Source organism: Trachypithecus francoisi, unplaced genomic scaffold, assembly GCF_009764315.1.
Source record: "Trachypithecus francoisi isolate TF-2019V2 unplaced genomic scaffold, Tfra_2.0 Lachesis_group11, whole genome shotgun sequence".
Taxonomy (NCBI): Eukaryota; Metazoa; Chordata; class Mammalia; order Primates; family Cercopithecidae; genus Trachypithecus; species Trachypithecus francoisi.
The window spans coordinates 110,415,445-110,537,340 of NW_022681456.1; the positions used below are offsets into that span (position 1 = coordinate 110,415,445).

A 121,896-nucleotide genomic window follows, 5' to 3' on the forward strand; every position below is an offset into this window, starting at 1 on the left:
AGTTCAGAGTTACTTACACTCTGGATTAAACTATTTGTTTTGGTAAAGTCTTTGTTTACTAGATACATAATGTATGATTATTAGAGAATCTATTAAGAAAAATCAGATAAGGGAAATAGGTACTCTCACAATATTCAAATTGGTCTTGAAAATTTAAAAAGGTAATTGAAGCACATTTTCCTTTATAGCAAAGAAATAAAAATGAGACTTCCACTTTCCATCAGAGATGCAGGGAGCAGTAATGTCTCACCCACACCCTTACGATAGAAAAAGATGGATAAAATGCAAATCATAACTTTTCTTGAAACCAACAGTGAGTTAAGCTTATCAGATAAAGAGCTAACTGGAAATCTAGAGAGAGATGGGCTCCTGTAAGAAGACATAAGATTTGAACACTTGCTTACTTGAAGCAGAAATCACCCAGTGCTGTATAAGTAAGTAAAATGATTCAGCTAGAAATGTTTGATGAGTTGCTAAATACCAAATGTGGCTGGACAAGAGAAAGTGTGAATTCCCTGAAGTCTGCACACATTAGGAGCTTTATGCTTCTTGCAGCTGATTCTTCAGTAGCCCCACTATGCACTCTATATGAAGATTACAGATAATCTCTAGACAGCTCCATTGGTACTGGCTGGGGTATAAGAACAGCAACTACTGTTCAAGTCCTGCTCAAGATCAATCTCTCGTTTCTCCTTTAAAGAACAAAAGTCTTTATCTCCAAAAGGGAAGGGCAACAAATTTTATGGTTTGAGGGTACTGGTGAACACCGTTGCAACTGGGAAGGAAAACTAGGAGAAAAAAGCTCCACTCCTTGGAGAGGAACAGGTTACTATCAAGACCAAGATTCACAGAGCTTGCCTAATATTGAGCTTCATGGCAAGATCACCCCCTTGCTAATGAGTATCTAGTGGAAACAAGAGTAGAATATAGCTGGGAGAGCTGCAGGAGACAGATTGTTTCTGAGTAATACAGCAAAAGGGGAAACCAAATATACTCAGAGGGAAGCATTTGTATACAAGTTTTTACTAAGATATTTAATGCTTTTGATGCTCCCAAGGTAATAAAAGCAACAAAAAACTGCAAGCCCAATCCTGTTACTGGCAATCCCCCACAATATATGCCTAGCAGCAGGAAAGATGTTATTATCTCCATGTAAAATAAATATTTACTTCATTATTGACATTCCTAGATTACATTTATAGATTTCAACAAAAAATTCTGAGATATCAAAAGGCAATGAAAACACACCCTGAACAGATATAACAATCATCAAAACCAAACCACAATAAGACACAGATGTTGGTATTATCAGACAAAAGAAAATTAATTTTTAAGGCAAGCGACTCAAAGACACATTTTTATAGGAAATTTAAATAATATAATATTCATTGATAAGATCAGTCCTAAACAAACTGATGGATAGACAATTTTGTTTGTATTTATAATCTCACTTTTCCATGATCTTTTATTTGTTTATAAATATCTTTATGTTCTCTATTTTCACTACTATCAAAAGCCTGCTTCTTAAAAAAGAAGTGTATCATTCACAATGTAGTGAATGAAAAAATTTCTCTTCCAATTTTGCTTAATTCATGGGCATGAACTTATACTGACAGAAGTTAGGACAAGTTCAAATTAAACAGTGGAGATTTGTTGGTGGTTAGAGTTGTATATAGGGATATCAAGAAGATGATGTCTCCATGGAGACAGAGCTCTCTTCAGGATTCTGAAATCATGTCACTTTCAGGTCTTCACTAGTGGGCAAAGTGGAACCGTGAATTAAATGGAGCATCCTTACTCTCCTGGAAACACACAACCTCCCAAGTTGGAACCAGGAAGAAATCAAAACCCTAAATAGATTGATATCAAATTCTAATTTGAATCAGTGCTAGAAACTCATCCAACCAGAAAAATCCTTGAGCTGGATAGATTCACAGCCAAACTTTAACAGATATGCAGAGAAGAGCTGGTAGCAATACTATTAAAACCATTCAAAGCAAAGTCAAAGAGGAGGGACTCCTCCCTAATTCATCTATGAAACAAGCATCACCTTGATAATCAGGATCTGACAAAGACACAGTGAATACAAAGAACTACAAGCCAATATCTCTAATAAACATAGATGCAAAAATCCTCAACAAAATGCTAGCAAGTCAATTCTTACAGCACATCAAAAGTTAATTCACCATGACAAAGTGGGCTTTATTCCCAGGATTCAAGGATGGTTCAACATACACTAATCAATAAAGGTAATTCAGCACATAAACAAAAGTAAGAGCAAAAACCATATGATCATCTCAATAGATACAGAAAAAGCAATTGATAAAAATACAACATATCTTTCATGATAAAAAACCCTCAAGAAACTAGGCATTGAAAAAACTTACCTCAAAATAATAAGTGCCATCTATGACAAACCCACAGGTAACATTATACTGAATGGGCAAAAGCTGAAAGCATTCCCTTTAAGAACTGGAATAAGACAAGAATGTCTAACTTTCACCAACCTTATTAAAGACAGCACTTGAAGCCCTAGCCAGAGGAATCAGGCAAGAGAAAGAAATAAAAGTCATCCATATAGGAAAACAGGGAGTAAAGTTATCTCTTTTGCTGATTATATGATTGTATACTTTGAAAATGCTAAAATTTCTGCCAAAAGACACTTCACCTTGATAAACAATTTCAACAAACTCTCAGGATACAAAATCAACATACAAAAATTAGTGACATTTCTATATACCAATAATATTCAAGCTCAGAACCAAATCAAGAACTCAATCCCATTTCCATAAGAAAAACCAAAAACAATGTCAAAATAAATAAAAGCTGGCAGAAACAAATGAAAAAACATTTGGTGCTCATGGATGGAAAGAATCAATATTATTAAAATGTTTATTCTGCCCAAGGCAACATACAGATTCAATGCTATTCCTGCCAAACTGCCAATGTTATTTTTCACAGAATTAGAAAAAACACTATTCTAAAATTCATATGCAACCAAAAAAAGAGCCCAAATCGTTAATGCAATCCTGAGCAAAAGAACAAAGAAAGAGACATCATTCTAAATGACTTCCAACTGTAAGAATACAGTAATCAAAAAGCATAGTACTGCTAAATAATAGACACATAGACCAATAGAATGGAACAGAGAACCCTGAAATAAAGCTGCACATTTACAACAAACTCATCTTTGAAAAACTTGACAAAAATAAACAATGGGAAAAGGATGCTATATTCAACAAACAGTGCTGGGAAAATTGGCTAACCATATGCAAAAGAACAAAATTGGAATCTTACCTCTCACAATATATAAAAATTACTCAAGATTGATTAAAGTCTTAAATGTAAGAACTCAAACTACAAATATTCTTGATAAAACCTAGGAAATAGTCATCTAGACACTGGCCTAGGAAAAGAATTTATGATGAAGATCCTAAAAGCAAATGCAACAAAATGAAAAACAGACAATTAGAACTTACATAAACTAAAGAGCTTCTACACAATAAAAGAAATTGTGATCAGAACAGTCTACAAGATGTGAAAAAATCTGCAAACTATGCATCCAACAAAGGACTAACGTTCAGTGTCTATTAAGAACTTAAATAAATCAAGAGTAAACAACAACCCAAGTGAAATGTGAACAAAGGACGTGAGCAGACATTTTTCAAAAGAAGACATACTAGCAGCCAATATAAATTAAAAGATTTGTCAGCATAGCTAATCATTAGAGAAGTGTAAATCACAACCACAAGGAGATACCATCATCTCACACCCACCAGAATGGTTATTATTAAACTGTCAAAAAAATAACAGATGTTGATGAGGTTATGGAGAAAAAGGAATTCTTTTTTTTCTTTTTTCTTTTCTTGAGACGGAGTCTCGCTCTGTCGCCCGGGCTGGAGTGCAGTGGCCGGATCTCAGCTCACTGCAAGCTCCGCCTCCCAGGTTTACGCCATTCTCCTGCCTCAGCCTCCCAAGTAGCTGGGACTACAGGCGCCCGCCACCTCGCCCGGCTAGCTTTTTGTATTTTTTATTAGAGACGGGGTTTCACCGTGTTAGCCAGGATGGTCTCGATCTCCCAACCCCGTGATCCGCCCGTCTCAGCCTCCCAAAGTGCTGGGATTACAGGCTTGAGCCACCGCGCCCGGCCGAGAAAAAGGAATTCTTATACACTGTTTGTAGGATTCCAAATTAGTGCAGTGTCTGTGGAAAAGATATTTCTCCAAAAATTAAAAACAGCACTACCAATTGACCCAGTAATCTCATTAATAGGTGGATACTCAAAGGAGAATAAATCATTCTCCCAAAAAGTCACATGCATTCATATGTTTATGGCAGAACTATTCACAATCGCAGAGAATGGAATCAGCTTAGGTGCCCATCAATTGCTGATTGTATAAAGAAAATGCGGTACATACACACCAGGGAATACTACACAGTCATAAAGAATAAAATCATGTCTTTTGCAGCAACATGGGATGCAGCTGGAGGCCATTATCCTAAGCAAACTACATAAGGAACAGCAAGCCTAATATCACGTTTTCACTTGTAAGTGGGAGCTAAATCTTGCATTAACCATAGCTATAACAAGGAGAACAATAGATACTGGCAACTCCAAACAAAGGGAAAGAGAGATGAAAACAAGGGACTGAGAAAAGTCCTATTGGATATTATTTTTACTATCTGGGTGACAGAATGAATAGAAGCCCAACACTCAGCACTACGCAATACACCCTCATAATAAACTACACATGTACCCTCTGAATCTAAAGTTTGAAAAAGAAAATCAAAATTAAAAAGTAAACTTCACTATAAGTCAAGTGGACCTAATGGATATTTAAGGAACACTTCACCCAACAGTTGCTGAATGCACATGCATTTCATTAGCATGTGGAATAATCTGCAGGATAGACCATACGTTAGGATACAAAACAGGTCTCAAAAATTATTTTAGAAAATCAAATACATGTTTGGTATCTTAACTGGCCACATGAAATAAAACTAGATGTAATAGCAAGAGTAACACTCAAAACTATACAAATACACAGAAATTAAACAACATATTTTTAAATGACCAATGAGTGAAGAAAGACATTAAGAATAAAATTTTAAAAATTATTTAAAAAAACATGAAAATGCAAACACAATATGCCAAAACCTATGAGACACAGCAAAAGCAGTATTAAGGAGTAAGTTTATAGCAATGGAGGTCTACATCAAAAAAACTTAGAAAATTTTAAAATAACCTGAACATTTACATCAATTAAGTCATAAAAATTTTCAAACCTAACCCAAAATTAGTAGATAAAAGAAATAAGATCATGGCAAAACTAAATCACAAAGAGTTAAAAAAAAAATACAAAAGATCAACAAACCAAAATGCTAGTTTTTTGAAAAGATTAACAACATTGACAAACCATTAGCTAGACTAAGAAAAAAAAGGCTCAACTAAATAAAATCAGAAATTAATAAGGAAATTTCACAGCAGCTACTACAGAAATACAAAGAATCATTAGGAGATACTATGAACACTATTTTAAATTTGAAAACCTAGAGAAAATTGATAAATTCCTGACACACAAACTATCATGATTGAATAAGGAAGAAATAGAAAATCTGGCAGACCAATAACAAGCAACATGGTTGAATAGGTAATAAAAAGTCTCCCAAGAAATACAAATTGAGGACTGTATGGCTTCACTGTTGAATTCTATGGGTATAATTCTACTGGTACAATTCTTTTTAAGAAGAATTAAAACTCATTATGCTGAAACGATTCTAAAAATGTGAAACTGAGGGAATTTTCTTAATTCATTCTACAAAGCCAGCAAAATGCTGCAATTAAAACCCAATTGGAACATAAGGAAATACAAAGAAAAAAACTTCAGGCAAGCATTTCTGACAAATATAGATGCAATAACACTCAACAAAATAATAGCAAGCTAATCCAACAACACACCAAAAAATAATACCATGATTGAGTGAGATTTATCCAAGGAATGCAAGAATGCTTCAAAATACATGAGTCGGTAGGGTCATGCATCACATCAGTAGAATAAAAGTTATGTGACCATCTTAGTAGACAAAGGAAATGCTTTTGAATACATTCATATATCTATTCCTGATAAAAACTTTTAGTAAATTAGGTATAAAAGAAAAATGCATCAATATATTAAAGGTCATATATGAAAAAAATACATCTGACTATTTTCTGAATGGGGAAAACCAGAGCGCTTTTCCCCTAAGAAACAGAACAAGTTTGTCTACTCTCACCATTCTTAATCAACATATTTCTGAATTTCTAGCCAGGGCAAATAAGAAAGAGAAATAAAGAAGGGTGTTTAAAATGGAAAGGAGAAAGTCAAGTTGTCCATTTTTGCAGATGATCTGATCTTATATGTAGGAAAATCTAGAGACAATGAACTAGCTGAAAAAAATCAGAAGGACAAACCTATTAACAAGAACTCCAAAAAAAGACCTAGGAATGAATTTTGCCAAGGAGGTAAAATCTTCTCCAAGAAAATACACAAAATGCTGATGAAAAATATTGAAGAGGATACAAATATGTAGAAAGAAATCCTATGTTTATGAATCAGAAGAATCAATATCATTTAAATGACACTACTATCCAATCCACAGATTCATGCAATTCATATCAAAATACCAATGACACTCTTCACAGAAATAGAAAATTTCTACAGAACCACAAAAGTCCTCAAATCACCAAAGTAGTTCTTACCAAAAAGACCAAAGCTAGATGCATTACACTACCAGAGGTCACAATATACTACAAAGCTACAGTAATCAAAAGAGCATGATACCAGCATAAAAACAGACACACAGACCAGTTGAACAGAATAGAAAACCCAGAAATTAATACACATATGTATACCCAACCGTTTCTCGACAAAGATATCAAAAACTCTCACTGGGGCAAGGACAGCCTGTTTAATAATTGTGCTGAAAAAACTGAATATACATATGCAGAAAAACGAAAAAGGGGTCCCACCTCGTATGCTATTAAAAAAACTCAAAATGGGTCAAAGATTTAAATGTTTTAACAGAAACAATAAAACTACTCTAAGAAATTATAGGGAAAATATTTCAGGACATTGGTCTGCAAAAAGATTTTATGACTAAGACTTTAAGAGCACAGGCAACAAAAGCAAAAATGAATAAATGAGATTGTAACAAACTAAAGCACTTCTGTACAAGAGAAGTAATTAACAGAGTGAAGAGCCAGTCTACAGAATATGAGAAAATATTTCCAAGCTACTCACTCAACAGAAGATTAATATTCAGAATATACAAGGAACTCAAACAGCTCAACAGCAAAAAGATCAGCAATTTAATTTTTAAAAGAATGGGCAAATAGTCTGAACAGACATTGCTCAAAAGAAGACATACAACTGGCTAACAAATATATGAAAAAAATTGTCACTATCACAAATTAAGAGATATGCAAATAAAAACCACAATGAGTTATCCTCTCACCCCAGTTAGAATGGTTATCATAAAAAAAAAACAACTATAAATGTTTGCAAGGATGACGAGTACAGAGAATTCTTACAGACAGTTGGTGGTAATGTAAACTAGTATGGCCACAAAGGGAAGAGTATAACTGCAACGGAAATACCTTACAATTTAGCAATCGCACTACTGAGAATTTATCCAAAGGAAATAAAATCACTAAATAAAAATATGTCTGCACCCAGATGTTTATCTCATCCCTATTCACAGTAGCCAAAATGTAGTATTAATCTCAGTGTTCAACAAGAAATAAATGGGTAAAGAAAACATGAGATAGATAGAGATAGATAGATAGATAGATAGATAGATAGATAGATAGATAGATAGATAGATAACTATTTTGGATATTCCTCAAAAAATTAATAATAGATACAACATATGATCCAGTAATCCCACTACTGGGCATATAGTCACAGAAAATGAAATACGTATGCTAAAGAGTCATTTTGCACTCCCATGTTAATTGCACTGTTCATTTTAGCCAAGGCATGGAATCAACCTGAATGCCATCAACAGAGAAATGGATAAAGAAAATGTGGCATATATACAAAATGGACTACCATTCTGCCACAAAAAAAGAATGAAATTCTGTCATTTACAAAAAAATTGTCGAGCCTGGAGCCTGTTAAGGGAAATAAGTCAGGCACAGAAAGAAACATACTGCATGATGTCATTCATGTGAAGACTGTAAACAAATTGATCTCATAGATATTAAGTGTAAAATTGTGGTTACCAAAGACAGGAAAAACAGGGAAGGGGAAGATGGGGAGGAGTTGGTCAATGTGTACAATGTTACAGTTAGATAGGAGGAATAAGTTGCTGGTACTTACTTCACAGTAAGGTGACTATAGCTAACAATAACGCATTGTATATTTCAAAAAGCTAGAAGAGAGGATTTTAAATGTACTCACAATTAAGAAACGATAAATGTGTAAGGTGATGGATATGCTAATAACCATGATTTGATTATTACACAATGTATACATGTATTAAAACATCACATTGTATTCAATAAGTATGTATGATTATATGTGTGTGTATGTGTGTGTGTGTTGTTATATGACGATTTGTTAGATTTGTTATATGATACCTACAAACCTAGCATGTATGTGGGTTTCCCCAAATTTCTGTTTGTGTGATTAAGTTTTTTTCAGGATTACAGGCTGAGAACAGGTATAAAGATATATATATATATATAATATATATATATATATCTTCCCGGCCGGTTCCCATATTCTAGTAACAATTTTGTGTGACTTTGCTACCCTCAGTTATACCTTCTCCTGTACCATGGTGGTCTATCAAGGAATACTGGCATCGTGTGGAATGTTTTAAAGATATCCAAGCTACATCACACATGTTTGAATTTGGAATCTCTAAAGTAGGTCTATAAATATATTTCTTTTAAAATGTATTTTTACAGTTGATTTGATACAAAATATCTTTTAACCAATTGAGAATTATAAACTACAACCTCTAGCATTCACTAGGTAGAGGTGATGCTCCTGATAGTGACAGGAGACAGCCAAATGCCTAGGCAGATAGGGGCAGGCTCCCAGTGAAACCCTACCTCCAAGATAAAGGCAGTTTAAAGTCCAAAAGTCCAAAAGTCCAAAAGCCAGGCTACAAGACCAGATTGAGAAGTTGTCTTCTTATTTGGCATGCTTTCCCTGATTGGTCCCCACCCTTCACCTATTTTAGATATAACTACCCTTTCCTAATTGGTTTTCTATATTGTCATGCCCACCTTTGAGTGGTGCCTTCACTGTAACCATTTTTGCATACTCAGAAACCAATCAGCACACACTCCCCATCCTGTGCCTACAAAGACCACAGACTCAGTTGGTGGAGTGGGGAAGACAGCCTGAATTTGAGGAAGAGACAGCAGGACTTTGGAGAAGACAACCTGCCCTTCCCATCCCCTCTCTAGCTCCCCTCTCCACTGAGAGTCTTTTTCATTACTCATTAAAATTCTCCACCTTCACCACCCTTCAACTATCAATGTGACCTCATTCTTCTTGGACAGCAGATAAGGGCCTGGAACCCACTAAATGCAGGTACCCAGAAAAGGCTGTCACACTGGCTTTTGCCCTCACTGGCAGAGGGTAGCCATCCAAGGTAAAGAGACAAGGGGCCAACTGAGCTGCTAACATGCCGTCATCTGTCAGACTGTAGACGGTGGAACTAAAGGAGCATCGTAACAACCCCTCTGGGGCTTCAGGATCATGAGCACCCTTGCACCTTGTGTGGCTGCCAGTCCTGCATGAAACTCACTCTTGTTTTGGTGCCTGGAATGGTTGGCCAGGTCCAGCATTCACTCTCTTGCACCTGGTCTGGCCATGGGAAACTCACAGAGCTTGTTTCTGTGTCAATGACCAGAATAACCCGCATGGTCCTGCACTTGGTCACTCACATGCTCCTTTCCGCAAAGCGCTGAGCATGGCAGACCAAATAAACAGGGCACCTCTATTGCAAGTCCAGTGAAGAGGCCAAGAAATATTCTGCCTCACTACTAGAAAATGCAATATTTAAATATTTGATCTCATTTTCTCTATTTCTTGTCCAGCTTTGGAGATGTGGAAGATATCTTTTTATGCACAACAAATAAACAAACAAATATGTAAGCGAGTAACACAGATTTTGCTTCTCCCAGAGAACAGACAGATGCAATGAAGACACATCTTATCAATAGGTTTTGCTTTCTCAAGTAAAAGTCAGTTTTTCTTATCTACTTCCATGGGTCCAGTAGAAACTTAACACGTATTATAATATGTTGTCTCACAATTCTCCTGCAGGATCTTAATGGGAGGTTGGAAGAAGATCCATCAAGGTTGTTAGTCAAACACAAATTCAAATTTTAAATTAATAATATTTGTAATTTCTGAAAAATATAAAACTTAACATGAAAAATATGTATCATTATAGCATAAATCCAGGCTAGATTTTGACCAAAGTAATACATCTAAAGTGTTTCTTTCTTTCTTTCTTTCTTTTTTTTTAAGGCATCAGGCTTTTCTCTTTATTTAGGCTATTATTCTATCTTCTCCCTTTTACCTCCCTTATATTCTAGTCACTAGTTTTATTAGCAGTTACAACTACCAAACAATTATTTTTTATTGTATTACATACTAACCATGCCTCTCACTTTCAATTTTTATGGATCATATATTCTAATCTTAACCATAAAGGCATAGCTATATCCTAACCATGGGAACTCCCATTTTTTATAGTTTATTTAAATTCATAGGCTTTTCCGTTGGTCCACTGCAAGTAAAGAATGTTGGAATTGTCAGTGAAAAGACCAGGAACACCTCAAAAATAACATCTTAATGAATCAATACAATGTTAGTTGGCAGCAGCATTATCTTGCATGTCCAAATTACATGTTTTACTGTCTGCTCCAGCAGAAGGTACAAAATGTTCACCGTTATTTAAGAATTCTAAGTTTGCTTCATCCACTACTTTTCTTTCATTGTCCGATGCCTTGGTATCCTTTCCTTGAAATTTTTTCTTCATAACAAAAATGAATACAATATATAAAACAAGTGCTGAGAATCTTAAAGCCATAGATAAGCCCAAGTAGACCCTTCTGTGAAAAGAGAAAAAAGAGAGTAGATTATTATTTTAAATGTGTAAAACATCTTACATTTTTTCTGTCCAGTATGCATACCTTAAAAGAAAGAAAAACAAGTTACACATACAAATATTCAGAGAAAAATTCTATTTATTCTTTTCATTGGGGCATAAAATATTTTTCTATTATTTTTTTAAAAAATGAAGCTACAGAAACTAAACCTCAGCTGTCTCTAGCCTTCCTTTGGGAGGGAGGAAAATATGTAACTCCAGCCCCCTCAAGCCTTCTCATTCTACCTAAGGAGTGGGAGACAGAAACTGAGCAGCATGTTTGAAGTTCACAGTCCAGAGATACAGGCTCACTAAAAGATTGAGACGTTATCATAGAACCACAGAACCACTTTTTCTTCAGCACCTTACATCCCATTAATAAAGGCTTATATACAGCAATTCCTTTTACCCAATACATTTTGTGTGGCTGTCAAGAAAAATTTGCAAGTCACATACTAAAAGGCAATAAACATAATCTGAAAATAATAAGACTTAAAACCAGATCCAGATATATCAAGGAATACCAGGGATGGAAATTTAAAACAACTCTTACTAATTTGTTAAGCAATCTAATGGATAATGTACACAGTATGTAAGAAAGGTTAGCAATGTAAGTAAAGAGATAAAAATTCTAAGAACCAAAATGAAACAGTAAGGATAAGAAAAATGTAATAGAAATGATAAATGCCTTGATGGATTTATTACTAGACAGAGCACTGCTGAGGAAACAATCTCTAAGTTTATCTCAATTAAAAAAAAAAAGGAAAATAAGACAAAAGAAAGAAAAAAACAGAATAACCAAGAACTTTGGAAGGATTACATAAGTGTTTATAATAGAAATACTTGAAGGGGAAAATGAAAGGAACAAAAGAAATATTCCAAATAATAAGTACAGAGAATTTTTTTTTTTTTTTTTTTTTTTTTTTTTTTTTTGAGACGGAGTCTCGCTCTGTCGCCCAGGCTGGAGTGCAGTGGCCGGATCTCAGCTCACTGCAAGCTCCACCTCCTGGGTTTACGCCATTCTCCTGCCTCAGCCTCCCGAGTAGCTGGGACTACAGGCGCCCGCCACCTCGCCCGGCTAGTTTTTTTGTATCTTTTAGTAGAGACGGGGTTTCACCGTATTAGCCAGGATGGTCTCGATCTCCTGACCTCGTGATCCGCCCGTCTCGGCCTCCCAAAGTGCTGGGATTACAGGCTTGAGCCACCGCGCCCGGCCAGTACAGAGAATTTTTATCAAATTAATGTCAGACACCAAACCTCAGATCTAGGAAGCTCAGAAAACACCAAGAAGGATAAATGCCAGAAAAACTATGCATAGGTTTATTATTTTCAAAGTCTGGAAAATCAGAGATGAAGAAAACATCCTGAAAGAAACAAAAGGAAAAGCAAACCTGGTTTATAGAGTAGAAAAGATTACATCAGACTTCTCTTCAGAAACCATGCAAGCAAGAAGAGAACGAAGTGAAATATTTAAACTGTTAAGAAAAATAAAACACCAACTTAAAAATACTGTACCATGTGAAATTATCTTTCAAAAGTTAAGTCAAAATCAAGACACCATCACACAAACAAAAATTGAGGGAGTGTTTTGCCAGTATACCCTCCTTGCAAGAAATGTTACAAGAAGTTTGTTAGAGAGAAGGAAAAGGATATAGGTCAGAAACTTGGATATACATAAAGAAGGAAGTTCATCAGAGAAGAAATCAGTTAAGGTTAAATAAAAAAAATTTTATTCTAAATTGATTTAATAGAAAACCATTTGTTCAAAACAATAATAGAAACCATGTGTTTAATTATATATAATAATACACATGCTTATTCCAATGTGTATGTTTGCTTACAGACAAGTGGAGTAAATGACAGCAATGATACAAGGGGTAGGAAAGAAGAATTAGGGTTATTTTGTTATTATAAGGGTACTCATAATCTGTGAACTAATAAAGTGTCACTAAAATATAAACTTGGATGAGTTTTAAACATATATTGCAAATGCTAGGAAAACCACTGAAATTTTTATTTAAAAAGTACAACTAATAAGCTAAGAAATGAGAGAAAATGGAATTATATAAAATGCTCAATTAAAACAAAACGGGAAGACAAAGAGTGGAATACAAAAATAGGATCAAAGAACAAGGACAGTAAATAGAAAATAGTAACAAATATGGTCAGTATTCTTTAATTTATATCAGTAATCACTTTGAATGTCAATGATATAAATACACCAACTAAACGACCAAAATAAGCCAGGCATGGTGGCTCATGCCTGTAATCCCAGCACTCTGGAGGACCAAGATGGGAGAATCAAGTGAGTCCAGGAGTTTGAGACCAGACTGGGCAACAAAGTTGCTCATCTCTAAAAAAAAAAAAAAATCAAAAAATTAGCCAGGCATGTTAGTTCATGCCTGTGTTCCCAGCTACATGGGAGGCTAAGGCAGAAGGATCTCTTGAGCCCAGGAGATTGAGGCTACAGTGAGCCACGTTCAAGCCACTGCTCTACAGCCTGGGTAGCAGAGTGAGATCCCATCTCAAAAGATAATAATAAGATTGTTAGAGGATTAAAACCAAGAACCAAACTATATGTAGTCTATAAGAAACTCACTTTAAATATGAAGACATACAGATTAAAAGTAATTAGACTGAGGAAGACATACACTGATAACATTAATCAAAAGAAAGTGGGAGTACCTATTTTAATTTCAAACAGAGCAGACTTCAAAGCAAGGAAATTTATGAAGGATAAAAAAGTCTTTACATAATAACAAATGAATCAGTTATCCTATTATCCTTTTACAAAACAGAACAATACTTAACATGTAAGCGTGTAAAAATGGAGTGCTTAAATATGTGAGGAAAAAATGATAGAGCTGCAAAGAGAAATGCAATAAGTCTTCACTTAACATTGTCTACAGGTTCTTGGAAATTATAATTTTGAGTAAAATTATGTATTGTATAATGAAACCAATTTCACCTTAGATAACTGGTATAAAAAATGGTTACTATGGTACATAGTATATTGTTTTGCTTAAAATCAGTTTCTAAGAACCTATGGACAATGTTAAGTGGATACTTAATGTAAATGAACCCACAATTACGTTGGAGACTTCAACATGCCTCTATCAGAAAAGGTCAGATTCACCAGCCAAAATTTGATCAGACATAGTTGAAAACTCAACAACACTATCAATCAACAGTATAACAGATGTAACCTACTACATCAAATAGCAACAGACTACAAAGTCTTCCCAAGCTCATATAGAATATTCACCAAGATAGACCACATTCTGGGCTATAAAAGATATCTTAAGAAATTTAAGGCCAGGTATGATAGCTCAGGCCTGTAATCCCAGCACTTTGGGAGGTCAAGGGAGGCAGATCACTTAAGATCAAGAATTTGACACCAGACTGATCAACATGGTGAACAACATGGTGAAACCCTGTCTCTAAAAAATATAAAAAAAAAAAAAAAAAAAAGGCTGGGTGCAGTGACTTACGCCTGTAATCCCAGCACTTTGGAAGGCTGAGGTGGGTGGATCACGAGGTCAAGAGATTGAGACCATCCTGGCCAACATGGTGAAACCCCATCTCTACTAAAAATACAAAAATTAGCTGGGTGTGGTGGCACGTGCCTGTAATCCCAGCTACTCAGGAGGTTGAGGTAGGAGAATCACTTGAACCCAGGAGGTTGAGGTTGCAGTGAACTGAGATTGCACTCCAGCCTGGGCAACAATAGTGAAACTCCATCTAAAAAAGAAAATACAAAATACAAAATAAATAAATAAATAAATTAGCCAGGCGTGATAGCACACACCTGTGATCCCTGCTACTCAGAAGGCCAAGGTACGAGAATCGTTTGAACCCAGGAAGCAGAGGTCGCAGTGAGCGAGATTGTACCACTGTACTCCAGCCTTGGTAACAGAGCAAGACTGTCTCAAAAATAAATAAATAAATAAATAAATAAATAAATAAGAAATTTGAAAGAATGAAAATCATGCAATATCTGTCCTTAAACCACAGTGGAATTAAACTAGAAGTCAATAGCAAGAAGATCATTGGAAAGTCTCAAAATCTGTGAAGATTAAACAATACACTTCTAGGAAACATATGGGTCAAGACGAAATCTCATGAGAAATTTAAAAATAGTTTGAATTAAGTGAAAATAAAATTATAACATCCAATATTATGGATGCAGCAAAAGCAGGCTTAGAGATAAATGAAGACTATCTTAAATCAATCAGTTAATCTTTTACCTTACCAAACTGGAAAAAGAAGAGCAAATTGAATCCAAAGTAATACGAAGATAATAAATAGTAAAAGTAGGGCACAGTGAAATTTAAAACGGTACATGAAGAGAGAAAATCAATGGAAACAAAAGCTGTTTCTCTGAAAAAAGTTAGTAAAATTGATGAGTCCCTTGCCAGGCTAATTTAGATAAAAAGGAGGACACAATTTACTAATATCAGAAATCAAAGATGGAACATCACTGTGGACCCCACTGACCTTAAAAAGACCCAAAGGAAACACCACAAACAACACCATGTCCCCAATTTTAATAGCCTAAAAGAAATGGACCAATTCCTTGAAAGATACAATCTACCTAAATTCACACAAGAAGAAATAGACCATCTGAATAGGTCTACATCTGTCAAAGAAATGAAATGATAGTAACTTTCTAAAGCAGAAAACACCAAACCAAGATGGGTTCATGGGTGAATTCTATAAAACACTTAAGTAAGAATTTATACCAATTCATTACAATTTCCTACAGAGGAATAGAAGCAGCAGGAATACTTCCTGTCTCCTATGAGGTCAGCATCATCCTAATACCCAAAGCAGACAAACATTACAAGAAAAGAAAACTACAGAGCAATACATCTCACAAATATAGGTGCAGAAGTTCTCAAAAATAGCTAATTGAATTTGACGTTGCATTAAGAGATTAGGCACCACAGCCAAGTGGAATGTATTTCAGGTTTACAAGACTGACTCAACATTCAAAAATCAATTATATAATTTATTATATTAACAGGCTAAAGAAGAAAAAATCACATGATCATATCAATAGATGCAGAAAATGCATTTGACAAAATCAAACATCCATTTGTGAACAAAAACTTTCATTAAACTAGGAATAGAGGATAATTTTATCAACCTGATTAAAAACATATACACCAAAAATTGTACACATTTTTTACTTGATGGTGAAGAACTCAGATCATTCCTGATAAGGTTGGAACAAGCCAAGAATGTCCCTTTCCACCATTGATTTTCAACATGGTACACAGAAAGTTCATGTGATTTAAAAAAAAAAGTGAAAAGGGAATGATATGTATACAGATTGAAGGGAAGAAATAAAACTACCTTTGTTTGCATATTTATATGTAGAAAATCTCAAATAATAGACAAAAACACTACTGGAACTAACAAGCAATTATAACAAGGTTGTAGGATATAAGATTAATATGCCAAAGTGAAAAGTTTTCCTATAAATCGGCAATAATCAAGTGGAATTTGAAATTAAAAACACATTACTATTTACATTAGCACTCCCAAAAATGAAACATTGGGTATAAATTTAGCAAAATATATACAAAGGGTATAGGCAGAAAATTATAAAACTCTGATGAAAGAAGCCAAAGAAGCATTAAAAATGAAGTGATATTCCATGTTCATGTACAGTATCGGAAGACTCAATATTGTCAAGATGTCAGTTTGTCCCAACTTGATACACAGATTCAGTACAACCCCAATCAAAATCTCTGTAAGTTATTTTTTGGATATTGACAAACTAATTCTAAAGTTTATGTGAAGAGGCAAAAGATGCTAAATAGCCAAGACAATGTTTAAGTAGAAGAACAAAATAATAGGACTGATACTACCTGACCTCAAGACTTAGTATGAAGCTGCAACAACCAAGACAGTGTGACTTTGGTAAAATAATATACAAATAGGTAAGTGGAAAGAATAAATAGCCAAGAAATAGACCCACTTAAATACTGTCGATGGATCTTTAGAAAAAAATGAGGGCACTACAATGGAGAAAATACAGTATTTTCAACAAATGGTGCTGAAACAACTGGATATCCACATGTAAAATAATGAATGTAGGCGGCACAAAAATTAACTCAAAATGAATCACAAACTAAAATGTAAAATGCAAAACTATAAAACTCCTAGGAAGTAACACAGGAGAAAGCAACCTAGGATTTGGCTATGGCTTTTCAGATGCAACAGCAAAAGCACAATCCATGAAAGAACTTATTGATAAGGAGGACTTCATTAAAATTTAAAACTTCTGAATAGAACAGTTATCCAGGCATATATCTCAGGTTTGCAAGACTAGTTTAACATTCACAAATCATTTATATAATTTATCATATTAATAGACTAAGTAAGAAAAAGAATCACAAGATTACATCAATAGGAGGCTAAGGTGAGAGGATCGCCTGAACCCAGGAGTTCAAGGATACAGTGAGCTAAGAAGGTGCCACTGCACTCCTGTTTGGGCAACAGAGCAAGATCCATTTCCAAAAAAAAAAAACAAACCAAAAAAAAATTCTGCTCTGAGAAAGTAAGAGACACTGTCAAAAGGATAAGGTGAGAATCAGAGGCCACAGACTGAGAGAAAATATTTTCAAAAGGCATATTCAATAACTGTTTTCAAAAATATTAGGAACTCTCAAAATTCAACAATTAAACAGTTAACAAGTAGGCCAAAGACTTTAACACATACCTCCCCCCAAAAATATAGAGGTGGCAAATAAGCATATAAGAAGATGCTTTACATCTTATGTCATCAAGGAAATGCAATTTTAAACAATGAGATGCCACTACATACCTATTAGAATGACCAAAATCCAGAACACTAAACATTAGATGTGTATAAGGAAGTGGAGCAACAGAAACTGTCATTCATTGTTGGTGCAAATGTAAAACGATACAGCCACTTTTGAAGCCAGTCTGACAATTTCTTATACAACTATACATATTTTTACTATATGATCAAGTAATTGCACTTTGGTGTTGACACAAACAATTTGAAACCTGTATCTACACAAAAATGGGCACACGGATGTCTTTTATTATTAACTTTTATTTATAATTTCCAAAACCTGGAAGCAATCAAGATGTCCTTCAGTAGGCAAATGTATAAACTGTGGTGTATCGAGACAATCAATTATTGTTCAGTGCTAAAAAGAAATAAGCTATCAAGCAATACAAACAACTAGAGGAAACTTAAGTGCATATTACTGAGTTAAAGAAGCTACTCTGAAAAGGCTACAGAATGTATAATTCCAACTATATGATTTGAAACAGACAAAATTATGGAAGTAGTAAAAAGACTATTGGTTCCAGGGATCCAGGGATTAGTGGGAAAGCGGGGATGAACAGGCAGAGTACAGAGGATTTTCAAGGCAGCAAAACTACTTTTTATGATAGTGGAGTGGTGGATATGTATCATTTTACATTCATCCAAACCTATAGACAGTTCAACACTAAATGTGAAACCTGGTGTAAACTGTGGATCCTGAGTGATAAAGATGTGTTAATCTGTTGTGTCAATTGTAACAAATGTACCATCCTGCTGGGAGATATTGATAATGGGGAAGGCTATGCATGTATGGGAGTAGGCAAGATATAGGAAATCTCTGTGCTTTCGCCTCAGTTTTACTGTGATTCTGAAACTATTCTAAAAAATAAAATCTATAAAAAATCATACGATAATCATTTAACTTTCAGTGTATTAACTGGCAAATGAACTGCCCTTTTTTAAAATTCCACTTTTCATTTCCTTTTACTTTTACCTAAACCTTCACTAAAGGAAAAAGAATTAGTACAGCTTTTAAAACAATGTTTTAGTGGTCTTTTCATACTGAAACTAACGTAACTAAAGTAACGCCATCTCAAAATGTTACATTGATGCTTGGACTTGGTGATTATTGCTTTGGGGAGATTCTGGGGAGCATCTTGCCAATTGTCCTTAAAATGAATTATGATTTCAATTAAAATAAATATTTTCTTAAAGTAAATTTATTGAGTTTTGCTTTGTTATTTCTTTCCATACTTTTATAAATAGAAATGAAATCTCCCAGCCGGGCGTGGTGGCTCACGACTGTAATCCCAGCACGTTGGGAGGCTGAGGTCGACGGATCACCTGAGATCGGGAGTTTGAGACCAGCCTGGTCAACATGCTGAAATCCCCTCTAGTAGACGTACAAAATAATTAGCCCACGTGGTGGCGGGCGCCTGTAATCCCAGCTGCTCACGAGGCTGAGGCAAGAGAATTGCTTGAACCCAGGAGTCAGAGGTTGCAGTGAGGTGAGATTTCGCCACTGCACTCCAGCCTGGGTGACAAAGTAGGGCTCCGTCTCAAAAAAAAAGAAGGAAGGAAGGAAGGAAGGAAGGAAGGAAGGAAGGGAGGGAGGGAGGGAGGGAGGGAGGGAGGGAAGGGAGGGTGGGAAGAAATAAATCTCCCATTTAGGGAAAGATTTTCTATAATTATTTTAAATTTAAGAGAACGTTTGTGGGCTGGTGAATGCTGCTGTACTATAATTCCAGAAAAAGCTGGATCATTACTTGTTGGGGATGTTAGACAGTGAATATACACGTTAAGTAGAAGAAAGTTCTTCTAGTACATTTGATCCAGGGAGTTTTCACCAGAGATCTAACCTGAACTAAGAAACATTCCCCACTTTACATAAATAATTGCATATTACATACACATTTTTCATGTAATGCTTCCTTTTTTCTCATAATATATATGTGAATATATCATTATATTGCAAATTGGCTTCCATATTAGTAAGTAAAAAGATTTTTCCTTTTTTTAAGAACTCAGAATATTCATTTGCCTGCATGCACGTTATTAATTTAATTGATATCTTCTTGATTGGTTCTTACTTTGTTTTCAGTATTTTGGGAGTATAGATATCTGTAGGATAAATTCCTAGAAGTATTGCTGCTGGCTCAGAGTTGCATACTTTGCCAACAGAGTCTTCAAGCAACATTTCTTATTGTTGACAATCTGGGTAATTTTTAATTATAATTCTTTTATTATCAAGATGATGTTCATGTTCCTATTCATTGATAACAGAACTACGATTATAACATAATTGTTAATAACAGAACTGCAATCTTTTTATGTTTCATAACCATTAGTGACTTCTTTGAAAAATGTTTCATGATTTTTTGTCTTTATATTTTATAGCAATTTTAGTTTTACCAGAAAACTGTATAGAAAGTATGGAGATCTCCCTGCCCAACATGTACACAGTTTCTCCTATCATTAATGTCTTGTATTAGTATAGCACATTTGTTACAATTGATGAAGAAATATTGATACATTGTTAAATGCATATTTTACATTAGAGCTCACTTTTTATGTTGTAAAGTTCTACAGGTTTGGCAAGTGCAAAATGTCATGATCCAATATTACAATATCATATAGAATAGTTTCACTGCCCCAAAAATCTCTTGTGCTAGGCCTACTCATCCCTGCCTTCTCCACACTGAGCCCCAAGAAACTACTGATTTTTGTTGCCCATTGTTTTACCTTTTCTACAAGATCACACGGTTAAAATTATACAATCTGAAGCTTTTTTTTTTATTTAGCTATATGAGTTTAAATTTCATTTTTTGCTTTTTATAGGCTGATAGGTCATTTCTTTTTATTGATTGATGTAGTTTGGATTTGTGTCCCTGCCCAAATTCCATGTTATATTGGAGAAGGGGCCTGGTGGGAGGCGATTGAATCATAGGGGTGGATTCCCATACGCTTTTCTCATGATGGAGAGTGAGTTCTCACCAGATCTGATGGTTTAGAAGTGTGTATCCCTTCCCATTGCACACTTTTCTCTCCTCTGTTGTAACGAGAAGACATGACTTGCTTCCCCCTTCCACCATGACTGTTAGTTTTCTGAGGCAGACTAATAGAGAATATTGGTACTGGGAGGGGGGCACTGCTGTAAGGATACGTGAAAATGTGGAGGCGACTTTGGAACTGAGTAACAAGCAGAGGTTGAAACAGTTAGGAGTGCTCAGAAGAAGACAGAAGATGTGGGAAAGATTGGAACTTCCTAGAGACTGTTGAATGGTTTTGACCAAAATGATCTTAGCGATATGGACAATGAAGTTCAGGATTGTCTCAGATGGAGATGAGGAACTTATGGGGAACTGGAGTAAAGGTCACTCTTGCCATGCTTTAGCTAAGAGACTGGTGGCATTTTGTCCCTGCTCTACAGATCTGTGGAACTTTCAACTTGAGAGAGATGATTTAGGGTATCTGGTAGAAGAAATGTCTAAGCAGCAAAGCATTCAAGATGTGACCTGGCTGTTTCTAAAAGTGTTTACTCATATGTGTGAACAAAGAGATTATCTGAAACTGGAACTTATATTTAAAAGAGAAGCAGAGCATAAAAGTTTAGAAAATATGCAACCCAGCCATGTGGTAGAAAAAAAAAAAAAAAAAACTCCTTTTCTGAGGATAAAATCAAGCCTGCTCTAGAAATTTGCATATGTAAAGAGGATCCAAATGTTAATAGCCAAGACAGTGGGGAAAATATCTACAGAACATTTTAGACACCTTCATGAAGGCCCCTCCCATCACCAGCCTGGAGGCCTAGGAGGGTTAAATGGTTTTGTAGGTCAGGCCCAGGGCACTGCTGCCCTGTGCAACCTTGGGAGATGGCACCTTATTTCCCACTGACTCCAGCTCCAGCCATAGCTAAGAGGAGTCAAGGTACAGCTTGGGCCATGACTTCAGAGGATGCAAGCCCCAAGTTTTGGTGCCTTTCACATGGTGTTGGGCTTATGAGTATGCAGAAAGCAAGAGTTGAGGTTTGGGAACCTATTCCTAGATTTCAGAGTATGTATCAAAATGCCTGGATGACCAGCCTGGCCAATGTAGTGAGACCCCATCTCTACTAAAAACATGAAAATTAGTCAGGTGTGGTGGTGCATGCCTGTGGTCCCAGCTACTCAGGAGACTGAGGCACAGTAATTGCTTGAACCTGGGAATGGTGATTACAGTAAGCTGAGATCATGCCACTGCACTCTAGTCTGGGCATCAGAGCAAGACACTGTCTCAAAAAACAAAAAACAAACAAAAAAAAAAACACCTGGATGTCCAGGCAGGAGTCTGCTGCAGGGGTGGAACACTCTTGAAGAACTTATATTAGGGCAGTACAGAGAGCAAATTTGGGGTTGGACCTCCCACACAGAGTCCCCACTGAGGCACTACCTAGTGGAGCTATGAGAAGAGGGCCACTGTCCTCCAGACTCCAGAATGGTAGATCCACCGACAGCTTGCACTGTGTGCCTGGAAAAGCTGCAGGCACTCAGCACCAGCCAGTGAAAGCAGCCATGGGGACTGTACCTGCAGAGCCACAGGAGTGGAGTTGCCCAAAGCCTTGGGCACAAATCTCTTGCATCAGTGTGCCCTAGATGTGCAACATGGAGTCAAAGGAGATCATTTTGGAGCTTTAAGATTTAATGACTGCCCTGTTGGGTTTTGAACTTGCATGGGGCTTGTAACCCTTTGTTTTGGTCAATTTTTCCCTTTTGGAATAAGAGTATTTACCAAATGCCTGTGCCCCCATTATATTTTGGAAGTAACAAAATTTTCTTTTTCTTTTTTTTTTTAGACAGAGTCTTGCTCTGTAGCCCATACTGGACTGCACTGGTGCGATCTCAGCTCACTGCAAGCTCCACCTCCTGGTTTCATGCCATTCTCCTGCTTCAGCCTCCTGAGTAGCTGGGACTACAGGTGCCCACTACCATGCCGGGCTAATTTTTTGGTATTTTTAGCAGAGATGGGCTTTCACTGTGTTAACCAGGATCGTCTTAATCTCCTGACCTCGTGATCCGCCCATCTTGGCCTCCCAAAGTGCTGGGATTACAGGTGTGAGCCACTGTGCCTGGCCAGGGGTAACTAATTTTTTAAAATTTAATGGACTCATAGGTGGAAGGGACTTACCTTGTCTCAGAAGAGACTTTGGACTGTCGGCTTTTGAGTTAATGCTGAAATGGGTTAAGACATAGGGACTGTTGAGAAGGGTAACTGTATTTTGCAATGTGAGAAGAACATTTGGGAACGACCAGGGGTTGAATGGTATGGTTTGGGTTTGTGTCTCCACCCAAATTTCACGTTGAATTGGAGAAGGAATCTGGTGTGAGGTGACTGGATCTTGGGGGTGGATTTCTGCCTTCCTGTTCTCAAGATAGTGAGTGAGTTCTCATGAGGTCTGATGGTTTAGAAGTGTGTGGCACTTCCCCTTTTGCTCTCTCCCTCTCTCTCTCCTGTCACTAGAAGAAGACACGCCTGGCTTCCTTTTAGGCTTCTGCCATGATTGTGAGTTTTCTGAGGCCTCCCAGTCGTGCTTCTTGTTAAGCCTGTGGAACTGTGAGTTAATTAAACCTTTTTTCTTCATGAATTACCCAGTCTCAGGAAGCTCTTCATAGCAGTGTGAGAATAGACTAATACATTGATTACTAATATTCTACTATATGAATGTAACACAGTTTAGTTATCCATTGACCTACTGAAGGACATCTTCAATGCTTCCACTTTTTTATATTCAGGTACAGGTTTTTGTGTGGACATGTCTCCAACTAATTTATGTAAATACCTGGGAGTATGATTGCTTAATCATACAATAACTCTATTTGCTTTGTAAGAAAATTTCACTCTGTCTTCCAACACTCCAGTACCATTTTACATCACCTCCAGCAACGAAAGGAAATTCCTGTTGTTTTCCATTCTTGCTAGCATTTGATGTTTGCATTGATTTTATTTTTCTCTTTTTTTTTCTGAGATGGAGTCCTGCCTGCTCTGTCGCCCAGGCTGGAGTGTGCAGTTGGTGATCTCAACTCACTGCCACCTCCACCTCCTGGGTTCAAACAATTGTCCTACCTCAGCCTCCCTGTAATAACTAGGATTACAGGCATGTACCAGAACGCCCGGCTAATTTTTTGTGTGTTTTTACTAGAGGTAAGGTTTTACCATGTTGGTCAGGCTGGTCTCAAACTCCTGGTCTCAAGTGATCTGCCTGTCTCAGCCTCCCAAAGTGCTAGGCTTACAGTTGTGAGCCACTGCACCCGGCTTGTTTTTGTAGATTTGTAAGAGACCCTTACATACATAGGACATTTGGCTGTGTCTGTGTTTGAATTACAAATTCTTCCAATTTACCCCTGCTGTTGAACTTTGCTTAAAATACATTGTGTGATGCAAATTTTAAAATATTTTATTATCTGTTCTTGTTCTTTTTTCTTTTTTAAATAAGCATAGTCACTTACAAGTAGTTTTGTTTCTTCACCCTCCTGTCACTCTCTATCCACAAGTAGGCTCCAGTGTCTATTGTTCCCTTCTTTGGGTCCATATGTACTTAATGTTTAGCTCCCACTTACAAGGGAGAACATGCAATATTTTCTTTTTTTTTCTTTTCTTTTCTTTTTTTTTTTGAGACGGAGTCCCGCTCTGTCGCCCAGGCAGGAGTGCAGTGGAGCGACCTCAGCTCACTGCAAGCTCCACCTCCCGGGTTCATGTCATTCTGCTGCCTCAGCATCCCGAGTAGCTGGGACTACAGGCAGCCACCACCACGCCCAGCTAATTTTTTGTATTTTTTAGTAAAGACGGGGTTGCACCGTGTTAGCCAGGATGGTCTGCATCTCCTGACCTCGTGATCCGCCCGCCCTCGGCCTCCCAAAGAGCTGGGACTGCAGGTGTGAGTCACCGCGCCCGGCCACGATATTTGGTTTTCTCTTCATGCATTAGTTCACTTAGGATTCAACATCACTGATTGTTAGAGAACTACAAACCAAAACTACAGTCAGATACCATCCACACCAGTCAGAATGGCTGTTTTTAAGGGGTCAAAAAATAACATACTGAAGATGTAGTGGAGAAAAGGGGATGCTTATTCACTGCTGGTGGGAATACAAATTAGTTCTGTCATTGTAGAAAGCAGTCTGATGATGTCTCAAAGAATATAAAACAGAATTACCATTCAAACCATCAATCCTATTATTGGGTATATATACAAAGCAATGTAAATCCTTTCACCATTATTTTTCTGTTATACTTTGAAGCATTTGGGTCATACTTACAAACACATTTATTCTTCCTAGATAATTAAAAGAAATTCTACTATGAGTAGTTCTAATACTTACAGTTTCAGGAATCAAATTTATATATTTGGTCAGTACATAAATTACACATTAATGTTTCTATAAGAGGTAAGGCACAATTGCAGCAGCTTTTTTTTTTTCCTTGCAGATAATCTAGTTATTTTAATGTGACTTGCAGGATACTTCTGCCTATGAATAGAAGAGTATTGAAACTTTTTTTTTCCATTTTTTCCCTCCATTACCATATAACCAGAGTTGCAGCTGGTCATTCTGTGTCTTCCTGGAGAAGCCAGTGGGAGAGAGCTTTGTAATCAAAAGAGATTCAAGTGCAAATCCTAGCTGTATTTCTTTTACTTGTGCAATTTTGGACAAGTTGCTCATTATTCTTGAATCTTGTTTTCTTCATATTTAAGGAAAAAGGAGAAATATATACATTTCCTACAGTTTCTATGAGTATTAAAATGAGATACCAAAATGCTTGATACAAGAGTGAATACAAAGTAAATGTTCACTAAATGGTAGTTGTCATTATTAATATTATGATCACACTAAAAAATGCTATATCTTAGACATTAACATAGAAAAAAATCTATTAATGAAATGTGTTTATGACAACTTACCCAAAAAATACGGAATTATATATCCTACAAGCCCCTCGTACTCCACAGCTGTTGGTGGACCACTTCATGCATGTTTTATCAATCAGAGCCCCGTAATATATTGGAGCTAGAATTCCTCCTGCAACATAAGATAAAAAGATATCAATTCAAGTGAAATGCTTCAAATGTAACTGGGTGATAGTCTACATTGATACATTTTGGATTAATACAAGTTTAAAGTTTTGGAAAATTATTCCATTGTTTTGGCCTACATCCACCCAGGAATCAAAATTATTAGAAATCGCAAAGGCTTAAATCATATGGTGATGTCACAGATGTATTTGATCTACTCTTCTCTCCCTATATACAGAGGGAAGAAAGAGTATTATATGCCTGTATACTCTGTTCTTCCTACAATACCAATTAACTGAAGCCGGATTGGTAAAAAGGGGAATGTTGTTAGTAAAACATGAAAGTTATGTTGGTTCCTATGGAATTTTTCTTAGGCAAGAATGGCTGGATTACTGAGAGTTAAATTATAACTTTATGAGAAAAGGAAAAGTTCTCATCTCAACTGCTGTAAAGGCAGGAGATTTTAATACTATTTTAAGATAATTAAAAAGTAAATGCTTACACGGGGATTCCCTCCTCAATGAAGTTCAGGCCCAGCTTCAAAGAGTGCTCAGCTATTGACCAGTTTTACTTCTTTCTGGGCTCAGAGACTATTTCTCTCTTTCTTACTGCCATTAGAGCCCACAATCAAGCATTTTCTCTCCATTGAGTTCACGTACTTTTTAATATCTCCTAAAGCAGGCTAGGCTGCAGGTTAGGGTCTCTGTTGCTAAATTTTGTTTCTGTTAGTGGTCTGTTAGTGCACAATGGTGCATATATTTTCAGTGGTTTGTCCAAAGTCAATTTTTAATTTGTAGTGCCTGATTTCCATGAATGTGCAGCATTCCGGGGATACATATGTTGTTTATAAGAGAAGTATAAATTCTGAGATTAACTTCTAGTTTTAAGAATAGGTCATTTGTTCAAAATTTTGAGGGACATCATAGTAGAGAGCCATCGTTCAGATGGCAGAATTGAAGCATACAAGATTTTACTTTTTTCTTGTTCTGTTTTGTGATTCATACTTTTCAGATTTTGTTTTGTCACAAAAAATGACAGTGATTTATACATGAATGTTTCACTGATTCTTTTTACGTTTAATCATTCTCAATTTTCTGAGACTGAGAAATAGTAGAATCACAAGAGAATGTTGTCTGAGGCCAATGCATCTGAAGCAAACTGGTCCTGAAACAATGGATGAGAAATTTGCAGATTTCAAAAAATTACAGCGACCCTTTGAAAAATAAAGAAAAGATGCCAACAATTTATTTTCTTCACATTATGCCACTGGTTTAAACAAACTTTATGAAGTGAATGTTTAGTAACAAACTTTGTCCTATTAGAATTGTAAATCTTCTGATAACCTGTTTTCTAAATATCTCTTTTAGTTTAATACACTGTATAGGTCTTCTACCATTTACACATATATCATATTTAAGACAACTGTTCATGAATTGGAAGTTTGCTACTAAGTGTGGATGTTTCCCACAGAAGCATTTAGGGTCCATTGTGCCATATATTGCACATAACAAAATTGGATGTTTACAATTAGAATGGCAAAATTCATTTTTTTCTATGCTATGTTGCTAAAACAATTTCTTCTATTGTCATAGTCTCATTTCAACATATCAGAAGGAGTCCTAACTACCCAGATGCTGTTTTCAGCCTCTGTGGCCCAGGTTCTAGGAGCGAGGTATCTTCTCTGAATCTGGAGATAGAGAACTGCCAAGATTACAGAGGCTGGAAGATTAAGGACCAAGAAAGGGAATGCTGGGATAGAGCCAATGGAACCCTGCAGCATCTTCATCTTCTCTCTCCTATTCCTTTTCTATTTCCTTTTACCTTTCTGGATCTGTGACCTTCTCACCAAATACACTTCATGTACAACTTCTTCATGGTAATTTGGCCATAGAGTTATACTTTTTCCTTTGCTTGCAAGGGTCCCAGAAACTGACCCCTCCCACTTCCTTTTCCTTCTGCCATCTGTGGTTACTTACAGGCTATAATCAGTCCTCTGCACCAATCCCTAGATGAATGATGCCCTTTTCCTACTTCCCAGGAATAAGCACATAATGTTTACAATTCTTACAAAGGAGCACTCACAGAGGTTAGACTAGACATTATTTAACAACAAGTATCTGTGCAGTAAAAAAGGCAAATGGCAATAAGGGATAAAGGGTCATTTCCTAAATCTTTTCTCATCACTTTTGAATATTTAGAAATAGGCCTTCAGCCTCTGGAGTCTACAATCCTACCCTTTGCCACCATAAATCACAATTTTCTGAGCTTTCTTTTATTTAGGACATCCTCTTAATCCAACATGCCTAGTTCTAGAGTATGAATTCTCATTCCCTTTTGCATTAACTCCTGCTAATGGTTAGCTGTCCAGCCGTACAGGACCAAGCAGTGGGAAATGGCATGGTTAATGTCAACTTCTGTTGTTTTAGACAACCTCAGCCTGACCAGATTCCCAGGGCTCCCAAGCTACTTTAGGGCTGTCCTAAGTAATGTCTCCATTTGGAAAGAAGGTCCTCCACTCTGCCTATACCTGGGAGAAATATTCTTATTTTTCTGAAAGAAGGAAAGACTCAGAGACCACCCATCTTTCTGTTTCTGTTAGAAAGAGTGTAATATAAACATGATGATTCCTTGCTCTTAACAGATAGACTCTAACTAGAATTAACAATCAAATTATCTTTTAGGTCACTCAATTTTCCTGTTCCTTTTTATTTTCATTTATCATGAAATAGAAATGATTCTTACTTACTCCTTTTTATACAGTCATAGAGTGGAAAATTAATTGCATTCAGTCTTTAAGACTTAACATTAACATTTATATGTTAAAATGTGTAATCTACATATTTGTCATACCTAGTGTTCTTATAACCATTGAATGAAAACCCATTGCAAGTGCTTTCAATTCAGGTTGAACAATCCTGAAATATGATAAAAGCAAAGAAATAATACATGTCATTAAAAAATCAAACTGAGTTAATATTAAAACATTCATCACTATCGTTCCTCTCCCTGGTAGAATGAATACTCTTAAGTGAATTTCCCACATTATATAAAGTTACATTTTCAACTGTTTTAAAGGTAAACACCTGAGTGACAATAATTTCCTTATTTCTTCAATGCTTTATGATTTCAAGACAGTTTAACACATATGTTCACATTTGATCCCTATGAAAATCCTATAAGAAAGTGGTCAGAATAGACTTTATTATGCTGATGAAGAAAATGATTTTGTGTGGACTATTTAGTCAAGGTAGCTCATATTAAAAGATTATATACTTTTATCCAGGAGTAATTCTTAGAAGACCTCTTTTTACCACCATACTTCTGTCATCAGTGTTAACAGAATAGCTTACTAATATGATTTGTAAATTACATTATACAACCAGAAGGGTCAAAAAACTTTTCTGTGTTGTAGCATCTAATGTATTTAACTGTCATATTAAAGATACAGAGCATATTTGTATCCTCACTTGGAAATTCACTCACTCTTACATTTCTACAATTCCATTTTTCTGTGTTCAATAAACTGATGATGCTACCATCCCTGCGATAACTTAGTACCTACCAAGTGAAATGAAATTATCTTTCATTAGTAAAGGAGGTGGGTTGGGATGAGAGGGATGACTGTGGCTCAAATAACCAACTTTTACTAAATTTTGAATTAACTGACAAAAAGGGTGTTTCTTTCCTCAAAGTGCTGGATGGTTTTTTTCAGAGAGCTAAGTAACCGCCATCAATCAAAAAACATTCACTAAGCACCTACTAAGAGATACCATGCTAGTTAATAGTCTTGCAAGTAAATAGACAAATTATGCTTTATCTCATCCAAGTGACTTGTAGAAGTATATCACTTAATCTCTCTTGGCCTCAGTTTCCTTGTTTGCTAAGTAGGCATGATAATGCTTATCTCATATAAGAATCCAATACAATGAACTAGCACTCTAAACCTCAGTTTCATGTACACATATTTGCCTCTATACCTTGCCAGAGAGCTGCCTTTTGAGATTCTGAAAAGAATTCAATAGAGCTTATAAAATTTTAAAAGACAAAAATTAAATTAAACCTAATACATTAAAAGCTAAACAGAATAGTTATACATTAGGAGAGACAATAAATGGAAAGTGTGTTTTGGCTCGGCTTTGACAAAGGACAGCAGCACTTTGTTAGCACAACTGAGGGCACAAAATTACACTGAGGACAATGAATCTGACATGGTTTGGCTCTGTGTCCCCATCCAAATCTCATCTTGAATTTTACTCACATAATACCCATGTGTTGTGGGAGGGATCTGGTGGGAGATAATTGAATGATAGGGGCAGGTCTTTTCTGTGCTGTTCTCATGATAATGAATAAGTCTCACAAGATCTGATGGCTTTATAGGTCAGAGTTTTCCTGCACAAATTCTCTTTGCCTGCCGCCATCCGTGTATGATGTGGCTTGAGCCTCCTTGCCTTCCACCATGATTGTGAGGTTTCTCCAGCTACATGGAACTATAAGTTCCTCTTTCTTATAGATTAAGCCTCTTTCTTTTGTAAATTGCCCAGTCTCAGGTATGTCTTTATCAGCAGTGTAAAAACAAACTAATACAGTAAATTAGTACCAGCAGAGTGGGATGTTGCTAAAAAGGTATCTGAAAATGTGGAAGTGACCTTGGAACTGGGTAACAGGCAGAGACTGGAACAGTTTGGAGGGCTCTGAAGAAGACAGGAAAATGTGGGAAAGTTTGGAACTTCCTAGAGACTTATTGAATGGCTTTGGCTAAAAGTCTGACAGTGATATGGACAATAAGGTCCAGGCTGAGGTGGTCTCAGATGGAGATAAGGGACTTGTTGGGAACTGGAGCAAAGATGACTCTTTTGTCATATTTTATTGAAGAGACTGGCAGTATTTTGCCCCTGCTCTAGAGATTTGTGGAACTTTGAACTTCAGGGAGATGATTTAGGGTATCTGTCAGAAAAAATTTCTAATCAGCAAAGCATTTAAGAGGCAACTTGGGTGCTGTTAAAGGCATTCAGTTTTATAAGGGAAGCAGAGCATAAAAGTTTGGAAAATTTGCAGCCTGACAATGTGATAGAAAAAAAAGAAAAACACATTTTCTGAGGATAAATTCAAGCCGCCTGCAGAAATTTGTATACCTAAGGAGGAGCTGAATGTTAATTCCCAAGACAATGGGGAAAATGTCTTTAGGGCATATGAGGGGTCTTCACGGTAGCCCCTCCCATCAAAGACCTGGAAGCCTAGAATAAATGGTTTCCTGAGCCAGGCCCAGGGTCCCTGTGCTATGTGCAGCCTAGGTACTTGGTGCCCTGCATCCCAGCTGCTCCAGCTGTGGCTGAAAGGGACCAATGTAGAGCTCAGGCTGTGCCTTCACAGGGCCCAAGCCCCAAGACTTGGCAGCTTCCACGTGGTGTTGAGCCTGTGGGTGCACAAAAGTCAATAATTGAGGTTTGGGAACCTGTGCCTAGATTTCAGAGGATGTGCCTAGATTTCAGAGGATGTGTGGAATACCCAGGAAGAAGTTCAATGCAGGGGCAAGGTGCTCATAGAGAACCTCTGTTAGGGCAGTGTGGAGGAAAAATGTAGGGTCAAAGCCCCCACATAGAGTCCCTACTGGGGCACTGCCTAGTGGAGCTGTGAGAAGAGAGTCACCGTCCTCCAGACTCCAGAAGCTATCAGTAGATCCACCAACAGCTTGCACCGTTCACCTGGAAAAGCTGCCAGCCCGAGAAGGCAGCCTGGAGGGAGGCTGTACCCTGCAAAGCCACAGGGATGGAGCTGCCCAAGACTACAGGAACCTACCTCTTGCATCAGCCTGACCCAGATGTGAGACATGGCGTCAAAGGAGATCATTTTGGAGCTTTAAGTTTTGACTGCCCCATTGGATTTCAAACTTGCATAAGGCCTGTAGCCCCTTTGTTTTAACCAATTCCTCCCATTTGGAAAGGCTGTATTTACTGTATTTACCCAATGCTTGTACCCCCATTGTATCTAGGAAGTAACTATCTTGCTTTTGTTTTTACAGGCTCATGGGTGAAAGGGACTTGCCTTATCTCAGATGAGACTTTGTACTGTGGACTTTTGGGTTAATGCTGAAATGAGTTAAGACTCTGGGGGATTGCTGGGAAAGAATGATTGGTATTGAAATGTGAGGACATGAGATTCAGAGGGGACAGGGGTGGAATGAAATAGTTTGACTCTGTCCCCATCCAAATCTCATCTTGAATTTTACTCACATAATTCCCACATGTTGTTGAAGGGACCCAGTGGGAGATAATTGAATCATGGGGGCAGGTCTTTCACATGCTGTTCTCATAATAGTGAGTAAGTCTCATGAGATTTGATTGCTTTATAAGGTGGACTTTTCCTGCACAAGCTCCCTTTGCCTGCTGCCACCCATGTAAGATGTGACTTGCTCCTCCTTGCCTTCCACCATGATTGTGAGGCTTGCCCAGCCATGTGGATCTGTAAGTCCAATTAAACCTCTCTCTTTTATAAATTGCCTAGTCTTGGGTATATCTTTATCAGGATCATAAAAACAAACAAATACAGAATCCATGCCTGCTATTTAGGAGGAAGTTTATTTCACAAAGAGATGGTCAGGAGGAAATCAGTAGAAAGGGGAGTTTAACTTATCTATTTAGTTATTACTCTCAAATATCAGATTTCTCAAAGGAGATTTTGGGAAGGGAGAGATTGCACTTCACCCCTGGTTGAGTTTTTTGACAATTGCCTGACGTGTATTTTCCACTGTAATTGATTTTCAGAAGTTATACTTTATCCTACACACACAAGGTAAACTGACATTTGTTATTGAGCTGTATTTTCACCCAGGGAAAGGGTTAGCCTGCAGGAGACTTGGGGAACTTACAGATAGGGAGGATATTTTCCTAAGAGTGGGCCTGAATTCTTCAACAATTCAGTGGAGATGATGAATGTGTGTGATACAGTAATATTCATATACAATAACAATCACACACACTCACCCCTACATTCACATGAATGAACACTCACACTTCTTGCCACATGCTCATACTCATATCCTCACTTGCATGCATACACCCGTGCATGGTTATCATGTAAGTTATTTATCACTGTAGTGTGACTCCTGCTTTACATATGATATTGAGCAGCTCTGTATTTTGATGGATCTCTCTCAGGATGAATTTATCACAAAAAGCACCTTAAGAAGTTAAATGTGCTATTTCATTTAATTATTTAATTTAAGAGATTTCATTTAAAGTGTTCCTCTGTTGTTCTTTCTAATGACAATCAACCATCATGACCTGCTGTTTCTTGAGGTAATTTCCAGTTAGACCTAATGAAATCCTAACAATACATAGCACAGGTAGGGAATGCTTGTTTTCCTGTTTGCAAAAGATTGAAGAAAAGCTCTAATTTATTGTGTATATGAGCCAAATCCTTTCTAGCTAAGCCACTAAAATGTAGTTTTTTAAAAATGTTCTAAAACATTACCCTCCTTTGGGCCATTTAGATTGATGTTTTGTTTGTCATAAACTTACATCATGCCTCACATCCTGTCACCAGCAGAATGTCAAGATTTTGAGATCCTCTCTGTGTACCAAGACTCTCATTCCACATGGTTTACTATATCCCTTAATCCCACTCACTCGCTTACTCTTTTTCCATTACTCAAACCCTTTCATTTTGCCCAGGGAAACTCATGTTTGTTACCAGCAAAATATTTAGTTCCTACATTCTTTGTAGCCCTTTCACTTTCTTGTTCTAAACAAAGCCTGGTTTACTCCCAGTGATGCTCCATGTAACTCTCTCATGTAGGACTGTTTTCCTTCCACAACCTCCATATCAATGGGCCTGAGATGTAGAAGTTCTTATTGATCTTTCATTTTTACCACTTCCAGATCTGAGTCTTTCCTCTGAAAGACCTCTAGGTCCCAGGAAGAGGTGCACCACCCTACCATACTATTCTCTGACCTCCTTGTTGAAATTAACTATAGACTGGCACATCACAAACTCATCATTTCTTGACAATTTTCATTCTAGACTCCCTGTAATTTTTGTGAAAATTATTTCTGCCCTTTTTCCTAGTTATTTTAAGAAATGTGAATGATATAGATTATGCTCCCAATGATATAGCCTTTCAGTTTCTTGGTCTCTTTTATGGAAAGTCTTATTTCTTCCATCCACAGTCAGTTCATCAGTACCCACTTTAAAAATTTTCCATTTTGGCCAGTCCTTATAACCACCTCGTATGTTTTAAATTAACTCCCGTTCATGTATCTGTTACAAGAAGCTCTAGCCCTAGCTCTTTAGGCTACGATTCCCCTGATCTCTTCACAGGCCATCTCTAGTTTTACCACTTCACTTCCTTTCTCATCATGATGTTTATAAGCATGTTATAAATCACTCTTCTGCATATATTCTGCACATTTTTATTCATCTCATCCTTTACTGTACTAGACAAGCAAAAATGCTTTCATCTAATCATCTGCCTTCTCTGAACCTATGTACAAAGAGTTTCATCCCTGAAGGAAATAATTCACACATCTGACTGTGCTCACTTTAAATTCATAAGCACAGACCTTCAGGAGGCCTCCAGGGCAATTGTCCAATAGTTCCTGTTCCATGTTCCCTGTCAGTATGTTTCTTTAATCTCCAAGATTACTAGTTCACATTTTCTGATCTAAAGACTCTTTCTTTTCTTCCTCCTCTTTCTCATCTGATTACATTCCTTTTTTATAACAAAGAAAGTAGAAACAGCAGAAAAAAGTTCAATATTCTTCAACATTACAGGTACACATTTACCTGTCTTTTACCCACATAGACAATTTCCCTTTTTGTACAAAGAAAAACTCTGTGTCTTGGTTAATCTCTTTTCTCCTTCCTCTGTAATTGCTTTCCCTCTTTTCTGCATTGTCAGTTTCCTTCATCTCTACTGATAATTCTCATCAGTATGTCAGCATGCTATTATGTCTAGAATTGAACATAAACAGAAGTTTTACTCCACAACTTTGCTAACAACCACACCTTTTGTCAGCTTCTTTTATAACACTACTCCTGAAAATAACTTTCCGTGCTGACTGTTGCACTTCCCTTTCTAGAATTTTCTCTTGATCCTCTTCAATATAGCCTGTTAGATCCTACACAACACACATTATAGCCACATTTTCAAATGGAAAAAAATGAATTCAAACAAAATAAATTCAAAATAAGGAGAGATAGCTTATCTAAGTTAGAAAGAACCAGAGAAAGAATTCTTTAAGTATAAAGAAGGTAGAATGTTAAAGGTCCAAAGGACCACAGTGACTCTTGAGCAATGAATCCAAACCTAAATAAAATCTCTGATATGCTGATAAAGAATCCAAAATATTGATTCTAAAGAAGTCTTCATGAAATAAGAACTTCAAGTAATATGGGATTATGTAAAGCTTGAGATCAAAAAGAAAGTTAAAAATTATCAAAAATTAATGAGAAAAATAATATAGGGTATAAAAGAAGAGATAGATTTTACTAAGAAAAGTAGACACAACTTCTGAAAATAAAAAAATGTATGGAGGGGACTGCAAAATACCTTTGAAAGTTTTAAGAATAGGCCAGACCAAGCAGAATAAATAATTTCAGAGCTAGAAGACAAGTCTTTCAAATAAACTCAGTAGGAAGAATACATAGAAAAATGAATTGAAAAACCTGACAGAGCCTTCAAGATATATGGGATTATGTAATGCATCCAAATTTATGAATCATGGATGTTCCAGAGGGAGAAGAAAAAGTAAAAGTGTGGGAAACTTGTTTGAAAGAGTAACTCAGAAAAACTTCCCTGACTTACTACAGATCTAGACATCCAAATATAAAAAGCTCAGATGATTCCTGGGAGATGCATTGCAAGAATAACCTGCACAAGACATACAGTCATCAGACTACTAAAAGTCAACATAAATTTAAAAATCTTAAACATGGCAAGAGAGAAGTATCTAATTACCTGTTAAGAGAATCCCATCAGACTAACAGCAGACTTCTCATCAGGAATCTTACAAGCCAAAAGAAATTAGGGTCTTATTATCAGTCTCTTAAAGAAAAAAAAAATGACAACCAGAAATTTTGTATGCTGCTCAACTAAGACTCATAATTCAAGAAGAAAAACAGTACTTCCCAAATAAGCAAACACTAAGGGAATTTGTCACAAACAGACTGACTCTACAAGAAAGACTTGAAGGAGTTCTAACACATAGAAATGAAAGAGCAATACTTATCATTACGGAAACATACAAAGTATAAACCTTACAGATCTCATTTTAAAATTACCTAATTGAGACTGCAAAGCAAATTAAGAAATAATTCACAATATTACAGAAACAACCCTCAAAAATTAATACTGACCTTAAATATAAATAGACTGAACACTCCTCTTAAAAAATATAGTCTAGCAGAATGAATTTTTAAAAATTCAACTATATGCTACATACAAGAAACCCATCTAATTCAACTAACTTGTAAAGACCTTTTCAGACTCAAAGAAAAGGGGTATAAAAAGATATTCTATGAAAATACAAACCAAATCTGAGCAGAAGTAGTTATACTTGGATTAGATAAAACAAATATCAAACCAAAAACCATAAATAATGACAAACAAGGTTACTATATAAAGGATCAGTTAAGAAGATATGACAATTTGAAACATATGCACCCAACACTGGAGCACCCCAATTCATAAAACAAACACTACTGGACCTAAGGAAAACAAAATAGATAGCAATATAATATTAGTGGGGTCTTTCAATAACCCACTGACAACATTAGGCAGATAATGGCAGCCAAAAATCAACAAAGAAACTTTTACAATGGACATTAGACCCAAAGGACCTGACAAACATTTACAGAACATTTTACCCTACCACCTCAGAATATACATTCTTCTCATGCACACATGAAACATTTTCAAAAATTGACCATATACCACGCCTAAAGGCAATACTCAATGATTTTTTTAAAATCAAAATAATATCAAGTTCCATTTCAGAATACAGTGGAATAAAGATGGAAATTAGTTCCTAGAAGAATTCTCAACACTATAGAAATACATGAAAATTAAATAATCTGTTCCTGAACAATTATTTGGTCAATGATGAAAGCAAGGCAGAATTTTTTTTAAAAAATATTGAAATGACGCTGGGTGTAGTGGCTCACTTAAGGTCAGGAGTTTCAGACCAGCCTGGCTAAAATGGTGAAACTCCACCTCTACTACAAATGAAAAAAATTAGCTGGGTGTAGTGGCACATGTCTTTAATCCCAGCTGCTAAAGAGACTGAGGCAGGAGAATAGCTTGAACCCAAGAGGTAGAGGTTGCAGTGAGCCAAGATTACACCATTTCACTCCATCCTGAGTGACAGAGTAAGATTCTGTCTCAAAAAAACAAACAAAATTAAGAAATTGAAGTGAATGAAAATAAAGACACAACATACCAAAACCTCTGAGATACAACAAGTCAATGCCAACAGGGAAGTTTTTAGAATTAAATGCCTACAACAAAAAGATAGAAAGATATCAAATTAACAATCTAATGTCTTGCCTCACAGAACTAGTAAAACAAGGATAAACTGCACCCCAAGCTAGCAGAATATAGTAAATATTAAAGAACAAATATAACAGAAATTTGGGCAAAAAAAATTGCAAAGGATCTGTGAAATAAAAAGTTGTTATTTGAAAATATAAGTAAGATAGACAGACTACCAGTAGATTAACCAAAAAAAGAAAGAAGATTCAAATAAGTACAATCAGAAATATTAATGGTGTCATTAAAACTATTACCACGGAAATATAAAATATCATCAGAGACTACTATGGCCATCTCTACATACATAAACCAGAAAACCTAGAGGAAACTGATAAATTCCTGGAAACATACAACTTCACAAGTTTGAACCAGGAAGAAATAGAAATCCTTAACAGATCAATAATGAGTAATTAAATTGAATTAGTAATAATAAAAATAATCTCCTTATGACAACAACAAAAAGTGCAGGACCAGAGAAAATTATTGCCAGATTCTGCCAGACCAAAAAGGAAGAAATAATACCAATTCTACTAAAACTATTTCAAAAAATCAAAGGGGAAGGAATCCTCTTCAACTAATCCTATGAAGTCAGCATCATGCTGATACCAAAGGCAGGCAAGTACATGACAAATAGAAGAGAAAACCACACATCAATATCCCTGATGAACACAGATCCAAATATCCTCAAAAAAAAAAAAAAAAAAACTCTAGAAAATAAAATTCAGCAGCACATCAAAAGGTTCAACACAATGAAAAGTAGACTTTTTCCTGAAATGCAAGGATGGTGAATCAAAAAATGTGATTTACAAAATTAACAGAAATTTCTTTTTTCAAAAAGCATATGATAAAATCAATTGATGCAGAAAAAAAAATTTGATAAAATCCAGCATCCCTTTATGATAAAAACACTTACCAAACTAGGCATAGAAGAAAAATACTTTAAAATAATAAAAATCATATATATGACAAACCACAGTCAATAACATACCAAATGGGGGAAAATTATAAGCATTACTTCTAAGAATGGACCCAAGATGAGGATGCCCATTGTCACCACTCCTATTCAACATAGTATTGGAAATCCTATCAGGAGCAATAAGGCAAGACAAAGGAATAAAAGGTCTCCAAATGAGAAAAGAAGAATTTGAATTATTCCTCTTCACTTATGATATAATCTTACACCTAGAAAACCCTAAAACTCCTCTGAAAATCTCTTAGACTTGATAAACTACTTCAGTAAAGTTTCAGGATACAAAACCAATGTACAAAAATCAGTAGCATTTCCATACACCAATAATGATCAAGCTCAAAACCAAATCAACAACTGAATCCTATTGACAATAGATACAAAAAATGTGAAACATTTAAAATAATAGGTAAAAAAGTCTCTATGAGGAGAACTACAAAACACTGATGAAAAAAGTTATATATGGCATAAAAAAATAGAAAAACATCTCATGTTCATGAATTGGAATAATAAATATTGTGTAAAACGACTCTCTGGCCCAAGGCAATCTACAGATTCAACACAATTTTTATTAAATTACCTATGTAAATCCTAAAATTCATATGGAATCAAAAGAGTCTTACTAGCAAATTCATCCTAAGCAAAAAAATAAAGCTGAAGTTGTCACATTACCTGACTTCAAATTATACTACAAGTCTATAAGCCAAAATAAAATGGTATTAGTATAAAAATAGACACATAGATCAATGGAACAGAATAGAGAAGCCAGAAATAAAGTCACATATCTACAACATACTGATTTTTGACAAAGTAACAAATATATATACAGTGAAGAAATGGTGCTGGGAAAATTGGAGAAGCATATATACAGACATAAAATTGAACCCATATCTCTCATCATATATAAAAATTAACTCAAAATGGATTAAAAATCCCAGCACTTTGGGAGGCTGAGGCAGGTGGATCACGAGGTCAGGAGATCGAGACCATCCTGGATAACATGGTGAAACCCCATCTTCACTAAAGGAAAAAATTAGCCAGGCATGATGGCAGGTACCTGTAGTCCCAGTTACTCGGGAGGCTGAGGAAGGAGAATGGTGTGAACCCAGGAGGCAGAGCTTGCAGTGAGCCGAGATCGCATCACTGCACTCCAGCCTGGGCAACAGAGCAGACTCCATCTCAAAAAAAAAAAAAAAAAAAAAGATGGTTTAAACACTTAAAAGGAAATGCAACAAAATAATATACCAGTGGAACTTACTTAAACTACAAAATTTTTGTTCAGTAAAAAAATAGTAATAATCAACAGAGTACACAGACAACCCATAGAATGGGAGAAAATACTTATAAACAATGCACCTGAAAAAGGGTTAACATCCAGAATCTACCAGGAACTTAAACAACTCAATAAAAAAAAAAGAAAAAAAACCTCATTAAAAAGTGGGTAAAGGATATGAATAGACATTTTTCAAAAGAAGACATACAAATGGCCAATAAATATATAAAAATGCCCAACATCACTAATCATCAGAGAAATGAAAATTAAAACCATAATGAGATATCATCTTATACTCATCAGGATAGCTATTAATACAAAGTCGAAAGTCAAGAGATGTTGGTGAAGATGAGAAGAAAAGTGAATGCTTATACACTGTTGCTGGGAATGTTAATTAGTAAAACCTCTATGGAAAACAGTACAGAGATTTCCTGATGACCTAAAAATTGAACTACCATTTAATCCAGCAATCCCACCACAGGGTGTCTACCTAAAGACAAAGAAATAATTTTATTAAAAAGACACCTCCTGACTTGTATGCTTATCACAGCACTAGTGACAAAGCAAAGTCATGGAATCACTAATCACTAAATTTCCATTCACTGATAATTAGATTAAAGCACTGGTATATATGTATATACTATGGGATACTAGTGAGCAATAAAAAAATGAAATCATGTCTTTTTATAGCAATGTGGATAGAAATGGATGCCATTCTCCTGAGTGAAATGAATCAGAAACAGAAAGTAAAAAATGCATGTACTTACTTTGATGTGGGAGCTAAACAATGGGCACACAAGGATGTACAGAGTGGAATAACAGACATTGGAGACTCTAAAGTGTGGGAGGTTGGAAGGGAGTGGGAGGGAAGAAATACTACCTACTGAATATAAAGTACACCATTCAGGTGATGGGAACTTTAAACCCCAGACTTTACCACTGCCTCATATAATCCATGTTTCACAACTGTACTTGTATCTCTAAATCCATAAAAATGAGAAAATTTAAAACAACCAAAACACCCTTTTTGTTTCACCTCCCATCTTCATGCACTAGTTTTGTTTAGGGTTAACAATGATGAGCATATAATGAAATCCAAAGGTCACTTTCTAGTCCCTAACTCCTATGAACTCTCAGCAGGCCTTGACATAGTTTCTTTATTCATTACTTCTTCATATATTCTTCAATGTGCTTCAAGGACATGATCCTTTCCCAGTTTTCCTCATAACTCATGGGACCTCCTCAGTTTCCTTCAGTGTCTTCTCCTTCTGTTATTAATCTCTAAAGTTAGAGTGCCCGTTGCTGTTCCTAGGATGTAGTTTCCATCTGTACCCAGTCCCTAGAACATCTCAATATGCCACTGGATTTAAATAGCATCTGTTTATGTTGCAAACTCGAAGATTTGTGTCTATGGTTTTAATGATTTTCTTAAATGGTGAATTCTACATATTGATTGTCAGTAGATACCTAGCAGGCAGCTCAGTTTTACAGGGATATAAGAAATCTTGCTTTTACACTTCCTCCAAACTACCCTTCCTTCATATTTCCCCTTTTGTTCAATAGTATCACCATCTTTCCAGACCTCAAGCCAGAACCTTGGGATCGTCCTTAAATTCTCTTTCTCACATGCCACATTCAATCAACAAGCAAATCGTATTGGCTTTGACTTAGAAAATGAAATAAAACAAAGAATGAAGCACAAATATCTTCCCACTTCCTTTATCATAACCATGCTCAATAATACCTCATCGTGAAGAATGATCATAGCCTTCTGTTTTCCCTGATTTCATTCTTGTCTTCCAAAAACACGTGCCATGCACAGAGTCATCTTCTCATTAGGTAAGCCAAAGCATTAGGTAACACTAATGCGTAAACCCTCTGGGGCTTCTGAACACACTTAGAATAAGCTCCAAAGCCTTTCCTCTGAACAATATAATCTGGACCATGCTAGCTCTGTCATTGTACTTCATACCTCTCTTCCTCACATGCTTTTTTCTATCCTTGTATGTATCAAGTATGCTCCACACAAGGGCCTTTGTCTTTCCTCTACTTTGCCTAGCTTGTTCCTTTCCCGTCCTCATTTAGCATGGCTTGTAGCTTCTCTCTTCATGTCTTCATTTAGGTCTCTTGTCATATAACTTTCAATGCACAATATCTGAACTAGTGTCTCTTACCTATCCTCACTTTTTCTATCTTCTCTGATTGATTTTTCTTTCTAATGCTTCACATTTACCCTGGTTTACATATTTACTTGCTTATTTGTTTACTAGTTCTTCTGTATACATTCGCTCTCCATTCCCTATCCCCACTGGATGCTAATGAAGTTTTATCATTTTCATTTACATTTGCATCCTCAGTGCATGGATCTGTGGTAGACACACATAATGAATATGTACTGGATGAGTAAATGTTTACACTCCTGCTTAGTCTAGTTTTAGCAATAGCCTTACGATGTAAGCATTAGAAAATCATTAATAAAATGAAGTTTATATTTTCATTCTCTAGTCAACTTTAGAAAACTTTTCTTAAAAATAAATAAATAAATACAAAGGAAATCAAAGGCCGGTGAGAAATTAATAAATGCTTTGATAAGTGGTAATGTTGATTTAATTACTTTTTAATTGGATAAAACATAACTATATTCAAGGTTGGAACAATGTTTTGAAAACTCTTCTTTTCTCATGAAAAGGTTTCAATTAAGAAGCTAAAACATGCTGAGATGTAAACTAGTATGAAAATTTGAGGTGAATTTTTATAAGTTAATGAATTTGTAATTTGGAAATATAGAAGGCTTCTTCTGAATAGACATTTTATATTAAGATGAAACTATACTTGTGGAATATTTATGGTACAGAATTTAATAAAATTTGCAGGCAGGGTGAAAATTTAACAACTGTAAACTTACTTAGTTTACAGGTTTATATTCATGTTAGCAAAAGTTAAAACACATTGTTGGTTGCTTTTTTTTTTTTTTTTTGAGACGGAGTCTGGCTCTGTGGCCCAGGCTGGAGTGCAGTGGCCGCGATCTCGGCTCACTGCAAGCTCCGCCTCCCGGGTTCTCACCATTCTCCTGCTTCAGCCTCCTGAGTAGCTGGGACTACAGGCGCCGGCCACCACGCCCGGCTAACTTTTTGCATTTTTTAGTAGAGACGGGGTTTCACCGTTTTAGCCAGGATGGTCTCGATCTCCTGACCTCGTGATCCACCTGCCTCGGCCTCCCAAAGTACTGGGATTACAGGCATGAGTCACCGTGCCCGGCCTACTTTTTTTTTTTTTCTACCATGTTGTGCTGTTGACTGGCCGTGAACTTATGATCAACTAGTAGGTTTTAAAAGTACAATTAAATGTTACCCCAGGTCACTCTACTTATCACGTATATTTTTAAGATCTACATGCATGTCTTTACATGTTTCCAGTTTTAGGTGATTGAGTGCTTATCCTGGCCAGTAGGGCACACATTATCTGCTTCCCCGCTAACTCTCCAAACATCATCTGCCATACCCCTCTCACTCAGTGTGTTCCAGTAAACTGGCTTCTTTTCATTCCTCAAACATTCTAGCTCTTTCCTGTCTTAAGGAAACAAGACCTAGACCCTCTCCCTGAAAGCCCTTCATTGGGCTTTTTCTTTACCTCCTTAGATATAATGTCACTTCTTTTGAGATGTACTCTGTGAATCTTTCCCGTCACACCCCATTACTTTAATCCTAAATTTAATGTCTCTTTTTATTCCTTTAATTGGAAGCCTTTTCCCTTATTAAGACAAAGAGCAATGTGTAATTATCAGTTTATTTTTATACTTATTTGTCTCACATCAGTCTTGTCATTTTCTAAGCTGTGAGACAACAGGTACCTTATTGGTTTTACTTACTAAGAAATATTCTTCATCATATCCTGTCTAAAAAAACTGTTTTATAAGTGAAAAAAGGAATGAATTATTTACACATATTTTTCTTATGTCTACAAGAGTATCGTGAGATACCAGGTCAACAGCCATGCTATGGGTGAACTGAAAGCATTAGAATTTCATTACAAATTGAAGTTTATATTTATACCTGGTTGCTAAATGTTTTCTTCAATGAAATCAACAGATGATTTACTCTAACTGGCTCATTAGGATGCAACGCAACTCAAAATTACAAGTTCTTTTACAATCACACAAAGATTCTTCTACTATCGAGGCAATTGTCAATCAGTGTGTGCCTTAAGATTTTTATTAAGAGAAGAAAGTATAGAGCCTAGATTTGACAATGGAAGTATTGGAAACAAAAATTATTAATGATGGCATTGAAAGATCAAAATAATTCTAAGAAAATGCATTCTCAAAGAATTAAAAATTGACAAAATATGAATTTGAGCTCAAAATACATACAAATATGCCTATCATTAGGTGTGTTTTAGTCTAATATATGTGACAATGTTTCAAAGCGTCATACTTACTTCACAATCAGCAAGATACATACGGTACCTCCTGTTGCAGAGAACAAAGAGTTTATGACTTGAATTGCAACATAGATGTAAAATTTCCTTGTACAAGCATCATCTCTTGGGCATTCACCCAAGTGCGCTGAGTAAATTCTGTTCTGGAGACCAGTTACTTCCACACAACTACAGTTATAAAACACCTAAAAATAGTTTTTGAAATATTACCAAATATATTTGCCAAATACAACAGGGCTATGAATACATTTCATTATATTTAAGGAAGTCTCAAACTAAAATATTTAGTTTAAAAAATGTTATAAAAATATACTTGCTTAATACTGAAAGGCAAAATAGCTTCCTGAATTTAGGAAGTTAAGAAATTAGTGTATGAAATTCTGTATATAATTTTTTCATTAATATACATTATTTAAAATATTTCTCTTCCACCCATATTTACTTTCTAAAATACACATTCTTAGTCTCTTTGACAGGTTCTAAGTATTAGTGACTTACTCTGGGAAAGAACTACCAAAGAATCCAGAAAATATAGCAATTTGAAAAGGGACAAAGTCTAGCCACTCATGAAAATGGGACAGAGTGCAGGGGAAATAGAGCCAGGCAGGGGTGCCAGAATTCTACTTAAGAAGGCAAAAGCAACATTCAAGACCATAATGACAGGTAATAAAATATATTATATTATTACTAGAAAGATTTAACACAAAAGAATGTCCTGGCTAATGGTTAGAGTATAGAAGAGGAATATTAGGAACAAGTGATTTTAGAGATTTCATCAGGTAGGCAGTGTATGTTGTTACGTGGCTTTAATAAATTCTGCTCTGATTCTACACTAGAGATTTAAGTTCATCTTGTAACTACTACTGCTAAAGACTATTTACTGAAGGAGAACTTGTAAAAGAATTGACCGGGTGCGGTCACTCACACCCGTAATACCAACACTTTGGGAGGCTGAGGCAGGTGGATCATGAGGTCAGGAGTTAGAGACCAGACTGGTCAACATGGTGAAAGCCAAGCCCGTTTCTACTAAAGATACAAAAAAATTAGCCAGGTGTGGTGGTGCACACCTGTAATCCCAGCTACTTGGGAGGCTGAGGCAGGAGAATCACTTGAACCCAGGAGGTGGAGGTTGCAGTAAGCTGAGACCGTGCCATTACACTCCAGCCTGGATGACAGGGCGAGACTCCATCTCAAAAAAAAAAAAAAAAAAAAAAAAAAAAAAAAAAGAAAAAGAAAAAGAAAAAGAAAAAGAGAAAGAAAGAAAGAATTTAAATCCATACTTGTATGGTTCAAGAAAGATTCCTTTTTTCCTTTTTTTTTTTTTTCAATAAGAATAATATGGAGGAATCTTTTATGGAGCAAGCACATTGGCCAATGAAACCAAACTTTGATACAGAGAGCATTATTTTAACAATTTTACTGAGGATTTAGTAAAGGAACTTTGCAGTAGCCCCCCCCCCCACCAAGGTATAGCCATTGCCAGTATTAAGATGATGTCTCCATGTAGACAGCGCTCTCTTTAGGATACTATACTAACATCATGTATCTTTCAGATCTTCACTACTGGACAACATGGGACCAGGGATTAAATGGGGCACCCTTACTGAAAGGTACTAGAGCTGATGAATATGAGATGTGAGCTTTTAAGTATAGTCTTTGGGCCACATATGTGCAAGTGTATTAAAGTTGTAGCCTATCTTCAAGGAAACTAGGATGCTCTATTCTTCAAATTTCTCCATGCCATTTAATAATACATTGGTAGGACATTGGGCAAGGAAAAGATAGAAAATGTTTAGAATTGAAGCATAGAAGAATGTGGTAGGGAGTCATAATCACAGCTGACTGTATTGCTAATGTTGGTAATAGGGAAAGGGCCTGAAAAACAGTTATGCAACTTTGTGAGATGTTGAATTGATTGTAGGTATGGGGAAGAGCATACCTAATTTCCAATCATTGGGAGTTACCCAGGATATTGGGAAAAATCCATGTGTCACATGGAAAAAAAAACAAAAACAAAAACAAAAAAAACCTTTGAGTTAAGAAAGAAATGGAATTTCCAACTGATATGTTGGCAATCAGTGAGCAGGATACTAAATTATACTGAGTTAAAGAAGTGCCAGCTTTGGGAGCATCAAAATAGGAAATCAAGAATAGGGAATTCGAGTAAACATGAAGCCTTGACTAATTTCTTAGAAAGTCCAAGGCCACAGTGAGTGCCTAGCTAAACTTATCAGGATGTATATATTAAAATGCAAACAGATCGTTGTCCTCATAAAGCGGGTAGTGCTGACAACTGGCTAATTCTGAACTTTCCCCTAACTTCTGAAGGGTAAAGTAATTCCAAATTAATAAAAATCATGTGCTTTAGTCAAATGAGAGACTTCTTAGATACCCTAAATGCATTCAAATTCTAACAGGTCATATTCTTAAAATCTCAAGAAAAAAAGTGGGTAATCTCTAATTAGAAATCAAGCAACAGAGAAGTCTGATTGTGTCCTAAGCAGAGTTTTATATGAAGCTTTGTTTATACTTCACAGCTATCATGAGGACAGATAATACTGGAATCTTTTTCTTTAATCTTTTTATTGGAGACCTTAGTTATAGGAAGATTTGATAAGTAATTATTAAATCTGTGATTTTGATTAAGGAGAGGAGAAAAAGCAAAAACTAATACTCACTGTAGACTTTTGAATACCACTTAAGGATTTGCATCCTGCTAGACAAGGTGACAGGTAAGTTATTCCATTGTTCCCACAGATTGGTTCCCATTGACTTTCATCACAATTGCACTCTGAGTTGCAATAAGAAAGTGGTACATCTATATGAGATGCCACTGAATTATTTCTGAAAATATATGATAGAAATATATCAAAAAAAGAGAAAGAGGAAGTAGAGAAGGAGGAGAAGAGAGAGACAAGGGTTAAGGAGAGGGGAAATAGAGGAGGAGGAAGAGAAGGGGGAAAGAAGAGAAATAAGAGAAGGGGTTTTCCTTTAATTAGAGAAATCTGATTTGCTGATGTCTAAATGGCAATTTTTGTAATGCTTATTGACTTTTAACTCTCCTTCTTTACCAAGACATGACTTATGACCTAGAAAAAGTAAAACTTAAAAAAGAAATAAAAGAGGTTAGATAAGACTTAGACAAGAGGTCTTTATCATTCTATCAAATAAACTTTACATTAGATAAGGGAGGTAATGGCATTAGATTGACGTTCCTTTAAAATTCTCTGAATCTACGCATGTTAGTTAACATTGTGGAATTCTGCAATCTGTATTTTAACTACATAAAAAAAGAATTCGATGTGGTTAAAGCTGAACCTCTGAGGAATAAAAAATAAAAAATAATAGAATCAGTTGAAAAAGGATAAAAAATCTCTATATTTTTTGAATAAAACTATAATATTGTTTATACTGATTTACTTTATAATATAAATTCCAAGATATAATTTATATTTTGACTAAAATTATAAAATATGTTATTTGTATAATGTTTAAGCTCAAACATTTCAAGTTATGTGTTTTGTAAAGATATGATAATTATTGAGGATTTATGAAATATCTTCAAATGAATATATAATTTAAATGAAGAAAAATAAGTAGATTGTTAATTTAGAAAATACATTAAGAATAATTTTATTTAATGACATATGATACCTCTAATATCTCAAATTTGTGTCTTAATCTTAACATTGCTAGCCATATAATGTGTGTATTTCTCTAAATCTTACTTTTACATCTATAAAACTGGGGTAAAAGTGTCCACCACTCATTTTAATTACCCATAAATTATAGGTGTTATTATTTCAACCTATGTAGCTTTTCCTTAAGGAATAAAACAAATTTTTATCGTCTTAGGAAATGGACATTTTAAGAATTTGAAAATTGCAATTTCTCTCAATTAAAATAAAGTTTAATTACAAATGTTTTCTACCCTATTTTACTTGCACACAATCTTTTAATTCAATGGTTAACATATCACACAATTTATATAGCAATATATACAAACCCATCATATGTCAAGGTTAGGCCGGCAACTGATTTGCTTTCACAGATTAGAGGGAAATAAATAAGTTGAAACAAGAAGGATATTATCGAAGTAAGAAGTGAAAATTTGGCAATTCCAACTAAAGACAATTTGAATTTTTTAATGATATATCCTCCTAAAAACATTCCAGTGGCAATCGTAGGAATGGTTATGACTCCTAGAAATAAAAGAAGAGAAAAAAGCTATAATTATATGGATCTGGTTTTTCTGATATGTCTTTATTTACAGAATACAGTGTATATCAACCAAATTCACCCTTTCTTATTTCTTTAAGAGAAGGGTGGCGAACACAGAAGGCGGAGTCTGCAGTGAGCTGCGATCCCGCCACTGCACTCCAGCCCGGGCGACAGAGCGAGACTCCATCTCAAAAAAATAAAAAAGAGAAGGTTGGCACACTAGGGTGGAGGTAAGGGACAAGTATACCATATGAGAGACAAAAATAATTTATTTTGGCCAATTATGAGGGCTTGGCTTCCTCACGAGCAAAAGGCAGTGGCTAAGCATATTTATGTGTCTAAAACGGTTATTTCTATGAGGAGCTTTCTTTTTCTTCTTTTCTTTTTTTTTTTTTTTTTTTTTTTGGCAATCAACAACAACAAAATCTTTCTTCCTCTGAGATTTCTATCCTACCACCTAAAATCCTTTACATCTCTCAAAACAGAGTTTCAATCCTCAATAACTCACTCCAATTTTGCCCAAGGCTTTAGAATTAAATTCTTGAACTAATCTCTTTATTATTCATAAAACACATATATACCCTGATAGATAAAAATGTCTACATATAGGATTAAAAATGATTGATCCCTCTTACAACTTTTCCATTTCACGGTCCTGTAAGTGTTATTACAGGTGAAGATTCCTCTAACAAAAAACTCAAGCCAGGTTATTGCGAGTCAAAACTTAACCTTTCAGTTTAAACCTGTCAGTTCAACAGGGAGATCATCCAGAAGCCTGTTCCAATACTTCAGTATATAGATTTTCTAATTATTGCTTTCCTATGTACATATGACCTAGATACCTACCATTTGATACATTGTTTAACTCATCAAATATTTATCAAATTTCTACAAGATTTCTACAATACTGGAGTTGTGGGAAAAGTGATATAAGATAAACTTTCCATAAGGAGAAAGTCTCAATATGACTTTGAAAATAGGTATTGTAGCAAAAAAAAAAAAAAAAACCTCTCTAAAATATATTTGTTTTGAATCATGCATATTTTGTAATGTGTTTAAATTTATTCTCCTTCTGAAAACATTAATATTATGTGTTTTGTAAGTAGCTGAGGCCTTATTTCAGTCCGTGAATTATAGGATTATAATGGTTATATTATAAAAGGGTTTGTCTTAGGATCTCAGTAGTATAAGATCCAATTATGCAGATACCATATCTAAATGTATTATTCACAAGCAATTTTTTTCTTTAGAATTTCACCTATAGAATTAAATTCACCTAACATGAGATGCAACCTCAAATGCAGAATGATGACGATATCACAAGATGGAGAAATTTTGTAAAGTTTGAGAGATAATAAGATTATATTTAGTAAAATATAAAATCACCTTCATAATAAAATGTGAATTGGAACACAAGTACTCAGTAGTGTTTCATTTATCAAGCAAACAGGTAAAAAATATGTCTTACCCAACAAAAAGTTAGCCTGAGATGCAGACTGACCATACTGTTGCTCCATATATTTAAAGACGTAAGTAAAAGAACCAATAAAGCTGCTTATTTGTAACAATGTCAAAAGCACGAATATAACATACAGGGTATTGGTAAGGAGGCTTTTCAAAGACTGGAAAAAACCTGTAGAGTTATAAAAATAAGATATTTCAATAATAAAATATATACTAATATCTGAATTTTGTAAATATAAGTTACATGACTTAAAGTTACAAAAGACATAACACAGAGATAGTACCCTGCAATCCTACTGTCAAGTTTTTAATATATTCCTTCAATATTTTCCATATGTATATTATTATTTATTTATTTCCTTCATTTTAACGTCAAATAGGATGATACATAAATGGTATTTTTTAACTTGCTTTGTTCACTTAATATTTGGTTATCTTTGGCACTTTACCATACTATTAGATATAGACTAATTCACCTATTCATTTATTCAATAAATGTTTCGTTTTCAATTGGGTACCAGGCAATATGCTTAGTGTCCAAGAAACAAAAAAAAAAGTGAATCAGAAATGTGATGTTCGCCAGGTGCAGTGGCTCATGCCTGTAATCCCAGCACTTTGGGAGGCTGAGGCATGCAGATCGCTTGAGCCCAGGGGTTACAGACCAGACTAGGCAACATGATGAAATCCCTTGTCTACAGAAAATACACAAATTAGCTGAGCATGGTGGGTTATGCATGTAGTCCCAGTTACTTGGGGGGCTGAGGTGGGAGGATCGTGTGAGACAGGGAGGTTGAGGCTGCAGTGAACCATGTTCATACCACTACACTCCATCCTGGGAGACAGGGACAGACCCTGTCACAAAAGGAAGGAAGGAAGGAAGGAAGGAAGGAAGGAAGGAAGGAAGGAAGGGAGGGAGGGAGGGAGGGAGGGAGGGAAATGTGATGTCCCTTATTTATTAGCATTCAACATAATTATATTAAAACTGTAATTGTTAAATATAAATTTAAATTAAAGATAGTATAATCTAAGACACAGAAATAAGAGCACTAACATTTAAAAATTTTAAAGAAAACATCAGTATGAGGGCTCAGACCTCTTTTTTCCCTGGTATATAGCTTGTGTACCATAAAATACTGCCTCAGTAAATCTGGCAGTATTATAAATTCCTTATAGTAAGATGCAAGAAGGTGAGGCAGGGGAGAACGATGTTGGTCCCAAGTGACATTATGACAGTAATAGTACAACAACCTATGCCTACAAGTAGGTGCGGTAACAAACTTCTAACTTCTGTCCATGGTAGAAATTATGTGATCTGGGTCTGTGATTGCCAACTCAATCAGCCATAATATGAGATAAAAGGGGAAGGAACTATTTAGAACAACAGGAAGTTTCAGAGTACAGCAAGAAAGTCTGAGATATGGTTACTGAGAGATGGATGATATGGGCTTTGAAAGATCTTGCTCTCCATAGACCTTTAAAGATTTTCATTAGATATGGACGGTACTTTCAAACGGTAACAAATAAATACTTTGTTTCCTCTGATTATAATAATAAGGAAAGACAGGGAAATGGCACAGAACAGAAAAGAGTTAAGAAAATGTATAGCAGGAATAAAAAATATTTAAAGTTGTTAAAACAAAGCGTCAAACTTCCCTCCTTAGGTCTCCCCAGTGAGGAAGAATCACCACTGATTTGTGAGGCATTCTAAGAGAGTCATGACCTTTGCTCAAAATAAATGGAACATGTGGATTAACCAATTGTTAAAGTTTTGAGGTAAATAGGAACTCGGATGTCATATAAACTGAACTTCCATACAATCATAGCTCACTATATGTTGATCCATCAAAAAATGGATCAATAAACAACTCAAGTGACATTACGCTACCTCAGAGCAATTTGCTCAACTTTTGAACAGTTCTCATTGTTTACATGTTGTCTTTGTAACGAACTGAAATTTCCTTTGCCTTCTAATCAATTAGTCTTAGTTCTAGTCAAGAACGTATAGAATAAATCTAATTTGTCTTTCTAGTATTTTAGCCATTCCTAATGGGCACCTAATTAAAATTCACTTTACTATTCATGTCACTACCCTTAAAGAAAAAAAAATAAAAGCTCATAATATAGACAATGTTTACAGTTGCCCCTTTTTCTGCACCTTATTATCTTCTTCATTCTTTTTGGGCTCACAGTCAACCCTGGTCCTTATTGGTTTAGAAAATCCATTAATTGGCCAGGTGCGGTGGCTCACGCCTGTAATCCCAGCACTTTGGGAGGCCAAGGTGGGTGGATTGCCTCAGCTCAGGAGTTCCAGACCAGCCTGGGCAACATGGTGAAACCCCGACTTTACTAAAATACAAAAATTAGCTGGATGTGGCGGCGTGCGCCTGTAGTCTCAGCTACTCTATAGGCTGAGGCAGGAGAATTGCTTGAACCTAGGGGCCAGAGGTTGCAGTGAGCCCAAGATCATGCCACTGCACTCCAGCCTGGGTGACAGAGTGAGACTCAGTCTCAGGAAAAAAAAAAAAAAAAAAAAATCATTAATTGTTATGGATTGGCTTAGATAAAGTAGAAACATAGCATAGACAAAATAGACAAAATAAAAAATCCTTGATATGCTATTTTTAGTAGGCATGTTAAACTATAAAAACTCATTAATGATGTGCTGGTAAACATTTAACAACAGATTCATTGGGAAACAAACCCGATTTGTAATATTTTTCAATTTCCATGGTAACACATGATGGTAAATTCTCCTACCATGGACAATTTAAAGCTACCTACGCAGCTGAAATTGAGGAATCCACTCTAATGAGTGAATATACAAGGCTCCAGCATCCCATTGCTCTTGGGTTAGTGTGGTGGACGGGAGAAAATAACAACAACAAAGGTAAGTGAAAGAACTGATGAGAGAAAGAATATGGGTTACTTTGGAAAGGTTGTAAGTTTACTTCAATGAAAACCTAAAAAAGTGCCAAGGGTTTAGATGTTGGTTGCACTGCTTCAGGTTTTACTACTTCACCATTTCTCCCTAAAGCTGCTAACTAAAACCAAAAACTGCTGTCAATACCTTACCACTTCAACTATCTTGCGATGACAGCTGCCAGATCATTCTCTTGATTACTGCTTCTCAATGGTTCTCCATTAACCCATATGGCTTATATTCGAAAGAGTTATGACTATCAAGTGGTAAAGAATCCTAATTCACATTATTGACTCCAAATATCTTAATTACTGATGTTGCTTTTCACTTCATTTTTGAATACTTAAGATTATCTATGTGTGTATATATACATTTTTAATTCATATATACATTAATGTAATTTAATAAGATATATATAATTTTAATTACCAAGAAAAATAATCTTACTGTAATTACATAGACAGACTCCTGACTTCCTTCTCCTTATTTCATCTCTACACCTGAGAATAGTTAAATATAACCTACCATAGTACTTAAGATACTTTATTACAATGATCTATATACTTCTCATTATCATCCACTAAGTTCTCAAAAATTAAAGGCAATGTTCTATTACCAGGGAATAGTATGATGGCTGGTATCATTTGTTAAATAAATAAATGAATGAAATATTATAATCCTTTTAACCCTCACAGTTTATACCATATTATATTAAAATGAATAAGTACTTTTTGGCTTATAAGGAACAGATGTTAATAGCTTTGATTGGTTTGTCTTCTAAACAGCAGAAACCTAATCCTCTTCCCCTTTTTATGTGCTCAAGACATATTTGTTAATTTTAATAGGAGTTTTAGAAAAAATAATTCAGCTAAATTTAGTGGAGAAGAAAGCTAAGTGTAGATGATTTGAGTATGCTTTATTTATTTGGTTTTTTTTTTACTCACTTCTCCCTTTCATTGAGATTAACAATTCTAAGTTGACAATTAATGTTAAATACTTACCAGTCACATTTTTTGTAACTTTTTTTCCTTGGTTGGTCAAATTAGCTGTTTGATTTCTTTCATCATTTGTTTTCAGCACATGCAAAGATAGTGAAACTTTTCTTTCTTTTTGTGGTTTATTTGGATTTTGGGGCAAGAAAAAAAATGGTATGGAAGAAGTAATGGAGAATAGTCCAGACACAAGGAAACCAAGCCACCAAGCTCCAACCCAACGGGAGTCCTTGGGAGTTATTCTGATAGTGCCTAGGGGAAACAGTTAGAAGAAGCCAGTCAAAAATCATTTTGAACTACAATAGGTTCTGGGAAATCATGATAATGATTGCAGTCTTCCATAGATGAAGAAAGTAAACTATATGTTTACTTTCAATTCTAAAACACTATTTTCTTCTTTTCATATTTCGTTATCTCTGAAACTAGGTTGATGACATCTTGCAATTGCTATTTTTCAGGAATCAGTCATGACACTGTTCACATTGCCTGAGCTTGTGTGCACTTCGTGGCCTTTCAGATTTCATGACTGGACAGCTGTCATCATAGGACATTTAACTCCTCAGACCATTTAACAACCACTCATGGAAGAAATATGAATCCTCGCTGTTGTCGGAAAATGTTGGAATCATCTGATGAGGTCAAGAAAGCATCAGCAATAAAATTTAAGCAACTGGCAAAAAATACTTAGAGAAAATAAACACCACCACCACACCACCATCCACACCACCCTAACCACCCAGGAACCTGCATTTGCAACTCTCCAGACAGCACAGAGGATGAGAAATGATGCAAAATGAAAATCTGAGTTTAAGAGTAACCCAGAAATATTGGACTCTAAATGTTAGAGATCATTCAACTATTTTATTTCAACTATATTTCCCTTAAAGTATGTATAAGAGTAATGTGTAAATGCTATATCTCAAGTGTAAATGAGTTATTTTAGTAGGTAGAAAATATACAGTTTAAATAATAGGAAGGCATCCATGAAATATCAGCAAGATACCAGAATAGGAAGCACTAGATACCTTTTTCTCCATGAACATACTGATTCAACAGTAATATTCAGATCAATTTCATTTGTGAGTAATACTCAGATCAATTTCATAGTGAGAAACTAATTGAGAGACTCCTACACATCAGGAAAGTACAAAACCCGATACACAAAAACCAGTAAAATAATCGGAGACACCCTCTTGCCATTCTCCTCCTCAGTATTGTACCACACAATTGGGAAAAACTAGCAGTTTAAACTTGCATGTGGACACTTGACACAGCTCTTCCCTCTGGCTTAACACAGAGTGAATGTGTGAGAGAAAAAGAAAAAAACAAAAAACATGTGGCAATTCCTCAAGGATCTAGAACCAGAAATACCATTTGATCTAGCAATCCCTTTACTGGGTATATACCCAAAGGAATATAAATCATTCTATTATAAAGATACATGCACATGTATGTTTATTGCAGCACTATTCACAAGAGCAAAAGTCATGGAACCAACCCAAATACCCATCAATGATAGATTGGGTGAAGAAAATGTGGTACATATACACCACAGAATACTATGCAGCCATAAAAAGGAAGGAGATCATGTCCTTTGCAGGGACATGTATGACACTGAAAGCCATTATCCTCAGCAAACTAACATGGTACAGAAAACCAAACACTGCATGTTCTCACTTATAAGTGGGAGCTGAACACTGAGAACACAAACACAGAAAGAGCTACAACACACACTGGGGCCTGTCATGGGGACAGAAGGAGGGAGAGCATCAGGACAAATAGCTAATGCATGTGTGGGGCTTAATACCTAGGTGATGGGTTAATAGGTGCAGCAAACCACTATGCACATGTTTGTCTATGTAACAAACCTGTACATTCTGCACATATATCCCAGAACTTAAAGTAAAATAAAATTTTTAAAAAATGCTCCCAGCTTATCCTTGGGGAGAGAAAGGGTTGGACTGCACATTCAACATTTCAACCTTTCCAAGTGCTACCTAATGGATTGGCTTCTATCTCATCTGCCTCAAAGTACTGACAGGATCCAGCACATGCCAGTCACCTGGGTACTACAGAGAATAAAGACGAGCCAGTATGTGGACATTTATCACAGATCCTGCCCCCTAGCTTAGTGCAGAGTGAGCAGTCAAAAACAAACAGAAACAAAAACAAAATCCCAGCGTTTAGTTCCTCCATGGGGAAGCAAAGATTTGGACCACACGTATAACATTACATCTTTTCTGAATTCTATTTAAGGAAAAGTATTTTGTCTTTCTTGTCTTTGGGTTAGGCATACACTTGGCCCCTGTGTATACAAAGAACACAAAAATGATGATTTAAACTAGCACATGGGCACTTGTCACAGCTCCTCCTGCCCCTAGATGTAAGCAGAGTGATGAGGTAAGAAACCTCAGCTTCCAAATTCTCCATGGGGAGGGAAAGAGTTGGACAGCATGCCAAATATTCAAACTTTCTTAAGAGTTGACTAAGGACTGTCTTCTGTCTCAAATGTGTAAAGGTGCTGATAAGACCCTGCATATGCTACAAGCCTGAGGGATCCTAAGACAAAGATAGCAGTTTGGATGACCATGAAAGTTTGAGAGACCCAAGAAGATATGGCTGGGCTGATTGATGAAGGTTTTCTCCTATAATAAGGTCCGTCCATGAACAGTTGGAGAAGTGATTCTTTTTTTCTAATGCATAGATTGCAAAATATTTTTTTCTAATACCAGCTCAGCCACAGTAAAATAGGGCACCAGACAGAGTTTTGAGGCCCTAACTCATGGACAACATTTATAGGCACATCCTGGTCCAAAAAGGAATCCACTGCATTGAAGGGAGGCACCCACTCCTGGCAGCATTTATCATCAGTTGACTAAAGAGCCCTCAGACCCTGAATAACCAGCAGCAGTATCAAATTAATACACTGCGGGCCTTGGGCTCTGACATTTGCTGACTTCAGGTGTGACCAAGCACATTCCCAGCTGTGGTGGCTATGGCAAAAGACTCCTTCTGTTTAAGAGAAGTGGTGGAAAAATAAAGGGGACTTTGTCTTGCACCAGCTCAGCTACGGTAGAGTAGAGCAACAAGAAGGCTTTTGGGGTCCCTGAGTCCAGGACTAAGCTCTTAGACACCTTTTCTAGACCTGCCCTGGGCCACAGGCAAGTGTAGAAATGCTGTCCAATAGCCTAGTCCTGAATTAAGAGACACATTGCCCTGAAGGATGAGTCTCTGAAATCTGGCAGCATTCATAATAACCTGACTGAAGAGCCCTAGAGCTTTAATTGAACACGGGTGGTGGCCTGGGAGAATCTTCCTTGGGCCTGTGGTGGCGGTGGACACAGGGAGAGGCTCCTCTGCCTGTGGCAAGGGGAGAGACGAGCAAAAAGAACTTTGTGCTGTGTTTTGGGTGCCAGTGTAACCACAGTAGAATAGAACATCTATTATAGGTAAATTGCTAAGGTTTTTTGCTCCAAACCTTGGCTCTCAGACAGCATCTGTAGGACAGCCTGAGGCCTAGGGGAACTCACTGCATTGAAGGGAAGGACACAAACCTGGCTGGCTTGGCCAGCTACTGATTGTAGAGCCCTTGAGCTTGAGTTAACATAGATGGTAGCCCGATAGTAGTTACAGAGGGCCTTGGCCAAGACCCAGTGCTGTGCTGGCTTCTGATAGTGGTTACAGCAGGCCTTGGGCAAGACTCAGTGCTGTGCTGGCTTCAGGTCTTACCCAGTACAGTCCAGTCTCAGTGGTGGGGGGCCACAAGGATGCTTGTATCAGTGAAACCCCAGTTCCAGGCAGCTCAGCACAGAAAGAGCAAGACTACATTTACTTTGGAGAAAGTAGGGGTAGAGAACAAGAGTCTCTGCCTAATAATCCAGTGAATTCTTCCATATACTTTCCAAGGTCACCAAGGCAGTACCTCTCCAAGACTGTAAAAACCACAGTATTATTGAGGTTGTGGCCAAAGTCCCTTCATATACCTAAAAAGCCTAGTAAAGAAGGATGGGTAAAAACAAACCCAGACTACAAAGACTACAATAAATACCTAAGTCATCAATGCCCAGACACTGATGAATAACATAAGCACTAAGATCAGCCAGGAAAACATGACCTCACCAGACAAATTAAATAAGGCACCAGGGAACAATCCCGGTGAAAGAGACATGTGTAATCGTTCAAACAGAGAATTCAACATAGCTATTCTGAAGAAACTCAAAGAAATTCAAGATAACACAGAGAAGGAATTCAGAAACTATCAGATAATTTAACAAAGAGACTGAAATAATTAATGCCAATACTATTCAAACGATTCCAAAAAATGGAGGAGGAGGGAATACTTCCAAACTCATTCTGTGAGGCCAATATTACCCCGATAGCAAAACCAGACAAACACACATTAAAAAAAGAAAACTACAAGCCAATTTCTCTGATGAATATTGATGCAAATATCCTCAACGAAACAGCAGCAAGCCAAATTCAACAATACATTAGAATGATCATTCATCATGACCAAGTGGGATTTATCCTGGGATCCAAGGTTAGTTCAACATATGCAAATCAATAGATCTGATACGTTATATAAACAGAATGAAAGGTAAAAATCCTATGATCGTTTCAATTGATGCTAAAAAAGCACTTGATAAAATTCAACATCCCTTCATAATAAAAGTCCTCAAAAATCTGGGTATAGAAGGAACATACCTACGCAAATATATCCACAGATTCAAATTCATATGAAACTAACAAATGACCTCAAATAGCCAAAGCAACCTTGAGAAAGAATGAAGATGATGGCTCACACTTCCCGACTACAAATATATGTCAAAGCTAAAGTAATTAATACATTACAGTACTGGCATAAAGATAGATATATAGACCAATAGAATGAAATACAGAGCCCAGAGAAATCTGTGTGTATACAGTCATTTGATCTTTGACAAGCGATCACAATAGTGAAATAATTGTTTCTCTGACAAATGGTGTTGAGAAAAGTGGATATTCACATACAAGAGAATGATATTATACCGTTATATATACTGAAAAAATAAACTCAGACTGTGTTGAAGACTAAAATTTTAAACTAGAAACTATAAAATTCTTAGAATAGAACTTTGAGAGTTTCATTACATTTGTCTTGACAATAATTCATGGATGTACCACCAAAAGCACAGGCAATAAAAGCAAAATTAGACAAATGGAACTGGTCAAACTAAAAAGCTTCTGCCCAGCAAAATGAATAATCAACAGAGTGAAAAGGCAACATACACAGTAAGAGAAAATATTCATAAAGCATATATGTGATAAGGTGTTAATTTCTAAAATGTACAAAAAATTCCTGCAACTCCATAGCACAAGAATATAATTATCTGATTTAAGAATAAGTGAAAGACCTGAATAGAAATTTCTCCAAAGAAGATATAGAAGTGAACAACAGGTACATGAAAAGACATCCAGCATCATTTATTATCATGGTAATGCAAATCAAAAGCACAATTACATATCACCATACACCCATTAGGATGGCTATCAAAAATAAAGAAGGAGAAAAGTGTTGGCATAGATGTGGAGATATCTGAACACTTATATACTGTTGGTAGAATGCAAAATCCTGCACCCAGTATAAAAAAATAGTATGAAGTTTCCTTGAAAAATTAAATATAGAACTACCATACGATGGAGCAATCTCACTTCTGGGTGTATATCCAGAATAATTGAAATCAGGATATCACAGAGATATTTGCACTTGCATGTTCATTGCAGCACTCTTCACAACAGTCTAAATGTGAAAACAACCTAATATTTACAGAGAGATGAATAAAGAAAATGTGATCTATGAATATAATGGAATACTATTCACCCTGAAACAGAAAGGACATCCTGCAGTATGCGATAACATGGATGAACTTTGCCAACATTGTGCTAAGTGAAATAGGCCAGTCACAGAAGAACAAATACTGAGTGATTACATTTATGTGAGGCATACAAAAGAGTCAAACTTATGAAAGCAGAAAGTAGAATGGTGATTTCCAGTGGTTGTGGGAAAGGGGAAAGAGGGAATTCCCAGTTAATGGGTATAAAAAGTTTCATTTATACAAGATGAGTAAGCTTTAGAGATCTGCTGAACAACATTGTGTCTGTAGTTAATAATCCTGAATTGTACAGTCGACCTTTGAGTAACATGGGAGTTAAGGTGGCTTACCCTCCACACAGGTGACAATCCGTGTATAACTTTTAGTTTCCCCGAAACTTAACTTGAATTTGTAGGTATATTTGGGTAGGTATGTTCCTTCTATCCCCAGATTTTTTAGGGCTTTGATTACGAAGCGATGTTGAATGTTATCAAGTGCTTTTTTAGCACTAATAGTCTACTGTTGGCCAGAATTCTTACCAATAGTATAAACGGTCAACATATATTTTGCATGTTGTATGTATTATAAACTGTATTATTTGTATAAATTAAGCAGGAGAAAATGACATTTAGAAAATCACAAGGAAATGTGTTTACTATTCATTAAGTGGAAGCGGATCATCATAAAGCTTTTCATCCTCATCTCTTCACATTGAGTAGGTGGAGGAGGAGGAAGGGGAGGTATTGTTCTTGCTTTCTCTAGGGTAGTAGAGGCAGAGGCAGTGGAGGAGGTAAAAAGGAAGACAGGAAAGGCAGGTATACACAGTGTGACTTTACAGAAATACATCATAATTTCTATTTGACTTTGTTGCTTTATCATTTCTCTAAAAATGTTTCTATATGGTACCAATCCTTCTTCCACTGTTTGCTTTTGTTTCAGTGCCCACATTACAGAAGCTTCCATGTTGTAAAATATGTCAAAACAGTCTTGAATAATCAGAACACTTCTGCCAGATTGTCTGTCAATTTGTTTCTGTCACTGCTTCTTCTACGTCTTCTTCCTCATCAGCTGACATTGGTTCAGAAGCACTTCTTTCCATCAAGTTGTCTTCTGTTAATTCCTCTGATGTGCCTGTTACCTCTTGAATGTCTCCAAGATCCATGTCTGGAAATTCTTCACTTCACACCTTTTTTTTTTGCCATATCCACAATCTCTTCATAATTTTCTTGAATGGTTATGAATTCCATGAAGCTATGCACAACAATTGGACAGTTTTCTCCAGTAGAAATTTGTTTCCTGTTTGACAGCTTTTGTGGCTTTTTACAAAGCAATGATGGTAACTTCAGTGGTGTAATTCTTTCAGACTTTTATAATGTTGTCTCTGTTGGGGTTCTCTTCCACAGGATTTACAATCCTTTCTATAGGGTAACATGTGTAATGAGCCTTAAATGTCCTTAGGACCCCACATCTAGGGGGTGAATCAGAGACACTGCATTTGAGGTAAAGCAGACCACTTCAGCACCTTCATTATTCAACTCATGAGGCTCTGGATGACCAAGAGCATTGCCAATTATCAAAAGGACTTTAAAAGGTAAACCCTTCCTGCCAAGGTACTTCCTGTCTTCGGGAACAAAGCATGGAAGGAAACTGTCATAACTTTTCAGAAAAAAAAAAGTTATTATTGTTCAGGACTTCTTGTCGTACAACCAAAAGACTAACAACTGTTTTTCATCTTTCCCCTTCAAGGCTTAGGGATTAGCAGTTGTATAGGTAAGAACAGTATTGATCATAAACCCCACTGCATTTGCACAGAACAGCAGAGTTAGCCTATCCCTTCCTGCCTTAAATCCTGGTGCTCACTTATCTTCCTTATTAATAAGTGTACTCTGTGGCATTTTTTTTTCCAGAATAGGGCACTTTTATCTGATTAAAAACCTGCTCAGGTAGATGTCCTTTCTCCTCAATGACTTTCTTTATGCCATTTAGAACTTTTCCGTTACCTCCTAAGTGGTGGAAGCTGCTTCTCCTGTTATATTGACACTTTTTTGAGGCAAACCTCTTTCGAAAATTTTCAAATTATCCATTAGTGGCATGAAATTCTCCAGCTTTAAATCATTCACTTTCCATTTGCTTTAAGTTGTCATATAATGACTTCACTTTTTCTTGAACCATGTTTCGAGCCTACAGGTATGCCTTTCTGATAGCAATCTTGCATCTACATAAAAGTTGAATTTTCAATATGATATAAAAAGCTATTTCACTAAAAGGATGGGTTTTTGTGCCCAATGCTGTAGCTGCAGTGAGGCTTCATGTCATTCCATTTTTCTGTGAGTGTGGGTTTTAGTTTTTGTTTTACAATGGTCCTTGTACTGGATACATTTATATTGAAACAGTAGCCAGCTGCAGAACTCATTCTACAGTACATATTAAGCAATTCAACTTTTTCTTATTATGTCATGACTTTTCTTTGCTTCTGAGAGCACTTCCAGCATCACTAGTGGCACTTCATGTGGCTCACACAGTGTTACTTAAGGTTGATGTTACATCACTAAACAGGATGAAAAACACACAGAAAACACAAGGGTTCACTTTTTACCGTAATTCATCACTTACTGGAGAGTGATGAAAACTACCCACATGGAGATGATGAATGACATACGGCATTTTAAATAAATACTCTCAACACTTGAGTTTACTGCAATAGTAACAGGAGATGGTTAGAGAATTTTTACAGCAGTGAAGTAAGCACTACAGTTAATTTTATGCACTTATGATTTAATACTGTGACTGGGAATGGCATCATCTAAGGTCTATAAGAGTTTCTCTGTGGAAAGTTTAACAAATTTTAACTTTTAATAATAGATATGTGTATATTTTATTATAGTAAATTATAAAATTGTATTTACATATATTTTATGCATTCACACTATAACTAACTTTCTCTTAACTTTTTCTATATTTCTAAGCTGCGTAGTTTATCTGCAAGGTTTTTCATGTGGTCACAAATCTCAAAAAATGTTTCCAACACATTTATCGAAAAAACTATGTATAAGTGGACATGCATAGTTCAAACCTGTGCTGTTCAAGGTTCCACTGTACTTTTAGGAGGTAGGATTCATTTTAATTGTTCTTATCTCAATAAAATAAAAATAATAAAAATTAAGAAAGCGTATACACACGGAAACATACACACCATGGAAGTTTGTAGCACACTTAACTGATGCCGTTACTCTGATCTATAAGAAAAATCATTGACATGAAAAAATATTAACTTGGTTTAAACTATTTAGAAATATATTATTTTCTAGTATGGACTGATCTGGTTTTAAAATTGATTTATGTGATCATATTGTTTCATAATCAACAACTCAGGCAGACTTCAGGAAATGACTAGTTAAATCAGTAACTCCATTATACATGCTAAGTGTTTATTCAACACCTGTCAGAAATGTAATTTTGAATGACTTTTTTTTGGTTCTTTCACTGGTTTATATATAGGAACTAAAGGTCATAACTGAGCTAGATATGTTCTGTCAGTGTTTCCCGTGGCTCACACACAATCTTAAAAATTGGAAAATTCTGTGTAAAAATGTTGGTTCCTGGATTCTCTGGAAAACCAATCAGAAAGCCTTATTAATGCTGGTCCCAAAATTCTGTATGAAAAATATAGACCAGAGCTGGGGAGCACATGAGTTTTGGGGTGTATGAGGAGAGTAGTGCACCAACAACTCTCCCCACTCTAACCATCACACCCTAATTTCCTGTCCTTGATACTCTTTACTCATTTATGTTATGTCTTTGGCTCCTGTAGGAATTAAAGTTTACCAAAGTATACTTTAGCGTAAGTTCACTTCATGCTTCTCACGGAATAAGGGAAGATGTGATAAGGTCTGAACGGTCAGGGGTAGAAGTTGAATCACCATGAATTCTAAAATGGTGTGATTATTTTTGAATAGAGAGGCTACAAAACTGCTATCCTAAAGACCTTCAACACTTATTTTGTACTCAGTGTTAAAAAGCAATGATTAAACTAGAGCAAATGAGTAAAAATAATGTACATAATGTATAGCTACACTAGGCCACATGTCTAACATGGAAGATATAAAACATATCATCAGGTACTTGCTTTTGTTTTATAATAGAAAACACTTTATGATTCGTTGGCCTACAATAATGGCTATTTCATCTTGGAGTGAATCCTTTGGTCTCTTTGGAGTGATCTACTTAAGTCCTCAAGAAAATCATATTTGTTTATTCACAAACCCTGATGAGTTATTATATGCTAACACAGACACAATTCTGTAATGTTCTCAAAGAGACGGTGGGTAAGTATGCAAATATTTATAGATTGTTGTGAGAAGGACTACAATAAAGCCATGCTCTTGATGATTAATAGGAGCACCGAATTTGAGACCAATGGAAATGATGAAGTAAGGGTTATATGAGAAAAGTCACAGGTTGAAAGAGACTTTGAGAACTATGAAAATAAAAAAACAGAGCTGAGATCTGGCCACTGCACTCCAGCCTGGGCGACAGAGCGAGACTCCATCTCAAAAAAAAAAAAAAAAAAAAAAGTTTTTCCAATTTTAAATAAAGTGAAGTGTGAGATGACAGGACATAGGAATTCGGTCCATCATTGAATTAAGGTACAGATATTCATCAAGAGGGAATATAGGACACAAAGTGGGTTTGGAAATAAGACGATGAGACAAGTTTTTGACAGGTTGAGTTTTAGGCACTTATTTTAAAAAAATCTAAGAAGAAAAAAATGGAATAAGTAGTAGAAATATCCATTAAAACAAATTATAGAAAAATATCCATTACAATTAGTAAATTACATAGAATTGATTGTTTTATTAGCAGTAAAGCAGATTATAGTGGATGAGAAGTATATGGGAGGTGAGAAGGTGAGACACTTATGTTAGATTACTTTTTCTAGGTACTTGGCTTTGAAGATAAATTGAGAAACAGTTAATCAATTGGAAAGTTTTTTGGGGATATAAAAATGTATATGTGTACATAGATGGGATAGACTTGAATGTGTTTGCTGAGGAAAAGAGAGGGTGCAGATGTAGTAGAGGCAGAAAGAGGAAATCTAAACCCCAGTTGGATCTACTAATATTAGCTAAAGATAAATATTTTTTCATAAGTATGGGTAAAAAAAGATAAATATGGATATGGTGAAGGTTATATTTGCAGGAAGAAGGGCCTGAAGTCGAGGCAGATATTACAACATTGACTCTCATTCTTCTATGAGAGGAGAAATAAAGCATGCTCTTAGAGTGAAGACAAAATTCATAAATTTTATTTATGTGTCCACTCCTTCATTCATTTGTTCTATAATAGTTTATAACAATATAACAATATTTAATTGTTCATTAAATATTGCCATGGGCCAAGCCGTCAGTGAGAACCAGGAAAAATGATCACAACCAAAATGCACTGTGGCCTCTCTTAAAACACACCCGCTGTAAGTCAATGCAGCAGCCACAAGGAGGCTTTGGTAAAGCAAACATCAATATCTGAGTTCTACACATCAACATCCAAGTCACCATCAACTGAGAAATAAAATTTACTTGACTGGGCCAGTTTTGGGAAAGGGACATTTTAAGTTAGGTTATTTTGGATCAAGTAATCTAAAATAAATTTGTTAAAAATCTCTTTTTACACTTAGTTGTAAAAGCAAAGTATAAATAGGAGCTAAATTTCTTTTTTATTCTGATTATTAATACATTTATTTCCTACTTGTAACTTTTGAAAAATAGTAAACAAAGAACTATTGAAAGACTGAATTTAATTCTTTGGAAGAATGGAGTCCTGCACTTAAAAGACACTATCATGGTACCTTGTTTTGATAGTACTTACTCAGATCTACATATCCAATATCCACATACATTTTAGCAAACAGAGATCCCAGGATAAAGCCAATGACTGGACCAATCATTCCTATTGCATTCAAACTACCTGTAAGTGTTACAAAACAACTTAATCAGATGCCACAAATACTTGGTTTTGATTTAACATATTTTTAAAAGTAATATTACACAATGCACTTCTGCAAATATTTTTCTAATAGGTAAAAGAAAAAACTAGTGACATTATTATTTCAAGGGTAGATCTAGGGAATGTAATCATGAAATTTAATAGTTTCTGCACATTACCTACATACAAGGAAGAATGTCCTTCTTTTGCAAAATCATCAATGTACGAAATCCCCAGTGGTACTACGGGGGATTCCCCTATACCACGAAGCATATTACCCATGAAGACATACATCCACATGTGTGACCCAGATTCCTTCACACAACCTATAGAGATAAGAAAGTGTTTTACTTTAAAAATTAATTTTAACATTCCTATTAGGAACTTAACCACTTTAAACCCTTCATTTTTCCATTTTTTTGGTTTGTTTCTTTCCTAATTATAAATGATTCATATTTACTTTACAAAGTTTGAAAATAAGGAAGGGCACAAAGAAAAAAAGTAAAAATTTCTATAATTAAACGACACACAGAAGATCATTGCAAATGTTATTCTAGATCTTCTACAATTTTAGTGCACAAAATATGCATAATATTCATTATGTACATTACGTACTTAAAAATCCAGGTTATTTTTAAGGTGCATACACAGTTATCACTACATTGTCACAATTTCCCCATGTTAAGAGTTCTTCTATATTAAAATTTTAATTACTGCATAATAGTGTGTTTAATAATAGTTTGCTAATTTGTTTAAACAATCTCTTGTTGTTACAAAATATTTTTATTTTTATTCTCTTGAACACGGATGTCATGGCTGTGATTATGAAATGTCCCTGTGAACATTTCTGATTATTTCCTTAAGATTAATCAAGAAAGAGCTGGGCGCAGTGGCTCAAGCCTGTAATCCCAGCACTTTGGGAGGCCGAGGCAGGCAGATAACGAGGTCAGAAGATCGAGACCATCCTGGCTAACACGGTGAAACCCCGTCTCTACTAAAAAATACAAAAAATTAGCCGGGCATGGTGGCAGGCACCTGTAGTCCCAACTACTCGGGGGGTTGAGGCAGCAGAATGGCTTGAACCCGGGAGGTGGAGCTTGCAGTGAGCTGAGATTGTGCCACTGCACTCCAGCCTGGGCAACAGAACAAGACTCTGTCTCAAAAAAAAAAAAAAAAAAAAAAAAAATTAATCAAGGAAGTAGGCAAGTATATTTTTGTTCTTTAATATATATTGAAAATTAATCTCCAGAAAGACTTTCAAATTTATACTCTCTCAGCAATACATAAAACTTGAAATCATTTTTTTCCTCCACTTCATTTATTTTTATTAAATTTTGGGGTTATCATTATAATGATATTATTGTGTTATAACAGTTACAAAGTCTTCAAACTCTATAACATTTTGCATTTCTATAAAGAGAAGTTATATTATTCACATATTTCTGCCACTGTCTGCTTTTTTATTTTAAATGTGTATGTTCTTTGCAAATTTCCTACTAAATTTGTTCTTTATTCTTATCTACTTCTAAATGCCCTTGATATATAATAATCCATTTGGACACTAGGAGAGTTGTTCCAGGACAACTCATAGGTACAGAAATTTATGCAGACGTAAGTCCTCTCATTGGCCCTGTGGAAACGGCCTATTTAAGTCAGACCTCCACATGGGTGGGTTTCTCCTTCTGTTTGGTTGGACAAAAGCTGCATGTAAGTGAACAGGTGCAGTTCAAACCTGTGTTGTTCAAGAATCGACTGCATATATTAACAGTATGATTTTGCCTGTATGTGAGGGATAAACGTTCTTCTTATTTGTTCTTAAATCAGTTCTGCTAAAGAATATCACAAACTTTATAGATGTGATTAAATCTATCAATCTAGAATTTGTTTTACTGTCACTATTAATTCTTACCTTTTCCTACTATCTCAGGTGATGTTCTATTGAATGATAAGGTTTGATTAATCAAACAGGTTGATAAACTTGATGTTGAATTTTCTGATGGATTAATATGGGTTTCTTTAGAATACCTGTAACTATAAGAGCAACATTAGATTGAACATTTTGCTTGTCTACTGAATATTTTCAGTTTTCCCAGAAATACAGAGAAATTTTCCCCTTTATTTGAACCACTGTCTTCTCCAAATTACCAGAATCTTGTTTGTCAACTTCTCAGCATGTATTTCAGAACAGGTGATGAGAAGGGGGTGAAATGTGAGTGTCCACTGAGAAAGATACTTCAATACACTGTAAACAAAGTGGGTTATCACCTTGCTATTATCCTAAGAGTACTTATATTCTGGTCAAGATATGAAATATCCTGGTTTCACCTGTTGGTTTTTTTTCTTATCTGTTAACTCTGTCTATTTATCTCTTCGAGTTATCATCAAAGATGGTCAATCTGTCAGATTTTCTTTCATGTACACACACACACACACATATGCACACACTAGTGCTTGACTTTTCAAAACTCAATAAAAACAAATTTCTAATTCATTTCAACTTTATGAGGAAAAGCTTAGTAAGAACAACAGAGATGGAGCTGGATTAGGGACGGATGCTGATGCTCAAAAATACTAAGTGCTCTGTGAGCTCTAAGGGCACCATATAGTGTGCCGGGCATTTTGCTCAACTTCAAAGAACAAGAAATAAAACACACAGTGTTTGTACTTTGGAAATGTCACACTCTCTAAGATAAATGTATATGATCAAAGATATAGTAAGTTTAATATACAAGGTCCTGAGTTGTCACACACCCACAAAAAAGAAATAATCAGCTTTTCTTGGAGGTGGGGTGTAGGTCAAAGAAAACTTTACAATGTGAAGGATAGATTAAATGAATACTGAAGATGGATAGAATTCTAATTGGTAGGCAAAGGAAGAAAAGTATTCAAGTCTGTAGTAGTAACAGATGCAAAGATATAACATATTATGGCACACTAAGAACTGTAAGCCTAAAATGTGATCCTCAAATGTGGGGAGCAATGGAAGATGAAGCTGGGGTAGCTGCATTTAAGGCATATTCTCCATAAAAATCATGAAGAACAAGATGTTAAGAAGATTAGAGGGAATTATGGGACACTGAAATTATGGTGTCAGAAGCAAAGGAGAAAGATGGTCATGATGAAGAAGCCACAAAAATAGGAAAATGAATCAAGATTGTGGAATATGATGCGCATTAGAGCAGTATCACTAAGAAAAAAGTTCTTATAAAGGCCAAATACAGGGGGAAAAAACAGAATTAATATGGTGACTAAAAGGCACGATTGCTGGATTTGGCATTAAGTAATTGATGTCTCTAACAAACCATTCATTGTCTCTCAGTATCCTTTCTTCTCTCCTTCCATAGTAACAGAAGTTGGGTTTTTTAAGCTGGAAATAGGGAAGCCTGGAATAAAGTATATTTTTTCCAACATCTATATATTAGATCTATGTGTAAAATGTAACTGACTTCTGGTAAACGTGAAATCAGTGAAAGTGTTTTGCTTCTGAAAATGTCCTGGGCCTCAGCCCATGTGCACTCTTTGTTCTTGTTCTTCTCTTCTTCTATCCTGTTGCCTGGAAATACATTGCCACATTTTGTAACATGAGGACAGGGCCATGCAAGGCATAGCACTATGATGAAAAACAGAATCACATCATCCTTGGACTAGCTACATTACAAAATGTAAAAAATAAGCGTCTATCTTATTTAAGTTATTGCTATTTTCAGTTTTCTCATATGAGCTTCTTACTCTAATCATAACTACACAGTTACCTTAGAAAGAGCAGCTTCAGTGAAATGCTGGTGGGAAAACATATACAGCAGCGGGTGAAGTTGTGAAGTCTTACTGAGTATAATCAAAATCTTACAGGCAAAAACATAAAATACATACATTATACTAAAATTGGTAAATAACTTATTTCATATAAAACTGTATATCTTATACAATATTATTCTTATTTAAAAGTTTATAAAAGCCATGATGAATAAAGCAATACATGAACTATTACATAGGAAATATACTCCATTTCTCTATGCATACATGCGGGTAATCCTCTCAAAAAGGTAACTGCCTACTTAAAAGTATAAAAATAAAATTCTACTGCTAAGTTACAAGTAGCTGATAATAAATGGCTCAGAGCTGTTTAGTACTTACTATCCCATGAAGAAATGTGGCAAAGCTGTCAAAATACTTCCAGTTCCCATAAGGAGACAACCAATTCCAATTAACTTTGGTCTGTGTAGTTTAGATCCAAAGTAACTTACAAATACAATCACAAGCAAATTTCCTAGAAAAAGAACAAAATTAAGTTGATATGACTTAGTGTAATTTTGTATCTAGTAGAACCAAAAGCCCCAAAGGAATGCAAATATGCCCAAGACATCATACCTTCCCTCAAAGACCATGAAATTTAATTATTAAGGTGAACTCTCCTACATTAAACCACTCATTGAAAAGTTGTATAGGATTAATAAGTAGAATAGGTTTTACATACAAAGAAAGCACTCAGGTAATTTGGCTATATGAGAGAAGCAAAGTTTTTTTGAAAATGTGGAGTTTACTGGATTGCATTGGAATGACAAACTGTCTTCCTAATCTGAGGGAAAGATCATCATTCATGCATATTTTAAACTTATTCCAGGCATTCTTTAAGTTTACACTAGGTACCTACCACAGTGCTCAGAGTCAGAAATAGAATAAATCATGGTACTTGTTCTCTAGAAACACACCAGTAATAAAACAAAACAGACGGATAGATGTGCTGTTAGATTACGGAAATAGGAAGCTTAAATTAATTAGGGGCTTTGTGAAAGTTTCCTGGAGGAGACATTATTTGAGATTTAATGTCGAGTATAAATTATTTAGATTAAAACATGGAAGAGCCAGCAGAGCAGACCAATTCAGATTTATCTATAGCCTTATACATAACAATGAACAGACAATAATCAAGAACTATTGAACATTGATGGAAAATAGTTTCATGAAAGAAAGCACCAGAATGGACCAGCAGATAAAGCAATACAAGAATAAATACTTAAACAAGATTAAACTGAAAAGAATAGAAGCATTAAAAAAAAAAAAATCCAGTTAGTATATTTAGAGGTACAATGGCATCTTGCAGCCAGAGAATCAGAACTGGCAGACTAAAAATAGTAAGCGCAATAAAGTGTTGTTATAAATTTAAAATACAATTTAAAATTTACAAATTAGAACTTGATATAATAAGATGACATCACGCATCAGAGAAGATTGATGAAACATAAAGAAAAGAGGTAGAAATTTAAAGGAAAAAAATTTTAAAGGAAAAATATCCAGAAAATATATTATTTATCTCATATATGTTTCAGAAGAAAAGAAAGAATAAAAACAGAAAGAAACAAATAGAAAACAGAAAATAAAGTTTTTGTGTTAGAGGAAGACATAAGCTTTCAGATGAAAGTTCCTACATTTGTACAGCAGAAGTAATGTAGAAAGAGAGAGTCTCAGATACATGCTGGTAAATTTTTGGATATTTAAAGATAGAAAGGAGACGCATATCAGTGCATGAAAATTACAGTGGTAATAATTTCTTATATACCACATTGAATGTTATAAAACAGTAGATGAATATTTTTAACGTTTTGAGAAAAAAATCATTTGGAAATTTTAATTACATACCCAAATTATCAATTAAATATGATACTAAAATAAAAGCATATTCCAACAAGCAAGGGCTTAGAAAATATGCCATGCTTTCAATTCTTCCTAAAAAACAATAACTACGGTCATCCCTCAGTGTCAATGGGTTATTCATTCCAGGATGCTCTGTAGACACCAAGATTTGTGGATGCTCAAGTCCTTTAAGTAAAAAGCTATAGTATTGCCTGGACATGGAGGCTCACATCTGCAATCCCAGCACTCTGAAAGGCTGAGGCTGGCAAAACACTTGAGGCTAGGAGTTCGAGATCAGCCTGGCCAAATGATGAAAACCCATCTCCACTTAAAAACACGAAAATTAGCCGGATGTGGTGGCACATGCCTCTAATCCCAGCTACTTGGGAGGCTGAGGCAGGAGAATCGCTTAAACCCGGGAGATGGAGGTTGTTGTGAGCTGACGTCAGGGCACTGCACTCCAGCCTGGATGACAGAGGGAGACTCTGCCTCAAAAAACAAAATCAAACAAACAAAAGATGCACTGTTGCATATCACCTATCAACATCCTCCTGTATGCTTTATATCATCTCTAGATAACTTCTAATACTTATAATACAATGTAAATACTATGTAAATAGTTGCTATTCTATGTTGGTTTTATTTGTATCGGTTTTATTAACATGCGGCCATTTTTTAGTTTTATATTTTTTGAATATGACTTACATCCACAGGTATGGAACCTGTGGATACAGAGGGTCATCTATACATGGAGGTATACTCCAGAAAGAGTAAAGATGAGATTTGAAGTCACAGGATTCAAAAAACAGAGGTAAGCAAAGAAACTAAACTGATAATGATGTTCGAATAATTGCTGTTAAATAGCTGCAAAGTTTAACAAAAATGTTAAGGATTAATTTCATGATAAAAATAGACATACAGTGAACTAAACTTTAAAACTAATAACATTCCAATTCTAAAATTCTAGATGATTTCATTGAGCTTGGGAGGTGGAAAAGTAAAAGACATGTAGAGTGTCATATCTTTGAATGACAAACATTCTGAATTCATATAAAGAGATAAATCTACCTTTGACAATTACATTTTAGTCATTAGTTAAGCATTGTGTAAATACAGTTAAAATAGAAACAGAAATTGTAGGAAATATTTGCAGTCTATATAATAGACAATTTGGTGGTCCCTCCAAATAATTAGAAAGTGAAAAGAAAAAGCGAAAATCAGCAGAGGCTATGAGCTAGCAGTGGGTAAAATAAGAAAAAAACCTATTTTCAATAATTATATAAAACCTCACTATTGCTGGAGAAATCCAAATTGAAATGATGACATCAAAGCAATATCTTCAACATTCAAAAAAATAAAAGACTTTAAACCCCCAATGTTGTACACAGTTAAACACTAGAACCTAGCGTAGGTTGCTCCTATGCAGTCCCTCCACTTAAAACCAGAAGAATTATAGTCCTCCCTCAACCTTTTTTCACACTGGGGCACCTTGAAACAAGGGAGATAAAGCTTCCAAAAAAGTTAATTTGCAAGCCATGAGTTTGTGTAGGATCAGAGTTTTTCAACATCCTCACTACAGACATTTTGAGAAGGATAGTTATTTGTTGGTAAGTCTGTCTTACGCATTGCATAGTGTTTAGCAGCATCCCTGACCTCTACCCCTGGGTACCAGTAGCATCCTCCCTGCCCCAGCCCATTTATGGCAACAAAAATGTCCTAACATATTGCCAAACTGCCCACGAGAGATAAATTTACACCTAGTTCAGACCCAGTGGTATAAAGCATGCATAAACAGTTTGTTTTTTAACTTATGCAAGTATGGTTATCAAAATACCAAAAAAAAGTTACCAATTTCAAAGCTTCCATCAATTAAACCAGCAAGAGAAGAAGATATGTCAAATCTCCTTTCTATTTGAGTGATGGACATTTTCATAATGATTCCACCTAGTGCTCTAGCAATATAGCTGAATGACAGGGCTGCCAAGAACACCTAAAAACAGTAGAAGAAAAAAGGAAAATTGGTTAGTCAAAGAACTATATAATGTTTATAGGTACATGGAATTAAAACAGTTTTTCTTCTTTACTTGAAAACATTATTTTTTATCATAAAAAGCATACCCATTTTTCCCTATACAAGTTGAAACTTCTCAGCCTTATAATATTATCAGTACACTACTAAAGCATGATTTTCTAACTTGGTTACAGCATTTGATTGTTAGAGGTGTGTAGTTAAGGTTGCTATTTTTAAACTAATTTCATTAACTGATTTATAGGAAACTAGACACTGTTCTCAGATGGCCATGATGATGAGCTAATCTTTATTTCCATGTGAATAGCATTGGCTAACTGGGAGGGGAGTGGCAGTACATTCTCAAAGGTAGCACTTCCAGAAGCCAGCTGAAAAATAGAACTTTGTGGAGGCAAAGTGGAATTTTATGACCAACACAAGTGACTGTATCAGTGTGAGATGTAATGGTTGTAGATGTTTTAATTTCTAATATCATTTTAACAAGATGTATTGATTCATCCTTTCTCTTACAGCTCATATCTACATCCATAAGAATTCCTTTGGCTCTACTATTAAAATATTACCCACTTTTGAACCGCATGTTTGTGTTCCCCCCAAATTCATGTGTTAAAGCACAAATTTCCAGTGTGATGATAATTGGAGATGGAACCTTTTAGGGGTACTTGGTATGACAGTAGAGCTCTCATGATGGATTCATACCTTAATAATTAGAGAAATGAGAGATTCTCGCCTTCTCACCCTGCCCAAGAACTGGTATCTGTCTTCCCATATCCAAGTAGCCATAGGAATGGAGAAGCAGGTTGGGCTTATCTCTCAGAACAAAGGCAATTAAATGTACATCAGAATCTGCACTACCACAGAAAGATTAAGTGCAGCTCCACTGCCATAATTTACTGTGGTGCTAGAGAGGTCACAGTATCAGAGACATGAGAGAGGATCTTAAGTAGAAACTAGCAAGCCTTTTCAAATAAAATATTACACACACAAGCCCAAAACACACAAAGAGGAATGCCTACCCAGAAAAGCCTGAGAGGGTAGGCAGGTAGAGTGCGAAAAGTTCTCCCTATAGAAAACTGGAGTGCAAAGTCTGTAAATGTTGGTGGATTCTCCATATGCAGGTATTTTGTCAAGAAAAAAATAACAATGCCTGTAAAGAAAGAGAGATGCCTACAAATTCAAAGGAGCAAATTAAATCTCCAGAAAGCAACCTGAAAGAAATGAAGATACAGATCTTGCCAGATGACAACCTCAAAATTACTGTCAAGTATGCTCAATAAATTGAAAGAGAGCACAGATAAACAACTAAATGAAACATAACCAATGAACAAAATGAGAATATCAATAAAGATGTAGTAACTATGGAGAACCCAACAGAAACCCTGGAATCAAATAATAAAATAACTTAATTGAAAACTTGAGTAGAGACTCAACAGAAGACTTGATGAAAAGGAAGAATTGGTGAAAGCAAAGACAAAACTTTGAAAATTGCAGTAGTAGAGAAGAAAAAGAAAAAACAATATAAGGACTAAAGTAATTATGGAACACCATTGACTAGAACCAGGTATGCATTATGAGAGTACCAGAGGAGAAGAAAAAATGAAAGGTGCAGAGAACTATTTGAATAAATTAGGGCTCCAGATTTTTCCAATCTGAGGAAAGAAATAAACCTAAAAATTTAAGAATCTCAAAAAAACTCCAAATAGGATCAATCTAATGAGATCCCCACCAAGACATATTGTAGTCAAACTGTCAAAAGTCACAGACAAACAGAATCTTAAAAGCAGCAACAGAAAAGCTACCAAAAGTACAAGAAGCATCTCACAGAGTACCAGCATATTTCTTAAAAGAAATCTTTCAAGATAGGAGGGAGTGAGACAACATATTTAATGAACTGTGGAGGGCAGTGAAACCTGCAAGCCAAGAGTACTATCTATCTATCTATCTATCTATCTATCTATCTATCTATCTACACATACACATACATAAGTATGTATGTATTTATTATTTATTGATTGATTGATATGGAGTTTCAATAAAGTTACAATAAAGTTTGTATTTGTCTGAACACCACACAAAATTATATTAACAATGTTGAATTTTTTCTTTTTTTCTTTTTTGAGACGGAGTCTTGCTCTGTCACTCAGGCTGGAGTTCAGTGGCATGAACTCAGTTCACTACAACCTCCGCCTCCCGGGTTCAAACAATTCTGCCTCTGCCTCTCGAGTAGATAGGGATTACAGGTGCATGCCACCACACCTGGCTAATGTTTGCATTTTTAGTAGAGATATGGTTTCATTATGTTGGCCAAGCTGGTCTCGAACTCCTGACCTCATGATCCTCCCACCTCAGCCTCCTAAAGTGCTGAGATTACAAGCATGAGCCACTGTGCCTGGCCTCAATGTTGAATTTTTAAGTCAAATAAATAGTAATGTTCACAATAATATGGGAAAGTTTACCTTTGAATAATACATTTCCAAAGTCTATACTTCATTTCTATATGTTTAGTTAAAAACAAAATCAAATGGTTATTGAATTAATTTGAGACATCTAGTAACACTGAGGCAAACTGTCATCATGTAATTGCAAAGTTATTTTTCTGCTGAGTATGTCAAAACATTAATAGCTATTCACTTAGTATGTTTAGGGATGATAAGAATTCAGGTAAAATTGGAACACAGGATGAATGTATGCACTCATTAAATCTTTGTTGAAATCTATGTAATCCTTGATTGGTTTCACATATTATTTTTACAGTGTTTTGTTTTAAAAATCTCTTTATTCTTTACATCAATTTAATGACATACTACATTATTTAATTTGTTTTATTGAAATGTAAAACTATTTCAGTTGAATCATACAAATAATATGATCTTCTTTTCTTTCAAATATTTACAGAAATGACCATTAACATTTTTACTGCCCTTCAGTGACAAAATATACACTCTTTTAATTAATCATAATTTCTGAATATAATTATTTCTTTTCATATTCAGATGGTACAACTGCTTAGAAGATATTCTGGTTAGAATATTTGTGTGCTTTTTTATAGTTAACTATCAGTTTCCATAGTTTCTATTTTAATTTTGAATTGAATTTAAGTATTATAAATATAATACACAAGATTAGAATATACTTTCCTGGTCCGTTTCAGGAAAACTAATCCCTTTATTATTCAATTTATTTCATATATACCTTTTATGTCTTATGTTTTCTCCTTTTATTTTCTTTTTTTTTTTTTTTTTCAATTCTTTTTTTTTTTTATTATACTTTAAGTTCTAGGGTACATGTGCATAACGTTTATATCATGTATAACTCCCCAATGCAATCCCTCCCTCCTCCCCCTCCCCATGATAGGCCCCAGTGTGTGATGTTCCCCTTCCCGAGTCCAAGTGATCTCATTGTTCAGTTCCCACCTATGAGTGAGAACATGTGGTGTTTGGTTTTCTCTTCTTGTGATAGTTTGCTAAGAATGATGGTTTCCAGCTGCATCCATGTCCCTACAAAGGACGCAAACTCATCCTTTTTGATGGCTGCATAGTATTCCATGGTGTATATGTGCCACATTTTCTTAATCCAGTCTGTCACAGATGGACACTTGGGTTGATTCCAAGTCTTTGCTATTGTGAATAGTGCCGCAATAAACATACGTGTGCATGTGTCTTTGTAGTAGAGTAATTATAATCCTTTGGGTATATACCCAGTAGTGGGATGGCTGGGTCATATGGTACATCTAGTTCTAGATCCTTGAGGAATCGCCATACTGTTTTCCATAATGGTTGAACTAGTTTACAATCCCACCAACAGTGTAAAAGTGTTCCTATTTCTCCACATCCTCTCCAACACCTGTTGTTCCTGACTTCTTAATGATTGCCATTCTAACTGGTGTGAGATGGTATCTCATTGTGGTTTTGATTTGCATTTCTCTGATGGCGAGTGATGATGAGCATTTTTTCATGTGTCTGTTGGCTGTATGGATGTCTTCTTTTGAGAAATGTCTGTTCATATCCTTTCCCCACTTTTTGATGGGGTTGTTTGTTTTTTTCTTGTATATTTGTTTGAGTTCTTTGTAGATTCTGGATATTAGCCCTTTGTCAGATGAGTAGGTTGCAAAAATTTTTTCCCATTCTGTAGGTTGCCTGTTCCCTCTGATGGTAGTTTCTTAGCTGTGCAAAAGCTCTTTAGTTTAATTAGATCCCATGTGTCAATTTTGGCTTTTGCTGCCGTTGCTTTTGGTGTTTTAGACATGAAGTCCTTGCCCATGCCTATGTCCTGAATGGTACTACCTAGATTTTCTTCTAGGGTTTTTATGGTATTAGGTCTAACATTTAAGTCTCTAATCCATCTTGAATTAATTTTCGTATAAGGGGTAAGGAAAGGATCCAGTTTCAGCTTTCTACTTATGGCTAGCCAATTTTCCCAGCACCATTTATTAAATAGGGAATCCTTTCCCCATTTCTTGTTTTTCTCAGGTTTGTCAAAGATCAGATGGCTGTAGATGTGTGGTATTATTTCTGAGGACTCTGTTCTGTTCCATTGGTCTATATCTCTGTTGTGGTACCAGTACCATGCTGTTTTGGTTACTGTAGCCTTGTAGTATAGTTTGAAGTCAGGTAGCGTGACGCCTCCAGCTTTGTCCTTTTGACTTAGGATTGTCTTGGCAATGCGGGCTCTTTTTTGGTTCCATATGAACTTTAAAGCCGTTTTTTCCAATTCTGTGAAGAAAGTCATTGGTAGCTTGATGGGGATGGCATTGAATCTATAAATCACCTTGGGCAGTATGGCCATTTTCACGATATTGATTCTTCCTATCCATGAGCATGGTATGTTCTTCCATTTGTTTGTGTCCTCTTTGATTTCACTGAGCAGTGGTTTGTAGTTCTCCTTGAAGAGGTCCTTTACATCCCTTGTAAGCTGGATTCCTAGGTATTTTATTCTCTTTGAAGCAATTGTGAATGGAAGTTGATTCCTGATTTGGCTCTCTGCTTGTCTGTTACTGGTGTATAAGAATGCTTGTGATTTTTGCACATTAATTTTGTATCCTGAGACTTTGCTGAAGTTGCTTATCAGCTTAAGGAGATTTTGGGCTGAGACAATGGGGTTTTCTAAATATACAATCATGTCATCTGCAAACAGGGACAATTTGACTTCTTCTTTTCCTAACTGGATACCCTTGATTTCTTTCTCTTGCCTGATTGCCCTAGCCAGAACTTCCAACACTATGTTGAATAGGAGTGGTGAGAGAGGGCATCCCTGTCTTGTGCCAGTTTTCAAAGGGAATTTTTCCAGTTTTTGCCCATTCAGTATGATATTAGCTGTGGGTTTGTCATAAATAGCTCTTATTATTTTGAGGTACGTTCCATCAATACCAAATTTATTGAGCGTTTTTAGCATAAAGGGCTGTTGAATTTTGTCAAAAGCCTTTTCTGCATCTATTGAGATAATTATGTGGTTCTTGTCTTTGGTTCTGTTTATATGCTGGATTACGTTTATTGATTTGCGAATGTTGAACCAGCCTTGCATCCCAGGGATGAAGCCCACTTGATCATGGTGGATAAGCTTTTTGATGTGCTGCTGAATCCGGTTTGCCAGTATTTTATTGAGGATTTTTGCATCGATGTTCATCAGAGATATTGGTCTAAAATTCTCTTTTTTGTTGTGTCTCTGCCAGGCTTTGGTATCAGGATGATGTTGGCCTCATAAAAAGAGTTAGGGAGGATTCCCTCTTTTTCTATTGATTGAAATAGTTTCAGAAGGAATGGTACCAGCTCCTCCTTGTACCTCTGGTAGAATTCAGCTGTGAATCCATCTGGTCCTGGACTTTTTTTGGTGGGTAGGCTATTATTGTTGCCTCAATTTCAGAGCCTGCTATTGGTCTATTCAGGGATTCAACTTCTTCCTGGTTTAGTCTTGGGAGAGTGTAAGTGTCCAGGAAATTATCCATTTCTTCTAGATTTTCTAGTTGATTTGCATAGAGGCATTTATAGTATTCTCTGATGGTTGTTTGTATTTCTGTGGGGTCGGTGGTGATATCCCCTTTATCATTTTTTATTGCGTCTATTTGATTCCTCTCTCTTTTCTTCTTTATTAGTCTAGCTAGCGGTCTGTCAATTTTGTTGATCTTTTCAAAAAACCAACTCCTGGATTCATTGATTTTTTGGAGGGTTTTTTGTGTCTCTATCTCCTTCAGTTCTGCTCTGATCTTAGTTATTTCTTGCCTTCTGCTAGCTTTTGAATGTGTTTGCTCTTGCCTCTCTAGTTCTTTTAATTGTGATGTTAGAGTGTCAATTTTAGATCTCTCCTGCTTTCTCTTGTGGGCATTTAGTGCTATAAATTTCCCTCTACACACTGCTTTAAATGTGTCCCAGAGATTCTGGTATGTTGTATCTTTGTTCTCATTGGTTTCAAAGAACATCTTTATTTCTGCTTTCATTTCGTTATGTACCCAGTAGTCATTCAGGAGCAGGTTGTTCAGTTTCCATGTAGTTGAGCGGTTTTGATTGAGTTTCTTAGTCCTGAGTTCTAGTTTGATTGCACTGTGGTCTGAGAGACAGTTTGTTATAATTTCAGTTCTTGTACATTTGCTGAGGAGTGCTTTACTTCCAATTATGTGGTCAATTTTGGAATAAGTGCGATGTGGTGCTGAGAAGAATGTATATTCTGTTGATTTGGGGTGGAGAGTTCTATAGATGTCTATTAGGTCCGCTTGGTGCAGAGATGAGTTCAATTCCTGGATATCCTTGTTAACTTTCTGTCTCGTTGATCTGTCTAATGTTGACAGTGGAGTGTTGAAGTCTCCCATTATTATTGTATGGGAGTCTAAGTCTCTTTGTAGGTCTCTAAGGACTTGCTTTATGAATCTGGGTGCTCCTGTATTGGGTGCATAGATATTTAGGAGAGTTAGCTCTTCCTGTTGAATTGATCCCTTTACCATTATGTAATGGCCTTCTTTGTCTCTTTTGATCTTTGATGGTTTAAAGTCTGTTTTATCAGAGACTAGGATTGCAACCCCTGCTTTTTTTTGTTCTCCATTTGCTTGGTAGATCTTCCTCCATCCCTTTATTTTGAGCCTATGTATGTCTCTGCATGTGAGATGGGTCTCCTGAATACAGCAGACTGATGGGTCTTGACTCTTTATCCAGTTTGCCAGTCTGTGTCTTTTAATTGGAGCATTTAGTCCATTGACATTTAAGGTTAATATTGTTATGTGTGAACTTGATCCTGTCATTATGATATTAACTGGTTATTTTGCTCGTTAGTTGATGCAGTTTCTTCCTAGCCTCGATGGTCTTTACATTTTGGCATGTTTTTGCAATGGCTGGTACCGGTTGTTCCTTTCCATGTTTAGGGCTTCCTTCAGGGTCTCTTGTAAGGCAGGCCTGGTGGTGACAAAATCTGTAAGCATTTGCTTATCTGTAAAGGATTTTATTTCTCCTTCACTGATGAAGCTTAGTTTGGCTGGATATGAAATTCTGGGTTGAAAATTCTTTTCTTTAAGAACGTTGAATATTGGCCCCCACTCTCTTCTGGCTTGTAGAGTTTCTGCCGAGAGGTCTGCTGTTATTCTGATGGGCTTCCCTTTGTGGGTAACCCGACCTTTCTCTCTGGCTGCCCTTAAGATTTTTCCTTCATTTCAACTTTGGTGAATCTGGCAATTATGTGTCTTGGAGTTGCTCTTCTGGAGGAGTATCTTTGTGGCGTTCTCTGTATTTCCTGAATTTGAATGTTGGCCTGCCCTACTAGGTTGGGGAAGTTCTCCTGGATGATATCCTGAAGAGTGTTTTCCAACTTGGTTCCATTTTCCCCCTCACTTTCAGGCACCCCAATCAGACGTAGATTTGGTCTTTTTACATAATCCCATACTTCTTGCAGGCTTTGTTCATTTCTTTTTCTTCTTTTTTCTTTTGGTTTTCTCTTCTCGCTTCATTTCATTCATTTGATCCTCAATCGCTGATACTCTTTCTTCCAGTTGATCGAGTCGGTTACCGAAGCTTGTGCATTTGTCACGTATTTCTCGTGTCATGGTTTTCATCTCTGTCATTTCGTTTATGATCTTCTCTGCATTAATTAGTCTAGCTGTCAATTCTTCCACTTTTTTTCAAGATTTTTAGTTTCTTTGCGCTGGGTACGTAATTCCTCCTTTAGCTCTGAGAGGTTTGATGGACTGAAGCCTTCTTCTCTCATCTCGTCAAAGTCATTCTCTGACCAGCTTTGATCCGTTGCTGGCGATGGGCTGCGCTCCTTTGCAGGGGGAGATGCGCTCTTATTTTTTGAATTTCCAGCTTTTCTGCCCTGCTTCTTCCCCATCTTTGTGGTTTTATCTGTCTCTGGACTTTGATGATGGTGACGTACTGATGGGGTTTTGGTATAGGTGTCCTTCCTGTTTGATAGTTTTCCGTCTGACAGTCAGAAGGACTGTCTGTTGGTCTGTTGGAGATTGCTTGAGGTCCACTCCAGACCCTGTTTGCCTGGGTATCAGCAGCAGAGGTTGCCGAAGATAGAATATTGCTGAACAGCGAGTGTACCTGTCTGATTCTTTCTTTGGAAGTTTCCTCTCAGGGGTGATGCCACCCTGTGAGGTGTGGGGTGTCAGACTGCCCCTAGTGGGGGATGTCTCCCAGCTAGGCTACTCAGGGGTCAGGGACCCACCTGAGCAGGCAGTCTGTCCGTTCTCAGATCTCAACCTCCGCGTTAGGAGATCCACGGCTCTCCCCAAAGCTGTCAGACAGAGTTGTTCGCGTCTGCTCCGCCCCCGCTCTTTCCCCTAATGGACTGCAGCTGTGCGCTGTCCCAGAGGTAGAGTCTACAGAGACAGGCAGGCTTCCTTGAGCTGCTGTGAGCTCCACCCAGTTCGAGCTTCCCAGCGGCTTTGTTTACCTACTTAAGCCTCAGCAATGGCGGGCGCCCCTCCCCCAGCCTCGCTGCTGCCTTGCGGATAGATCGCCGCAGACGGCTGTGTTAGCAGTGAGGGAGGCTCTGTGGGCGTGGGACCCTCCGGCCAGGTGTGGGATATATTCTCCTGGTGTGCCTGTTTCCTTAAAGCGCAGTATTGGGGTGGGAGTTACCCGATTTTCCAGGTGTTGTGTGTCTCAGTTCCCCTGGCTAGGAAAAGGGATTCCCTTCCCCCTTGCGCTTGCAGGTGAGGCGATGCCTCGCCCTGCTTCAGCTCACGCTGGTCAGGCTGCAGCAGCTGACCAGCACCGATTGTCCGGCACTCCCTAGAGAGATGACCCCAGTACCTCAGTTGAAAATGCAGAAATCACCGGTCTTCTGTGTCGCTCGCGCTGGGAGTTGGAGACTGGAGCTGTTCCTATTCGGCCATCTTGCTCCGCCCCCTATTTTCTTATACTTCCTACTCACTAGACTATTTTCTTCTTGACAAAAGTAGAAAACCATCTATGAACTTGATATATACGTTCTGCAAGAAATGAAAGTGTGCTTTGAAATCAAAAGATATGGATCCAGTCATTTTTTGGTTTGTTTGTTTTGCTTTTTGATGTCTGTTTGTTTGTTTGCTTTGCTTAATAACTTAACCAAGATGGACCAGTAACACAATTCACTGAACTGTAATTTCATTATTAATAGGAGGAAAATATAGAATATTTAACTTATTTACTTCAAAGGATCATGGTAAGTGTTCAAAGAAATCATGATTACGTGTTTGTGAATATTTGTCAAAACATTGAAGATTAATGGAATTTGAAACACCGCTATTGATTCATCTTTTTTGTCTCTCTTTGTATAAGAGAAACAAACTAGATTAACTACATTCACACGCTCCATTTACACATTTTTTTGTGTGGGGGTGGTACTAGGGCAAAAGCAGAAACAGAATTAAGGGCCAAGGCCCTTCCCGCTACCTCAGTATGATACATTTAGGCCAAGTTTAAGATATATATTATGGAGTGAATATAAAGCACTTGATTGTGTACCCCAGCCTAAAGATTTAAATCTGTGTTAAATATTAGCCTTATGCCTTTAAAAAGTAAAAGTTCTAGTCTTTGTAAATCTGTGTTGGTTTTATTTAATTTTACTTTATTTTATTACATTATGATATTCTTTTAAAATATTTAATTACATAATGAAATATGTAATAAAATTTTTAATATTTTAAATAAATAATTTAAATAACGAATATTAAAACATTTTAAATAAATTAAAATATTTAAATAAAATATTTAAAATATTATTTTATTACATTATGATAACCACTTTATAAAGTTTTTGATGTTGTATTTTTATTTCTTTCTGTATTGACTAATGACAGGCAATTATATCCCTATCAGTAGTCACTTTGGCAAAACAAACTTCATATGATTAATCTCTCTTTTTTTTTTTCTTTTTTTTTGAGATGGTGTCTTGCTCTGTCACCCAGGCTAGAATGCAGTGGCACGATCTCAGCTCACTGCAACCTCTGCTTCCCAGGTTCAAGTGATTTTCCTGCCTCAGCCTCCTAAGTAGCTGAGATTATAGACACCGGGCACCAGGCCTGGCTAATTTTTGTGTTTTTAGTAGAGATGGGGTTTCATCATGTTGCTCAGGCTCGTCTCAAACTCCTGACCTTGTGATCCACCCTCCTCGGCCTCTCAAAGTGCTGGGATTACAGGTGTGAGCCACTGCGCCCGACCAATTCCTCTTAAATTTTTAAAGTGTTTGTCATTTGTATTTTCTGTGCATTTCTGTGCTTTTAAATTTGATTTATTAGAATCAAATTTACTGTCATAATCACACCCTTTTGTGATATCCTAGCAGTTTGTGTCTTTGAATTTGGTTACTGACAAAGTTTAAGGTGTTTTACTTAAAAAATAAACTTACTCAGTCATAAGTTTTTCCCTTAAATCATCATTATATTACAACATTTTAAAGTACATCAAAGTTTTCAAAATGGTAGACTTTGACATAATTTTTAAGTCATTCACCTGTACTGTGCTTTAAGAAGGGAGGTGTAAGCTCCTGCACTCAAAGGCCTCTAACCTGAAATCATTATAAGCCTGTCTTCAACTTTACTTTTGTCTCTTGGACCCAGTACTTCTGGTATTGAGCACAGTATCCCTCATCAACTATTATATACTCATTTTATAAAATGATAGGTATCTTAAAGAAAAACCAATCAGAACTCCTGAATATGTAGACACAGAGAATTACAAAATGCAGTGAAAGCTTTCAACAATAGACTAGAACAAGTAGAAGAAAAAATTTCAAAGCTCAAAGAGGAGGTCTTTGAATTAACCCAATCTGAAGAAAATAAAGAAAAAAAATCAAAAGAAATGAACAAAGTCTCCAAGATGTATGAGACTATGTAAAAGGACCAAATCTAAGAATAACAGATGTTCCGGAGGGAGAAGAGTAAACTAAATGTCTGGAAAACATATTTTGTTGAATAATTGAGGAAACTTCTCTGACCTTGCTAGAAATTTCAGTATTCAAATACAGGAAGCTCAAAGAATTCCTGGAAGATTTATTACAAAAAGGTCATCACCAAGGCATATAGCCGTCAGGCATCTCAAGTCAAAATGAATGAAAGACTTCTCAGATCACTAAGACAACACTAAGAGCATTAGGTAACCTATAAAGAAAAAGCTGTCAGAGAAACAGTAGACCTCTCAGGAGAAACCTTACTAGCCAGATGTGATTTGGGTCCTGTCTTCAGGCTCCTTAAACAGAACAATTGTCAGACAAGAATTTTGTATTCATTAAAACTAAGTTATATAAATGAAGGAGAAATAAAGTCATTTTCAGACAAAACAATGCTGAGGGAATTGGTTATTACCAGACCAGCTCTACAAAAAGTGCCTAAAATGGCACTAAATCTTGATAAAACAAAGCTTGATATGCACCAAAACTGAACCTCTTGAAACTCACAGGGCCTATAAACACACACACACACACACACACACACAATTAAGAATAAAAGTATCTAGCTAACAATTAACATGATGAATGGATCAGTACCTTACATCTAAATATATATGTTGAATGTAAATGGCCTAAATGTTCCACTTAAAACATTCAGATTAACAGAATGTATAAAGAATCACAAACTAAATAGCTACTGTCTTCACATGACTCATAACACATAAGGATGCATACAAACTCAAGATCAAGAGGTGAAAAAAGATATTCTATGGAAATGGAAATCAAAAAGTGAGAAGGAGCTATTCTTATATCAGATAAAACAGACTTTAAAGTAACAATAGTTAAAAAAAAGACAAAGAAGATCATTATATAATGGTAGAAGAATCAATCCAACAAAAAGATATTAAATGTTTATGCACCTAACAATGGAGCTCCCAGATTCATAAAACAATTAGTACTAGACTTAAGAAATCAGTAGCAGCAACACAATTATAGTGGAGAACTTGAAAACTTCACTGACAGCACTAGACAAATGATCTAGAGAGAAAGTCAACAAAAACAATGCGCTTAAACTACACTCTAGAACAAATGAGCCTAACAGATATTATAGAACATTCTACCCAAGAACTGCAGAATATACATTCTTGTCATCAACACATGGAACATTCTCAAATGTAGATCATATGATACATCACAAAACAAGTCTCAATACTTTTTTTTTTTTTTTTCATATTCAGGCACCTCCAAACATATTTTCTTTATTTCCTCCAGAGAACAGGCTTTAGTTCTGAGGTCCTTGTAAACATTTAACACAAAAGGACAAACTAGAAGCACCTATATCCTTGTCCTGTGTTGCTGGGGTGAGTTTATACAAGGAGAAGTTGGGACAAATGCAGTAGGCACAGGTGAGCTTCTTACTCAGTTCAAAGTGGGTCTTGGGATGAGAGTTCCACATAGCCAGGACAGCTGACTTTCTGTGATTTCCAAGGGGCGCCCAAGACGTTAAGGGCCATTGTTCTTGGGAAAGACTGATGAGGTTTCTGCTCATTGTTGATCAGGATCAAGCCTTTTCACTAACTGGGGCTGCTCTTTCCAAGGGGTCAGAGATCAGAAAGCTGGTAGAATCATACAAGACCATCTTGATGGTACGTGTAGAACTGCTTCTCCCATGTGGCTACCTTGTACATAGGGTCACAGTCAGCCCGGTGAGCTCAATGACATAGTCTAAGTCTTGCTGGACAATAAAACGGCTTCCATCACCTTGGCTAGCAATGAATCCATCTCTGAAACGTAGCAGGATAGAACTGGTGCTTTTTTTTTTCCCCACAGAGTCTTGCTCTGTCACACAGGCTGGAGTGTGACACAATCTCAGCTGACTGCAACTTCTGTCTCTTGGGTTCAAGCAATTCTGTTGCCTCAGCCTCCAGAGTAGCTGGGATTAAGGCATGCACCACCACACCCAGCTAATTTTTGTATTTTTAATAGAGATGTAGTTTCACCGTATTGGCCAGGTTGGTCTCAAACTCCTGACCTCAAGTGATTTGCCTGCCTCGGCCTCCCAAAGTGCTGGGATATAGGTGTGAGCCACCATTCTTAGCCGAATAATTTTTTAAAATTGAAATCATATCAACTATTTTTTCAGACCACAGTGGAATAAAACTAGAAGTCAACTCCAGAAGGAACCCCTAAAACTATACAAATACATGGAAAATGAACAAGCTGCTCCTGAATGATTTGGGGGTTATCAATTAGTGCAAGATGGATTTTGTTTTTCTTTGAGACAGAGGCTTACTCTGTCACCCAGGCTGGAGTGCAACGGTGTGATCTCAGCTCACTGCAACCTCCGCCTCCTTGGTTCAAGTGATCCTTCTGTCTCAGCCTCCCAAGTAACTGGTACTTCAGGGATATATGCCGCCATGCCTGGCTAATTTTTGTATTTTAGTGGAGAGGCGGTTTCACAACCTTGGCCGGGCTGGTCCTGAACTCCCAACCGCAAGTGATCCACCCACCTCACCCTTCCAAAGTGCTGGGATTACAGGTGTCAGCCACTGCTCTTGGCCAGAAATTTTATTTAAAAATTTGGAAATACGTACATATATATATATATGTAAATAAGGTATGTACATATAAATATCTTTAAGTCTAAGGTATATAAAGTTTAAGGGGCATATATATACACACACACCTTATATACCATATATATGTGTTTAAAGCATACAAAGGTTTTAAATAAAATTAACAATAACTTAACAATGAATTCCTTAAAAGGAGTATAATAAGTTGAAGAGGAGAAAATTTTAAAAAAATAATAAATGCAAATTTTCCAATATTTGACAAAAATATGAAAACCTCAGATTGAGAGTGCCCGTTGAACACCTAGCAAAAGACATAAGGACACACATATATGGAGAAAGTTCAGTAAAACATAAGAATATCAATGACGACAAAAAAATGTGAAGTCTTTCAGAAAACAAAGCATATCAATTTTAAACAGCAAGTGTGGATGTACAAAAGATGAATAATACTTTTTTTTTTTTTGAGACGGAGTCTCGCTCTGTTGCCCACACTGGAGTGCAGTGACGCGATCTCGGCCACCACAAGCTCCGCCTCCAGGGTTCATGCCACACTCCTGCCTCAGCCTCCTGAGTAGCTGGGACTACAGGCACCCACCACCACGCCTGGCTAATTTTTTTGTATTTTTGGTAGAGATGGGGTTTCACCGTGGTAGCCAGGATGGTCTCAATCTCCTGATCTCATGATCCACCCACCTCGGCCTCCCAAAGTGCTGGGATTATAGGCATGAGCCCTGTGGATGAATAATACTTTTGAAGTATTGAAGTAAGAGAACACTGAAACTGTAATTTTACATTTAGCCACATAGTCATTCAACTATAAGGAAATATATTCTCAAGCATCTAAGGTCTCAAAAGTGTGCAATGTAAGATTCACACTGAAATCAAATTTGGAAGATATACTTAAATAAAACAAGAATCAAATACTGAAGATATTGTGTGAGATTTATAAAACAAGATGAATAAAATACTTGATAATTTTGTAATTGTCTTTTAAAAAATGAGATCAAAAATAGAAAAGGAGAGAAAATAGATATAATATCTAAAATTTAAAATTTTAGATGGAAAATTGAGGCAGTATCAGAGATTATAAAGGTTAAAGAGGTACATCAAAGAACATGAGAGCATGTATTTTAGTATGTTTTGGGCTTCTATTAAAAATATAGCAAAATATAGCATATAACAAAACTGAGTATGCTATAAACAACAGAAATTTACTTGTCACAGTTCCAAAGGTTGAAAAGTCTGAGATCAGGACACCAGCAGGAAGAGGGTCATCTTCTCACAGTAATCTCATGGTGAGAAGGGCAAAATAGCTCTCTGAGATCTTTTTTATAAAAACACTAAGCCCAGTCATGAGGGATCTGCTTTCATGACCTAATCACTTCTCAAAGTCTCTACCTTTGGATCAGAGATGGTACAAATATTCAGACCATAGCAATATGCTACAGTGTTTGCCTTGTTATAAAAGAGATAAATATATCAATTCAAAAAGTAGAAGAAAACATTAAAAGGCAACAGGGAAGGGAGTAAATTGGCATAATATTCTAAGATGGTAGAAACAAGTCTGACTATCTAAAATACAATAAATGTAAGTGGATAAAATTGCTAGTTTAAAGATAGAGATTTTTCAGTTTGGATATTTTTTGAAAAAACTAAATATGTGCTCTTGATAACAGGTATTCCTAATTCATGAGGAAGTGTTGATGATGGTAAAAGAATAAGAAGCAATTAAAAGAAAATCTTGTAGCTGTATAAATAATAGACCAAAAAGATTTAGACAAACATCATTATGGATAGAGGTCTCTACATATTGATATAAGTGTATCAACCTAAAAGATAAAATGATTATAAAATAATGGATTTAATAGGTATAAAATACATAAACAAAAGTCAATAGAATTATTGTGACTAGAGGAAATTTCAACATTTCTTTGTTTCTCAATTATGATAGGTCAAGTAGTCAAAGTATTAGCAAGGACATAGAAGATCTGAATAACACAATCAACAAGACTGACCTCTTACACACATAAAATTCTACATTTGGCTGGGCACGGTGGCTCACGCCTGTAATCCCAGCAGTTTTTGAGGCCGAGGCAGGTGGATCACGAGGTCAGGAGTTCAAGACCAGCCTTACCAATATGGTGAAACCCTGTCACTACTAAAAATACAAAAATTAGCCAGGCGCAGTGGCATGTACCTGTAGTCCCAGCTATTTGGGAGGCTGAGGCAAGAGAATTGCTTGAACCTGAGTGGCAGAGGTTGCAGTGAGCCGAGACTGCACCGCTGCACTCCAGCCTGGGTGACAGAGTGAGACTCAATCTCAAAAAAAAAAAAAAACTCTACATCCAACAATTCAAAGAATATGCATTTTTCTCAAGTACATGAGGGAGAATTACCAAAATTGAGGATATATTTGGACACAAAAAAGTCCCAATAGTACACATGGACACAAAGAAGTGAACAATAGATGCTGAGGCCTACTTGAAGGTGGAGGGTAGGAGGAGGGTGAAACCTAAAATCAGTCATTCAGCTTACACACACTGAGCACTGATGTTTGCCAGAGAGAACAGTGACTCAAACACCTATGTTTTCATGGAGCTTAATTTGTGGTAAAGAGAGATAGATGATAAATAAATTACATATATATTACATATAAAATACAGTAAATACATATTATATATCAAATATATATTATGATATATAATCATTATGTATAATATATATAACCTATTACTCTACCAAAGGTTATGTTATATATAACATATCTATATATAAGGTTATATATAATATATATATAAAATACATACTCAACCTAAGGTTATATATAACCTATTACTCTACCTAAGGTTATATTATATATAGCATTACATATATATTCTCCATGTATATGAAGAATACATATATAGTTTATATATGTTTACTATATATGCATACATATATAGTTTGATATGTAAATATACATGTGTATATGTAATGTATTTGCATATGCATTTATATATGTGTATATTTTATGTATTTATATATTTTATATATGCACATAGATAATATATAAATGCATATGTAAATATAATGCATATATACATGTGCACACATATACACATATATGTTTACTATGTATGTGTATACATATATAGTTATATATAAGTACATATGTATGTGTACATATGTATATGTGTACACATGTGTGTTTACTTTCTATATGAATATATACATTTATTGAACATATACACTATATATAGTATATAAAATAGAGTATGCAAACTATTACATAAACACAAACCGTGTGTGTGCATATATATAAACACACTTCATGGTATAAATATATATATTTATATATTATAAATTACATATATATTACATACCTATATATTACATATATTTACATATGTAATTTATTTATGTAATATGTATTACATATATGTAATTTATCATTTATCTCTCTATACCATAAAGTGTGTGTATATAAATGCACACACATGGTTTGTGTTTATGTAATAGTTTACATACTCTATTTTATATACTATATATAGTGTATATATTCAATAAATGTATATATTCATATATAGTAAACATACATGTGTACACATATACATATATAAACTATATATGTACACACATACACAGTAAACATATGCATATGTGTGTATATATATTTATATATTAAATTGTGTGTATATATAGTAAACACATATAAACTATACATATGTATTCATCATATTCATGGAGAATATATATATGTCATGTTATATATAATATAACCTTAGGTAGAGTAATGACCCTTACAGACATCCAGGTCCTAATCTCCAGAACTTGTAAATATGTTAAGTAACATGGCAAGGAGATATTAAAATTGCACATGGAATTAAGGTTGCTAAACAGATGACCTTAAAATAAAGAGATTGACTTGACCTGGACTAGTGAATCCAATGTAATCACAAAGCTCCTTTAAATGTGAAAGAAGGGAGCAGAAGAGTCAGTATCCATGTGATGTGGACCTCACTAGCTTTGAACATGGAAAAGGGTCATGAGCCAAGGAATTCAGACAGCCTCTAGAAACTGGAGAAGACAAAAAAGTGTATTGTCTCTAGAATTTCCAGAAAGAAACATGGCCTTGCCAAAACCCTGAGTTTAGTTCACTGACACTTATTTCTGATGTCTGGATTTTAGATCTCTAAGATGATACATTTTTTTGCTTTAAGCCATTAAGCACACATGTGTGCAAACACGCACTTCTGCACAAGTGCTTTTTGGGGTCTTAGTGTCAGCTGGCAATAAATACTATACAAATCAAACTGGCTGAAGAGTTATGGATAGGGAATGCTATTTTATATGGGGTGTTCAGGAGTAAAGAAATCTTTAAACAGAGATCTGAATGAGATGAAAGCACAAGACATCTGGAAGAAGAACGTTTTAGAAGAGGATCAAGGAAGTGCAAAATTCCCCAAGTCAGAAGTGTGCTTGGCATGTTTGAGGAACAGCAAAAAGGCCACTATGGCTACAGAAAAGAGACTCAGAATAAAATCTGTGGGATATGGATCTTGGTGGCAGTTACATATGCGGAGTGATTATTCCAGAAAGGGAGTGAAAATGAAGGCAGAAAGGGGAGACTTTTTCTTTTGCTCTACTTTTTTTATAATAATGCATTACTTTTTGTTGTTAAAGATTTTCATTACAATATAGAGGCACAGGTAATTTGAAGAGCAGAAAAGACAAGTGTAATGAAGAAGCATACAGTCAGATTCTATGTAACTTAGTTGGTTCAATACAAAAAACTGAGGGAAAAGGGTAGAAAATAATCAAAGTATGTTGTTTTATTTAAATAGGTTTGTAATCTACTTGTGCTTTTATACATTTCCATCCACTGAGCCTGTATATGCAAGCCAGTAACAACATGTGTATTGGTGTGAGCACATGCAGGTAAACCAAGTCCCATGGTTGTTTGATAGTGAATAATATGGAATAAGTTATATCATTAAATAACACTGCTTAAGGGTACTAATAGTACAAAGGTCCACAGTTACTTTAGCAAAATGAAACAGAGTTGAGAACATGGAATTTGGAATCAGACTGCCTGAGTTCAGATCTTGGCTCCATCTTTTACAAGCTGTGAGAACTAGTGAAATTCATTTGCCTTTTCTATACCTAGGTTGTGTTTGTCTGCAAAAGGAGATAATAGCATCTGGTTGATGGAACTGTGGTAAGGAAGAAAATCTACTAACACAAACAAAACACTAGAGCAATATCTTATATATAGTAAGTGCCCAACAAATGTTAGCAACTATTATTGTTTCTCTCATCTTCTCTTTTTATGTCGCTGAATTAGATCTATTTTTACCATTGTTTTCATTATCTCTGTCTATATGTGTGGATACTCCTAATTCACAAGATTTCAAAATTCATAAGATTTTTGGTAATTATTTTTAGTGAAAATTAAAATACTGATTATTTAAAAATTTTATCCCATCATGTTGTTGTTCCTCATGAATACAAAGTAGGCATAGAAATGCTACTAAATTCAACTGCAGACACACAAGTCTTTACAAAATTGCTGTAATGTGATTGTTGAGGTTAATATTCTTTCAATGTTAACAATTTAACTTAGTGAAAAGATCCCTTTAAACATCATTTGTAGATATGATTAATCAATTTAGCAATGTTTTTGAAATCATGATGTTAATCTTATTCAAATATTTTTCCCTAGCACTGTTTTTTTTTTTTTTTTAACTGATACAGCATCTCACTCTGTCACGCAGCCTGGAGTACAGTGTTGCAATCTCAGCTCACTGCAACCTCTGCCTTCCGGGTTCAAGTGAATCTTCTGCCTCAGCCTCCTAAGTAGCTGGAACTACAGGTACGTGCCACCACGCCCAGATAATTTTTGTATTTGTAGTAGAGACGGGGTTTCATCATATTGGCCAGGCTGGTCTCGAACAGCTGGTCTCGAACTCCTAACCTCGTGATCTGCCCACCTCGGCCTCCCAAAGTGCTAGGATTACAGGCGTGAGCCACCACACCCAGCCTGGCTTCTTTATTGAACTGAAGGTAATGTGCCTTATATACACTGCTATCTTCCTAACTTCTAGCTTTATTCCATCTATGCTTTAAGGGATTATTCTGGAAATCTTATTTCTTCCACCAGTTTGTTGTCCTTTTGCTATGCACATGAAAGTGAAATCACTGTAACACTCAATATTTAAAGTAAAAATAATTTAGCCCACTATATTACTCTTAGACAACAGAAGGTAATTCACTTGCATTAGCCAATACTTTTTCCTTGTGATTGCCATTCTGCTGAAATATTATTCAAATATTTCATCACAATAGACTTTACCAGATATCTCAGAAAACAGATAAACTCTGTGTTCCCTGGACAAAGTTAAAAGGATCCTTTTTTAACATTATTGCAAGTGAATGCTGTGAAAGGAAATAAATACTTGGAACTCCAACTCCTATGCCAAAACAAACAAAATTAAGCTGAGTCTCCAACAAGCGGTTTTTTCTTTTGTTCCTAAGCAGACAGCTACAGGTAAAAGGTTAAATATCTCCAGGAGTAGGTACTCTATGTTCACTTTATCTTGGTTAAAGTGTCAGTTTACTAAGTGCAAGATGTATACACAGTTGACTATATACCTACCTGCTCCTTTTTCTCTGGCAACCTGTGGATTCAGAATTGTGACCATACCCTCACCTCTCTCTTTCCCCTTCAACCTATTTTTCCCCTTTAAATATTGAAGCCCTCAAAATCATCTTTTGAGAAAGGCACAGACTTGTCTCCTTAGTGCATCCTTAACCTTTGCAAAATAAACTTCTACATTGATTAAGACCTGTCTCTCATACCTTTTGATTTACAAATTTGTAAATTGGTGACCAAGGGAAGGTCTCTTAGTAGAGATGGACCTAACCTTTGACAAGCCTCCTATGGGTGCCAGGTACAAGCTTGAGTTGTCTTCATTGCTCACATTGTCAGAGGCATGTGAACAAGAGCAACTCCATCTTGAATAGGGGCTGGGTAAAATGAGGCTGAAACCTGTTGGGCTGCAGTCCCTGACAATTAAGGCATTCTAAGTCACAGGATGACACAGAAGGTCAGCACAAAATATAGGTCATAAAGACTTTGCTGATAAAACAGGTTTAAGTAAAGGAGCTGGCCAAAACCCACCAAAACCAAAATGGCAACAGAGTGACTTCTGGTTGTCCTCACTGCTACACACCAATGCCATGACAGTTTGTAAATGGCATGGCAGCATCAGCAAGTTACCCTATATGGTCTACAAAGGGGAGGCATGAATAATCCACCCCTTGTTTAGCATATAATCAAGAAGTAACCATAAAAATGGGCAACCAGCAACCCTTGGGGCTGCTCTGTCTATGGAGTAGCCATTCTTTTATTCCTTTACTTTCTTAATAAACTTGCTTTCACTTTTCACTATGGACTTGCCCTGAATTCTTTTCTTGAGCAAGATCCAAGAACCCTCTCATGTGGTCTGGATTGGGACCCCTTTCCTGTAACAAAACCAATTGCACATTTTGCCAATGTCAGGGGGCTCCCACTACAGAGAGAATGCCTGATCTCTCAAAATTTGGTTAAGATCTAAGATTTATTTTGTTGTGCAACACCTTTTCTGGAGTTTCACTTGCTTCAAACAAAGAAGGGGAGTTTTCCTGCTCCATGATGATGAAGCAGACCAGCAACTCCTTTCTGAAGTTTCAGCCCACTTCCCACAGGAAAAGTGAGTTTGAGTGTTTCCCCGCTTCTAGGATGGTAGAGAGCAGTGTTCAGCCTGGGCCCCATTCCTAGGCAGTAGCTGAATTGCAGTTTTTGTCTTGGAAATTCTCCTTAATTACTAAAAGTTAATATTAGCAACTAGCTTGCCTTAATTTCTCCTTACCATTAGAGCACTCAGTGATCCCATAAATTGTACAGTTGTTTGTTTATTTGGCTTAACTGATTTTTATTTGTTTGTTTTTGTTGTTTCAGTCTTTTTTTCCATTACCCGACATGGTCAAAATCAAAGAAAAGTTTCAAATTACGGGGAAAAAAGCTACTGAGTTGATTGAATTCCTGCCTCTGTCAAAGGAAAGAAAAAATTAAAAAACAACCAGCAAACAGAAAAACATATTGATTACCTGAGGGGCTTTTATGTACATAACAAAGCCATTTATTCCTAGCCAAGCCAAGATGAAAGAGCAATGGTGGTTACCCCATGCTGTAGTTCAGTAACTAAGATTCTGCCCATTTTTCACCATGACAGCCTGGGTTTGGTTCCTAAATCCAATCTTTTCAGGGTTGATATTTGTGTTACTTTTGAAATATCAGCAGTTTGTCACAGCTAAAATATGGTAATGAAATTTAAAAGGATGTATTTAGTTTCATAGTTAAAAATCAGCTTAATTAAGAGCTAATATCCAAGATGCGTGTGTGAGTGTGTATGTGTGTGTGTGCCTTTATGCTTTCTTTCTCTCCTAGGATCTTGTTTTTTGAGAAAAAGTTCTTTTTTCTTCTCAGTTGGCTGAATTCTGTTTTCTTCATTTACTTCAATGTGTCTTTCCTTCTTTTTGCCACCCTCCACTGTGTGAGGGACTTAAAATCATTTCTAACAGCCTGGGATTCCTTAAGAAAATACAGGTTTCCTCCCAAACTCCTTTTTGGGGAGAAATCTGTTTTTCCGTATGGAACCCCAAGAGTGTAATCAGACAAGTTTCTCGGTTTTTAATGCTTGTTTTTGTATTGTGTTACCTATTTATTTATTTATTTATTTTTTACTAAAATAGTTATTACAACAGGTGCTGGTCATGGGCGTTTAAGATACAAAAGGGTGTGGTTTAGACATGTAGAAAAATGTCTTTGTAGCCAAGTGCACTGTAAAAGCATTACATGTCCTAGTCTCATGAATCGCTCTCCTTTTGGAGACCTAGGATTCAGCGGGGCTTTGTGCAGAGAGCTCACATATCCAATTAAAAGACAGAGACTAAATTTAAAACTTCCTATCTAATAAAATTGGTCTCCTATACAATCGTAAGGTAGATTTCTACAATTTCATGTTTGACTTGGCATCCATTTTTAATCTCCCTCTAGAACACTAGACTCTCTCTCTCTGTACCTTGAGATGTAAATTTTGCTATCTGATTTTCATCTAAGAGTTGTGCCTTTAGTATGCAAATTTAGGGCTATCTAGTTAAACAGGTTATAAGAAATTGGAGGGTGTGCAAGGTGGCTCACGCCTGTAATTCCAGCACTTCGGGAGGCCAAGGCAGGCAGATCATGAGGTCAGGAGTTTGAGAGCAGCCTGGCCAATATTGTGAAACCCTGTATCTACTAAAAATACAAAAATTAGCTGCACGTGGTAGTGTGTGCCTGCAGTCCTAGCTACTCAGGAGACTGAGGCAGAAGAATCACTTGAACTCAGGAGGTAGAGATTGCAGTGAACTGAGATTGTGCCACTGCACTCCAGTCTGGGCAACAGAGTGAGATTCCATCTCAAAAAGAAAAAAAAAAAAAGGAAAAAGAAATTGGAAGTCTGAAATATCTGAATTGGAAGTCTAAAATATCTAAAATATGAATCTTTAAGATCTACTTTTATCTTCATGACTAAAAAGTCTATGTATTTATGTGTCACATGTGTTTCACTACCAAAAATATATAAAGGAACTCTAATTAATTGGATTTACAAAAGCACTTAAATCAAATACTTTATCAGAAAAACAGAAAATAGAAGAATCCAAGTGCTTTTTCAAGGTCATGTGACTTAAGAAAATCCTTAATAAATAAGTGTGTTTTAATTGTTGGTAAAATAAAATTAGAAATGTCTTTAGAATTGTTGATTCACATTATCATTTACATTTCTTGATCAAGCAGTTTAATATTTATCCCTGCTAAATATTATAATGTGTCCAAATTTGGCATGAGGGTTATAAAGGTTACAGCCCAAAACATGATTATCTTTGTGTAATTTTTGTAAAAATAATGCATTGAAAATTGTTGGTTTAATAAAACAGCTAACTTTTGAGTTATTGGCAAAACAACAATAAGAAAAAAGTTATTTAACCTTAAGGTTCTTAGGTAAACATCTGAAATCACAAGCTGTAAAAATGATTAACAGAGAAATAACTTTAAATAATGATCATTTATAATCTAAAGTCATAAAAGTTATGTTACATTAAATATCTGGGTTATTTCCAATTCAAAAAAATATAGAGAGATATTTTTCTAAAAAATGTGTTCTTATTTAAAGGAAAATAATTTGTGTCTAATTCAAAGCTAAATTTATGAAACAAAGTGAAAGAAACTAGTATATAAGAGAGATATACAGAAAGTTTTAGGTATAAAGAGGTATTTTTGGTAAGAAAAGTTGAAGGGAAAATAATTTTATATGAGAAAGAATCTTGTGTGATTATTTTTTTTTTTCTAAAATGATTGGTTATTTAAGAAAGAGGTACCTTTAGTACAACACAGAAAGTCCAAGCATGTCATAAATGATTTGTATAAATTGTAATAAGGTTTGTAAAAAGAGGATTTATGAGTAAAAAAAAATGCCATCAAGTATGCTATAATTAAAGGGAAATTATTTATAATAGTCATTCCAGAGATTGAGACTTCATACTGAAAAAAACATTAATTCACTAAAGAATTGGTTAGAGCAACATTGTCTTAAGGTATTGATTCACACTTAATAAAATGACGAGATATTTTAATTTTTTAACCCAAAAGTTCAACTTTTACTGTGTCCCACTGTTTTCAGCTTTCTCTTCCCTTTGAGAAGGACTGAGATAATAACTTTCTCCTTCAATTTTGTCAACAGCTTCTGTAATTTTTTTCCCTCGGTTTCTGCTATTGTGAACTGACATTAAAAATGTTTTACCTTAAAGGTCTAAATAAAATGTTTTCTTCTAATATAACGCTCTGTGCTCTTGGCTTTAAATTGTTCTATGAAACCAAGAATTTTCATTTATCACCCGGAATATGCTCTTTCTATATCTACCTAATTCAAGTATGGTTTATATTAGTTTTGATTGCATGTTATCTAAATGTACTCCTTATAGGGAAAGGCAAACATAATGTAGAAGATCTTTTTTATTCATTTTGTTAACTGGTCTAACAGATTTTACATTTTATCAAAATAATTTATATGTTGTTCTTCTTAAGTTTTGATTTGTTCACAAATTTTAAAAATTAAGGTTATTACATCCATTTTACTTTCTGTATTGCTTTTAAAGTCCTAATTCTGTTGAGTGTTCACATTTTTTTCTTTTCTTTCTTTCCAAAATTAAATTGTAAAATTAGTACTTCGACTTCATATATTTATTAATAATAGGTCTCCTGAAGTCCAAAAGAGACATATTTGACTTATTTGGTAAAGTCATGTAGGAAGCACTGTCAAATAAACAATGATATTTAACCTTCTTTGGATTATATTATATTTATGTGAATGTGTTATTAGTATGTGTTCTAAAAATATATGCAATTCCTGTGATTCTAATATGTCTTAGTAGATGTTGTCAATAGTAATTATTATTATTATGTAAAATTGCTGTATGCCACAGAAGAAACCAAATTTACTTGTCAATGGTGTCTTTAACCATGGCTGTTCTGTGATTTTTTGTCATCCACAATTGTTGTTATACTTTAATCCTTTTATAGGACAGTTTGTAATCAGCTATAGAACTCTGAAGAGTACTCCTAAAAAATAAGTTTTTGATAAATTTAGATATAGCATCATTGGAATAGATAGGAAAAATTCCAGGCCTCCCATGGAGAGTTCATGTATTCATAAGTCTTGGTGATCCAATATTGAGCAGAACATGGAGTTAACTGCATGGACCAAACTAATAGAAGATTGAAATAATCTTGTATAAGATTTTGTTTAAAATATTTGCTGATTGTTTTTATTTTTCAGAGTCAAGAAAACTTTCCTTTTAAGCTATTTACAGCTTTAACAATTTAATAAAGTGATTTCAGTAAATTTAGTAAAATTTGTTCTTATGAGCAAAATTTAAAATATAATTCCTTTCTCTCAACCTAATTTCTCCAAAATTTGAAAACTATTTTGAGAATATTCTTAATTTGGGCAATATAATTATTTGCATAAGTTTAATAAGAATACATTTTCTTTTATGACAGGACATAATTGGAGACACTATTTATCTTACCAAGGCCTTGACTGGAATGACATTTTCCAATTGCCTTGAGAAAAGGAGGCTGACCTATAGAGCCGATAAAAGCCCCTTGGAAAAACTAACCCCATATCTTATCCTTTACAGGGTCATGACCTGTGATAAGTAAAGAATGTCACTTTTTGACTGGTGCAGGAACTCCAAGTTTTCTTGAGACCTCAGAAAGAGAAGCATTCACCCAATTCACACATGTATCTGCAGGCACAGATAAATCCTTGTCTAGGCTTCAGGCATTTATAAAGGTCTAATCTTACATTTGTTGTGCAAAAAGTTCCAGCAAAGTCAATTCACAAAAAGAGAGAGAGCCCCTATATGGCAAATGATTATTCTTGTTGCACTTTACACAAATAATTAAACCAAGTATAAAAGTACTAAAATTTATTTTACCAATAAATTGGTCCTACTATGATTTTCTGTTTAATAAAACTGGGGAATTGAGAGAAAAATTATGCTTTTCTAAACTATAGTACCTGTTGTTTGATTCTAGTCTTGCCTAAGGTTTATCAGCTTTTATTATTTTCTACAATTTAGACTAAATTCTAAAATTTTTCCTGGCTACAAGTCTCCAAATAATGTTTTCAATTTTTTCTTTCTTTTCTCCTTTCCTTTCATTTTCCTTTTCCCCCTATTTTCCCATTTGAAACTACTAAATATTAAACTGTGATTTTCTTAAGCCAGGGAAACGCAAACTAGGTAACTTAAACTTCAGAAGAAAATAACAGAAATCTATTTATACACATAAACCATTTTCATACCTGCCTACTGACAATACTTCAGAGTAATATGGCCTACATCAGTTTTCCAGGATTGTTCTTTTTGCTATGTATTTGTCTCTCTTCCTCCTCCTATTTTTTTTCTTTGCAGGACATAAGATTTCACAATGAGCATTCCTAATAATATGGGATCTATTGGTCTAGGAATAAACCATCATAGCCATGAGAGATCAGACAAAATGCAAGACCAGGGAGTAACTTTCTTCTAAAATGCTTTCTTCAAAAGATTTTAAAAGGAAAAAGGCAGGGGTGTGAAAGGAAAATAAAAACTTGAGACCCCAATTCACTACGACAAAAGAAACAAAATTAAGCTAAAAGCTGAGTTCTACAAAAAGATGCCTTTCCTTAAGCAGATAGCTACAGATAAAAGGTTAAATCTTTCCACAAGTAGCTAGTCTATGTTCACCTTATCTTGTGTAAAGTGTCGATTTACTGAGCACAAGACAAATAAATAATTGACCATTCCCTTACCTGCTAGTTTTTCTCTTGCGACACGTGTATTCAGTAATGTGACCATACATTCCCATTTTCTCCTCCAGCCTGCTTTTCCCCTTTAAGTATTTAAGCCCTCAAAATCACCTTTGGAGAAATGCCCAGGCCTGTCTCCTGAGTGCATCCTTCACCTGGATAAGGTAAACTTCCAAATTCATTGAGACCTATATGAAGTATTTTTTGGTTTACAACCCAATCTCTGTGGCCCTATTCAACTGGATAGGACTACAACTGTGAGTAAATTTATATATGTGTGTGTATACATATATATAATATATATTTTATATTTCATGTATATATAATATATATTTTATATTATATATATATATCACTAAAAGGTGACTATGATTAGTTTCTTGATTTCTTCAAAGACTTCTCTGTGGGGATTAACAGGCTTTGACATGGATTCCAGGGTTTTCAATTCAAAACAGAGGTGACTGCAGTCAAATAACTCTACTGAGTCTTGGTTTCTTCATTTAGCACTATGCTACTTTTTCCCTGTTTATGAAAATGCCAATATAATTTAATGCCTCATAATTTTGTGGCAAAAGCAAAAGGCAGAATTATTACCTTTGCCAATTTGCAAATGAAAAATTAAATGGTCTTCCCAAGTCATCAACTAGATTTTTGGACTAGGTCTTTTGACTATTACAGATCTCTTTTCCATCAGCCTCCATTACATAGGTTATCAGAATTCATAACAATGCTATTCTTTAACAAAAGAATATTTAAATAGATCAAGATTGTAAAGTGATTCATAAGACATTAATCTTCTAAAATTATAAGTCAATTCTAAGAAGATTTTTAGATGTTATTTGTTACATATCTTTTTTCATTTTAATTATATTTATAGGTGTCTCTTGATCTATCAAGAACCAAAGGGAAGATATCAAAATATTTCTAAATGTTCCACATTAATAAACTCTTTGCTTTCCTTCTAAGATCTGGAACACAACAATAATGCCCACTGTCACCACTGTTATTTAACATAGTAGTGTTAACTACTAAAATAATATAGTTAACGCTGCTTATTATGTTAAATAACACTATGCTATTTAACATAGTTAACATAGTCCTGGTGTCAGATACAAAAGAATTTCCTCTTCAAAGGTTTGGCTTGTTCAGCTCTTTGTTCTTTGCTCCCTACTTCCAAGGCCAAACTAATTTCCTTATCGTTTGTGCCTCCCTGTCTTGGTTTCAGTAAACAACTTTCCTGCCAGTCCTTATCTACAGAGCACACATCTGTTACCCACTCAGTAAATTACCTCTCCCATCGCCACAACTCTTCTCTCCAAAACTGCCCTTCCCGTCAGTGTAACCACATTCCTATACCTTTCAAGTTAGTCTGTCGGGTTCAACTTAGATTGTGCGGTCCAACTCCAGCCAGTGGAGGCAGGACACAGTAGCAGGGACAAACTACATAAGAAACTAAAACCCCTTCACTCCTTTGTTCAGTGTGCTCTCCTGGTGACCAAACCTGCAAGCAGCACCCTTCTGCAGAAGTAAATTTGCCTTGCTGAGAAATCCTTTAAGTGCTCGTTTTCTTTGTGACTCCGAGCTTTACTTTCAACACCTAGCTAGAGCAATCAGACAAGAGAAAGAAGAAAAGGGCATCCAAATTGGAAAAGAAGAAGTCAAATTACTCTTGTTTATAGATTATATGATCCTATATTTGGAAAATCCTGAAGACTCCACAAAATTATTAGAACTGATAAACAAATTCAGTAAACTTGCAGGACATAAAATCAACATACAAAACTCAGTAGCATTTCTACATGCCAATAGTAAACAACGTGACAAAAAAATAAAAAAGCAATCTCATTTACAATAGCCACACATAAAATTAAATGTCTAGGTATTAATTTAACCAAAGAAGTGAAAAATCTCTATAATGAAAACTATAAAACACTCTTGAAAGAAATTGATGAAGACATCTAAAAATGTAAAAATATTCCATGTTCATGGTTTGGAAGAATGAATATTCTTCAAATGTCCATAATACCCAAAGCCATCTATGAATTCAATGCAATCCCTATCAAAATACCAATGACATTCTTCACAGAAATAGAAAAATCAATCCTAAAATTTATATGGAACCATAAGAGACACAGAATAGTCAGAGGTATCCTAAGCAAAAAGAACAAAACTGGAGGAATCACATTACCTGACTTCAAATTATACTACAGGGTGGCCGGGTACGGTGGCCGGGTGCCGGTAATCCCAGCACTTTGGGAGGCCAAGGCAGGCAGATCATGAGGTCAGGAGATCAGGAGATCTAGACCATCCTGGCTAACACAGTGAAACCCCATCTCTACTAAAACTAAAAATAAAAAAATTAGCTGGGCATGGTGGTAGGCACCTGTAGTCCCAGCTACTTGGGAGGCTGATGCAGGAGGATGGCATGAACCCAGCAGGTGGGGCTTGCAGTGAGCCAAGATTGTGCCACTGCACTCCAGTCTGGGCAACAGAATGAGACTCCATCCCCCCCCGCAAAAAAAAATATATATATATACATACATATATATATACACACTACATAGTTATAGTAACCAAAACAGCATGGTACTGGCATATAAACAGACACATACACCAGTGGATCAGAATAGAGAACCCAGAAACAAATCCACACACCTACAGTGAACTCATTTTTGACAAAGGTGCCAGGAACATTCAGTGGGGAAAAGACAGTCTCTTCAATAAATGGTGCTAGGATGAAACTAGACCCCTATGTCTAGCCATATACAAAACGAATCAAAATGAATTAAAGATTTAAATCTAAAGACCTCAACCCATAAAACTACCTCAAGAAAATACTGTGGAAACTCTCCAGGACATTGGTCTGGGCAAAAATTTCTTTAGCAAATTTCTTACCCCAGAAACACAGGCAACCAAAGAAAAATTGACAAATGGGATCATATCTAGTCAAAAAGTTTCTGCATAGAAAACGATACAATCAACAAAGTGAAGAGACAACCCACAGAGTAGGAGAAAATATTTGTAAACTACCCATTTGTCAAGGAATTAATCACCAGAGTATCTAAGTAGCTCAAACAACTCTACAAGACAAAATCTAATAATCTGATCAAAAGGTAGGCAAAACATTTCAATATACATCTCTCAAAAGAAGACATACAAATAACACACAGGCAAAGGAAGAAGTATTCAACATCACTGATCATCAGATAAATGCAAATAAATACTACAATGAGATACTATCTCACCCCCAGTTAAATGGCTTATATACCAAAGACAGGAAATAACAAATGCTGGTGAGGTTGTGGAGTAAAGGGAATTCCTTGTACACTGTTGGTGGCAATGTAAATTAGTAGGACCACTATGAAGAACAGTTTGGAGGTTCCTCAAGAAACTAAAAATTGAGCTACTATGTGATAAAGCAATCCTACTCCTGGGTATATACCCAAAATAAAGGGAATCAGTTTACCTAAGATTATCTGTACTTCCATGTTTGTTGCAGCACTGTTTACAATAGCCAAGATTTGGAAGCAATGTAAGTGCCCATCGACAGATGAATGCATAAAAAAAGTGTGACATATACACAATGGAGTACTACTCAGCTATAGAAAGAATGAAATCCAGTCATTTGCAACAAAATGAATTGAACTGGAGATTATTATGTTAACTGAAATAAGCCAGGCACAAAAAGACAAACATTGCATATTCTTACTTATTTGTGGGATCTAAACATCAAAACAATTGAATTCATGGATGCAGTGAGTAGAAAGATGGTTACCAGAGGCTGGAAAGGGTGGTGTACGTGTGGGGGTGGGGGGATGGGGATGATTCATGGGTACAAAAAATAACTAAAAAGAATGAATAAGACCTACTATTTGATAGCACAAAGGGTGACTATAGTCAATTACTTAACTGTACCTTTTAAAATAACTTAAAGAGTATAATTGAATGATGTGCAATTCAATGAATAAAGGCTTGAGGGAATGGATGCTGCATTCTTCCTTATTTGCTTATTTCACATTGCATGCCTGTACCAAAGCATCTCATGTACCCCATAAACCTATATACCTACTACATACCCACAGAAATTAAAAATTAAAAAAGTAAATAAACTTTTATACTTCAAAAAACTCTAGCAAAGAAATACCTCAATCAGATTAAAAATTGATTTAAATCAATATAGGGATTATTTTGTTAATATTTTAATGTATGCTTCAGTGGAAAAATTGTAATATGAGATATAATGTTCTTTTTGACAATTAGTGGTCTTTCTATACGTAAACATTTTCCATTAACTTATTTTAGTTTGAAAATATAAAACCCATTCTACCTTGAATCCATTGCAGCGTCTTGTTTTCTTTTTCTCTGAAGATTCTGACTCTGCTGTTTTATTCAAATGTTGATGTGGGTCCATGATTAAACTACAGATACCATGTGAATGTTTTTAATTGTTGCTGATGCTTGGTTTGAAATGATCACCTGTTAAAAAAGAAAAAGTATAATTTATTTTACTTTAACAATATACAATTTAAAAATAGGAAAAGCCACAAGCTCAATATCAATCAACCATTCTCTAATATTCATTCAGGGCCTGCTATTTCCTGACCACAGGATTAGGGCAATGCCGGACACAGAGGAGGAAAGACAGACATAAACTCTGAGCCTAAAGAGATTATAATTTACTTAGAAAAATAATTTTTATAGAGAGAAATTTGATTTGAAACAAGTAAATAATATAAAACCACACACTAGATTGTATGAACAAAAATTTTAAATTATAGAAATTAAAATTTTTATATTTTCTACATATCCAGATTACAAGATTTATGAAAGCACATTTATGTTTATGTTATCCTTATAAGTTTATAAAGTGACAGATGGTGTCTTGCACATAGTGGATACTCAAAATGGGTTGAAAAATAATGTAAATAATAATAATTAGGATAGCCTCAGTTTCATAGAGGGGATACCTATGGAACCAGGTTCAAAAAGCAGAAAAGTTTGGATTTGTTTAAAAGAGCAAAATGTATTCCAAGTATCTCTCAGAGAGACTTTGGCCATGCTTGACCTTACCATCATAATGATCTTACCATATTTGGGGGTTATCCATTTATTTTTCAAGAGAAAATACATGCATGTAGTTGAAAATCCAAAAAAAAAAAAAAAAAAGAAAAGAAAAAGCGAAGAGTCTTCCTATAATCTTTGTCCCCTTATCCAGAAATCTGATACACTTTTTTTTTTTTTTTTTTTGAGACGGAGTCTCACTCTGTCGCCCAGGCTGGAGCACAGTGGCATGATCTCGGCTCACTGCAAGCTCTGTCTCCTGGGTTCATGCCATTCTCCTGCCTCAGCCTTCCAAGCAGCTGGGACCACAGGCGCAGGCGCCTGCCACCACGCCTGGCTAATTTTTTTGTACTCTTAGTAGAGACAGGGTTTCACTATGTTAGCCAGGATGGTCTCGATCTCCTGACCTCGTGAGCCGCCCCTCTTGGCCTCCCAAAGTGCTGGGATTACAGGGGAGAGTCACCGTGCCCGGCCCTGATATGCATTTTTAATTAAATACATAATATTTTCCCTTTTAATATAAATGTAAGCATACCAGTACCATTGCACTCTGCCTTTTTATCTTCTGTATATACTTTATATTAATAAAAGTCCTACTCATTTTGCTTATGGTAGCAGGGTATTCTATTCTTCATAATATATGTAACTAGTTCCATATTGATAACTATTAGGTTATATCTAATTATTTCATATTAGAAAATGTTCTTAATATGTCATATGTCATTTTATTTGTGTGTGGTCATATCTGCAGGATACATTCCTACAAGTGAAGTTTTGAAGTGAAGGCATAAGAGAAATCATAAGTTTGAGAGTTATTAAGCCCCTATTTTAAAAATCAGTAAAATGAGTCAACTTTTTATGTCAGTTGATTCTTTCATATAGAACAGTGGATTATTTATAGAGGTTTAGAGATGTATTGTTGTTCAATATATGTGCATGACACATATTTACATATATAAAGTATATAAGCAGATACATAACATAGATACGGGTATATGTTATGTATATAGCACATATACGTAGATATATGCTATGTAGCTGCTTATATAGATACCTTAGATATGTGAATATCTAAGTATGTAAATATCTAAGATATCTATCTAAGTGTCCGATTTGTAATAGTATACTGATTATACAATACGTATGATATAGGTTATAGGTCATATGTACAATTGATTGTCACTTTCTGCAATAATTTTGTTCCATAAAGTTGCTGGGAACACTGAATTTGCAAATATTAATCTGTCATTCCTAGAAGAGATACAGGTTTAGGTGACTGTGCCTTTGGTCACAACATTTTCATCAACGGATCAATACATAACTTAATACATAATGTCTTATGTATGTTTTTGTTTAAAGACACTTTAGTATATACTGTTGATTCATTACATTGAATTAGTGGCCAATAGCACTGTAGTTCGTGCCTGAAGGAAACTTACATAACATATGTACCTCTTCTGTCAGGCACTCTTGGAGGAAGGAACATGGAACAACACTTCAGGGCTATGCTTGATGCCAACTTAAAACAGTAAACTCAGCATCACAAAGCACAACTATGGAAACAATGTGGCGATAAATACACTGTGAAGTTTATAGTATGGGAGCTGAGACAGGAAGGCAAGAGATTCACTTTGTTCCACCTCAACCAAAACAGAGCAACTCAAATTTTTCGCCACTCTGCTCATGCATGCCAATGATCACAAAAGCCCAGCAGTATTAATTTTGGTGTCACAAATAAATTTTAGGGTTTAGACAAATTTTCTAATATAGAATCTGTGAATAATGAAGATCTACTGCATATTTTATGCATTAATTTACTCAACAAGGGTTTATTAATTCTCTATTATAAATGTATAAAAACCATAATATATATCATGCATATTTAGTGAATAATGCATGAATATGGAAATAATAAATATCTAAAGATAATATCACTTATGTATATGTGACTGTATATAAATATACTCATGAATGCAGAAACCCATACCTATGTATCGCTAAGAGAAGTTCAATTATTCTACTTTTTGTATGTGTTTTGTAGGTGAGGTGAGGAAAAAATCAATAGTTTGGTGGTCTCAAGGTAATAAGCAGCCCCTTAATAAATTTACACCACTTTTTCCACGAATATCTCTTTCTGTTTTCTTTCTTCATAATTTAAAAGTTGGAAGATACTTTTTACCAATTAATTCTATAATTGCAAATCTTTCTGAATGACTTGCAAGACAGATAGTCTTCCTTCAGCTTTAGACTTTTCTTTGTCTTTATACTAAACAAATATTCTTGATGACTTGAAGACTATTATCTCACCACTCAAGCCTTGTTTCTTTCAATTGATTAACTTCTAGTTGTCTTGTCTTCCAGTTTGCGTTCTTTCCTATGCATATCATGTCCATTCTTGGAATCATTCAAAGATCCCTCTTACAACAAAAATAAAACTTACACTTCCTATTTGAGAGTCTTCACAACCTAAATCAATCCTTGTTTTCAGTCCCATTCCCAATACAACCATAAGCACTTGCAGACTTATGGAACCACTGTCCCAAGAAGAAAGCTCTCTATCTTTATGTATATGTCTTCCATTCCTGGAATGTCCTTCCCTATCTCTTGGCTGTAATGCAGCTCCAAATCACACCACTTTAATGTTTCCCTATTTACCTCCAGTTGAAATAACCTCTCTCATCCTTCTGTACCACTGGAGAACATACCTGAATAATCATTACTTTTTTCTGTTATTTCCCCTACTTTCCAAGACAACTATTACACACCTCTCTCTTTTATGTTCAGATAAAATACTTAGCCAGAAAAATAGGAAATGTGGGCACTTGGTTCCTTATCTCTCAGAAAGGTTAAATTGTATCAAGTAGGCCGAGCGCAGTGGCTCACGCCTATAATCCCAGCACTTTGGGAGGCTGAGGCGGGCAGATCACCTGATGTTGGAAGTTCGAGACCAGCCTGACCAACATGGAGAAAACCCCGTTTCTACTAAAAATACAAAGTTAGCTGGGTGTGGTAGAATACACGCACATGCCTGTAATCCCAGCTACTCTGGAGGCTGAGGCAGGAGAATCACTTGAACCCACAAGGACTAGGTTGTGGTGAGCCGAGATTGTGCCATTGCACTCCAGCCTGGGCAACAAGAGCAAAACTCCTTCTCAAAAAAAGGAAAAAAAGTATCAAGTAAGTACAACGTACCTAGGAAACTGGAATATCAATTTAGTCTTGAATAAATACCACACTTTTTACTTCACTGTAGCATTTTAAGCCTTCTTTAGAAGCATTTAATATATTTTGCTCTGAACATATTATTTCTGAATTCCAAATTATTGACATAAATTTTGAGGACCCAATATGTTTATAAGACAGAGCCACAGGCATTTGGATATAGCATTACAGCTCTTCCCTGAACAGAACAGTTCAGTTCTTCACAGCTTGATTGGGCTGAAGTAGACGGCAGAGTCTTACCAGCCTCTGCTTATTTCTGTTAAGCTTTTCATATTTAAGGGATTATAGAAAACCAGTGCAGGTCAAGTGACCCAGTTTCTAGCATGTATCTATGGAACTGAGGTGGATAAAGGGGAAAACAGCATTTCTGAACTTCTTTTTTTTTTTGAGATGGAGTCTCGCTCTGTCACCCAGGCTGGAGTGCTGTGGCCGGATCTCAGCTCACTGCAAGCTCCGCCTCCCGGGTTCACGCCATTCTCCCGCCTCAGCCTCCCGGGTAGCTGGGACTACAGGCGCCCGCCACCACGCCCAGCTAGTTTTTTGTAGTTTTTAGTAGAGACGGGTTTCACCGTGTTAGCCAGGATGGTCTCGATCTCCTGACCTCATGATCTGCCCGTCTCGGCCTCCCAAAGTGCTGGGATTACAGGCTTGAGCCACCGCGCCCGGCCTCTGAACTTCTTATATTGTTCAGAGGAGACACTTTCTGCATCCCCACCTTACTTTCACAATAAAAACAATTGTCTTATCAGGGAAGCCGCCCTCCTAAATGGGTGAAGGGGACCAATACTTACTGAGCTGTTGACTCTTTCCAAGAGCTGTGTTCAGAAGATTTTTTTAATCTTATTTGAACAGAGATAAAAAAGTTATCTAGAATATCTCTTTCCCCTCACCCTAAATCAAACTTGAGTTGAATGGAGGAAAGTGACGTGATTGACTTTGAAACACATTTTCCACCCTCCACCCAACCACTCCGACTTACTCAGTTAAAGTGAAGTCAAAGAAATAGGGAGCCTGGTATAGTAATTCTACACAGTTTATGCAAATAATTGTCTTACAGTGTATTTTAAGAGAGTAACTAGAAGTCCATCCTTTCGGACTTCATGTTTCATTTGTTTAGAAAGCAATAGAAATAGGACTTCAGTCTTTATTTTTCACTCTACAAAGGTACGATTTACTCTAATTTATCTTTGAGTACATAAATCTGAGGCTCTTCTATTTCTAGAAGGGATAATTACTAGGCTTTTAGGGCTCAGAACACTAAGTGTGAAGAAGATGCAGAGCATAAAATTTGTAATATTTATCATAACTACCAAAACATTTTCACTGAAATTTGTTAAAATTTCTTACACAAAAAGAATGTTTTAATTAGGCAACCTCGACAGTACTTACCTGAACTTTGAATGCTACAGCAACTGCTACAAGTCCATCCTTTTTCTGATGTTAAAGTCTCACTTTCAAAGGTTAGTTGGCTTTTTGTTTGTTTGTTTTTATGAGTCCAATGATGATTAACCATCTTATTAGGTCAATGTCCTAGACAAATAGAAAAAAATTACCTAGCTAATTCTAGGAGTTCAACGCAGAAGCCTATCTTTTAAAGATTATATCAATAATTTCTCAGAATGTACACATCATTTTATGTTAACATTAGAAAATAAATTATTTCTGGGAATGACTTATTTCTTATTCAATTAAGTTGGTTGCATAAGATTTTTTCTTTAGAAATACAAACACAACACATTATCCAAAGTATTTAAAGCTGTTCCAAATAGAAAATAAGTCAAGGCGATTTTTAAAAATGTCCCTACAGGTTACATTAGCATTCAGAAAATAAAACATACCCTCTCTGCTTGTTACATGTGTATGGATCTAATATGACATACATGGACACTGGATATCTCACATGGAATACTAAATTGCCAATTAATTACAAGACTATTCTTCTAAATGACAAAAATCAAGACTGGTTTGTATGATATATTCCTTACATCAAAGCTTAAAGGAAGAATGGTCTCCTTCTATTGACTTGGTTTTTAGAGAATGGAAGACCTTGACTCAGTTGAAACTTTTCTTGAGTAAAGATGAAGTCAAATTAATTCAGTAACTCAAACATATTTGACTCCCTACTATATCTCAGGCATATGGCTGTGTTTTAGAAGTGTATTATAATAATATAAATAATAAACAGACTCTTCTCTCACATGAATATATATACACACACATGCATGAGTGTATGTATATATGTATGTATGTGTATGTGTGTATGTATATAGCAAAGAGAGAATGCATGTATGAAAACATTGTTACCCCTTATCACTGACAGGACAGTTGTTGATACAGTTGCAGCAATATGTATTTAATTCTATATTACAGTTATTTGATAGATTAGGTTTTGTTTTTTGGTTTTTTTTTGAGACGGAGTCTCACTCTGTCGCCCAGGCTGGGGTACAGTGGCACAATCTCAGCTCACTGCAAGCTCTGTTTCCCAGCTTCATGCAATTCTCCTGCCTCAGCCTCCTGAGTAGCTAGGACTACAGGCACCCACCAGCAAGCCCGGGTAATTTTTTTGTATTTTTAGTAGAGATGGGGTTTCACCATGTTAGCCAGGATGGTCTCAATCTCCTGACCTCATGATCCACCCGACTCAGCCTCCCAAAGGGCTGGGATTACAGGCATGAGCGCCCCGCACCCAGCCTAGATTAGTTATACACCTAGTTAATTCATGGAAGTATTAGAACAATGAAAGGAACCAGAGTGTGGAGGGAGAGAAGGATTAGAAAATGTGGGGAACACTGAAATGTAGACCTGGGGCAGGGAAAATTAGAAGTAGGCTCCCAAACACCCCTCTGTTGAGTCAGAATCTACTGGGGAGCCTTTGTCAAAAGTGCCGTTCAGCCCCATACCCAAGAGATTCTGACTCAGGAGTTCGGAGATTATGTTTTTAAATAAGCACTTAGAATAATTTTTACATACTGTCAGCTTTTGAGAACCCTTATAACAGAGATACGAAACATTTATTATCAATTTTATGGCTTTTCTTTTATTCAGAGTAGAAAGAGAGTTTGGGTGTTCTCATGCTAATGGTTTTCTCGTCACACATCCATTTCATTCAAGACACATCAATTTCATTTGGGACAAATATGTGCATAGAATGAAGATAAAAGAGTACAAATTAACTGAGAAACTTTCTAACTCCTAAACTAAAGCTATCAGTGGTAACATTCTGGAATGTTTTCAGAAGTCAAAGAGCATTCTCTGTGCCCTTTCTCCTTCCTATATAAGTAATTAGACTTCCCTTTTTGTGGGACTTGTGGAAAAAATAAGAGTGATCAGAGGAAAGACATTGCAACACTTCTCTCAAGATAAATATTATGCTAACAGCCAGGGATCAATAGAACTCCAAATTTGCTTAAAACCTTCTGCTTATGTTTGTTGTTGCAATAATCATCACAGTTCTGATGAAATATTTTGGGCTTTGAAGTTTGATGAACTTTGATACCAATGTCTCTGCTACTTGACAGCAGTATAAACTTCGGTAGGTTGTTTCACCATTCTAAGCATCAATGCTTTCATCCATTAAGTGGGAAGGCTATAGTTGTGATAAGGATTTGCTCTCTGTAAACTGCCTCACCTAGTACCTCGCACATTATAGATTCGATACCTAAATAGAGTCATTGTGTGGAGTTTGCATATTGTCAATTTTTAAAACAGTTAATTCATATTAAAAGAGTAAAAGTCAAGTCTCTGAGACATGTCCCCAGCAATTTTTCCTAATAGTGTTTAGTCTCAGACTCTCAGATGGGTACTGGGTGCATATCCCAAGAAGGAGACTTCAGGCTCAGAGCAGACCTGCCATTGCCTACTCACCTCACTTTCCTTAGCTGGTCAAGAGGTAATTACAGAAAGCTGCACTCCCTGGAAAGAACCCCTATGTCTCCATACCCACTAATGGTCAAAGTTCTGGCATCATTAGCTCTGCCATCTAATCTTATGGCAATTATCTCTCTTACTGGCAGTCACCACCGTAAGAAGGTAGGCGCCAGGTGCGGTGGCTCATGCCTGTAATTCCAGTACTTTAGGAGGCTGAGGCAGATGGATCACGAGGTCACGAGATTGAGACCATCCTGGCCAACACGGTGAAACCCTCTCTCTATTAAAAATACAAAAAATTAGCCAGGTGTGGTGGCACGTACCTGTAATCCCAGCTACTCAGGAAGCTGAGGAGGAGAATCGCTTGAACCTGGGAGGCGGAGGTTGCAGTGAGCCGAGATCACACCACTGCACTCCAGCCTGGGTGACAGAGTGAGCCTCCATCTCAAAAAAAAAAAAAGGTAGGAAATTCCTGATCACTCATCACCTCTTGTCTAATCCCAGTGTGGCTATGCACATTTTTGCTTTTGCTCCCGTCTCCTATCTCTCTCCCAATCCTGAGCCAAAACTCTTTTCTTGAGCTTTCTGGAATGCATAACTAATAACGAATGAAATTCTCCATACTTTCAGCCTCTTGTAAGAGTTATTCTGTTTCTGTTTTTCCCTAACTCTAACTTGGCCCTTCGCTGCCTCTTCTGCAGCCGTGATAAATGTGGGTTGCTTTATGTTCCATATTGCTCCAAACCAGACGACTGGTTTCCAATTTGCCTTACTTTGCTACCTTCTTCTCATTTTCCCACCCTTTAACCTCAGAATTTATAGTTTTGAATCTCATATCAAAAGATTCTACCATTTATTCTTCTTCTTGAGATCACGAACACATCCTCAATCACTCTCACTCACTTCACAACAATTTTAGTGCTTGGTTCAAAGGAAATCTGTCAAAATATTACTTCTGTTTTAATTATTGGTGATTTCAATGATCATGAAAATATTCGTTTTAATTCTCTAACTACTTGGTTTTCTTTTAACCCTCTCTTCTCCAATGATCTTACCTTCCACTTAGTCCTATGGACATATCGTAGACATCACCATATCAATAACAGCAAGCCCTCCTTAATACCAGTTTCAAGGAATGGAGGACTACTGCCTATCTTTCTAGCTCACACATCAATAACAGCAAGCTCTCCTTAATATCAGTTTCAAGGAATGGAGCACTACTGCCTATCTTTCTAGCTCACACTCAGTAGTACCCTGGATAAAACATGCTTTCACTGACTAATATCTATAATCCATAGGTTAATTTTGCCACAGATTTCACTGTTTCTTATCTCTTTCTGCCTGTTCACCCACGGAGTGGATGTAGCTGAAGAAAATCCAGCAACCATGCTGACTTTAAATTTATTATCATGAAGCCAAAATTGACCTTTTATTTTGCCTAGAAGTCACAGTTGTTTTTTGTTTGTTTGTTTGTTTGTTTTTCTAATCCGTGTCATTCGTTTTCTGAGTAACTGTTTTGTACCTTCATCTCACTCCTTAAAATTCTAACATGTGGTTTCCTCTCTCTACCTTCAGCTGATGACCTATTTAACTGCCAAAAATAAAGAAGAAACCTTCCAAAAGCTCCCTGGACCACATCTATATAGGAAAAGCTTTAGTACCACATGTTCCACCTTGACGAATGTCCATGTGTAAGCTAAGGCCAACCTACACTTGTGTATCAGATTGCCTCCTTTCTAAAGAAATATCCCCAGCAACAGGTTAGGACGCTGTCATTTTCCCATCTCTCAACATCTCTCTTTGGCTTCCACTCTTTATATTGATATTGCACAATTTCTGTGCATTTACAGAAAAAAAAGTCTCATTTATAATTCTTGTTTTCAATCTCTCTCCTCACATTCTCTCTTGAACACACACCTATCAGGTTTTTGCCCCCAACTTCCTAATAGAGTTATTCCTCCTAAGTCACAAGTTACCTAAATGCAACGTGTAATGATCCTCATCTGATTTTAACTATTCACAGCATTTTTCAGAGCTGAGGATTCCCTCCCCTGGCAATACTTTCCAGGGAACTATTCTTTGTGGTTTGCCTCGTAACTTTTGCTAACTTCTCCATTTACGTGTCCTTTACTAATTTTTTTTCTTTTTTCATTTCTTAGGCTTCTTAATTGAAGCATTTCAGTATTCAACTTTTGCGTGTATGTGTATGATCTTGTCTAATCTCATGTCTTAAAATATCATCTCTACATTTATAATTTCAAAATTTGTATCTGTGGCCAAAGACTTACTCCTGAACTTTAGATTTATCTCATCTCCTCACCAGTTCCCTGTATATCTGTAATAGGAATCTCATACTTAACATTTGCTGAACAGGTATCCTCATCTTCCTTTCTCAAACCTCTCCTCCTGGAATATCCTTATTTTAGTACAGGCAATTCTATCCTTCCAGTTGTACATACACATGCAAAATATTGAAATAATTCCTATTCCTCTGTTGGTCATGCTCATATCAGGCTCAAATTTCAAATCATACCCACAATCTGACTACTTTTCAACACCTCCACAAGTTTTACCCTGGTCCGAATTATTGCAATACCCTCAAACTTGTACCTGAGCTTGTCTCCTGACCTCTCACAGCCCTGCTTCCCCAACCTCACTCCCCTGTGTAAATCTGAAAACAGCAGGCAGAGTCATCATGTCAAAACAAGTCATATCATGTCACTGCTTTGCTCAGAAACCCATCCCGTCCCCACCAGTGGCTACCCACATCGCTTAGCATAAAATCTAAAGAACAACCTGAAGGCCCTATAAAGTATACCTCCAAAACTGAGCATCTTTGATTCTGTTGTTCTTTCTGTCTGAAATGTTCTTTCCCAATAGCTGCATAGCTCACTCCCTCACCATGTTCTAGTATGCACAAAAAATGACACTTCCTCAGTGAGGACTTCTGTGACCATTTTTTAATAATTACTCCCTCTGACACGCAATATACCTTTTCTGCTACTTAAATTTTCTCATTATTTATCAGACTATGATTTTTGCTCACATATTTTGTTTATTGTCAGCCTTCATTTGCCTCAGCAGCTATATTACTGAGTAAGCTCTAGAAGTTCAAGGATGCGTTTTTCTCTTTTTTTGTTCATTGCTGTATCCTCTGTGTCTAGAATAGTATCTATCCCCTAGCAGATACTCAATAAATATTTTAAAGGAATATATAGATTAAATTTCCATTTTAAACAACTTATAGCAACTAAGTGATATTAAAACCAAGATTTAATCTGGAATAATATTTAAAATGGTAAGGAAGTTGGCTATAATTGTATATGACACAGTTATCCCATTCATCAATGGTCATAATATTAAAAAGTTGAAAACAGTCAACAATTCATTTTTCTAAAGAGTCAGACATGACACTGATGCACACTACGTTAAGAAATTCTCCAAGAAAATCCTATTCAAAATCTTCCAATGGCTTCCTAGCTCACTTAGAATAAATAGCCAAGTCCTTTCTACATCCCATAAGAATCTACAGAATCTTTTCCCTGCTTATCCCTCTGACAATATTTTCTGCAAATATTTCCTACTCAGCCATTACTATCCAGCAACACAGACTTCCTTAATATTCTATAAACATTTTGGCCGGGCGCGGTGGCTCAAGCCTGTAATCCCAGCACTTTGGGAGGCCGAGGCGGGTGGATCATGAGGTCAGGAGATCGAGACCATCCTGGTTAACAAGGTGAAGCCCCGTCTCCACTAAAAATACAAAAAACTAGCCGGGCGCGGTGGCGGGCGCCTGTAGTCCCAGCTACTCGGAGGCTGAGGCGGGAGAATGGCGTGAACCCGGGAGGCGGAGCTTGCAGTGAGCCGAGATCGCGCCACTGCACTCCAGCCTGGGCGACACAGCGAGACTCTGTCTCAAAAAAAAAAAAAAACCATTTCATTCATATACCTGCCTCAAGTCCTTGTCACTTCTTCTTCCTTCTACATGGACTATTTTGCCTCCAGATGTCCATTTTTCACTTCAATTATTTTTCTGCTTAACCATTGCTGCCTTGCAGATGCTTTCCCTGACCGACATAAAAATGTAACATTTGCAATTCTTTAATGTCTTGCCCTACTGCCCCCTCCATATCTCTTAAAATTACATGAGTTTATAAAATATGTTTGTATATTGTCTTTTCCCCAGTAAATATAAGCAACAAAATGGCAGGAACTTCATATTTTTGGTTCCATCATTTTCTAGTATCGTGCTTGTTATATTATTGAAACAACAGACATTTTGAATCAATGAGTCAGTTATGCCAGCTGCATGGATCCTGAACATGTCTGACACACAGAAAGAGATTAGCATCTCTCTTTGCTTCTTATACTTTAATGCTTTAGCCCTGTGGTCTTCAATGTGAGACATGCATTCTCTCAGAGAAATGAGAAGGCTTTCCAAAGGATATGCAAGTACAGATAAAGTTTTAGAAAAAAATTAACAATTTCATGGAAGAACAATTTATATGCAGTAAAATGCACATACATAATGTATACCATTAACTGAGTTTTGACGTATGCATTCAGTCATGAAACAAAGATAATTAAGATAATGGTCACCCCAGAAGTTTTCTTCTGTCCCTTCCTACCACTACCCACCTCAGACTCGATCACTGAACTGCTTTTGTCACTATAGATTAATTTACATTTTAAAGAATTTTATATTAAGGTACGTCAAACAATAGGTACTCCTTTCTGCTTGACTGAACTTAATTACTTCCAGGTTCAACCATATTGTCATAGATACAATACTTCGTTCCCTTCAATGCTGATTAGTATTTTCTTTTTGTTGTTGTTGTTTTGTTTTTTAGATGGAGTCTCCCTCTGTCTCCCAGGTTGGAGTGCAGTGGTGGGATCTCTGCTCACTGCAAGCTCTGCCTCCCAGGTCCACACCATTCTCCTGCCTCAGCCTCCAGAGTAGCTGGGACTACAGGTGCCCACCACCAAGTCCGGCTAATTTTTTGTATTTTTAGTAGAGACGGGGTTTCACCGTGTTAGCCAGGATGGTCTCGATCTCCTGACCTCGTGGTCCGCCCGCCTCAGCCTCCCAAATTGCTGGGATTACAGGCGTGAGCCACCACAACTGGCCAGTTTTGCCCTGTTTTTATTGGTATGTTTGTCTTATTATTGAGCTGTGTTTTTCATATGTCTTCAAACAAGATGTTCGTTGAATGTATGTTTGCAAATATTTTCGAAAGCAAATGTTTAAAATTTAGAGCAAGTCCAACTTATACATTTTATCTGTACAGTTTCCCTTTTGTATTCTATGTAAGAGGGTTTTCACATAAGGTTCGCACTGCCAAAATGAAAGTGAATATGATTTTCCCATGTTGTTCTAGAGGTTTTATATTTTACTTGTTACTTTTATGCTCCATTTTTAGTTAATTTTGGCAGAAGATATAAGGCAAAGGCCAAGGTTTTTATTTTGCCTATTGCCATCCAATTTTTTCAGCATTATTTGTTAAACTTGACTTGGAATTTTTGCAAAATATCCATTAAACATAAATATTTTGATCGCGTCCTAGACTCTCTATTCCGTTCCATTTTCTAATTTGTTCAATTTTGTGTCTATTTTCATTAGTACGGATTGATAATAAGTCTTGGAATCAGATCCTGTATTTCTACTTTTAATCTACTTTTAAGGTAGATAGTCACGTTGTATAAAAAGAGTTGCCCTTCTTTCTTTGTAATTTGGATATGCTTTACTCCTTGACTTCCTGTACTGTCCAGAACCACCAGTGCCATCTCCAGAGTACCATGCCCCAAAATAGAAGTGATGAGAGCAGATGTCCTTGCCTTGTTCCCAAACTTAAGGGAAAATGTTTTCAGTCTTCCATAATGAAGTATGATGCTAGCTACAGGGGTTTGTACATTCAGGTTAAGAAAATACTCTTCTCTTTCAGTTTTATGGTAAGTTTTTGTTCACTTGCTTTTTTAAATCGTCAATGAAATAATTAACATTTTAAAATCAATCCATTGAATTCACTGTATCAGCAGAATAATGGGAAAACCTTATACTTACATTATCTCAAAAGTTGTACAAAGAATATTTGATAAAATTTAACTACTCATGATGAAAACAATTGCAAACTATAAATAGAAATGAACTTCTAGGAAGTGTATGGGGAAGTAGGAGATATAGAGAAGTTGGTTAATGGGTAGAAATATATAGCTTGATAGAAGAAATAAGACCTTGTGTTTGATAGATCTGAGGGTGACTATAATTTACAATAATCTGTTTTATATTTCAAAATAGTTAGAAGAGACTAATTCAAATGTTTCTAGCATAAAGAAAAGGCAAGTATTTAAGGTGACAGATATTCTAATTATACAGATTTTACCTTTATGAATTAAATGAATATATTAAATTATTACGTGTACCCCAAATTAAAAAAAAAAAAACCTTCTTAATGTGATAAAGGGTATCTACCAAAAAATATTACAGAATCATCATACTTCATTATATGTTTATTGAATAGGAATATCTTAATGAATAGAAAGAGAATGAAGGCTCAATAGACTGGAGGTCCCATGAATTAGAAAGAAGAACATACTAAGATTCACTGAAAATAAGATGAAGGAAAGTAAAAATGTATTCTTTTGGAGTAGTTTCGGGTGATGACAAATACCAAAAAGTGTCTACAGGATAGGCTGATTGAAGTAAAATAGAGGAGTAAATTTTTTCCATTGAGCAACAAGGCATAGTAATTCTACTAGAGGCTGTCTCTATTGAATCTTTAGGGCAGTGCTGGGCATAGCACTTTCGGAGATGATGAAAATGTAGTATCAGTGTATTCTTAAATGCAGTAGCAACTAGCTTCATGTAGCTATTGAACACTTCAAATATGTCTAGGGTGACCAAGAAATTCAATTTTTAGTTTCATTTAATTTATTTCGTTTAGATTTAAGTAGCCACTTGTAGCTAGTGACTACCATGTAGCACAGCATAACTTCTGGCTATCAGTTTCACCATGGCTGAGCTGGTAGAGCATTTTCTTTCCCCAGAGTCCCGCAAAATTTCACTTAAACCATTTATAAGTCTTTCACCTTTCACCTATATTTTTTCAAGTTCTGAAATACCAAGTCACTAGGCTGTTAGGAAATAGAGGGATTAGGCCATGCTCTATTACTTATTTCTCTCATATTATTTTTTTCCTCTCTTTTGTTTTCTCTCTCCTTCATGTCCTGCTTTCAGGGTCAATCACCAAGCACAATGTCAAAAACATTATGATCATTCAATACAGTGTAGCTATTATAATAGTCTTTTTCTAATTATATACACTACCATCAGGAGTATCTTTTATGCAATTATTTCAATACATCTGGGATTACTTCTACAGTAAACTATCTTAAAACCAAAATTACTGATTCAGAGAGTATACAATTTTTTTCAATTTGCTTTTCAAATTGCTTTCCAGAAAGATTTTATCAATAACAGTTTTTTATACAAATTGCACCTCTTAATTCCTATCTACTAGTCATATATTTTTCTATCTTGAAAAATTAGTTGCAAAATGGAATCTACTATTGTTTTATTTTGCATTTGTTTGATTATAGACCACATTCATACTAGAACCAGTGACAGAGTCCTTTAGCATATTTCATATGATATAAAGTTTTCATCCCTCATTTCTTTCTACTTCTTCAGGGCACAAACTCAGAATACTTTTTGTTATGCTCAAATGGCAAGAACATGTGTCTCCCTTGAAAAGCACCAGCATGACATTGATTTTCTCTAATAGAAGTCCGAATTAATGCTCAGTTTTAAGATATTTGATCAATAACGCAGCAAACAAAATAGTTTTTTTTTCTGGAAATTTCAACTTTCCTAGAGAATTAGGAAATCATTTGCTTCCACAGGAAATAACCAAGACCAGGCACAATTACCCAGGTTTTCTTTGGACAATAGTACCCTCCTGCTCTCAACTCCTGATAATCAATTGTCTTGTGAAATTCCAGTTGTGACCGTACTTTCTTGGATCACCCTGCCCGTTTTCCTCGGGCCTCTATCCATGTATTCTGTGTGCTATGAACTTCGTTAAGCCTTCTGATGTCCTCTCAGATACCTTGGATATCTGTAGCTTCTTAATATTTTTTAAAACACAGCATTCTGGCTAGTTTTATCACTGATCCCAGAGGCTAGACCTACAGAGATCTGGTAGGTTTTGGAGTAAAGGAGAAGGCTTACATGGAAAAGAGTTGACATTATGCCTACAAATCAGAAACAAATATAAAGATTCAAGTAGAAATTACCTGTAGAGTATTGATAATTGTGAAATTCTCCAACCAGTAGGTGGAAGCAGACTCCTATCTATAGAGATAGATAGTCTAAGCAGTTCGCACATCTGAGTATGCTAAGTCATTTAGCACTTGCAGCAAAGAAAACTTTCACTTTTCAGCAATCAGGAATCAGCTGTTTCTTGGGGAAACATTTATGCAATCACTAATCCCTACTCAAAGGAGATTAGGTGCCTAAACAAATTTAACTCATGCTTGGGCTATTGCAATATTTTCCCAGGCAACTCAGGTTAGGGGATATAAACCTAAAAAAAAAAAAAAAAAAAACTTTAAATCATCATCTTAGTAGGTGTTTAATGCTAACAAATTGTGTTACAAAGGTTCCTTGTTAAAATGAATGCTGTTATTGTCTCATCCTCCCCAAATACTGGTCCTATTTGTCTTAGAGTTAGTAAGAGAGGACTGGAATAGGAAGGATAAATTCTGCATACTAGCAGAAAAGGTAGCAAGCAGGATGACATACTTGATTGAGTAAAAAGGATGATGTAACCTGTGAGCTCCAGGAGGGCAAGAATATATATCTATGAGGTTTGCTTCAAAGGCTAACAAAATTCTGGATACCTGGGGCACAGTTATTAAATATTTGGCAAATAAAATGTTGAATGACAAACTAGAAGTATGCACGGCCTCTGTTCCCAGGATTTGATATATCAAAATATTCCCTTAAAAATTATGCCGTGTGTGGTGGCTCACATTTATAATCACAGCACTTTAGGAGGCTGGAGCTGGCAGATCACTTGAGGTCAGGAGTTTGAGACCAGTCTGGCC

The 121,896-nt window shown here is 35.9% G+C and overlaps 1 protein-coding gene across 2 annotated transcripts; it reads right to left on the reverse strand.

Moving 5' to 3' along the window:
- Positions 1–10,223: 10,223 nt before the first annotated feature.
- SLCO1B3 (solute carrier organic anion transporter family member 1B3) lies at positions 10,224–110,400 on the reverse strand. 2 transcript variants are annotated; one of them, XM_033222710.1, is made up of 15 exons: positions 110,314–110,400; positions 104,969–105,117; positions 73,121–73,262; positions 69,776–69,908; positions 67,551–67,672; positions 65,821–65,967; positions 65,525–65,623; positions 53,817–54,059; positions 49,900–50,064; positions 48,217–48,412; positions 46,889–47,054; positions 44,211–44,395; positions 28,857–28,921; positions 25,896–26,013; positions 10,224–11,119 (listed from the first exon to the last, which is right to left on the reverse strand). In XM_033222710.1, exons 2-15 carry the CDS (start codon positions 105,050–105,052, stop codon positions 10,876–10,878), a joined length of 2,109 nt encoding a protein of 702 aa, XP_033078601.1. In that variant the 5' UTR covers positions 105,053–105,117; positions 110,314–110,400; the 3' UTR covers positions 10,224–10,875. The 2 variants fall into 2 exon arrangements, with proteins under 2 accessions (XP_033078601.1, XP_033078603.1); XM_033222712.1 differs by lacking the exons at positions 10,224–11,119; positions 25,896–26,013; positions 28,857–28,921 and adding an exon at positions 34,793–34,955.
- Positions 110,401–121,896: the final 11,496 nt, after the last annotated feature.

What these genes read in the sequence shown, in the direction of transcription:
- SLCO1B3 (XM_033222710.1), bottom strand. Translation starts at nt 105,052, where the DNA reads ATGGACCCACATCAACATTTGAATAAAACAGCAGAGTCAGAATCTTCA. An exon ending in GACGCTGCAATGGATTCAAG is followed by an intron (nt 73,263 to 104,968) that starts GTAGAATGGGTT and finishes TACTGTTTTTAG; the next exon opens with GTGTTCTTGGCAGCCCTGTC. An exon ending in TCAGGCTAACTTTTTGTTGG is followed by an intron (nt 48,413 to 49,899) that starts GTAAGACATATT and finishes TTTTATTTCTAG; the next exon opens with GAGTCATAACCATTCCTACG.